This window comes from Cyclopterus lumpus, chromosome 14 (genome assembly GCF_009769545.1).
Source record: "Cyclopterus lumpus isolate fCycLum1 chromosome 14, fCycLum1.pri, whole genome shotgun sequence".
NCBI classification, from domain to species: Eukaryota; Metazoa; Chordata; class Actinopteri; order Perciformes; family Cyclopteridae; genus Cyclopterus; species Cyclopterus lumpus.
Genome location: NC_046979.1, coordinates 15,839,034 through 15,982,128, shown reverse-complemented (window position 1 = coordinate 15,982,128; position 143,095 = coordinate 15,839,034). Strand labels below are relative to the sequence as shown.

The 143,095-nt window shown below is 41.4% G+C and overlaps 5 protein-coding genes and 1 pseudogene across 11 annotated transcripts; 3 read left to right on the top strand and 3 right to left on the bottom strand.

The window, feature by feature from the left end:
• Positions 1 to 38,120: 38,120 nt before the first annotated feature.
• Positions 38,121 to 66,454, top strand: nlgn2b (neuroligin 2b). 2 transcript variants are annotated; one of them, XM_034550062.1, is made up of 8 exons: positions 38,121 to 38,752; positions 44,838 to 44,891; positions 49,268 to 49,417; positions 60,543 to 60,728; positions 63,562 to 63,827; positions 63,967 to 64,120; positions 64,649 to 65,015; positions 65,325 to 66,454. In XM_034550062.1, the coding sequence occupies exons 1-8, from the start codon at positions 38,236 to 38,238 to the stop codon at positions 66,256 to 66,258; spliced, it is 2,628 nt and encodes an 875-aa protein (XP_034405953.1). In that variant the 5' UTR covers positions 38,121 to 38,235; the 3' UTR covers positions 66,259 to 66,454. The 2 variants fall into 2 exon arrangements, with proteins under 2 accessions (XP_034405953.1, XP_034405954.1); XM_034550063.1 differs by lacking the exon at positions 44,838 to 44,891.
• A 5,193-nt stretch (positions 66,455 to 71,647) lies between these two features.
• Positions 71,648 to 72,839, bottom strand: LOC117742877 (annotated as a pseudogene).
• A 3,777-nt stretch (positions 72,840 to 76,616) lies between these two features.
• Positions 76,617 to 95,704, top strand: LOC117743289. The gene is made up of 22 exons (XM_034551170.1): positions 76,617 to 76,738; positions 79,116 to 79,251; positions 81,446 to 81,476; positions 82,119 to 82,242; positions 83,354 to 83,410; positions 83,575 to 83,794; positions 83,912 to 84,157; positions 84,327 to 84,482; positions 84,577 to 84,840; positions 85,577 to 88,146; positions 88,249 to 88,375; positions 89,784 to 89,889; positions 90,406 to 90,611; positions 92,190 to 92,347; positions 92,423 to 92,491; positions 92,584 to 92,732; positions 92,832 to 92,946; positions 93,249 to 93,436; positions 93,569 to 93,710; positions 93,818 to 93,944; positions 94,041 to 94,211; positions 94,882 to 95,704. The coding sequence occupies exons 4-22, from the start codon at positions 82,124 to 82,126 to the stop codon at positions 94,903 to 94,905; spliced, it is 5,214 nt and encodes a 1,737-aa protein (XP_034407061.1). The 5' UTR covers positions 76,617 to 76,738; positions 79,116 to 79,251; positions 81,446 to 81,476; positions 82,119 to 82,123; the 3' UTR covers positions 94,906 to 95,704.
• A 6,076-nt stretch (positions 95,705 to 101,780) lies between these two features.
• LOC117742684 (glycine receptor subunit alpha-4-like) lies at positions 101,781 to 110,466 on the bottom strand. The gene is made up of 9 exons (XM_034550257.1): positions 110,396 to 110,466; positions 109,691 to 109,818; positions 108,898 to 108,965; positions 107,088 to 107,311; positions 106,221 to 106,303; positions 105,984 to 106,121; positions 105,672 to 105,886; positions 103,063 to 103,221; positions 101,781 to 102,433 (listed from the first exon to the last, which is right to left on the bottom strand). The coding sequence occupies exons 1-9, from the start codon at positions 110,452 to 110,454 to the stop codon at positions 102,161 to 102,163; spliced, it is 1,347 nt and encodes a 448-aa protein (XP_034406148.1). The 5' UTR covers positions 110,455 to 110,466; the 3' UTR covers positions 101,781 to 102,160.
• Positions 110,467 to 112,007: 1,541 nt separating this feature from the next.
• Positions 112,008 to 125,072, bottom strand: aifm1 (apoptosis inducing factor mitochondrion associated 1). Of its 4 annotated transcripts, XM_034550282.1 has the most exons (23): positions 124,515 to 125,072; positions 123,130 to 123,260; positions 122,918 to 123,038; positions 121,889 to 121,996; positions 120,229 to 120,300; positions 119,956 to 120,027; positions 119,800 to 119,865; positions 118,902 to 118,973; positions 118,721 to 118,792; positions 118,559 to 118,630; positions 117,978 to 118,096; positions 117,748 to 117,878; positions 117,440 to 117,530; positions 117,181 to 117,265; positions 117,026 to 117,102; positions 116,465 to 116,573; positions 116,259 to 116,366; positions 116,073 to 116,161; positions 115,854 to 115,994; positions 115,160 to 115,302; positions 112,839 to 112,963; positions 112,551 to 112,741; positions 112,008 to 112,467 (listed from the first exon to the last, which is right to left on the bottom strand). In XM_034550282.1, exons 1-23 carry the CDS (start codon positions 124,600 to 124,602, stop codon positions 112,396 to 112,398), a joined length of 2,355 nt encoding a protein of 784 aa, XP_034406173.1. In that variant the 5' UTR covers positions 124,603 to 125,072; the 3' UTR covers positions 112,008 to 112,395. The 4 variants fall into 4 exon arrangements, with proteins under 4 accessions (XP_034406173.1, XP_034406175.1, XP_034406174.1 ...); XM_034550284.1 differs by lacking the exons at positions 118,721 to 118,792; positions 118,902 to 118,973; positions 119,800 to 119,865 and having other exon boundaries at positions 124,515 to 125,070; XM_034550283.1 differs by lacking the exons at positions 119,800 to 119,865; positions 119,956 to 120,027; positions 120,229 to 120,300 and having other exon boundaries at positions 124,515 to 125,070.
• Positions 125,073 to 126,657: 1,585 nt separating this feature from the next.
• On the top strand, positions 126,658 to 139,137 carry tbc1d8b (TBC1 domain family member 8B). Of its 3 annotated transcripts, XM_034549866.1 has the most exons (21): positions 126,658 to 126,913; positions 129,376 to 129,486; positions 129,782 to 129,900; positions 130,227 to 130,452; positions 130,958 to 131,198; positions 131,747 to 131,954; positions 132,038 to 132,205; positions 132,296 to 132,457; positions 132,705 to 132,855; positions 133,058 to 133,272; positions 133,838 to 133,955; positions 134,055 to 134,340; positions 134,436 to 134,565; positions 134,642 to 134,740; positions 134,821 to 134,889; positions 135,011 to 135,251; positions 135,330 to 135,395; positions 137,345 to 137,437; positions 137,613 to 137,660; positions 137,773 to 137,870; positions 138,086 to 139,137. In XM_034549866.1, exons 1-21 carry the CDS (start codon positions 126,787 to 126,789, stop codon positions 138,509 to 138,511), a joined length of 3,402 nt encoding a protein of 1,133 aa, XP_034405757.1. In that variant the 5' UTR covers positions 126,658 to 126,786; the 3' UTR covers positions 138,512 to 139,137. The 3 variants fall into 3 exon arrangements, with proteins under 3 accessions (XP_034405757.1, XP_034405758.1, XP_034405759.1); XM_034549867.1 differs by lacking the exon at positions 137,345 to 137,437; XM_034549868.1 differs by lacking the exons at positions 137,345 to 137,437; positions 137,613 to 137,660.
• Positions 139,138 to 143,095: the final 3,958 nt, after the last annotated feature.

Below are 143,095 nucleotides of genomic sequence, written 5' to 3'. Positions count from 1 at the left end.
GTAAGTTAATAAACATAATTTTATATATTCTATATTAAATCAGACACTGATGGCACAATGCTGTGTATTACATTACATTTACATTTTGCTGCTGGTTACTTGGCTGAAAAAAGGTACATCACTGAAAAAAGGTTGAGAACCACTGCTCTACTACATGATATATTTTGAGATATCTAAGAGATTCCAGGTGAAAAACAATTGCATGCCAGTGTTTTTAGTAGGGGCAAACGCAACAGTAAAGCTGCACTCAGACGACTGGAGTTTTGGCCCGATTTATCCCCGAGTCACCCCTCCCAACAATCGGGGGGAGAAATCTGAGCTGGCAAACGTGTTGTTGCTGAAGCGTAGCTGCGGTTCACCTTAAGGTAAACACTGTTAGCTCTGTCCGCACGTTTGCAATAGTACATTTTTTTGTTATTGCCATGTTGAGAACCATTGAGAAGCAATCAAAATCCTTGTATGTCGTATCTTGCACCTTTTAAATGACAGATTTCATCAAAAGAAAGATTTGAAATGTGAATACAGAACAGGAAAACACTCCTCTTGTATTTTTTAAATATACCAACGTTCATCTAATGTTAGTATACTATGTCAAATATACTTAAATATCCTAAAACATACAGTATGCACTTCAAATACACATATTTATACTCCTTTGTCTCGGTTGCAACACAGATGACGTGACTATCCATCATATTTAATGCCAAACAGTTTGGGCTAAATAATTGGTGATAACAAGAAAGCGCGCTAGAAGCAGAAGCAGCTTACTATCAGTTTCTCTTGACTTTTAGCAGGTCATCAATGCAGAGGTCATTCCAATCAAACCAGTCTTAATTGCATCTCTTGGTGAATCCCAAAGACTCCTCTGCAGCCTGGTAGATAGCTGAGCTGAGAGTTCCACATTTCACTGCTCCCCTTCATAAGAGAGAGTACTCTTTGATGTTGGAGAGCGCCGCTGCAAGACAGCCTTTGAACCAGTGGGAAACTGCAGTGGATTAATGGATATTGCAGTCAAGTCTCTTGCTGGGGGCTTGCTTGTGCTATTATGAGCAGACCATGCAGATCTTTGTTATTATCAATTTACCACAAGTCATGCCCTGCATATGGCCCAGTGAGAGCCAAAGCCATGAGCTCTTCTGTTTGTTTTTCAGATGTGAACGGAGGGTTGTTATGAACAAGGCCGTGCTCGGGGAAGTGTACAGAGGAAGACATTGTTGTCCATGTTTCAGACTCCAGGACAGTGTGTATTGCCAGAGTCCATGGGGGACAGGAGTTGTAACAAGGCCTGTAACAGCAGTTGTAAATTGTAAGCAGTTTGTTACGAGATGATGTGCTTCGCTTTGCAGAATCAGATCATAGCCATTTTAGACACAATCTGTCTCTTCTTTACTGTCTTCCAGGTTGGGACCATTGGATTTTTGCTATTGTGCTTTGGGAAATCCAACACGCACGTTGCATGAAAAGCACCCGGACACAAAAGATGCATGAATGATCAAACACAAGTCGGCTGGCATATGATAATTCATTACCTGCTGTCACACAAGCAAACAGATCCAGACAGTGGAGAAAATAGTTTTCCTGTTTGCTATGCCAGATCCACTGAACAAGCGCCGTCCCACCTGTGAAGACCAATTAGATGACACGCACGATGAAACCTAATAATTGCCTCTACAAATCAGGGAAGTACATTTCCCCGAAAACATTAAGTGGTAAATCTCAGGGAGAACATTATATTTATGTTTGGTTGTATGGTGAGGGTGTATTTATTTTTTGTGGGTCTTAAACCTGCATGGTTTGAGATTAGTTATAAATATTTTCCTACACAAAATAAGAGCCAGGATTTATTTATTTTTTACATTTCTGGCAGCGACTCACCATCCTTGCACCAGAGAATTGCACTGCACAGGTGTAGTGTGGGGTTTTTGTGGTCGGAGCAGGCTGTTTATCTCACGTGAGCCAACTTTAAATCCAGCTTTGGGTACATTGTAGTACAAGCCAGAGCATAAATTGAACTTGACTGTATGTGCATGTGCGTGTGTGTGTGTGAGTATTATATCGGGGGTCTTGTGCCAATACCTGTCATGTAATTTAAGTTGTAACTAAGGGAATACATTATGCATGAATGAGTCCTGGGTCTGCAGAGGAGCCAAGGTAAAGCCACTCAGGCCAGGGAAGAGAGTCTACAATAAACCCTGATTATGTTTTTGACCTCTTGTGCTGTTTTTCGTGTAATTGTAAAAAAAAAAAAAAAAGAAAAGAAAAAGTTTCGAAAGAGACCATGAGATGCTCACAGAGAGCTTATCCCAGCACGCATTGGGCAGGTTGGCAGTCCGTCACAAGGCTAACGCAGAGTACCACAGTCAAAGTCATATTCTCACCTCTGATGGAACAGCGAGCCTGCAGTGCAAGTCACTGACCCACTGCGATATTCCAAATTGGTTAAAACGTTGCTTAATTAACACCTGTGCTGTGTAGCCTACTGGTGGCAAACCAAGAAGTGTGCTTCTGTAGCTACAACTGTGGGATTTTTCCTCCAATCACCCTGACATAATCACACATTATGCACATATTTGGTAGGCTGAAATGTAACATTGGATATTTTACATCATGCAGTGAACTAGTGGACAGTGTCGAGCACTTGTGCCCCCGGTAATCAGCCCGTTGGATTTGCATCCCTGCCAGCACACGCTAGGTGCCTTTCAGCCAAAACGGCAGTTTAATCCACCAACTCTGTCCTCTCAATTCCCGTGGAGGACGGCCAAATCCTTGTTTACCCTGAACCGTCATCTGTCACCACATATTAAGCCTGTCTCTCAACAGAAGCCCAGACACTGCCTGCAATTAAAATATTAATGTGATACCTTTTACTCCCACCATTTGATACACAGAAATACCCCCACAGATGCTTCTCACTCGCACGGACACAATTGGATGTGTGGTGAGTGCATACAGAGTGCAGATTTGCTTTTGCACACACACGCACGCACACACACACACACACACACACACACACACACACACACACGCAGACCAAGTGAATGTGTATGTCCGCTTATCAGATCAGTCATGTTTAAAGAGGTCATGCACAAATAATATATTGTTTAATTAAATTTAGAAATAAAAAATCTGAAAACAAGTGCAATAGTACAAGACAACATTTAAAAGTATACACTAAAATATGATAAATAAAGCAACAAATTAAGAATATGTTTAACACAAGTATGGTATTAGAGTGTGTAGTAGAATTGTAGAGTTGTGCAAATGTGTGTGACTGTAAGTAATTGTTCTGGGTCTGTAAGTGTCCGAGTCCCATTTGGGTATTGTTAGGATTGCGTCATTGGTTAAAATGACTACTGAGTTAAAGGTTCTTAATAAAATAGTCAGAGCATAAATATAGCAACAAATAACTGTTGCAATGTAAATATACAGTGGAGCCTTTGTTTGCACTGTTGGTGCTGCTAGCCACCAGCTGCTAGCCGCCATGTTGAGAGCCGCGTGGAGGCAATCCCTCTGCTGTGAATATTATAGAACCTTAACTACGAACTAGTGGTTATTTCTTCCGTGGTGGATGGCGGAAATTATAACTGTTTTTACGGAGACAAGCCACAGAGAGCCACGCCCCCTTTTTGCGAATGGTTTCGTAAGACGCGAATGAACGCAACTTGTCTTGCGAGTAAACTAACGTGAGTAAAGCGTTTGGTGTGAACGCACCATAAGGGTAACACGACCTTTGTTGTCATTGTTACATAAATAAACATGTGGTTAAGATGAGGGAAAGATGGTGTTCATGCTTTATAAATCAGTTTGAAGTAGGAAATGAACTGTGTTCTCCCGCGTCTGAGGGTTTCTTGTTTCGTCGACCCATCCCCCCGAATATTAAAGAAGAAAAAAAGACATAATAACAGTTACACGTATGTGTCGTTTGATGGCATTGGTTCAAACAGTAGAAAGTAGACCGTCGTTGTTTGACAGTGCTATCGGTGGAACAGAAGCTTTTATTTGAGGAATAGCACATATTGTAGCTCTTGCTTTAAAATTGAGCACTAAACATTTACATCCTGGTAAGATGGGGGTTTAATAACCCACTGAATCTGCCTCTAAAGTAGACCTCATAAGCTTTTGGCAATAAGCCGTATAAATTGAGACGGATATCAAGTCACAAATTGCTGGAAAGAGGAGCCATAAAATGCATTACGCTCAAGACTGCACAGTAGGCTTTATGGACCCCAAGACAAGAGTGGAAAGTCCAGTCTCCATTTGAATTGACAGTGAATCAAAACCTGAACCTTGTTTGCGTCTTACAAATGAGTATAAACAAATAGTGCCATTAGTTGCTCTCGGATATGGCCTCAGTTGTTTTTTTTTCTGTTTTTGTTATTCCCATTTAATACTACAATGCTTTTATTGGATCACGTGGTAACTTTCTGGTGGGAGAGTGCTCCCTCGTCTAATTACTGCCCTTGTTTGCGTACTGCAGCCCATCTTGTACGTCATGGCTTAACAAATAATTTGTCACACCCCACGAGGAGTCTGTTTTCTTCTACCCCAAGCTTTCTGTCTTTCCTTTTTTCTCTCCGTCTGCGTCATCCATTGTGACTGCGTGTCTTATTTTCTTCCCTCTGCGTGTTGATGTTCACGTCAAAGATGACAACAATTTAGTTCACCAATTAGTTTATCTTTATCATATTCCCAACATTTTAAACTATTACCGGACGATGGAACATTTTTCAACTTAATTTAACCCTTTGTATGTTTAGAAATTGCATACATTTTCACAAAGGGGATCTAAATGTGTCTATTTCTGTTTGTGCACTTTATTTAACAATGCAGTGGGGAGATCATGTTGCATCATAGAGTCTCCTGCTAGAGCTGATCAAATTTGAATAATACAGAAAAGGGAGCCGAAAGTAAGAAGGATTGGTGGAGCAGCGGAGTCTGAGAAGTGCAAGAGAGTGAAAGTTGATAGAGAAGAAAAAACGGATTACTTATTACACCCTTGACTCTTAATCCATTGGCTAAATCAACCTCTGAGCTAGAGACATGTTCGGGCTCCAGTGTGTGATTCCAGACGCATGGAGGCCTTGAATAAGACGTGGCTTCATTTGTCCATCTTTCACATTATTGTCTAGTTTACATTGGTTGATCAAATAAATGATTACAATTCGTCATAGCTCTCGTAGTGAAATGTAACTTTCTATTCAGTCATAGTCCTGTTTTTGAAATGAAGGTCGACAACAACTAAGTAAAGTAAAGTAAACACTGCTTTTACGGACACATATTGAATGGATGAATACACACATGGCGCACAGCATTTGTCTTAATGCTAACAGCTTGCGCTGCAGCAGTAAACATTTCTACCAATATATACAGTAATACTGAGAACAAGGCAGGAATGAAAAGGACAATCACGCGTGTACACACACACACACACACACACACACACACACAAAGAGACAAAATGTAAATCAACTACCGGTATTCATTGATCACTGTAATCTGCCCCTAACACCCCAGCAGATCCCTCTTTTCATTTTGTCCCCAGAAACTATTCATACTCTTACTGCGTTAATTGAGATTAATGTCTACGGGCAACAAACAGACGTGGTAGAGCAAAAGAAATACCATCATGAGTGATGGCGGAGGGGCGGGTAGAAATAAGGACGTAGTGAAAGATGGATAGATTTCATTAAGGCTGGGAAAAGGAAACACTAAGATCTGAGGTATAAAACACCTTCTTCTCTCCGAGCAAGGTGTTCTCCAAATAATGTCGGTTTATTGACACGAGGCGGAGCGTAGCACAGTGGACAAGAGGTTAACAAAAGGTCTCTTTGTTTTACATGAAATGAAAGAAAAAGAACAAAAGGTAAAACATGTCCTGGCATTGCAATGTTCATGGTTGAAGGGTAACTTTGTACGTTTCAACCTGGACCCTGATTTTGCATGTTTTTGTGTCCAAGCAACGACTGGGGACAGAAACTTTTGTAATTATTCCTGCAATGAAGGAGAGCGCTGCAGGAATGAAACATGTTCCATACCTTTTGTGCTTGATCCAGTTTGCTTGGCATTGAGTGTCCCGCTTTGAGAAATTTCACACGTTGTCGAAATCATCAATATTCAAACATGACATTGAAAACCTTTTAGATAATACTAAGCTACACTTTCTGTACTCCAACACATCAAACTCTAGAAAACACTGATGTCCCGTCTCACTTCTCTCTCCAAGTCTCATTTACACACGGCGAAAAGTCACACAACACAAAAACAAACAGAAAGCCTAAGGTTTTTTTTCCCTGTTGGGTCCTTTCCATAATGTTGTCAGACACGTATAATCTGAGCCCGTCAGAGGCCAAAACGAGCACTTTTAGTGGACGTAAATTGAAGGTGAGGAGATGCCCCGAGTGATTACATTGCAGCCTTTTCAGTGGCTGCCGTCTGCAGCGTTCTCCTTCAATGCTGGGCCAATTTCAAAAAGTGTAGTCCCCCATTAGACACAAACCATAGGAAAAGAAGGTTGAGGGTTGAAATGTCCCAAAGTTAGCCTTCTTGCAAACAGGCTCTCCTGCAGCCCGGGCAACGTCAGACCAGTGGAAGCAGCGACTGACGGCGTGACGTGGCCCGAGATGGTGTGCTCAGTGGGCATCTTTGGGCACACGGGAGAGGACGGGGCTGTGCTTATATAACTTGAGCTGTGGAAGATCGGGGCATCCACACCACAGCCTGGAGAGGACAGACAGACAGCCAGACAGCCAGTGTTTTGTGAGTGTGGGGGATGGGTGGTGGTGGTTGAGGGGGTACAGCAGAGGCATAATCTTCTTATCCGTGGCAGAATGGTTCAATGTGTGATGTGCTGTGTGTGTGTGTGTGTGTGTGTGTGTGTGTGTGCGTGCCCATGCATGTGTGGCAGTGTTTGTGCATGAGAGGTTTGCCTGTCCTCCCTTCACATCACCTCCTCTTCTTCGTCCTTCATCCGCTCCCTTGTCTTCCGTGTGTTTGACCCCCAACCTCCTCCGCCCTTCCCCACACACTCTCTCCATTTCATCGCACACACCGGATCAAGATCCTCTCATCTGCTTTTCGTCCTCATTAGTGCCTCTTTTCCTCTGCGTCGGTTTGTTCTTTCCCAGCGATCAGAAGATGAAAGTGACCCAATGTGGAAGGCAGAACGAAGGGAGGTTTCTCACTGAGACTGCTGGTGGGTCTCTGCCCCCGGCCACGCTGGGGATTCGTGTGAGGAGCAGGGGTGGGTGGAAGGGCGAGAGGGGGAGGGGTGGGGTGCTGTGGACCAGATTCTGCTGATTGTAGGAAATGATATCCTCTAATTTCACCTGTGACTCCAAGAGACAAAGGCCTCGGGGAGAGAATAGGATAAGGAGGTATTTCACAGAGTTCTAAGAAGGAAACAGAGAGACAGGGAGGGGACAGAGGGGAAGAGGAAAGTCAGGGAAGACATTGAAAGAGGATGGAAAGTGGTTCTGCTAAACCAAACCATGTCCTTAAGGATCACCCATCCAGCTTCAGCACACATGCACACTCACAAACATCTGTGCACATGCACACTTTTACCCACCTATACCCCCACTTTTCATCTTAACACCTTACTAAAGCACCATTTTTGCCGCGCCGGTCCCTGTGTATCCTCCCATCTTCCTCTTCGATCCTGGTTTCCCTCTCCTCCCTGATAGTCTTACTCACAGACCGTGACTATCTCCCACTGACAGAGCCGCTACAGGATTAGAGGAAGAGGAAGAAAGCGCTGCTCAGTCAGCCAGCACCTCCTGCTGTACACAAGACGCAACTGACTCCACCTCTGCTGCATCCTTGGAAAACGCAGCAAGGGCATTTCTCCATTCAGACACCTGCTGCCGTAATTCTTTCATTCCAAAAATACATTTCAACCTCAGACAGAATTAATGTAAAAAAAGGACGATAAGAAAGAAGAAAGTTATTCACGATGCACAACAAACTGCATTCCTCGGTATTCTGATAAACCTCCCAATATTATTCTGCATCAGGAAACGCTCACATCTGATGGGTGAGTGGCACTCTGAAGGTGACACAAGTTATCTACTGATAGCATAGGAGATTATTTGTGCTATAGTCGTTTCCAATGCAAGCAAGAATGTAACATCTCAAAGCTGTTGACCAAAGCGAGGAATGAGATGTAGAGCGGACATTAAACAAGTTGATTGGCAGAAAATTAATTGGTAATTATTTACATTCATCAATTTACCATGTGGGTCACTTTTGAAGCAAGAATGCAAAACATTTGAGGATTTGCTTCTTTTCTCCATTCAATAGTATTCCTAATTGAATCTCTTTAGGTTCTCTAAGCTCTGTAAACTTGTGTTGGTTTTTAAAAAAAACAGTTTTATGACATTTCATAGACACAATAATACTTATTAGTAATGAAAATAATCATTGCCTTTTTTGTTGGACAAATGGGGACCTAAAAATAAAATCACTTCACTTTGATGTGGAAATCCAGAACATTTAATATTTAATTCAAATGTGGTCATCTACTTTACTAAATCAATGGACGACCCACATGCCCCGTGTCCCATCTGTGTTGTACTAATGCAGCTATTAAATATAACACATCGCTCTTCCCAGATCATCATATTGTAACGCGATTTCGGTGTTCGTACTTAATCCAGTCGGAATGGATTTAGACTGATTTAAAAGGTCTTTGGTAAATTTGGATACAATGAAGAAAACTGGGACACGGAAGTACATGCGGTTCTCTCTCTGGTTCACTATTCTGATTCAAACAGCAGCTTCAAGTCGCTCCTCCAAACTAGACAGTCAGATGGTGTTTTTTTCATCCGGAGATTAAGACAGAGTCTTCTCTCCAGTATTGAAATGCTGTCTGAGATCCTAAAAATGATCCATCCACCCGAGCTCTAGTGCGCTATTGAACCTTTCATGTGGCCTGCCGTACATCCGAGTACGGAAACGTACTGACACTATTGCTCTTTTCTTTTTTTTCTTGTTTTCTGTTATTAGTCTGAGGTCTGTGACAGTGAACAGTGATTCAGAGAGAGGAGAAAGGAGAGAAAGGAGAAGAGAAGACAGAGAACGAGAAGCTGAACGGCACAGAGTGAGCTTGGCAGAGCTACAGCGTTTTACTGCAGAGGTTTTAAATCCTTTAACATGATTTCCCTCATCCTATTAAAGACATAGCTATGGATAGGGAGGCTGTAAAGTGTTATGTACAGGAGGGAGGGGGGCTGAGTGAGAAGGAGAGAAAGGAAAGGCAAGAAGGGAGAGAGATTAAATGGGTGTTAAATATAGGGAACAAATCATCACTCCAGTCCCATTTCTATACACAATCAGGCTTCTAAATGTTCTCTCCATCATCTCTTGTAGATCGCACTGGATCCTTATTTGCTTTCCTTGACTATCATTCCTTATTCTTCACATGGACATCTCTCTTTTGTTACCAGTGGCTTCTTCTTTGGTGCAAACCGCCAAAAATGAGTATACCGGTGAAAGAAAACTGATAAAAAAAAGACACCTCTGCAGAAAGTCTTAATTAGCACATGTATATGACATCATATTGACATATTGTATTGCTTTGGATGATAATGTCATGTTGGCACAAAATAGTTGAGAGGGAGCTCAGACTCATTGGAAGAATTGTTTAATAACAACCACCATTTTAGTGCACAATCACCAGGCGTTAACCTCGATCAAAATGAGAACTAAAGCTGAAAGTTAAATATGTCAGCTAACAGCATCCGTGACGGACACACAAGAAAACACAACCGGCTGTGCACTGTGTAGCCAATCGCCGATAGCCAATGTATTTGTCCAGTCGCTGTTAGTTTTAGATTGTTTGTAACAATTTGCAATTTGTCGAGCCAGCACGCCTGTTCTTATCAATACTTCAGTCTTTAATAATTTAGCACCAGTGACCGTTTAGTCACAAGTCACAAATCCTACAAACCAACAAATGATCTTTGCACTATCCACATTATATTCCCCGACAACATTCGCAGTTAGCGATACACTATGACGGTGTCAGCTGGATACATCAGTCATTAGTTTTTGGTTATAGAAACTCTAACATTTAAAAATAAAGTATAGAAGAAAGCTGATGAGAGATTCTCAATGATGGACTGACAATAACATTAGACATTCAGTCTCAGCTCTGCACTTCTAGTCAGAACAGGACACAGAAAAATAAGGAAGTGTGGCTAAAACAATGGCTTTAACCTTCCCTCTGTTGCCACTTAATTCTATATTCATATTCAACATAAAGCTCTGGAGTTGTTCCCTGACCCCTCTGACTCAGTTCCTAATTTCCTCTCTCTGTCCCTGTGGCATCTTTCCTGAGGCAGTACAGCTGTTAAGTTAACGGGAACGGGCGCCACAAATTCAAGGGCTCATTAAATCTGTATTTTCACTGTGCAGGTTTATACGTATTTGAACTGGACTTAGCGTGTTGATTTATGACTGATGATTTGATTCTTACAACGTTTAGTTGTAGTTTTGTCAAACATTTCTTGGCTTCTCATGATTTCTGGATTATCATCTGCAGACATGGTGAAAAAAGAAGTCTGTCTGACAAAATATCTGCAATTCTTTAACTTGCTACTGTTGATGCGTCTCGCTACCAGCCACTGGTTTGCTTTTAGCTGTAGCTTTGCTGTAGCTTAATAAGAACATATCTGAGTTTGTTTGCTGGACAGACAGATGGTGTTACATCCCTCTACGTCATTCTCAGAATTGGACTCTCAATCTTAGGAAGCATTATAATGACACTGTCTATTCAATTCACTTTGAAGACCCCTTGGAGTTCAGTTATCTTTAAAATAAATAAATGCCCAGTTTGAATTGTGTCTTCTTTAACAAAAGCGGTGCCCAGAGATGCAATATTAAGTTGAATCCAGCAGAGTGAGCTGTTCTCCAACAACTGAAGAGTGGACATGCGTCATCTCTGAACTGGACCCTGAGGTTGTTTAACTCACTAGTCCAATGTTCTTTTTGCATTTGATTAATTTTGCATTATTTTTTTGTCAAACTACAAGCATGATTAGAGTTCAAAGCAATTGGTTATAGTTAACATTTCTGAACACTGTGATACTAATGAGTACTAACATTATACCCTCTACCGCCTCATACACTCCTGACAGTTACCGTGTGGTATCTGACGCGGCATTAGACACGTGGAAAGATTATCTGGCTTCTAAATGCTCTCTCCATCATCTCTTGTGGATTAGACCGGATGAACTTTGCTCTCTTCAAATATCATTCCTTATTCTTCTCATGGACACCTCCCTTTGGTTAAGGTCAAGTCAAAACGTATTGTTATTTTTGGCTATTATTGGCTTTTCTAGACAACACTGAGGTGTAAACCTTAGCTCACCGTACTTATACACCACTTCCATCTTCTTACCCAACGCATCGGGAGCAGCAGTCACAACATTGTTTAGGCAGCGATGAGCTTAGATCACCATGCGGACTGCAAGCCAATGCTAGGTTTCACTACTCTCCCATTCGAGTCAGGTGATGATAAAAAGCTCAATGCTGTGATGCAATCCAGAAGAAGAAAAAAATCAATAAATAAAAAACACTCACTCCCACTCAGTGTGTAACAGAAAAAACCTCCAGGGCCAGCATAGACAGATAATGCTTTGTTGTTAATACTATTCAGTAAGCAGATGATTCTCCTGCAGGTGTTGGCTCTTAAATGTCCTCGCTAACTTATGATAAGTTGTCGGAGCCCCAGGGACGTTATCTCCACTCTCATTCTAACGTGACACCAGAGATTTGCCCTCTGCTGAAGGACTATTGATACATGTTTTTCTTCCATACTGACCCAGAGCAAGAAGTTGTGGTTTATAGGCTTTGCCTTTTTAAAATGTAGATTCTGCTCTTTAACTGTGTCGCAATAAGACATTTCTAGCTTTAGTGTCATTGCTGTCAGTTATTTTTACCGAAGTCGGTGCATGTTGGACACATTGATGTCTTTTTTTTATTATTAGCTATCCAATTTCCAGCTTGCTGAATCGAGTCAGAGAGAAGATATGTTTGAAACTCATCTTATGGATGTAAAGAAAATGTCTGATATGTGATCTTTAACTTGATAAGGATTGTATCCAAAACAATGTGTCCTTTGTTCAACCTGAACAGTTAATCAATTAACTAGCAAAACCATTGTTTAGATTTGTGTTGAGCACCTTGAGCACCTCAATGAATTGCTTTGTTTCAGGAATTTCCATATTATTGTATTTGTATTATATTTAAATGACGGATAATTGGTTTCCTTTTGTAATCCCTTTCAGCGATGATATTACATAATTTAAATAGATCTAGAAATTACAAGATTTGCTAACAGGGCCGACGAAATAATGGCAATTAAATGAATGTACCTTCAGCTGGTGTAACTAAAGCAAACAATAAAAACTGATAAACTATTCCATCTAGAGGCAGTTTGAGGTTACAGTAATTTATGATAGTAATTTAAGGGTTTTCAAATAAAAATAATATGTGTGTAAACTAAATTAGATGAGTATTTTCCTTATTTTGTTTGTACAGATAATATGGTGCATAATAAAGATTTTTGGAAATAAATCAAATTGTTTTGTGCTCTTGATATTTTTATTCCGTTTAATAAATTGCCTTGGTTCATTCCACAACTTCACAGTGCTTTTTGCACACTCAATTAAAACACTCAATGTGAATCACTGCACATAGAAACATAATAATGTTTATGCAATACAAACATTGCGACATTTGTTATTTAGATTTATTTAAGATTGCGCATGTAATTGCATTCATTACATTTTGCTTCGTACTTTAGATCAAATCAAACTAATGGCTATAATAATAAAAGAAGACTCTGGTATTGCTTTGCTGCAGAAGCAGGCTAAGTAACCCAGACATCCTCCTCCCCAGCCACATATTCTACTTCCAGGGACATCCTGAGGCATTCCCGGGCTAAATGGAATATTTCATCCCTCTAGTGTGCACCGAGTCGGCCCCGGATCACCTCCCTGTTGGACATGCCCGCAGGGCATCCAGTCAGGTGTCCCGGGGACAACCTCTTCAGAAGGCTGAACCGCCTCCACGGGCTCCGCTCGGCACAAAGCCACATTGGCTCTAAGCTCTTCACTTTGTCCCTAGGAAACAGTCCCTCTGCGACTGACTCGTAGGGACAATATCCTCGGTTTCATCATCTCACTCATGATGACCGTGGATGAGAGTGTTTGAACGTGGATCGATGGCTGGTAAATTGAGAATGTCACCTTCAGACTCGGCTCCTACTTCAGACGCATCCCTGCGGACGTCACGCTGGTCTACCTGTGGATCTCGTGCTCCATCTTACCCTCCTTAGTGACCACAACCCCAAGATATTTGAACTCCTGATCAAAAGGGGGCAATCCACCATTTTCCAGTTGCCATGGTCACAGTGCAATGACGCAAGCAGAAGTGCATCATTAACAATTAGTTGTGTTGAGTTTCAATTTCCAGAGATAATTACTCAATTAAGATGATGTTCACTCATTCCACAAACATAACAATTCAGCCAATATGGAGAGTGAAGTATAGTAATTGTTTCCTTCAGCTCGACAGGGCGGTTTAGCATCGTTCGGCTGATTGGTTTGGTTTTATGGTCTGCAACGTCACTGGTTCAGACCATAGTGCCAGTATAGGGCCAGTATCGGACAGCAGACGCCACTAACTAGCTGGTGCATAGTGGAGCATTTAGCTGCTATGATAGCAAAATAGGGCTGCACGGTGGTGTAGTGGCTAGCACTGTCGCCTCACAGCAAGAGGGCCGCGGGTTCAATTCCCGGTCGGAGCGGTCCTTCTGTGTGGAGTTTGCATGTTCTCCCCGTGGCAGCGTGGGTTCTCTCCGGGCTCTCCGGCTTCCTCCCACAGTCCAAAGACATGCTGCAGGTTAATTGATCTCTAAATTGCCCATAGGTGTGAATGTGAGAGTGAATGGTTGTATGTCCCTACATGTGCCCTCGATGGACTGGCGGCCTGTCCAGGGTGTCCCCTGCCTTTGCCCTATGTCAGCTGGGATAGGCTCCAGCGCCCCCGCGACCCTAATGAGGATAAGCGGTATTGAAAATGGATGGATGGATGGATGGATGGATGGATAGCAAAATAGAGTTAAAAACAGTGAATACTAGAAAGAACCATATACTCATATGGTCAGTGTTGTATAGACAAAGCTGGCTCCATATACGTCACTTGCCTCCAGATTAGCAATATTCAATTACAATGGGTTTCAACAAGCAGGTACTGCATATTTACAACACAATTTATAGTAATTCAAATACTTTGCACTAAAATATCGAGACCTGAATCCATTATTGTTTTTCAAATGAAAAAAATAAGTTTTGGGGTCAATTACAAAATTCAGGAAATGATAAGGATATATGGGACATGTACAATAAAGTGTTATCAATATAAATAGGCTAGTATTTTTAGATAAATTGACATATTGAACTAAACAGGTGCTTTCTTCTGACATCGTCATGTGAAAGAAAAATAAATCATATCAATCCATCTTATATTTTAAGGTTGTGAAATGCAGTTATGGCTGGCTCCAAAAAGAAGGGGGGGACAAATAAAACATTCTGACGTCAGCCCGGTGCAGATCCTCATCTAAAAACAATCAAAGCAAACCCCTCGCCTGTGTGTCGAATGCAGATTGTTTATATATATTTTCCTTTCACATGTCGATTTCAGCAGAGCAAGTGGCCGTTCATTGAATTATGCGTCGCACCTCTTCGTCATGACAACAAGCTGTGAGATTGAAATAGTGTGGCGTCCTATGAGCGAGAGGCGATGAAACCGCACTGAGAGAGAGAGAGAGAGAGAGAGAGAGAGAGAGAGAGAGAGAGAGAGAGAGATCGTGGGATCCTCTTCAGTGCAGGCATCGGGGCATTAGAAATCATATCTCTGCATCCAAATATTTGAAGCACTTATGGTGTTATTTAGAAACCATGAAGGCTAAACGGAAGATGCCCGCGCCGTTCCTCAGCCTGAGCCTCTGTTTTCTGTGAAGAGCATCAGATACCAAGTGAAACCGAGAGCGAGAGCACCACGCAAGCGCGCAAAGAGGCGATCGGACACCTGATTTTTTTTTCTTCTGGGGTGTCTTTAGAGCGCCGTTTCCCGTTTGAAGTCAAACAATCCTTGTTTTGTTTTTTTTTGCAGGCCCTCGCGGTGCCGAGAGGGGGGACAGATACCGTGGATTATTATCATCATGGACAAACGGGGGAAAGAGGACAGATCACTGCGCTGACTTTTTTTGAGGCACCGCGCAGAGTCTTGACGCTACAGCGTTACGCATTTATTTTACTGTGAGCGCTTTTTACCCCCCCTCCCCCCCCCCTCTCTCCACCACCACCACCCCCACCCCCTCGGTTTGAATCACACTCGCTGCTGCATCTCTCAACATTATAAAAGTCAAATATCTGTGGATAAAGAACAGAGCAGGGTGTTGTCGGAGAGGGATGAGAGGAGGAGGGGGCAGTATGAGGTGTGCTTTTTTTGGAAAAGCCGGAGAAAGACGGACACCGAGAAGGTGTATTGATGTGCGAAAGCCTGCGACGCGCTACCCTCCTGAGAAATAATTGCGATCGGGGGAAGAAATGGCCTAGTTAAAACATCATCGACACGCCGGTAGAGGATAGAAAAGAAGAATCGTGTTTAGATGGACGGGCCGTCATCATCGTCATCATCACAGTGCTGGCATCGAGTCTTTTAGGTAAGCCGTATGTCCACCGCTACCTCCGAAACGTGACTGGAGATTTTTTTTTTTCTGTCTATCATGGGTTGTATGTGTGCGCAATCTGTACGCGTTGGTGACTTTGCACATTGCCGCACGTTATCCATCTTTGACGCACTGTCACAATTGGGGAACGAGAGTTCAATGTTAATCCTCGTGCCACTTTGTTGCTATAGCACATCTTTTCTTCCTCTTCAGCGGTGAGCCTTTCGATTGGCCTCGCCTGTTGATAAGCTGTCACATCTTAGCATGATCAGCCTACTTTGGGCTGTCGACATCGCCGTTCTGTCGTTTTCCCCGTGCTGCTATAACAAGATGATACCCGTGTGATTTAATTGGAATCAACTCATCATGCAGGCTGTCAGTCAGACTGGCTGCTCTTCTCTATGGGGCTCCAACGGTGTCCTGTTTGCTTTGCTGTATATTGTTTTCGCGTAATGCTTTGATTACATGTGTCGATGGCTGTATTGCAGCTTAATTAGACACACATACTGCTATGCTGCAATATTACTAATGTCAACCCGAGTGTGTGACAGGCCTTGAACTCGGAAGATGTCCTCTCTCATGAACAAAACCACAACACACAGACAAACACGCACACACACACGCGCGCGCGCGCACACACACGGTGTGCACAAACACTCACACAGACACACAACGCCTGTGTCCTAGAAGATGCAGATAGGATTGTGAATTAAATGCACACACTCTGATGATCCAGGGAAAGGCTCCATTAATATTCAGTGGTGGTTGGGCAGTGCTCAGTTAATGGCAGACAACAGGACCTCTGTTCTGACAGGTCGTGGATGAGAAATGGTATATTTTCATTTTTGGGAAAAAAAATACGTGTGTTTCTCCCACTGATTCGGTGCCTCTAGCTATGGAGGAGTGACATTTAAAATCCATCAGAAAACCAATAAAGTGATTTTGTAGACTTTTGCAGAATTTGGCATTACTCTTGTTCATGTACTGTTGGAATAGCTGTGATTGCTGTGATTGCTTTGTTAAGCCAGCGTCATGTCCTCCTGATTTATGGCATTTGTACACTTACTCAAATAGAACAGAACATGGCTGAAGACTTCTAAGTCCAGGCTTCGTATATGCCATACGTTTGCCTTATCTAAATGTTGGCAAAACATAGAAGAGAAAATAGAGCAAAGATTTGGCAAAGAACCAGAACCCCCAAATTGCAAAGTCTTTTAAGAACATTTAAAACCTGTATTCTCACCATTGATTATCTATTTCTGAAATGGATCCATTTTGTGCCTAGTTATTTACTAGCAACAGGGCCTGAAAGATTTAGTGGCATTATATTGACAGGTGTTCCTTTGCTATACAAAGATGTAGTGCAGTGACATCACACATACTGTGATCAACAGTTAATACGTGTACTTTAATATGATTACTTTAACAATTAAAACTGCCAGAATTGTTTATATTTCTAAGAAAAGATACGGTGATTGCAACCATTCCCATAGTACCCTGTCCAATAAATTACAGCAAAAGGCCAGTTATGCTAATATTGTGGTGAGCACAGTGTCGTTTGGTTTCCAGAGGGAAGATAGACAAGATAAATGGAATTAAAACTGCAAGCAGTGATGATCGGGAAATCGCACCATTGTGTAGGGGGTACTGGGGGAGACGCTGGTCGACGCAGCTAAAGTGAAGGGGGCGGAGCAAACTGTCACTAATGAAATAGGATCTCTGCTGAGTGCAATGACAGCTCCCTTAAGAGTCTACGACAAACGGTTCAGGGGTCCAAAAAGGGGCATGGCTTGTGTGTAGGGGGCGGGGCAAACAGTCAATAATGAAAACGAGGCGGATTGGACAAAGTACGGTGAAGTTAAAACAACTTCTTGTGTTATGGCAAAAGGCACGTCCTTGCCGCCATAGCAACATGCGGAAAAACGCAAACGTTTGTTAACTTTTCATTCGAAAGTCTTTAGATTGTAGGCCTACTGACCAAAGTCGTCTTGATTAAATCTGTTGGACGAGTTAGATAAAGTGGTAAAGTGAAGGCTAAAAATGGCTTGAAAGTGCACAGTAAATAAAAAACGTCCAACTTCTCGATTTGGTTTACGGTATATCTTCAGGAGACCTTTTGGTACGTCTCCTTATTTTAAATCCGCCAACCAAATTTCATACATGTAGGTGGATCTTCAATGAGGGGCTAAATGTAACAACTGTACTCGATGATTTGGAGCCACACTCAATATAATATAAGATTTTTCCCACGTGTGATGTGTGTGGACATTTTCAGTTGAGCCCCTCAAAAAGGTGATTCATTGGCATGGATGATAATTCCTTGCATTTCAATATGGTGCTTGCACCGAGGTTAGTGCTTGGGCCCTAATGAAAATAGAAAGAACGGCGGCTTAATGGATTGGATGACAACGTGAAGAGGAGACTTTCAATCTAGAACAAAATGTGTTTAGTCTTAATGTTTAATGAAGTACGTTTGGTGACAAGGTGAAGTGTCGGAAGGTGTTCAATGAGATATTCTATCTTACATAAACATGATCAAAACCAGATCTTTCTTGAAGGAGGACAGGGTTTATGTTAAGTTGTTTTGTAGTTTATATGCAGTAGCTATATATATGATTTTGAGAGAAAGCAGCCTTGTGAAATACTGTGCTTATTTCCATCACCGAGGTCCAGCATTTAAAAGGGACAGTGGAATAGTTTTACCTTGGTATTACACTATTAATATTTCACTATCCCAGGTTTGAGAGAAATGTAATTCTGATTAATTCAGTTTTGAATTGTTTACCTTATAATGGCAGATAAATAAATAATACACTTGACTTCCTCATTATGACTTTGATATGAGACATGTCCATTTTCATCTGTATCATTGGTGGTTGGTGAAATGGCCCTATAGTCTGTGTTTTTCCATTTAATAAACACAATTTTCTGTTCCAGTAAGCCAACGAGACAGAATTAGTCAATCGAAAGACCTTCTGTATGATAGCAGGCAGCTGGTGTGTACAGGGCTTATGCTGCTGGTGCATTTACCCATCATGCCATAGGATGTACCTTATACAATTTGGTTGGTAAGTGGTGGTAAATTCAAATTTGTTCCTTCATTTCACTGTGGCCATCTGAGCAGAAACTAAGGTATGGTTAGCCTAACTGGGTTTAAATGAGACCATCTGCACACAAATGATACATGAAAAAACATGAATTTTCAATGATTTATCAACATTTCAGTTGATTACAATTGTGCCTACATATACCTCATCTTATGTATGTATATTTGCGTTTAACTTCATATTCTGTGGGATAAGATTTGCTTTTTGTCACTGTCCATATTCAATGTAATACTTGCAGTACTGTAGATGTCCAATGTCCCAGTCCTTACAAATTATGCTGCTTCTAGATAATCGTTTCTTCCGGTGTGAAAGAAAAACAGTCTTTGTCCAAGTACATGTTCTCATAAACCCCTCAAATCAAAAGCATTACAAGCTGTACACTATCATTATGCTGCCATAGCATAAAACGTCTGCACTAAGAAAATGAAACGAGTGATCTCCTAGCAATGTAGCAATGAGGCATACACACTTTGAAAAGTGCAAAAAGTATTACGTTATTATTATTCCCTTATAATACAGTTGCATTCAAAGGGACTTTGCCATATCATTTTAATGTACAAACAGGCTGTGACTCAGAGAGGTTGGAGATATTTTATATATTATTTTTAGCATTGTCTTTGCAAGTACAACTGGTAAAGTCATTCTGGTATTTTAACCCAGCCTATTTGGTGTAATAGTTCAATCTCGTTATCCACTCTATAGCTGAAACATTGAAAGGGACATTTAAGTGATAAAGGATGGGCATCACATGACCAAGGGTCGGGTGTTTTAATTGGCCATTAAAATGAGGTCTTATGAATAAATGCATACAAAGAACTGATTGGATTTTGTACTTTTAAAAATCATAATACTGCTCTATGAAATTGTCACTGTGCCCCCATGCAATCACCTTCCATGATTTCAATTGTTTTGTTTTATCTTTTTCTGGGTTTTCTTCTGCGGTTCCTCGGTTGTTCCGGTGTTTCATGTCACAACTCTATGAACTGTGGGACAGTCCCTCAAGTAGAGACTGCAGGATTTTGCACTTTAAAAAAGAAAAGTGTGTTTCAAGTGCTCAAAAAGTGCACAAGAGAGTCCTCATGTGCTGTGCCCTCCAATTGTTTTAGTGTGGGACTACCCTGAGCACTCAGATACTGTATGTACCAAGAACATTCTTCAAAATATGTCATATCTTTTGGAGTCAGATGTCTTACATTGGGATTGGACTAAATCTGTCTCCACGGAAAAAAAAAAAACAGTTCCATTGACTCACTGTCCAGAAAGCTGCACACTTTTAGCACAAAAACAGACACATTACGTGACTCGTTAGATTTTTTTTAGCATTGCTATGTCGTGTTTTTTTATGAGTGTTTGAGTCACAATGATCTCGAGGCAAGAAAGCCAGGCCCCATTGCCTAATATTTGACCAGCTTTGAGGCGTGTCAGCGGCTTTTGTCCATACATCCTCTCTATGACCGGCTAGTTTCACACCAAGCTGCAGCATCTTTACATAAAACATTTACTGTGTTCCTGGTTAATGGTGTAGCTGCTGTAATGGAGGCTCTGAAATTTTAATTCTGTGTGAAGATGTCAAGTCAGAGAAACGGGAGGTTAAAATGACCCAGCTCTCAGTCACAGCATGACCAAGGGGGAGAAAAGCAGGAGAATAGCTTGACCTGACCCATTATCCGTGAGCAAAGTAAAGCTGGAGAAAACACCTGTGCTAATGCCATGGTAACCATCTTGTGTAACCTCCTTTGAACAATTTCACATAGCACTCATCATTGAGATAAACCAGAATAAGTGCTGTCCTGTCTTGCAAAGTCTGTGAAGAACACAAACACCATTAAAATATCTGGTAATTTAATGTGTCTTTTATTAGCAGCAGCGACGCAGGCCCATTAAATGGAGACACGCGACCTTTCCTGAATTGCAAAGTTCCACCCTTCAATTCATCGGACATGATCCATTAAGCAGTTGTAACACTTAGTTCTCTGATATGTTGTGGGCAGTGATGCACAAGCTTGAGCTGGCATTCAAATATGGCATGGCATGTACTCTTAAAAAAAGAAGGAGAAAAAAAGGTTATTTACAAGCAGTGGTAGTTTGTCATTGAACTGCACGGACCATAATTCACCTTGCTTATGACACAGCACACACATTAAGCAGCTGGTGCTCTTTAGAAAGGTGTGGGCAGTGTTGACATGAATTGGACAGATATACAGTTTGAAATGTGGCCTACATGATGTATTGGGGAGGTAGCCCATTTATTATTAATTAAATGTCATAGTTTCTGCATTTGCAGATGGGGACATAATAGCCAGTTAATGTTGCAGTATGAAGATAGCTAATGCTAGTTTCATTGGCTTTGGATACAGTGAGGAACGTTAATGCCTAATGAGATACGGTGCTAGAGGAAATGTTAATAACCATGCTCCCACCTACTCTTTACCTCTAGTGCAGAAGAGAAATGTCGCCCAGTGGAAATAAACACTCTCAATATGTCCTCCCTGTCTGGTGCCGTGTGGAAACCTGGTGTAGCTTCTGTACCATAAAGCTGAAAATGTAATTAGGGACAAAAAATGAGTAAAGATTAACATCCATCGACTGGAAATAAAACATTAAAAAAAAGACTGCATGTAGTCACTGACTATGAATTTTCTCAACCCTCATTACATAACCCTGAAAGTTAACACAGCTGGAAGTAAGCTGTTAGACAACGTGTAGACATTTTAAGATAAAGCTATGATCTGAGGCAAACTGAAATTAATAATACTCTGAAAAACACTGGGGTCTGATAAGGTTTCTCAAATTTTACCTTTGACATTGAAATTGGTGGGCATTATGTCTTCAAATTAAACAATCTTAAAATCTTGTGTCAGGCCACCAGAAAGGTGCAAAGACGTCCACAGCATATGACAGACGTATTCCCCGAGTCTCAGAACCATACGCGACTCTTGATACAGCAGCGACCATAAACATTTAAACCTTTGACACATCACTGCAAAAGGGAACACTTTGAATGCAGAATGCATTGAAATATGGAAGTTACAACTTTCTGTTTTGATTTTCATGAAAATATTTGGTGTTCCAAATAAAACTAAAGTACTGTACTTATATACTAATTAGCAAAACGTCAAGGTAGCTGCTCTGTTGAAGCCCTGTGCAAAAAACAGGCATCCCACAAGGCTCTTCACTTAAATGATGAGCAATAGACAATTTACAGGTGGTGTCTACTGTTACTACTGTTTAGCTGTTACGTGACATCTGCTGGCTTGGTCTTCGGATTTCTGTTCATTTGGGTGGAGCTGTTGTCACACTGTGGATTCTGAACTGCTCATTTGGCCGTTGTATGCCGGGGCAATTTCCTTCTTTTTCTTTTGCGTGTGAAGGATTGTTGGTATCTGCACAGAAGGTCAGCTGTACGCATTCCCTTTCATCTTAGTATGTCGTACCGTAGAAGTCAAAAGGTTCTGGTGATTCCAGATCTCGGCAGTGGTCATCTAAACACAACCTCATTGTCGGCCCTTGTGTCTGTTCTGTTCAAATAAAGCAGGGAACACCATGCTGCTCTGTTCTCAAAAGGCCAAGCCTCTAGTTTGAAGGCAGTCTACCTTAATGTTTATCAGCAGTGCTAAAGGTTGGCAAGTTACACGGGCGGTTGCAGAATCAGTAGACTGGTGCAAGTGGACGAACAAAGAAGATAACAGCTCGGCCCAGCAGGTTCAATGCAGATTAAAATGGATTTACCTGGACATTAATTTGAGGAGGAGCGCCCTTATCACCTTAACAATACAGAAATGTTCCTCCTACACATTCAAATGGGCTAATTTGCTGTATTTTCTATGACCTATTTAACTAAATCTGTTTCTTTTTGCACAACACATTGTATTTAAGCGTGGAATGTGTTATAAGTTATTATATTAATGAAGCAAGAGACTTCTGCTATTGTGGGACTGCATGAAAAATCTAAATATACATATCAAATCACAAATCAATATCAATTCTAGTAAATGTACTTGTTTTTTTGTTTTTTTCTGATTTTCAGGCTTTAGTATGAAAACACAAATTGTTTTGTTCATTATCTCTCAGAGCTTTCTTTTATTTACCCTGTGCCCGGCAGTTTGCTCATGAAGAATGACTGTTGTTAATGTTAAATATTTATTGGATTGTATTTGTGCCTGCTGTATATACATATAAACGATGTAGTACTAAAGGAATGCCCGGTGTAAATATAACATCATTTTACATTATATCCAACGCTCCGTCAAATCACTTGAACTTGGTGAACGTGAAGATCATTTTTCGTGAAGTCCACAATGGTCCCTTGGTTACATTGTGGACTGCCAGAACCACTACTTTGTGCGGTGCTCTTACAAAATGTCAGGCAGTTCAGTCAGACACTTGCATCAAAGGATTCAGGACGATTTGTTGCAAATAGACGTCCAGATGCACTTGATGGAAAATGCTCTGCATTTCAGGGAGCTCAACAGAGGAATCTGAGCAGCCTGGGAGAGTCCGCGTGGCGTACGACCCCGTAATGGAAGCAGTGACATGAATAATCACAGGAGCGAGAGTGTGAGCTTGTCTGATCATCGAGACCACCTAATGACCTTGTTTTAATCTGAAAGGTGATTGTAATAGTCCGTTGATACTGATCAGCCGATGGCATGCAGATATATGAATGATCTCATTAATCATCTATAAGTCCTTAATAATTGGTTTGTAATATATATTACTTAATTTAGAAATGGGGACTCCATCATTTATAAAGTATGAAAACCCAATCATGAAACGCATAATAGTCAAGCTTATTAATCAAGAATAAAACATTTATAACGGTGTTTATGAATTGCATACTAATGAGTGTTAATGTTGAAACAATGCTTTATAAATGTAATGAATTAAGTGTTTACTCATACTTAACTAAAACTAAATAGAGTGTAGTTATTATAAATTGTTACCGAAATATTTTACCTAGCAAATTGTATATTTTCCTTTCAAACTAAAATGTAAGGATCATTACATCCGTGAACAGAAGCCAAGAGATCAAATATTATACAATCTCACGTCATCATCAACGCATCATCAACGCATCATCAACGCATCATCAATGCATCATCAACGCATCATCAACGCATCATCAACGCATCATCAACGCATCATCAATGCATCATCAACGCAGCATCAACGCATCATCAATGCATCATCAACGCATCATCAACGCATCATCAACGCAGCATCAATGCATCATCAATGCATCATCAACGCAGCATCAACGCATCATCAATGCATCATCAATGCATCATCAACGCATCATCAACGCATCATCAACGCATCATCAACGCATCATCAATGCATCATCAACGCAGCATCAATGCATCATCAACGCATCATCAACGCATCATCAATGCATCATCAACGCATCATCAATGCATCATCAACGCAGCATCAATGCATCATCAACGCATCATCAATGCATCATCAACGCAGCATCAATGCATCATCAACGCATCATCAACGCAGCATCAATGCATCATCAACGCATCATCAACGCAGCATCAATGCATCATCAACGCATCATCAATGCATCATCAACGCATCATCAACGCATCATCAACGCATCATCAACGCATCATCAACGCAGCATCAATGCATCATCAACGCATCATCAACGCATCATCAATGCATCATCAACGCATCATCAATGCATCATCAACGCAGCATCAATGCATCATCAACGCATCATCAATGCATCATCAACGCAGCATCAATGCATCATCAACGCATCATCAACGCAGCATCAATGCATCATCAACGCATCATCAACGCAGCATCAATGCATCATCAACGCATCATCAATGCATCATCAATGCATCATCAACGCATCATCAACGCATCATCAACGCATCATCAACGCATCATCAATGCATCATCAACGCAGCATCAATGCATCATCAACGCATCATCAACGCATCATCAACGCAGCATCAACGCATCATCAATGCATCATCAACGCAGCATCAATGCATCATCAACGCATCATCAACGCATCATCAACGCATCATCAACGCAGCATCAATGCATCATCAACGCATCATCAACGCATCATCAATGCATCATCAACGCAGCATCAATGCATCATCAACGCATCATCAACGCATCATCATCAATGCATCATCAACGCATCATCAACGCATCATCAATGCATCATCAACGCAGCATCAATGCATCATCAACGCATCATCAACGCATCATCAACGCAGCATCAACGCATCATCAACGCATCATCAACGCAGCATCAATGCATCATCAACGCATCATCAATGCATCATCAACGCATCATCAACGCATCATCAAAGCATCATCATGCATCATCAATGCATCATCAACGCATCATCAACGCATCATCAACGCAGCATCAACGCAGCCAGCCCATCGGTCCACTGAACGTGACAGTCCTCTTAAGGCTACGTTTAAATCTCAGCTGTCTTTTTTTGTGTTGTGGCAGCTCGAATATGCGTGTCAAAGTAAACTGTATGTATTTACTCAAATGAATGATGATCCAGAGTCAAATTTCCCCCAGTGTGAGACAATGAAGCAGGCGTATGTTCCGAGACGTGTTGCTGAACTCTTCTGGCGAGAAAAAGAAGCCCGTCTGCTTCTCCCCTCCAGGAACCAATGAGCATAGGGCCGGCTGAGTGACTCGTAGATAAATGGTTTATTACCCATCATTATGATTGTCTGTGGTCAAACATAGTTCACTTGCTAACTCCTACACTTACAGCATTGGATTTCTTTAGGTTTCCATTTGTGATTAATCGTGTACTTCAAAATCTGCAAGGTGTCCCCTATGGCGCGCATCTAGAGTCCCAATTACCAGTGACAGCTCCTTCCTTATCCCGTCTGTACAATGTCCCCACGTACATGAGGTTAGAAGGGCCTTTATTATGGCTGTAGACAAACTATTAAAATTATAATTGATTTGCCCTGTGTATCCATTGATTTATGTCAGAGTGTAATAACACATGATCTACAGTATGTGTTGCATCTCAAATAGTCTTGTAGATCCCCACCTGCTTTATTTTTAGCCGTCATCACTTGCATATTTTTAGCCGTTGTCGATGTAAAGCACACTGTATGGGGTTGCATTCCAAAAGACGTAAGGGAAAGATCATTGCAAATAGGTACCTTGGTGAGGAACGTCTGTGAAACCCTTGATTTCAGTACCTTCAGGGAGGTGTCAGCAATTTAACAATTCTCATTTTCTACTATATCAGCGACAGAAGGCTATTGTTAAGTGCAAAAGGTGGCAAAGATCCTATGGTTAAAATGCAGAGTTGTAATCCTTAAGATTTTAGACTGGGTTGATTTTTTCGACATCCATGGTTACCGTGGTAACAGCGAGTGCAGTTTAATGCTACATTGAATGGTTATTGCCGACCATGAACATCTTAAGGATTAGAACTATAGGGTTAGGGAAAACATGTTTATTAACTCAAGAGACAGGTTTGGTTCTCAGAGTTTGAATTATAATTTTATTTCTCAATTTCCCTTGGTTTTTTAAAAGTGCATCAAAATGTCAGACTAAGATCACGGTTTCTTTTTTGAATAAACAACAGCAAGAAAAGAAAAAAACAATGAAGCAAAACTTATTTTTGTTATTCCTGGGATCCCCTGACAATATTGGGGTCGTAACTGCATTTACACAAAATTCAAGCTCCTCTCGCTTATTTTCAGAGTAAATGGGTGGTTTATTGCCATAGAGGAGAAACACTGCAGGTTGTCCCAGCCTTTCTGAAAACATTTAAATTATTAATAGGTTTGGATACTCAGAACACATCTGGACTACAGTGTATTACTACAGCAGTTAGGGAGCCGTAGCGGCAGTAAAAGACACAAACTAAACAAACAAAAGCATGGAAACCAAATGGCTGAAGAATAAGAACAATACAAATTAAATCATGAAGAGGAAGATGTTGGTATAATCGCATCAAAAATAATAAATTCCACATCCCCTCTCAATTCAGTGGAGGTCAAGTCATTACACCTCTTAACTCTCTCATGCACGATATATTTTATATTGGACAATTAAACATTTAAACTAACACAGATACAGCCGTCACGCAGACTTCGTGATGAACTCAATTTTCTGGTGTGGAGTTTTCTCTAAAAAAGGTCCGTCACATGTCACTATTTCTGACCAAATATATCAATAGACTGATGATACTTGGGGAGGTTATATAAGTGGTATAGTCTGCCAGCTGGCCGTGCAAGAAGACACAATGGCATTTTATTTTTAGAACTTTCAAAATAACTTTAAGCAATGAAAAAACTGTCAGTGGAAAACATCACGTCTTTCCAGATCCTTCCAGATCTACAAAGGGCCCAACCCCCAAAATAGATGTAATTGTGTGAATGGGCTATTTATGATCATTTTGATAATTGTCTTCTTATGACATTATATCTAAAAAAAGGCATATATAAACCAGCCTTTTATTCAATATTATACATAATACAATATAACATATAAGACCTCCCTCAAGTTGTTCACCTGGACTTCTATTCAATGCAACATAATGAGCATCATCTCTGATGTTAAGGAGTCATCATATTCAATACCGTCTGATGTGCAGTGCTGTATAGCACAAACTTACCTTTCATTATGAAAAGCCTTGTTGATAATGGTTTGAATAGGATAATGGTTATATGAGCCAAGGGGATGGCTGCTATAAACATTACTGTTGCCAAGGAGATGGTTCTCAAATATGGTGTTTGTGTGGGTTGGGCAATAATTACAAATACATTTTTAGGAAATTGTATATGGAGTGAAAATGATGCACGGAAACGTTTTATTCGAGGCAAACTCGTGCCACGTCCTCTTAAATCTCACTTCTCCAGCACAGCCCTCATCTGCCCACACTGGTGCAGTACCCAGACTCTAACTGCTCGCCCATATACCCAACCACCACCACCTCCCCCCACCCCTGACTGTGCTCTCCTGTGATACTGAGTATTATTGTGTAAATGTCATGTGAGTAGTAGTGTTTAAGTGGAAGCCATGTGTGATTTTTCTAGCCCCGTAATTCGTAGTACATAAGAGTGAAGCAGGTGTGGCTGACGTGTGTCTCTCTGCCTCTCGCTCTCAGGATGCTCCTGAAATCAAATTGCTCTGTCTACTGGGGATTGCCCTAACTAAATACCTCATTTGTAGTACATTTTAACAACACAAAATGTAAGTGAATACAAAATGTGACTTAAAGACATCCAAAAACAATCACATTTTAGATGTATTTTTTGGAACATAACTGGATGGACTTGTTCTGATTACGTAGGAACAATGCAAGGGCCTGCTAGAGATGGCGATAACAGTTCAATTTAGCATACACGCACCGTTGTGTCATCCCTGTGAACAAACACTTTAAATGCCCCCTTGTGTTCCTTTTGACACGCAAACACATTTAAGAAACAGAAATCAGAGCTGAAATCAGATCAGAATCAGAATTATTTTAACCAGGTTGCTCTTACAGTACTCCTGTTGACAGATAGACAGACAAGTGTTAATACAACAACTAAAACAACTGGAGCAGTATACAGGGCTATTAGTGCAGACATAAAGGCACCCACTATGATCAATGTTGATGATGAAGCTTCATTACGTAACACAGCTGCCAGGAGGTGTTTAATTGGCTTTTACACTTTGCATAAAAAACTTTTGTATTAATTATATAATACTGATGGTTTCTCTGCTCTACAAAACTTAACAAACTATTGCACTGGATCCCATAAAGCCCTGCAGTAAATTAGAGAATATTTCCTATAAGAAAATGCACAATAACATCCTGTACTTGTTCAGAGAAGTCAAGATTATCGCCTCCTAGAAACAGATCTTTTCTTTCCCAACTGTGGCTTATAAAACCTCAGCAAACAGCCAAGCGACTTCTCTTTTGACACAACTGAAATTGAATTGCTTTGAAATGAGTTATGAAACTTGATGACCGAATGGCTCTTTGAAAATGTGTACAGTGCAATAACAAAAGTATTGGGACAGTGACATGTTTCGATTTGACTCCTCCTGCACATTTGATATGTAATGAAACAATGGCTGTACTTTCAGCTTCAGGGACTGGTCAGCCCGTTGCCCGATTTTGAACGTAGCATCTCAATTGTAGAACAACGCAGCCGGACGTCGATCTGAAAACAGAGACAACCAAGGAGTTGTCAAGGTGGTTGTGAAAAGTGTCATTTTAAAATGTGTTATTAATACATCATGCTTCGCTTTCATTGTTCTTTGTCCCTGTGCAGTAAGAATGAGGTCATTGATGGAAAAGTCTTAAATATTGTGTTTAAAGACCCTCGCATATGCTGTAAGTACGTATCATCTTCACAAACTATCAGTGTGGTGGAACTTTAAGAAAGGGGATTACAGGATGATGAGCTTTAACTTGACATTCAGCAAACCACTTAACCACGCATGTCAGCCCTGCTGCCTGCACCGTTCTGTTTGAGCCATGGCAGCTTCTTCCTCTATCTCTCCCGCCATTGGTCTTTACTCGCTACTCTACTCCCCCTCACCTCTTTTATGCCATCCTCTTCTCCTTCCTCATTTTGACCTCTCACTCAATTCATCCACCCTCACAACTGCACACGTTCACCTCCTCTTTGTGTGATCACGAACCTTCTGCTGTGAGTGGGTAGAACTTACAAAACCACAAGTTGTGATAAAGCAGGATTTGCGTTTGAAGCGTCTCGTGGCAACAGGCAGAAGTTGTTGAATGAACCTTAACCATAAAAGAAAACTTGAGCAATTGATATATATTGAGATATCAACTACTCTGTTACCTTTAATTGGAAAGCGCAGATTTTATTTGACGCTATCAATCCAGAGAACAAGACTTTTGGAAAAATAAACAGTATGTTGAAGTAAAGTTGACGATGTAGAAATAAAGCTATGAAGTATAGAAAACAGAACTATATATTGCAGAATGAATTTGGCAACACTGGACTTGTTTGATGACTGTAAACTATAATGTTAGGTTGTGAAGTGTTTTTCTTGAATACATCTGACTCTTACACAGTCTCAGGGCACCAACTGGCATATATTGTACATTTACAGTGCAGGCCTTTGCTTACCAGTGAGTTTGGAATTTTTCTCCCCAGGCATTATTATAATATTATTATAATATTAGCGATTTGTAAAGTAGCCCCACCTCAAAGATTTTGTGGCGTTTTATTTTACCAACTCCCCACAAGTCCCATTAAAACCTTCTCCACATAAAGGGAGAGGGATTTGCTTGTCAGTTGGATGTGGCGGTCACAGCCGGTAATGAATTAGTCAGACTTGCACATTGCCAGCGAAATGTTCATAACACATCCACATCAAGAACATGAGACACACATTGACAGCGTATTACTTGGGAGCCCTCAGACAAATGGGATACCTTTGAAAACACCGAGCAGAGTATTGTCACTCACTGCACCAGTGTAGCTCCTTCAAACTAGAGGCTAAAGCATGATGTAAACTCGTGTGAAATTGTTGGGCGCCGGCTCGCTGTCATCACTTCTCAATGATCACATTTAAAGTAGGCTAAAGCAACGTCTGGCCCGTAGCGACATTCCGACTTTTGTGTTTCCTGTCAGCCGGGGATCCTCGGGCTCCGTTCACTCTTTCTCACTCTTGAGTCAAGAATAAAGCTGATTGCAGTTTTGCTAGAGGGGAGTGTAGCATTGAACGTGCCTGCCTGAGGAACGTAAGCTAGTTAATTCAATGTTATCCAGTAAATCTCCTTTTAAATTGCTCCCCTCTAGACATGCTTTTATGTATTGTTTTCATCTTCGCTACAGCCTTTTCTGTTTCCTCTATTTTATTTTTCCTCAATTATTAATAAAAAAAGGAAAGGATTATCACGAGCATCATTATTCACATGTTTACATGTAACAGGATATCAGTGAGACTGGGCAATCAAGTCAACATGGCTAGGCTGCCCTCTCTATTTAACTTAGTGGGCCATTCTATTCTTAAATTAGCTTTAAGCTCAAGGCATAGCAGCTGTCAGACTGCTCCCTCAAACTGTGTGTATCGCCCACAGACACCTATACACACGCTAACGCAGCTAGCGTTTCACGTAGATCATTGCTAATTAGTGTGTCACCAGATTGTGCACACCACTTGGCTTTCAGGATGACGCATTCTCCCACTCACTACTACCAAAAACACTTACGAAAGCAGATGAATAAAAAGTAACAGCCTCCTAGAGGCAGCCATGTTCATCTAAACCGTATTTTTAAGACTGTCTGGCCAGTCGCCGTCAGGATATATAATTCTGTTTGTGTGCTGGTGAGGAGCATTGTAAGATAAAGGGGTTTCCATGTGATCTACAGGTGTTAACTAGAGAGAACAATGGTGACTAACAGCAACATATTGATTTTCTGGTCCAGCAGTGACTGAGAGCCTTTTGTCTAACGTCTCGAATCTGCTCTTTATGATCCCTGCTGCTGCTTTGATAACCTACATTGATGCTCCACTACTTTAATTGATAATGTGTGAAAGTAATAGTTAATCCTTACTCGTGTTTTCATGTTGTTAATTATTAGGGTGAACCCATGCAGCAGTGTAGTGAAGGAATATAAGGACAGTTAATTTTTGTTAAGCTGTGCTTGTTGAGGCCTCTGCTGCTCAGTCAGGAGACAGGATCTGTCCAGAAGGCCTTTATCCCTTCTAAATGAGATGTTTGCAGTCATTTATTGGGTTAATTAGAGTTATAATAAGTGTTAAGTGATATTTCCTTGTGGATATTCCCACATTTATCCAGCTACAGTATGATGAGGATGGGAAAGCAGTGGCAGATGGAGCGGCGATGGCATCTGACTGCGCTGCTCTTTGAGTCTTAAGGTAAGCTCACGGCCCCCATCAGCACCAACAACTCAGCGGTTCTCCACAATTATAGGGTCGCCATGAACTTACAACGTAAAAGGTTGATATCCTCAGACAGTGTAATGGTGACAGCCTTTACAACAATTAAATAACTGGTTGATAATACTTCATAATAACACTTTATCATGTAGTAGTAAGCAGATATAAGTGTTTGTTAGTATATTCATCAAAAACTATAACTCTTTCTGTTGACTCCCTTAAGTGGAGGCTGCTGTATAGACAGATAATAAGTTAGAATTACTGAAAAATATACATACTGGCAATATCTCAATAATAAACTCATGAACATGTCAAAATATCTGTTCCGTCTATGTGATTCCTTGTGATGCTCAAGTCCTGATCGAATGGAAATGTTGGCCTGGTGGTAGTGCAAAATAAAAGGTCAGAGGGTCATTCTCTGGGGACAATAAATATGTATTTCAAATTCGATTTCAGTCTGGCAAGTACTCCCTGAACTACCTTGCTAACTAAAGTATGGCCAGGCAATATATTGCATTAACTAGAAGTTCTGTTCACATGGTGATAACAGAGGTATTACGACGTGCACAACATTTTGATTTTCAGTCAATAAACCGCTGGCTACAATCGCTGCCTTTAGTCTCAACTGTAAACTGTGACATGAATAGAACACTTTATTATAGGACTGCACTGACTCCAGGTGTCTCCCGACTTCAGATGGCGATCTTGCTCCGGCTCTTTCAGTCTGTTCTGACCCGGTGGCTAGCGGACGTCAGCTAGCCGGCTGCCAGACGGATGGCACACAAACAGCAGGAGCAGATGAATCAGTGTGCACACGTTTCTACTCTTTCTGTGCTGAAACTGACTGATTGTCAAAGTGAATGTCTGTGTGCTCTGTTAGGTTGAAGCATCTGGCACTGACAGTCTGTAGCTGTATTAAATATGTTTTTCATATGCATAACACTGACAGACTTGCAGATGGTGCAGGTACTATTCATGCTCAACTGTCTTGCACATTAAGACATACAAATATATATGCATTTCAATCATGTTTTTGCAAGTTTTATGTTCAAATAACTAATCAAACCAAACTTGATTTTTTACTTTGTTTTGGCTACATCTAGCGCAAAGTGATCGACTAAATCAACTGACTAACCAGTCAAGGCTTGCTTGCTTGCAAGAAAGAATAAAACATATATATAAATATATCTTTCTGTGATGGGTATATTCTCCCAGGGTTATGACTGACTTAAGTCCACTGTGATTTTTTTTTTTTTATCTCTATACAATTTGAAAGAATACACTACAAAAATGACTTTGCATCTTCCCAGAAGGTTCAGCAGTGATCCTATTACAATAATCCTAATATGGTTTCAAGCTCGATTGACATAAAGTCTGTCAAATCTCTGCCTGTAACGCTATGCAGCCCTCCCCTTGTCGTCGGAGGCTTCCGTCTTCATTATGTGGCATGTCATATAGTTTAAAAATATTTTCAGGGGTTGACCTTTCTTTAATTAAAAGACACTTTTTAAATCAGGTGGGCAGTTAGTGACATTACTTTTAAATTGTGTCCTAAAATTAACTGAACAGGGTGTCTCGCATTTGAGCATAAAGCCTGCCAGATTTCTTTTGAACAAATTGCTAATAAGCCTCATAGCTTTTCAAGTCACTTCACCGTTGGTAGCAATGAAATCAAGTAGCTAAATATGGTACTGTAACAATCAGATTATTCTGTTTACGATGTGACAGGCTGTGTTCCCACGTCCGTTATTTCCCCAGAATCACTAAGAAACCACTAACCACTAGGTCTTGCAGATGCCGCTTCAGTGACAGAAACAATCGGAAGACGTGCCCATAATTCATGCAAGGTATCGTTGGTTTAGGAATAATGTGCATTTGTTTTCAAAGTCATTGCTTATACGCTCTAAATGACACTATTAATGTCTCTTGCCAAATGAAGTTATTGTTCCCATTAGATATCAATGCATAGGGACAATGGATGACTCTATCTTTTTCTTAGCGCAGTGACTGTAGATAGCAGACGATCAACTTTAGTCAAAAACTCTGTTTCTGGCTTGCTAAGCTCCTTGCCGACCACAGATGTTGACTAGCAGAGGAGAGCAGCTTGACAGCTGAAGTAATGCATGTAGTTTTAACAGTCAAAGTGGAAACAAAGCAATATAAAATCCCAGAAGCGAGCATTTTCCGCAACACCACCATTCTACAAAAGTTTTCCCAAACCACTCTGACCATTCCGTTTTAAACGGACCCATAAAAGTGTCCCGCTGGCAGACACATTACCTTCTCAAACCGCTCCAGCTGACAGAGCTACCTGTTATATAACAACAGCTGAAAACAGCCTGGTGATTTGTGTGTCAATTTATCCCTTTTTATGCGTGTAGATTCACGCTCAATGTCATTTCAGCTCACGGATGGTTGACATGAGCAGATGTTAGGGATGTTCGGGTACTACCATTTGCAAGTCACATGTGAGCGGTTGAGAACAGACCAATTTGTTCTTACCGGAGAGTCCCAAATGCAACATCTGATGCCTCGTAGGATTTTAAGCATGTGTCTATACATCAATGCCAGGGAGGCATTTAAGAGAACAATCTGACAGGCTACTTGACCCTGGCCAATGCTATCTCAGTCAGTAAGGGCATGCTTCTGTATGCATCCCTGGAACTATGCTGTGCATATTGAAGGTGCTTTGACCTTGGGTTTGTGCTCTATGCTCAGACCCATTGACAGAATATGACAAGCACAGATAGCTGTAGAAAATGTGAGCAGTAAGCAATAACAGCAGCTCTGTGTCATGTAATGCTTTTTGAAACCATGAGGCTTCATACAGTATTCAGCTTTGTGTATATTGTGTAGGTATTGATGTCCCACCTGTGTCTGCCTGGTTTCCAGTATTCCTTAGCAACTTACAATACATTCCTCTTACTAATTTGTAGCTGGTTCATCAACCACTCTCATATCTGTCTGTTGAATATGAAGCCACAGCTAGCATAAAGACGAAGAAATAACCACGAGCATGGCTCTGTCTGAAGATTGTCTTCTTCGTTTATTCTGTACTAAAACAGAAGGGTAAAAATGACAATTTGTGTTTTTGTGTAGAACTTTTCGTTGGCCGGGAGCAGTGACTTTCCTCTGCTGGTTACCTTACAACCGCATGGCAGTGTTTCCCATTAATCATCTGGACTGGCGGCCCGCCAAAGTTTATTTTGTCCCACCACAGTTTCCTAATCGACTGAAAATATATGTATTCTTCTCCACCGGTGGGCTGGCTGGCACTGTCACATTTCAGTGATGGAGCCCCCTGTTAGCTGACACAACTGTTAACCAGGGCAGACTGTCCTCAGACCCGTCTTGAAACACGGACACTAGCACGTTTAGCATACTTTCACTGTTCTGCTGTGTCATCACCATTCTTTATTTTTTACAGCCAATGTGTTTATGATTATATTTATTTATATTTATTCGAGCGCAGTGTAAAGATAGGTTTTTTAAAAATGTATAAAGTATTGGCATCAAATACAAGTCTAAATATGCGACTTGGCCTACTGTACATAATAAAAACAAGAGCACAAAATTGTTTACAAGAGCAAAACGTTCTCCATACATCTAGCCTCTTAATGTTACTCTCAAAATGCACCAGATTGCTACTTTTTATTTTAAAATGTGTACAACACTTCTGAGGAAGCATGGCCCAGGACCATGTATGAGAGAACGAGGTCCATCCAACATTGTCTCACCAAATCCCGCGGAAAACACTGTTATGGGGATGACAAGCACAGCCAAGAAATAATCCACCACATCAAGCTCCTGTAAAAACAAAAGAGCAAGGCCAGCTGTTGCCTGTTTCCACATTTGTGTCTAAGCTTAGCCAACCATCCTCTGAATATAGCTTCACATGTAACAGACAGACATGAGAATGGTATCAATCGTCATCATCTAACTCTCAGCAAAAAAGCGATTAAGCTTATTTCCCAAAATGTCAAACTTCAAAACTACTTGTCTGGGTAAATAAGATAAAGCAAAAATGAACACATTTCCCTCAATTCTTTGCCTCTTATTACAAATAAGTCCAGTGGCTTCTCTAAATCATGCAGTCTTACCCCTTCACAATGGGTCCTTGACTACAACGTGGAGAGAGTCATGTACTGTGTATAATTCACATTAATGTTTTTCTAAGTTGGATTTTCAGCTCGACTATGTATGCACACTAACTTTCTTCATGAACATGCAGTCGTGTCCTCACACAACTCCCATCCGTCCTGCTCAGACTGTACTGGAGAGTTGTCATAAGATGGAGTCACTCAGATGCCTTTAATGAAATGAATATTTTTTTCCACACAACTTGTTCCTGCTTTGTCCTAATGAAGCGGAGTACCACTCACATCACTACCTTTGAACATTATGTAATGCTGCACGCCATCTTTCAGCTGTCATCCCTTGTGTCTGCTGGCTGGCAGCAGAGTGTGGATGTTGAGGGGGGGAGGGACGAGGTGGCATTCAACCAACAGTTAGCGCCACATAAAGCCTTTATCACACCTAAACGGCTCCATCTCCCAAAGCCAGAGTGAGATAAGCACTGCCCATTCATCTGTAATGATGTGGAAGCAAGAACCAACTGAAGTGAGTTGAGAGGGAAAGGCTAACTCTGACACAGTGGGGATGGCTGGAAAGGGTGCAGGGCCAATGGGGTTTGCCTCGTTCACTCCTCAAAATGATGTGTTTATTTATTTGGTGTTCTCTGTGGATTCAAGATGATTACAAGATGAGTGTTGTTTTACACTTCAAAGTGCTGTAATTATCTGCAATATAAAATGTGAAGTGGGAGCCACATTACACCATGGTCATTGAAAAAGTTTCCCTTTGGACTACAAATTGCATTTTTCCAACAAGATCACATTTTCTCAGACACTTAATGTTCCAATAAAATTGAAGTTAGAGCTTCTTTAGCTTCTGTAATGTGACGTATTTCCCAGGGAAAACAGACACAAGATGGATTTAAATCAGCTGAGGACTGTTGGCTCTAAATTCACCTCTCTCACCTTTTAGATCAGGAGGAGGACGAGGGAGAGATGAAAGGGACACTTTGTAGCTTTTCAGTTGGCTCCGCCGTGTCACTGCAGCGTGGGCAGTACATGTAGATGAAGAGCACCCGGCCTCCCTCCATGCCACCAGCACCCTGGCAAAAAGCCTGCCGCTTGTTCGGCGTCAACTGGGAGACTTTTACCATCCCTTATAAGAAATTAGACCTCTTTGCTCACTGATATCTGAACCCACATTTATCTCGCTCCATGTCGCTCTGTTACTATGAACAAACGGGGAAGTGCGGTTTTATATTACAATAGGATTAATTTTTGTAAACACAGGATGATCCATTTAATATTTGAAACCATTTAACAGAAGAGATGTGTCTCGACCCTGTTGTCATAGGCTCACCAGCTTCTGTTCTCAAGTAATAATGTTTCTTCCTAGTTGGACACATTCTGAAGTTCATGTATAACTTTGAGATTTCCAACCTATTTTTCTATTTTTTATATAACCTACCAGGCTATCTTTGGTTTCTTTTCAGTTTTCACCTCAAGGTGCCTGGGCGATGTGATCACAAGTTTACAACTCTAATTACAGCTGTGTTAGCACCCAAAAAGTATCACACAAGCTGCTTTTGTAGATGCAATATACGTTGTTTGCACATGACTCTCAATGGTAGTTGTTGGTTAAGTTAGCTAGCTGGCTAACAGGACAGTTGAAAAACAGGTGCAATAACACAGCAATGGATACAGTAAAATGTGTTGTGGTGAACACAGAATAATGCAACATGGCATATCTACTGGTTTCATATTTAATGAAGACATTTACTTCCTATTTTAGACACAGTATGTGCTACACTACTACACTAATACTGTCGGCAGCAGGGATTGTTGCACATTGTTGGCTTCATTTTAACTATTAACTATAATTCTCACTGACGTCACTATTTTCTATTTAAATAAATTGTCTTCAGCACCAGTAAATCGCATGACATGACAGATATACAACGGTGTCTGCTGGGGTAAACAGAATAGCAAACTTTAGCTCCAGGGTAATATAAATGTACAACATCTGCAGTCAAGTGTCATTATTCCTTCTCTTTTGATATAACAGACACTTCATCTTTGGTAGAATCAGCTTACCCATATTGTCCTCTTGTGCGTTTTTAAAAAAAACACTGACGGGGTTTAAAGAGCACACTTATTCACACACTGACTCCAACCTGCAACCTGTCTGTGTCTTCCAGGTGTAATTGGCTTCCTGACTGCAGCCCTGGATCCATCAGGAGTTCCAAAGAGGAAGACGGATGAGACCACAGAGTCTACCTGAGAATGCTACGTGTCCCTGCGGCTCACCATGTCACCATAGGAAAACCGTTAAGCTGTCCCCTTCCACAAATCCTCTTTTTTCCTTTGTTACTTCCCGTTACCCAGAGTTTGTGACCCCTCTCTACACACAGCTGAAGTCCTAGTGATATGACTAAAAGAGCCTTTATTTTGGACATGTTGTTTTTTCCTCTCAATGCTGCCAGCCACCAAGGCTATGGTGGGAAGCGTCATTATAATTCTCAGCAGATTGCTAATCACTGTCTGCTGTGGCTCTTGGGACTAGTGCTACACCTCACCCTCTCCTCATGTCAACGAGTTGACCTGAAACACCCCATAGTGTCCACTGGCTATGGAAAGATACGTGGTATCAAGAAGGATCTCAACAATGAGATATTGGGCCCCGTGGAACAGTACTTAGGTGTGCCGTATGCCACGCCACCTGTTGGCGAGCGCCGCTTCCAGCCTCCTGAAGCGCCAGGCTCATGGCAAGAGATTCGCAATGCCACCAATTTTGCACCAGTGTGTCCCCAGAACGTCCACGGGGTTTTACCTGAGATCATGCTCCCAGTGTGGTTCACAGACAACCTGGACGCTGCAGCGACCTACGTTCAGAACCAGAGTGAGGACTGCCTTTACCTCAACATCTATGTACCAACTGAAGATGGTGAGTGAGATAAACTCTCATGCTAGATATAGGAAGAGATGAAGTTAGTCTTGGCCTGTTACACTGTGCATTTAAAGTGAATCAGAAGAAGGTGAGCGTAAGAGTGAAATCCTTGGACCTTCCTGAAAAGATTAGCTTGTGTCACACTTTTCTAATCATTTTTAATTTAGTAGATATCTGATCAGTTAGCCAGGATTATATTCAGTGGGAAAAGAGCTGTTAGCCTGAGCCAAAAGACACCCAGGAGATTACCGAATACATTCTCTGATAATCTCCTGGTTTTGTATTAATGCCAGTTTCAGTTAGTTTGGGTTTCTCAATTACTATTGGTCTAATGGTTTTCTAGACGCACGTACTGCAGCATCATCACAAATGCAATCTGTCTCGTGCTAACACTCTATTAAGCAATTAGATAACACTTCACTTTTATTTCTCATATTTAATTAATTCTAACAATGCTCTACTAACTAGCTACTCTTTGTACCAATTATCCACATCGTATGTTTAAGCTCAACTAACACTAATTTGCTTAAACCATGCATGAACATTATATCTTCACAATTGACTTCGCTAACAGTAACCTTTTGCCTGATCAATGCAGAATAAGTGATATATGTTTTGAGTGACTGATGTCCGCTGCTGATGTAGTAAATCACACAGTGACTCACCGACACCCTTAACATCGTGGTACTTCAACCAGTAGAGGAGTACAATTATTAACGTACACAAGTCTATATTAATGAATGATTATTTCATTCTAATTTATTTAAATTTACATGAGGTATCCATTTTATAAATTTGTTGTATGCATGTGTTGTTGAAAACATGAACACACTTTTTGTTTCCTCTCATTTGTAAAACAAACAGAATGAACCTTTCATATTAGTTTCAATGTAGATTATAAATCGTCTACAATTACTAGAACAATATGAACTTACAGGCTCTCTCATACGGCTTAAATGTGTTTTGCAGACTATGGAAGAAATTCTGCAAATTTACATGGCGATACTAATAAAATCTCCTCCCATACGGGTGTTTGGAAAGGACTGTAAAAATAATAATATTAATAATAAATAAGGCATGGTTTACTTTTTAATTTTGAACATGTAAGCTGGACTAACCTGCATATTTTTATAATTTTGGTTAGCTATGGGACCAACATTCACATTGACATTTAGCATTATTTGTATATTATATTATAATTACTAGAAACTGTTAAAGACCGTTTTATATTCACATGCCAGTTTCATTGTTTAAATGGAATGAGGCTTTTTTTTACGAACTCTTCAGGTATGTATTGCATGTAATGCAGTTGTAGCAGCTGAGGGGGGGAAAACAATTCAATGCATTGCCAAAGATAATCTTGTTTAGGCCTCCTGGGGTAAAATTAGCCCAAAACTGAAGATTGCTATAAAGCAAAGCCTCCACCTCTTCATGGGCTATCTGGGTGTACTTCTTGCATTAATGATCCAGAGGAGAGCGTTTGAGAAAGCAGATGGGCAGGTAAAAGAACACAGGATCAAAGTTTAACTTTGGAGGCAAAGCATATGTTACTTATGATGGTAAGCAAGGCTAATGATGAAATGTTAAAAAAGTCTTTGATCAATGGGCACACCGGAAGGGTATGCAATAAAATGTTTATGCATTACTGCTCTTATACTCTATGAAGTCTAACTCCAGAATTAGTCTAGAGTGGTGCACAGCTTTGGTGTAGTTTGACACGAAAGCTGAAACCATAACCTACTTAGCCAGATTGTGTCGGTGTTGCAGATTATTTATTTTTATTGATGAATGCTCTATGGCCCAACAAAAAGATGGAAACAGATTAATTGCTAGTGGAAAATATGAAATATGACTGCAGTATTAAGTGAGACCAGGGCACCAGAGATGCTGCGAAGAAGAAATTAGAAATGTGGATTGAAAAAACCCAGAAACTCAAAGCATTTGAACTACTCTTAACATAGGAAAGTGCACATACATGCTCTGCGGTTACAGAGTGTATGCTGTACACGTCTTGTGTCACACACTCTCAGAGAGGCCGACGTAGAAATCTTTTGTGTTATTCCCGGGGGACAAGGTGTGCAAATGAGTGAGACTGATTTAACATGTAGCCCTGTCTGCTTGTCAGATTCTGTCACTTATTGTCAGGGGTCACTGCTTACACAAGGCTGATGCTGTCCCCAAGGATATGTGTTGCCCTGTGTGTGTGAGAGAGAAAGAGAGACTGAAGGAGACTAAAATGCCCCTGAAATCACACACACCACATTTTACACGTAACTGCTGTCAGAATCTCACAAATAGTTTTCATGGCGTTAGTTAGACTTGTGGTTATGTCACAAGCACCAGCTTTAAAAGAGAGAAATCTATTTGACGCCCTGAACCTCCGCTGTTCTGAGCACCTTGGTAGCCTTGTGGTACGGAGCGTGCCGTATTAACCGGGCCTCGGGACCTTGGCTGCGTGTCCCACTATTGGATGGATTGCGATGAGATTTCCACTAGAGATCCATGTCCTTCTTAGAAATGTTTTTTTAATCACTTTGTTGGTGTTTGACTTTTAATCAAAACACCGTCAACATTTTGAAACATCCAAACTAATGACATTCCCATCAGTGTCAGTTGTACTTTGTGTTTAGTAACTAAACACGGCGAACATTATAGCTTCTAAACATCAGCGTGCATTCGGTTCAAAGGCCTCCTCGGCCTAACAGAGCTGCTAGTGTGGCTGCAGACTTGTGGGTTAGCTTGCAAATGCGGTAGCTGTAAGTGATGGTCAAGCATTTTCTAATGAAGGATGTCAGCGTTGTGCCGTGCCGTGTTTGGCAGCGAGCAGTTGCATTGCCACTAATGACGGGTGTAGGTGGGCCAAAATGAATTGGCAGCACAGAATCATACCGCCTGGATCGAAATGTTTTGGTGCCAAATCTGGCCTGCTCAAATACATTTTGACACATTTGTATTCTCCGTAGTACAACGTTGTGTATTATCTTCCCATTCTCAGACAAATTCCTAGACAAAAGGAAATGCACAGCTCTCTTGTCTTGCTGCATCTGTTCACCCCTCCTGCTCTCTCCTCCCTGAAATCCTCCCTGCTTCGACTCTCTTCTCTCCCCTCTCCTCCATCTTTATGCAGATGGCGGTAGAAGGGGTCACTGTTCTGAATGCAAATGAGCTTTGTGCCCTTCCCCACCAGGCCATTATGTAGCCTGCTACTTCTTCAATTCAAATGAAATCCAAATAACTCCTTAGAATAATGTAAATAACACAAGTGATCTTGTGAATTGAACACTGAGTTTCACTCTCCTTTTATCTCCCTCCTGCTCCTTACCTCCTTTTACAGTGTTCTTCCCGAACTCTCCTATGTGGCCAGGCTGCGAGGCAAGAGAACTGTCTCACTGCATTCCTGTTTCCTCAAGACACTCTTCAGCTATAGGCCTAAAATCCTTCATTTTTATTGCCGCTAGAGCAGCCATTTACTGTGCTCTTTATTAAAAAACATATTTCAGGAGGCAGGACAGTGGAGGAAAGCGGATGCTGGGGGCGCAGTAGAAGAGATGGAGAGCAGAAGGACAGGACTGCATGTGCTGGGAGCTGCTGCCTGGATGCAGAGGGGGTTGAACCAAAGCTGTGTCTGACACCTTGTCAAGCAGACAGGCCACCATAGACATGACATACTGCAGCTTCATCCCGTTTACCGCACTGAGGAAATAGAGAGGGACGGGAGGCAGCTTGCGCTCTGGCCACTAGCTCACTGAACCGAACAGAAATGCTGTTGACTGAGAGATGGAGCTGCATTAGGTCAAACAGTCCTGGGACAACCCAAGCCAAATGCTCCTGCATAGGCCAATGCATTTCTGTGACCAGTGGCCCATTACATTATGAGACAGTCAACCTACTGGCAGGCTTCTAAGGGATGTTGTTTTTTAAAGTGTGTCTGTTTCCCTTTGGCGGCATCCAACTTTTTTTCTTGTCTAATCCATTCTCATATTCCTTCAAAAGTCAGAAGTTTGTTGTCAGAAGTTAAGACCTCGATACTGCCATGAGCATTTCTTACAAAGCAAATCACCCACATAGCAATGCAACATATTTTCAATGCTTTGGTTTCTAAGCATACCCTCATAACTACCACTTCTGTGTGGCCATAAGACGAGGAGACCTACGTTTGGGCCCACATGTGGTCCACACCTCATTGAGATCTGAACTCAATGTGGGCCAGGCCACCTCGGCATGTGGTCTGGCTAATGGGATATAAATGCGAGCAAGATTTGATCTTGGAGAGTATGTACTTGATAGTTAATGCGTCCTGGCATAATTGGATGAGAGTAGTCTCGTTGAAAAGACAAGCGTTACCGACGGCCGTAGTCTTGTTGAACTGTTGATCTGTCAAAACAAGACTTCACTCAGATCTCTGAAAAACTGTGATGGTCTTTTTCCGCTATTTTATACACTCAACAATCAAGAATAATGAAGTCAACAGGTTGTATGATAATGAAAATTGTCCTAAACACAACAGTACTTCTTTGTAATATTCTCAGTTTTTTTGTTTTAAACTTAGGTGAAGGTGACGTGCCCTTGTGCAGTCATAAGATAAAGCTGCATGGTCCATTACGAAGTGTGACTGTCTGTTTGAGCGGAGTTTATCCTCACGTAGGTTAGCTCTTTATTAGGCATTAGAGAACAAATGAAATCAGAGAAGTCTGCATTAAGGGGCGAGGTGTGGTTTTAGAGTGGTGCTAAGTAGTAGGGAAGTGCTGACAAGACGGAGGACTTCTGTGCCTCACTATCCATTACCGGTCTGTCTACTCGTCTGCTCCATAGCCGAGGACCAACTGCTGTACCATCTCCCTTCATGGCAGGAAGTGCTCTCTGGATCAGGCGCCTATATGCTAGTACTCATAGGATGCAGCAAATCCATTCAGCATTGATCCTTTTCCATTTAGACGGAAGATAAACATTTTATATCAGGAAACCATATTCATAGAGAGGGATGGTTGAAAATGCGGCTGTGGAGTGCAGTGATGCTCTTTGTCAATAGATGCACTGTGAAAGGGGCACATAGCATCACTTTACTGTGAGGTTTCCAGCAGAATGGTCGAAACAGACATGTCAGCAGAACTCTGGCAGAGTGATAAACCTCTTGGCAACCACACATATAGTATTCTTTAATACGAGAGACGGCAACCCCTCCCCACCGAAGAGCAGGGCATGTGCTGCTGGGTGGGTACGGGGAGGACAGCAACAGTTTGTGGGCTGATGGAAGGTTCTCACTGACAAAGAACAAACAAACTAATGGGATCCTTATCAGTTAAGGCTTACGGAGGTTGAAGTGCCAGGGCGTCGGTTGGTCACTGTAATAAATGCTTGTTATTGGCCGTGCCCTACGGAGCATTTAACTGGCGTTAACGTTAAAGCTTAATGTGAGACTCCTCTTTGACCTTGGTCAGGGGGATCCTGTCACAAGCCTTTGCAGGCGGTGCAAATATCAAAAGCAGCTCCGTCTTTGCTCATTTGGAAGGAAAGACTCGCATATATGCCAGACTTTCTCCGTGCACAACGAGCATACGAAGTCACATGTATTCAGGATGCGTATCTGTGCCTGCCCTTGCGTGTGCGTGTCTTCAGTGGTGTGTCTTGACATTCCAGTCTCTCAAGATCGTGCCGGGACTTATTGCCTCGGGACTGCAACGCTGTCCTGAGCTGGAGCAGGGTACAGAGAATCTTGGCATTCCTTGGCCTTTTCTGACCGAAAAGAGTGATGGCTTGATTCTGCTCATTGATTTTTCTTTACAGAGCAGCAGTGTGTGTCAGGACTGATAGGGTGAAGGGTTGAGGAGAAGTGGTCTCTGGGGTCATTTCAAGGCAGTGCGTGACTAGATCCTAAGCAGTTTGGGGTTATCTTTTGGGGAAACCGTGTGTCGTCTTAGTGCACATTTGTCTCTAGCTGTACAGCCACTGAAACGTAACAGAGCATCTCACCTTTTGCTATTTTTCCTCTTTTAATAAGCTCTTGTTTTTCTGCTAATGCAATCTTTTTTAATTTTGTCTTTTGTCCCCCCCCCCCCCCCCCCTTCTCTTTTCTGAACCTCAGGTCCGCTCACAAAAAAACACGATGAGTCTACAATGAACAGACCGAGGGATGAAGGTATTTTAATTGCATGTTTTATTTTCTTCCTCGTGCCCCATTTTTCAAGCTCTGTGGGGAATTTTGTGTTTGTATCTGTATTAATAATCACCTTAGACTCATCACTCTAGGTGCATGTTATGTTATCCATTGTTAAGTGCTTTTATCAGCATACACATCTGCCATTCATTCTCACTGGCACAGGTTGAGCTAACGTGCATGAAGACAGAGCTATATATAAAGTAGTTGTTCTTCATTCTGGTTACCTGCACAGGGAGCTAATTTCCTTTCCTTTCTCATGTGCTATGTGGTTGATCAACCACACGCTGATGTTCTGACTATCCTGTGTGATGCATCACTGAAAATCAATACTCAGTCCTTTTTCAACGGCCGTTTTCATTTTTTGTACTTTACACCTTATGAAATAGGCCGCTGATTTATTGTCCTTCATAATGTTATTGGGCTTTCTTCAGTTCTTAAATTTCAAAGAAGGTAAACAAAAAATGGAGGATTTCTGCATATCTCTGCTATTGCTGTGCATTTTTTTCAAGTTCACTGCAGTCGTATGTAAAGGCTCTCACCACTCTTTACTGATGCAGCCAAAATCTATGCAGACAGCTTGTGCATCTGTTCCTGTACACATGCCCAGACATACTGTATATTACATAGCATTATGCATACATAGAGTGCATTACATTTCCATTTGTGCACTGTGTGTCTACTCGAGCGCAGTACATGTACGAACCTACGCCTGAGTGCATGTGCTCTAATTTGTGCCAATGTGTGTGGTTTTTCTTCTCTTTTTTTTCTTCCTTCTTTGTATTTTGAGCTCTGTGCTATTTGGGTATTGAATTCTCTCTCCCTTGCATCTCTAATTGCTATGGTTTAAAAAGAGACAGATGTAGCTAATCCAATTGTGTGGTTTCTTAACGGTGAAAACAGAAGGAAGGATTCATGCAGGATTGCCTAGGAGAGGAGCAGAATGATAGAATAGAGATGAAAGAAAAGGAAAAACTGAGCACTGCGAGAGCACAGGGGAGGGCAATGAGGGGGATAGAAGGGGAAAAAATAGTCATAATGAAGACAAGTGCATGATGAAATGACATTTACAAAGCTTTGAAAGTGAGAGAGATGTAGAAAAAGAGAGATTGAGAGGGTGGATGAGTATGAGACTGGAAGAGCTTGACATTTATGCCAACACCTCATGGGTCCTGACAGGATCAGGAGGGCTGGATTCCTCACTATATAATTGCTCAGGTATGGATTGGACACAGGTTCCCAAACATTGTTGGAAAATACTATTATTAGCATCTTGTTTTTGAAAGTTATTTATAAGACACTGCATTGCTTGGGTGTGGATTTGGATGCAAAACATATTCAAATGCTGAGTCAGACTGAAACTTTTACGCCCAAATCAATTGAGATTTCCATAAGAGAATGAATGAGAGAGGCCCAGAATAATGGAAAAGCAGAAAGTAGGCAGTTTCTTTTGGGAGGTAAGACATAACATTGAGAATAGAAGTGAGGGCGGGGGGGGGGTGAGGAGGATAGTATCAGGTTAGTTAGAAGAGGAGTGAATAATTTGCCAGTGTTTTTGAGGCAGGCAGGAAAGACAGAGAGCTCCTTGTTGGCCGTATAGGCCTTGGATCTGGCCTGAGTGAAACACTTTCACCCTGCGACCCTAATCACCCCTCTGTTTGTGCGAAGCCCTCTCCCACCATTGTACCGTGTCCCTCACTCCAACACGTTTCCATTTTTTGTTATTTCTTGTTCTTTGTTGCAGAATCTCATGCCAATGGTGTCATATCTTCAGTGTTTTTTAAACGCCAGACGCCTTACCAATATACCATGTGTCCAATTTTATAAAATCACAAACCCGATAGATATTATTCTTAAGCTTATAGATGAAAGTCCAAAGCCCCCAAAATATTGAAGTGTTCTTCTTTTGCACCACTTTCCTATTCACCTTCCATTAAGTCATTGTAGGTATGCATGAGCTTTTTATCTTTTATTCCAAAATGAAGGTTTACTCCTAGCGTCTATTGGACTCAGCAAATATTTCTGTAATAACTTTGGTGTTTCTGACTTATTAGGAGAAAAATATAATTTTATCATTAGTACGATAATTTACAAAAGCTGAAAGTATAACAGAAGGATATTTAGATTCAGTTTTGAATTCAAAGCTCACGGTTGTTAAATGTGAACATAACTGGTTAATCTATTAATGTTAAAATTACAAGCTGTCTGGTACAGCAATAGATACCAATTTAACTTTGACGAAAGAAAAACACTATCATCTGTCAGCCTTTTGGAAAAAACAATGAAAGAACGTCTTAAGGGGGAAAGACATGATCTGCTCAAGATGAGTGGAGCAGAGGCGAGCTTGCAAAGGGTGCTCCCTGTTAAGGCACAATTTGTAGAAAATACTAGAAACTCTTCTGTCAGTACTTAACTGAACTTTATAATAGAGTTAATGAGTGTTAATGAAGTGCTTTAGAACATGCAGAGAAAACATTTATTGATAGGCTACTTAACATTTCACGACTACATTTAAAGGAAATACAAATTTGAACTCCAACAATCTCACACATCAAATGTTGGAAAGAAGTGATCATACCAGACCTCAGTAGCTCGCTCCTACTAGTTTAACACACCTGAATCTCCAACCCAGCTGTTGGCAGTCGAGTTGCATTGTGGGTATTGTAGGCGTTTGACAAGTAGGAAGAATATGTGGAATACAAAATGACTAGTTCTCAGTGTTCTGTGTGATTCCAAATCAGTGCAGCACTCTTTTTAATTGGTGTGACAGCTAAATGTGCATCAAATATGTTCACATCATTAATCAGTAAGTTAACACGACAGTACAATTGTATTTTAATAGTTCACAAAATACTGATTGGGCCTTTAAGATGGCTGCTATATGTCATAGCCTAAGTTTGTTTTCTCTCAGGATTCAATTTATGGTATGAGTGTTACTGTGAGGCCTGCTGTTATGTCACTCCTCTATACAGCACTGGTAATGCCAGGATAATTTAACTTGTTTACATATCCTCTGGGAAATCAGCCGAGCTACAGAATACACCAAAGAAGAGCAGAAAAAGAGCAGCGCGTCACAGTGTATGACTGAAAATCTTTATTTTTAGCCAGTCTGCCTGTGTCATACGTTTGATCCATAAAAGATCTTTGCGTGTGTGAAGCCATATGTGCCATTTTTCCATGTTCCCCTTGTGTGTGTGTGAGCGCGTGACCGTGAGTGACGCACCCGAGTGCATGTGTAACCTGAGATTCAGGTGGTGATGCAGGCGGGTGTGCAAATACGTGAGTAGAATTTGTTACCACGGCAACAGGCATTCAGTGAGTCTGTGCAATGGAATGGCTGGTGCAGTTCTATTAGCGAGAAGCAGTTTCCATAGCGACTCAACATCGCAGCTGCCTATGCAAGAGTTTGTGTGTGTGTGTGTGTGTGTGTGTGTGTGTGTGTGTGTGTGTGTGTGTGTTTGTGTGCGCGTGTGTCTCTGTATGAATCCTGTGTGAATTTGAGTGTTCATTAGCGTACCTCGCTATGTATGACTTGCTTTGTAACATTTCAGATTTTTTCATCCTTGCTATCGTGTTTTTTTGGTGTGAACCTCCCCATCCATGTCTCTACCCCCGTCAGTTCTCTTACACTGCCCTATTTTCATCTCCTTCCTCTCGCCGTCTTACTCCCTTTTATCTCTCTTTCTCTCTTCCTATCTGCCTCTCTCTCTCTCTCCCCATCTCTGAGTGCTGAAGCTCATCAGGGTAAACAGATGCTGTGGCTGTTATTTATGTTTCCACTTGGTCTGGCTTTCATACAAATTATCCACAGGCCTTGCACAGTACAGACGCTAAGCCTAACTGGGCTGCACCGGCAGCTCTCGCAGCCTTATCCACGCTCAAACACTCGGACCATACCACAGACGCTGCAAAGGAGGGGGGTTTAGGAGATGTGAGGGGGGGCTGACAGAATTAACCATAGCAACACACTGATGGGCAAAAAGACACCAATAACAGAGAGGGCATCAGAACTGGCTGCACCATTTGGAGGGGTATAAGTGTTTGGGAATGTACCATCACGGCACAGGTCAGGGGAAACAGACATCACAGAATGAAGTACAGACGATAAGCCAAGTGGGGCCGACATGAAATGCCAACTTAAAGGCAAAATGTTCATACTGGCTGTAGTTAGAAAAAAAAGCTGCATGTGAATCTTTTTACCTCGTCGACTGCTGCAGTAAATTAGTTTGAAGTGGGTCGACTACCCGTTGCCTGTGGACGCTCCACAGGAACTGTCAAAACGTGTGGGCGTGTGGTTTTCACCAAAGAATAAATGAACATGAAAATAACGAACGCCACTGTTTGTCTGTGTTGTGCAGATATTCGGGATCGCCGTAAGAAGCCGGTGATGCTGTTCATCCACGGGGGCTCCTACATGGAGGGCTCAGGGAACATGTTTGATGGCAGCGTCCTTGCTGCCTATGGAAACGTCATTGTGGTCACCATGAACTATCGACTCGGCGTGCTCGGTAAGTTTGGCGTGCCACACATCTCGCAGGCCTCATCAGGGTGAGCTTCATCTCACCTTTACCGGTCCCTGTGCCAGAGAGCTGATGTCTATCAAAATATGCGTTTGAGAATTGGTGGTACAATGCACTGTATGGAAAGTAGCACTCTATCAAAACACGCATGTTAAAAACCATCCATTTGCAGGCTCTTGTATTCCCAATACTGTAGGTGTTATATTGTCTTACTCTCAGCTAACATCACAAGGCATATGAATGTCAGTTCACACTTGTAATGGCGTATACTTTAATGCTATTTGAATTTTCGACATAAAGCATTCCACTCAACTTAAATTATTTCAGCAGTGTTGACATGCTACAGCAAAAAGAACATGTAAAGGGAAAGTGCAAATAAATAGTGAGCATCCCAAGGGGGCTCCTGTAAGAAAATGTCCCATCAACGCACAAAAAAAATAAATTGCTCAAGCAGATGATATTGCTTTATCAGTGTTATCTATATACAGTATATCATTGTTGTTTATCTTTCTTCTGGTGGCATGGAAATACTGTTTGTCCACAAGCAAAAATATTTCATCTCAAAACATCCCCATTCAAATTTTTATCATGAATTCTTAATAACTTGTTCCCCTTTCTTGTCTACAACATATGATGTGGTCATGACTATGAACCTAAAACAGCCCAAAGCTGAGCCTCTGCTACAAGGATCTCTACGAATGCTCTTAAATTTAGAAATTGGTTTTAGTGCAAATGTTGTAAACCATCCATCCATCCATTTTCAATACCGCTTATCCTCATTAGGGTCGCGGGGGCGCTGGAGCCTATCCCAGCTGACATAGGGCGAAGGCAGGGGACACCCTGGACAGGCCAGTCCATCGAGGGCACATGTAGGGACATACAACCATTCACTCTCACATTCACACCTATGGGCAATTTATGTTGTAAACCGCACAATAGAAATGTTTTCAACTTGAAATAGTTCAGTATGAAACCTCGGCTCAACGTGCATTCAACAGTGTCTAGCTGTACGTTTCAGAAAGCACACTGTGATAGATTTACCTTTTGCTTGATGCAAATGTTACTCTTTATGAAATGAAGACTAAAATCAAGCACTGACTAATAGTTCCTATTAGTTTCATGAATATGCACATCATGTCTGGTCAGTGTTATTCTGTCATCGTCATCGAGTGGCAAATCTGACAGAAGAGATTCATATAATCTGCACAAAAAGGGAGAGGAGGATGATAGTTGCAAAACTCCGATGTCCCATGCTCCACAATGTGTGTACAAATAAAAAGTGGATTTAGTGATTCATTTCCATCCCAAAAGGTGAATTATTGATAACTTAAAACACAAATTAGTGTTAGGTTACTCTTTGAGATGCTTTTGGGAAATGAGACCCTGGCATCTTCAACACTTGACCCGTCTTGTACCTTTTAAATTAAGGACCTGAACCCGACCCAGGCTCAAACTTTATTGATATCATACATTTTTTTTCCTGACTTGTCCCGAAGAATCAGGGTCCGGGTCAAGTAGCAGAAGATAAATACACGCCTGATGTTACAGGTTGCTGCTGACTATCTTTATGTACAAAAACACTCTGCAGCTCCTTTATCTGTTCACTCAGGGTTATTTCTGTGCAGCAGGGATTTCACAATAAAGCACAAACAGGTGTGTTTACTGTGTTCACTTACCCATTTTTTGAGGGGGATTAATTAATTGTTGTATGAATATGCACTTCTGCTGAAAAGAAAACAGCCAGGATCAGACTCACTATAAAGTATACTTCAGAGACATAATGCTTAATGCCTTTGGTGTGCACTTAAAACAGAAATAAACGTGTGTTTGTTGCTTTCAGTGTATTTTTGGATTAGGGGGTATTCTATTTGTCCATTCTGTTGGAGCTTTACAGTCCTTGCATGGCCTGTGACTGGGCTGAGCTGTGTGTGTGTGTGTGTGTGTGTGTGTGTGTGTGTGTGTGTGTGTGTGTGTGTGTGTGTGTGTGTGTGTGCGTGTGTGTGTGTCCGTGTGTCTGTGTGTGTGTGTGTGTGTGTGTGCACCCATCCTTTGCACTGCTGGATATCAGTGGAGTCAAGTATTTACATTTGCCGTCATCTTTCGGAGGTGTTTGCACACAGACTATCTGACGCTGGCATTCCGGTTGCCAGGTTGGGTAATCGGATATTGTTTATTACATCACGCCTGTTTCAACATATCAGAATAATGATAAACAGAGAAATGGGAGTAGTTTAGGATGCCATCCAAGAGCTGCAGAGAGTATTAACAGAGGGTAACATGATCCAGAGCGTTATTGAGAGTGCCAATGGAGAGGGGACAAGGACAAACGGAGAGTTAGTGAAAAGAGGACCTGGACCTGCAGCTTTATCCTGCTCGATTTCAGCTTTTTTTTCTTTTTTTTCTGGGGGGGGGTGGGAGGTTCACAGCTGCTAGACAAATCGTGACCGTTAACAAATTGGGTGTGAGATTCAGTTCACATATTGAAGGTTTGTTGAATGTAGTATTTAAATTACACTCTGAATGAAACGCTCTTCTGGGATTTCTTTGTATACTTCCTTGACAGACAACTGCTCTCAGTCAAATTTACATTGACATAGTTTCTGTGATTCATGTTGGAAATGTTTTGAAGTTCATGCTCATGCATTGTACATTATGTCTATTGCACTGAACTTCCACACACTATCATTAAAATGCATACGAAATACATACTTATAAATGTGTAGAGCGCTCCTGCTGAGTGATAATGAGGGACGACTCAGTGTCCTCGATTCCTTTAACATTGTGGAACATTTTGGTATGTGGGCGAATGTGTGCTCTCCCTCTCTCCCTCTCTCCCTCTCTCCCTCTCAGATATGCTTTAAATGGGTTACTGTACTGAGGCGATTATCATAGCATGTGTGTATGTTTGTGTAGCATAAGCATGCATGTTTGCCCATGTGCACACAGCTGTGTGTGAGTGTGTGTGTGTGTGTGTGTGTGTGCTACTTGGTTGCGTGCGTAAAATATATGTATGAATAATGCACCATCCATCTGAATTTTTAATAGCGCTCCTCTCTGACACATTTGAGTCAAAGTGAGAAACACAAGCATGCCGTATTTTAATAGTTTTATGTCCTAATCTTTAGTATTATCCTGTACTTACACACACAGGAGCTTACATATGCCAACCTCATTTCATACAATGCCTGTGCCTTTAAGAGAAGGATAGGGAGTGAGGAATAAGGGAAGAAGTGGAAGCAGGGAATAAAGACAGATGAGCGAGGGAGAATCGTAGAGAGACAGTGAGGGAAAAGGAAACAGAAGGGGGGAGATGGGAACAGTCTAAAAATAAACCGTCAGAAATGCTTTTTTAAATCGGCAGTGATGCAAAGTATTCATTCAAATAAACGCTCTTGCAGTGTGACCACAGCACCCTTCCATATGGTTTTACGCCATATGTTTTCACCCCAGTGCGACACATACACATGTAACTTTTCAGCAAATATACTTTTCTCATTAATTAATAATACGCTCTGTCGTTGTGGAGTGAAATGGGAGAATGAGAAGAAAATGTCTGCTGCACACAGCCTGGTTCAGAGGTTTGGTGACAGTTGAAATTCCAGATTGCACCTCTGCTCACCTTCCCCTACCTTCCTCCTGCTCCAGGCCCAGAGAGCCTTCTGATTAGTGTTGCACAGCCATCTGTTCGGACTAATTAACTAATTAACTAATTAATGAACTCTGGGGAAAGGCCCACCATCGCAGGCTCTGAGAGCGAGAGAATTTTTCACCTCAGGAAGAGAGATGAATCGTTTCTCTACCCAATTTCAGCTTTCTACTTGTAAGTAAGAGCAACCCATTTAGTGGTAAATACCACCACATTTAATAACCACAGCTTTTACACTGAGTAAAAGGAGCGTTTAAGTTCACAACATACTAATTGTGCTGTCAATGTTCTGACAATTTGTCATGTTTTGTCCATGCTAACAGCCAAATAGATCAATACTGCCGGTCAATATGATTTATGGTCTATTGATTGAATTATTTTTGAGCACTTAAGGAAAGTGTTGTGTTTTCCACAAGCTGTAAACACACCACTGACATTATTTTGTTAAACTGGTTATATGGTGAATGTATTCTATTTATGCATCCATCAGACAGTAAGCAACAGTAATATTCGTTTGATTATATGGCTAACCTGTTAGCAGGTAGTTACTTATTTACACATCCAGCAGACACAGAGCAACATGAGCATTTATTTTGAGTAATTGTTGTGGCCTTCTGACGAATGTTACTTCAATATTTAATCTCTTTTTTGCTCTGATTTGGTTTTCACCAACTCCTGAAGGAAATATGCAGATATTTGTCTCTTTAGCTTCTACATGCTCCACTATGTTCAGCCGTTGTTTGGTTGATTCAACAAAAACAGGCTGATGAGAGCAAAGAGACTGAACCAGGTAAAGGTGCTGGTCATAAACCAAAACAATGAGCAGAAGGATAGTAAATGGATCCATAGAGCTCAATGGTACTGCAGAGTTTCGGAAAATGCTGGTGATAACTCTTTCAAATTACATCTATTGTTGTTATAAATATATTTAGGGTGTAAGCAATCTCGCTTATAGTTAGTTCTATAAAACTTGTTTGGATTTTGAGTGTTGCGTTAAGTCTTAATTTGCCTGAGAATATTACTGCTCATCTGTTATCTTCAGAAATGTTGCCTTACTGTTTTTGGTAAACCTTCAAAATGTAACCAGAGTTAATATTATCTAAATTACTGAATACTTTACAGGGGCAAGATACGATGGGAGCATTTCTGTTGCCCCTGAACGGCTCTCAACATGGCCGGCGGCTCGTAGCTAACAGTGCTAGCAGCGTTAACAGTGCAATCGATGGCAAACATGCTAACAGAGCTACGTGTTTACTTAGGGGGAGGAACCGGAGGTTATGAGCTCCTGTAACGTGGGACAGGTCGGCTGAAAGGGTATGAGAACAGCAGCTGTGGGCTAACCGGCTCACATGCACGATCATGCATTAAACGCAAGTGCAGCCGGCCAGCTATGTCAACAAAGCAAAGAGAAGCTCAGGTTACAGCACACAGATAGAGAGAGAAGTCTCTGCTCCAAATCTTTACAAATATACAGCAAATAGCAAATGGTTGTCTTTTTATTTTTTTTCTCTATAAGTATTTGATTCTATTCTATTTTTTAAATAACCGAATGCAGCAAAAAAAAAATCATTTCTCTTTTGCTTGTTGTACTCTGTCGAGTCGGTTTTCCCATTAAGTAGATGGATCGATCAATTGAAAATGATGGATCCAAAAATAATGTGCTCATGTTTGTGACACACTAGTGAACACAATTTAATCTGTTACTCAATAACTGTAATTTATGTATATTTTATAAGCCCATGAATACATTTTTAGCATAAGCCAAGTCAAACAGTAGCCACAAATACTACTTAGCCCGGTGAGCCTGGGGAATTAGTTCAAATTGTGTTGCCCGTTGTTCTTAAAACATCCCTTTAAATATTACATAAACAGTATTTTTAGCCAGCAAAGATTATGCTGTCAATTAATTTCAGCCTGCCGCCTTCCCACAACTCTGCTGTCCCTAAATACAAATGAAACACACCTCCCACTTCCTGCACAGAACCACAATCTTCCTACTCAAAGCAATGGTTAACTCTTCTTTTCCCACATTTTGCCGACAGTGCACGACTGTGATGACAACACAGAAAAACATTTGTGTTTGCTTTAGTGTCATTCTGACTGTGACTAGGTTAACGTGCAAACAAAGGTTTTAAATATATTCCCTTGGCATGATTGGCCACAATATGCTTCATACTTGGTCTATCTGGTCCATATTGCAAGTGTGATTGTGCAGAATGTGATGTGAGAGTGTAATGAATGTGATGGTCGAATTGTGTGTGTGGGAGGCTTCAAGTTGTTGCCAAGAACAGTTGCTTCCATGATACAGGCACATTTCACATTGAGCACTAATGACTTATATGTATGTTCACTGAAACTGACACCAATCTGCCTCCCAGGCTGGCAGCCAGCTGCACAGCTGGACCAATAAAATACAAGGAAAATAATGAATGCAGCTACTGTAGTCTTACTCGATGCTCTACATGTTAACCTCCACGTAGTTGGGCACAAAGTGTCAAATTCAAACTCTTTACAAAGAGGAATTGTTAGTAAAAACTGGAAAAAAAATGTAAACACATCTTTTCCGAGTGTACCTTGAATAAAAACCGATGAGCACTTCAGAAATGTTTTATTTTTTATTTTCTTGTTGTTCTGAGTTTGTTCTCGTGGTTGAATGCAGTTATTGTAAGTCGCTTTGGATAAAAGTGTCAGCTAAATGACATGTAATGTAATGTAGTATCTAATTATTCGACATACCTTCAATGATAATAATCTGCCTACATTTTAAACAAATATAGGCTATAGCAATTATGTCAAGTTGTAACCAGATAATCGACTCAAATACTAAGCTGCCATTCATACAAGCTGTTAACTGGAAAATCTTTAACATGGCTCACCAATAACTTGTTGAGCTGGTATGATATCCAAATTAAAATAAAGGGGATTGCATAAGAGTGTGACAAGTTATGGACCACAAGAGTATATACACATATATATATATATATATATATATATATATATATATATATATATATATATATATATATATACATAATTAAAATAGCTGTATCTCTATATCATTAGCTTTATCGTGAACAGTTTGGTAAAACAATGTTCTGTTTCTAAGGGTTTTAACTTGTTTAATTTGATCCTTTTTTAATTCTCACTGAACTCACTGAAAGCTTTGACATGTTTTTGTGCGAGTGTGATGTTTGAAGCATTGCTTTTCAAATTTGCATGACAGCCTGGTTTCACTGCACAGCTTGGTACCATTTGAATGGACCTTTGAGAATAAAATTGAGTAAGATAAGTAAGGTAATAAATACAATGACATTGGAAGCCTATGGGCGGTGTGGTGAAATGATATTAGTTCAGCAGGAGAAGGCCCAATTACAATATAACTTCCTTTCTGGGTATACTTGACGTACAGAGTGACACGTAATTGAAATGGGCCTGCCAGTGGGTATTCTGATTAAGCTTCCAGCGCCAACAAGGAGATTTAACAGATTTTTGTAATCTAGCTACAGTATATGCAAAAGGTATAGCAGCAGATCTTTGAATCAAAGACTGAAAATGATCATACAACACCAAGGGGGTGCCAGCGATGCTTTAGGCCGTTAGTCTCAAGCAAGACAGAAACATTTTATTAAAAATCACCCTGTTTTTAGCAGATTTATAAACTGATTATTAATCAAATGATATGTTGTTCACAAAAACTCTTGTGGGAATGTGACACTGCTCATTGTGTGTCAATGCCGTTACAGGATTTACTAACTTGTATCAGACTCAGTCCTTTTATTGACAAAAGAACCATTGAAAATCTTTCAAATCTGATGTAACGTTATCCCGTATACTGCATACAGTACAGATATATTCATCCACGCTTACATTCATACACAGTAGATAGTCCCCAAGGTTGCCGCGCAATACTGAATAATCAAATCCACTTCATTTCAATCGTCAATAAAGATTCTTCTGTCTGCAGTGTGCAGGAGACAGTCGCCATCTGCTAAGGTTTTTATGTCCTGTTTTGTATTAGGGCCTCTGCTTTTGCTTGATTCATTGTGTGACTCACATATACAGAGCTTTGTTTTTTCTCTTCAATCACTTTTTCTGTGTGTATAAAAAGGTAATATCTTCCCTCTGATTTTTGACATCTCTAATCATCCGCTCTGTGACGTCACAGCAAAATTATATAATATGCCCTTGAATATATTCCTTTCAACTTTTAGGATCTGACAATAACTTTGGGCAATATTCGGTTTAATACCTGTCAGATTTGTATTTTTACCCTTTTTACTGCCTAACCCCGACTGATTCTTAATACAAATACATCTTCTTGTTGTAGATGCGATACAATATTAATATGGGATAATTACTTTTACCATGACGCATCTCATCAGCGTACATTAGGAGTGCTGAGTGCTCCTACCATTTTTTTTATTCAGTGGTAGTGTGCATTATGCTTTAATGATATATGCTTTTTAAAAATATTTTTCTAACTACGACAGGAAAATTCTATGAGCGGGTCTTGAGGGGTTTGTTGTAGGACGCTCTGCTTGATACAGTATACTGTAAATATTTCTGTTTTAAATTTCCCTCCTTCTGTTGCTCACCACTCCTCTGTTTTCTTTCATCCATTCATTTCATGTCTCCAGCCTGTGTCTCTACTTAGAGGTTGATGACTCTCCTCACAGCTCCTTGGCCGTTACCTAAAGCAAGTGTTGAATATGCATGAGTTCAGCCTCATAAACTGCTGCTCTCAGCGCTAAAGTCAGTAGGAAGCCCAGCTCAGCAGATGGGTGGGATGGGGGATCAGAAAGAAAACTTACTGAAAGAGAAAGAGAAGAAGAGGGAACGTGTTTGACTTATCTTCAGTGGCGGACTATAAACCAAATTCCCTTTCTTCATGTTGCCCTTGCAAAGAGAGAGACAGGAGGCGGTTGCTCCAGCTAGCATGCTAGTTCATACACTCTTTGTTTTTGTGTTCATGTGCGCATGCATGCAGCTGTTTGTGTACTTGAATATGTAAGTGCTCGAACGTGTGTGTGTGTGTGTGTGTGTGTGTGCGTGTTTGTGTGTGTGTGCGTGCGTGCGTGCGTGCTTGTGTGTAAGTGCCTCTGTGAGTGTCTGTCCATATCATTTTGCCTAAAGCTCTCTGGACAGTTGCCAGGCAACTGTGGCAGGCCGCTCAGCACTCGGCTGGGCAGCCATGGAGCAGACACTTCCACATGCCTATGGTTCTGATAAGTGGCACAAGTCAGTGCTGATACGTTACCAGGTCAGAGTCACGTCAGGCTAAGAGCCAGTCAACTGCTGGGTTGATCTAAGGATAATACAATTACACAATAGCACGCTAACTATAACCATATCGCTATTCGGTCGTCTATCTGTCCTATTAACTTTGGTTCCTCATGGTCATTATCGCATATTCATTAGGTAAGAAGAAGGATTAATGTTTTCTCAAGAGTGGGTCACTATTTGTGGTTGCGTATTGGGCAACTGTTAGACCTAGAAAAGCATTTGTTCTTTCAAGAGAGGAAAACATTATTCCGTTGTGATTCTGAGATCATGTAAATAAATATAAGCAAACATGACTACGCCTTTGTGTCTATATTTAACATTTAACTAACATCCAGGTCACTGCATCTATGAACCAACATGAACATATTTTGTTTGGAGTATTTTCATCTCTGCACAGACACATAAACCTATCCCAACTATTCTTAATGAAACGCCAGGCCCCAAAAATATGTGCAACCACTACATATTAGTTGTTACTGGCTAGTATTTATAAATATTGTCAAAATGTGAACAGTAAATAAGAAATCATTTGGAGGAATCACAAATAGCCCAGGTAAACTCACAGTAGTGTAAGTGGAGTGGGGAATGACACGTTTGGGTCACACTAATTGTTGAAGAAAGGTCAGTTTCATTATCCTCACCATCATCATCATCATCACTTATATTATAATTACTATAAAACACACTTGTGTTGAATGTCCTCTTTTACCATCTGCCTCTGTGTGCTCTCTAAACTGTACTCTATAGCGGGGCCACTTGCTCCAACTGCCCTTCAGTACATCCTGCTGCTTACTTCTGTCATTTATGTGTTTTACAATTCAAACACAAGGAAACTTGCTGAATTGGAATTAACAGTATTCACCAAAACACTGCAATGTGGGCTTATGCCGTAGAGAGATACATCATAACTACAAGGACACAGTGACCATGACACCAGGACCTTTATTAGTACATCTTGTTTGTACTAGATCATGCTGTACATATCCCTGCAAAACTAAACATGTATTATTCAATAAATGTTCTCATTTAGATTACATATAGCAGGTTGTATAGATATAGACATGAACAATATTGAATGCCCTCCTGGTTTTGAATAACTATTGGACTGACACCACACACAGACTGTCTAGCTGTGTGAAGCGGTTTATTGGTAAACAAGTCCGTGAATGACTGGGATTGCCATTTGAACGCCATTCAAATCCATTAGGGAAATGGTGGACTCCGCCACCGACAATGCAGACTACTCTATAGGGAGAAAACTAATTAATGTAAAAACATTGAATGGATATAGCAGAAGAGATTCCAGTCATGAATATTCTAGTAATTGGGTATCATGTGACTAAAATCTTAAAGATTATATCTCTGAAGGTTAATATGTTAGCTTGTTTCTTCTGCCAAGAAGTTTAACTGTGGAAAAAATAAAGTTCTGGTATCAGTTACAGACACTGCTGGGAAATGATGTTCATGCACTAGAAGAGGCACACAAATATATATACAGTATATATAATAAACAGCAACGTTTTGAGATAATGAGATGAGTAGGTAGATGGGTTGTTTTCTTCCTTTTTCATTGTGTCCTCCGCCCCAACAACAAATCTGAGGAGGACACTGTTTACTGAAATCATTCTAGATTTTTTTCCAAGGTATTGAAGACATCCAAACTGTCAAACATGTTAAAAGCTCTGCTTCCTGTGGGGTAAAATAGCTTGGTAGTGCCTAAAAAACAATTATGTTCCTGTAATTCAATATCATAGTGAAAAAACAAATAATTGTGTGTGTGCCTGTGCGTGTGAGACATTGTGTTCAGTTTATTTTATCTTCTTGTGGGTGTGCACCTACTGTGTAAATACGTGTCCTGGAAGTAGGTGAAACACGGCTTCTGTTGCTCTCCTCTGATGACAAGTTCTCTTAACTGTGTTGTATTTCAAGCGTGGGTATTAAAAATGAGTAATTTGGCCAGCTTTCTGTGTGAAATCTCCTCAGACTTGCAATGAGTTGGAGGCTGAGAAGTTCCTGACAATGACAGGATGCCATCTTCTGTTTATGTGGAATAATTTATATTGAAAACTGAATAAATGCACAGGATTATGTTATGTGCTCCTGAATATGTGCTCTGCTCCTCTTCCTGCACATCATCAGTTTTTCCTCTTTTCCTCTCTGTGTTTGTTCTAATTTACCCTGCAGGGTTTCTGAGCACAGGGGACCAGTCTGCTAAGGGGAACTATGGCTTGTTGGACCAGATCCAGGCCCTGCGCTGGCTCAATGAAAACATTGGCCACTTTGGAGGAGACCCAGAGAGAATCACCATCTTTGGCTCGGGAGCTGGTGCCGCTTGTGTGAACCTTCTCATCCTCTCCCACCACTCCGAGGGTAAGGTTCTTTCACTGTCATTGTCACATTAGTAGTCCTATATCCTGCTCAAAGGGGATCAACATTTCAGGACAGTGTGGGTAGTGTATTTCTTCGCAGAGCATGATAGTCATTTCAATGTACAGCCTAAACCAGATGACTTTTTTTGTTACTTCATATATATATATATATATATTATTCCCCCAAGTGAGGGGATGCAATATATTCAGAAATGAGTCATCCACTATTTTTAGCAATTGTGTGTGTGTGTGTGTGTGTATATATATATATATATATATATGTATGTATGTATATATATATATATATACATATATATATATATGTATGTATATATATATATATATATGTATGTATATATATATGTATATATATATATATGTATATATATATATATATATATATATATATATGTATATATATATATACATACATATATATATATATATATGTATGTGTATATATACATACATATATATATATATATATATATATGTATATGTATATATATATATGTATATATATATATATATATATATGTATATGTATATATATATATATATATATATATATATATATATATATATATATGTATATATATATATATACATACATATATATATATATATATATATGTATGTATATATATATATACAACTGTTGGTTCAACTTATTAACTTGACTGTTACTTTGCTGTTTCTATGCTATGATGTCATGAATGTGCTCTCTGAACGAGTTCATCCCCTTAATAGATGGGTAGTTTAAAGTGCCCTTGTGTTCAGTAATCTAACATTTGGGGTTTTTAAAAGCATTTCTGAAGTCAATTTTGCTCACATTTTAGGTTTTCATTGGAAGAAAAAAAGCATGCTACACTGAGTCTGTTTTCCATTTCGATCTCTTAGTCCCATGCAGTGTTCACTATCTCTTCTGGCTTACAATGGTGTTTTATCTTGAGATCGCTCCTTAACTTATTCCGTTTCTAATTTGTCACTGCAGATGAGTGAGTCAGGTGAGGGACAGCATGCTTACAGCTTTTGGTGCACATGAATGTATGGTTAAAGTAGTTTTCACCATGCAGTGGGATTTGTTCTGTTTTTTTGGTTTGGTCACTACTCTAACAGTCATTATTTATGACCACTGTGCATTAGGAAAACGTGAGGACTGGAAAACGTGTTGTGTTACATCAGGCAACTGTGAGGGGCCCTTACCAACTGCATCATAACTGGATATTACATTTTCTATACGGTGGCTTTGATGTCTATTCCTCGTTTGAAAGCAGAGTATTACAATACAGTCCATGGAAGCGTTGCCTCGTTATTTAATGTGATGAAATGTATTTGAAAATGTACAGTAAAATCAAATACAAATAAGTCATGCGTCAACCTTGGCCCGACCACCCCACTGAAGTATGCTACTTATTAAGGTCTGTACTGCACTTCTTTTGTTTTTGAATGGCTGATCTGTAAAATACCCACCAGATGTTTGATTATTAATCCTCTGATGTGAGTAGAGTTCAGAAGGTGAATCGCGCTTTATATTTTCAGATTATGTTATTACTGAACTGTTAACCTTCAGAAACTGACCTTGAACAGACCAAATTAAAAAAAGAAATATGTGTACGCATGGAGGAAATGCTCAGAATTATGAGTGTGTCCCTGGGAACACACACACACACACACACACACACACACATCTTTTTGTCAGAAAACATTCAGGAGGGCATAGAAATGCATTTCAATGATTGGTTTGTATCGGCCAAGTTGTTAAATGTTGCCAAGTGGCCAGCTAATGTATGGCTGTAGTGGATGCTGTCCATAGATCAAGATTGATACTCGCACAAGCACTTGTGTTCAGATTGTATTGTGCGTGCTGGCGGAAGGTGTTGTATTTAAAACTTATCTTATGTCATTAACATTTACGGCTCTTTTATTTGCCCATTTGTTGTGTTACAACACCTTCAGAATCAGACAGGTTTGGCTCTTTGTTGTGGTTAATGTTGGATTATTTTGGCCAAAATGATGGCATGTTTTTGCTGATGAGAACAGTTGGTGTCATAGCAAATAGTGAACATTGAATATATTCATTTTATCATTATTTATCAGGGTTGCGTGTGGCAAAAAAAAACCTTCTACTCCATTTTGAAGTCTGGCTATTACGCCACAAAGTGCAGAAAAGTAAAGTTGGTGGGTGAACAGTTTTTAAAGGTGTGTGTCCCTTGTGCGTGTGTGCGTGCATGTGTGTGTGTGTGTGTTCAGAGGAGAGATGAGATGAGGGGTAGAGCTTGAGCTGCAGCTGAGAGGCTTCTTAATTGATTTCACAGGGAGAGGAGCGGGGGTGGGGCACATGCAGAATATGGGGGGGCTTAATTATTAATGACAGAATCTGCAGATAAAACTGAGGGACAGCAAGCCACTTTACATAACAGTGCAGCGGTGCAACAGTGCGAGCAGTTTTCTTTCTCTTGCTGTCTCCTTTTCGCACTTCATCCAAGACAGCCATTACACCTACTGCTGTGTGTTGAGTTGCCACCATCTTTCTTGCTGCCGTCTCTCGCTGTATATGGGATGGAAGCACTTCATTTTCCGACCCGAATGTGCGTAAAGATTTTCTCCAGCTATAAAAAGCAGCGGCATTCCTACTTCATCTTGCTGCCTATGTATTGCTCTACAATTGCTCCTCCTTCATTATGCATTATTGAGCACACACACTGCAAGACCTTGAAGGCCCCATCAGTTGCTAGCAAAAGTGTGTCAGAGAGAAAGAACTGAGAGAGAATAAGTGACTGTATGTTTCCTGTTGAAGCTATATCTGCTGTATATGGTCCTGCTCTGTGCAGGTCTGTTCCAGAGGGCCATCGCTCAGAGTGGCTCGGCCATCTCCAGCTGGGCAGTCAACTACCGACCGACGATGTACACCAAGATCCTGGCAAAGAAGGTTGGCTGCACTCTCGGGGACATGGCTGATTTGGTGGAATGCCTGAGGAGGAAGAGTTTCCGGGAGCTAGTGGACCAGGACATCCAGCCTGCACGCTACCACATTGCTTTTGGGCCTGTGGTTGACGGGGACGTGGTGCCGGATGACCCTGAGATCCTCATGCAGCAGGTCAGAGCTGATGTCTCAGGACGTCGTCCAGTGAACGAAAGCCTTGTTTCTCTGGATTGCTTCCTTGCATTTGATGTGTGAATTCTGCCCTGGCATTCCTGCTTCATGACATGCTGTGTGTGCTTTGTGGTGACACCAGGGCGAGTTCCTGAACTACGACATATTGCTGGGTGTCAACCAGGGAGAGGGCCTGAAGTTTGTGGATGACAGCGAAGGAGAAGACGGAATATCAGCAGCCTCGTTTGACTACACCATCTCCAACTTTGTGGACAATCTTTATGGATACCCTGATGGTCAGACCCTCCCCTATTTTACTATTTAACCCTTAAAAATATATATTAATTAGTTTAAAGCTCAAATCTTTACTTTATATATGTACTCTAAATTATTTCAAATAAATGTATCAAAAGTAAAAAATATTCATAGCCCTGTGAGGGTTATGCTGAACACAATAAATAATCTGAGGGGAAATTTGGTAAATAGAAGTATAACACAAAAAAAGCTTTGATCGACTATAAGTTTGAATTTTAATCACAGTTCTGACTTTTTCTTCAGAAATAAAGGGAGGTCAATGAATAAAGAAACGCAGCAGGTTCCTTTGCTGTAGAGTTGATTCACTTTTAAGGGATAGCCGTGTGTTTATGACACTTCCTGTGCGATGGCCCTGGTCTGACTTGATTGGCTGAGTCCAAGCAGTCCGACCAAACAGCAGCACTCAGACAGGAAGCCGGGTGAAAATCGAGCAACACACCACTGTGTTTTAACCAAGTAACAGAATTCAGCCATAAATCACACTCACATTACATTTTATTTCTTTCAAGGTAAAGACATCCTGAGGGAAACCATAAAGTTCATGTACACTGACTGGGCCGACCGGGACAACAGTGACATGCGTCGGAAGACTCTCCTGGCTCTGTTCACGGACCATCAGTGGGTGGCCCCGGCTGTTGCCACTGCCAAACTACACGCTGAGTTCCAGTCGCCTGTCTACTTCTATACCTTCCACCACCACTGTCAGACCGAGGCGAGGCCAGACTGGGCAGACGCAGCCCACGGAGATGAGATCCCCTATGTGTTTGGGATTCCCATGGTGGGAGCCACTGACCTGTTTCCCTGTAACTTCTCCAAGAACGATGTCATGCTGAGTGCTGTAGTCATGACATACTGGACCAACTTTGCCAAGACAGGGTTAGTTTAATCCCAAGTTCAGTAAATACTTTCTGTTATCAAGTTAATTTATCTTTATATCAGGTAATACATAGTGTGCACAGTGTACTGCAAACTTACAAGCTAATATGTAACAACGAGTTCATTCTCCCTCCAGCCTACGAGTGGAGTTTCACTCGTGAGTGACTAAAGCATTAGGGTTTAGTTTTGATTTTTGAGGTATTCTCTTGGATGAGAGAATCTGTTGAGCTTCAGAACATGTCCTGGGTCTAAAAGTTAAAAACTTTGAACATATAAAATGTTTTTGATTCTGCCATTTCTCTCCTCCAGGGATCCTAACCTCCCAGTTCCTCAGGACACCACGTTCATCCACACCAAGCCCAACCGCTTTGAAGAGGTAATCTGGACCAAGTTCAGCTCTAAAGACAAGCAGTACTTGCATATCGGCCTGAAGCCTCGCGTGAGAGACAACTACCGGGCCAACAAGGTGGCCTTCTGGCTGGAGCTGGTGCCACATCTTCACAGCCTCCACAAGGAAATCATTAGCTCCATCACAACGCGACTGCCGCCCGGAGGCACCAACCGCTGGAAGGGCCCTCCCAGCACTGGCACACGCTCCACACGACACCCCGTAATCTCCACCTATGCGCCTGATCCTGAGCCCTATGGTTCAGAGAGGCCCCGCTTCTCTCCCTTCCCCGATGAGACGCGGGACTACTCCACTGAGTTGAGTGTGACAGTTGCTGTGGGCGCCTCGCTTCTTTTCCTGAACGTGCTGGCCTTTGCCGCGCTTTACTACAAACGGGATAAGCGTCACGAACTCATGCAGAGACGCCACCGCCGGCTGTCCCCGCAACGTGTCACGACGATGGGCATGGGCGTTGGCATGGGAGTCGTCGGGGCCCCACCGCACAATGACCTGGCGCTGAGTCAGGAGGAGGAGCTAATGTCGCTGCAGATGAAGCAGCAAAGAGTGGAGCTGGAGCACGGCACACCCCTCCCATCCCGCGGCATCCACTGCGACCTGGAACCCCTGCGGCCTCCCGTGTGCCCACCTGACTACACGCTGGCCCTGCGACGGGCACCTGAGGATGTGCCACTGATGACAGCCAACACCATCACCATGATCCCCAGCACCATCAGCAGCATGCAGCCCCTCCACCCCTTCAACACTTATCCCCCTGTCCCAGCCCCCTCCACCACACCTGTCCCCAGCCACAGCAACAATGCCCTGCCACACCAACACTCCACCACCCGTGTATAGGACCAGGCACAACCTCTGCTACCCCACTCTGGGCTTACAGAGACGCACCACACAAACTGCTCCAAACAAACTCCACTCTCACCACCCTCTATTCTTCTTTACTATATCTTTGTCTTTTCTCATTAAGCCCTCGAATAAAGCTGCAGTTTGTAAGATTTTAAGCAGTGAAATACCTCTAAAATGTAATCATAAATCAAGGGGGAGTTGATTAAAAAAAGCTCATTTGCCAAAAGCCTGCCATCGTAGGTACATACTGCTTTGCCCCCGTTAATGCTCTTTCAATATCTCGTGCTTAGGTGAGCCACCAAACGCAGCGTTAAGCTTGTAGCTGTCTCTAAAAGAGGTATCGAGCTGATCACAATCAGTCAGACATCTTATGTGTAGCTCAGTTGTTTTTGCGCATGTGTTGTCGTGTCAGTGTAAAACTATGTTTGACATAGAATACATATATTCACTTCCATTGATTTAGTGAAAAGATGATACAGAAGCGAGCAGCTTTGAGCGAGGCAACATATGCCCCAACAAGCTGTCTGTCATAAAGCGGTGATTTCTTGAAACTTACAAATTGCAGCTTTAAAGGCCCAATCTGGAAGTGGAATTTGGCACCCTGTGTTGAACACCATGTCCCAACAGCTGTCTCTGTGTTCTGATTTTGGAGACTTTAGTGAAGTGTGAAATGTATTGACAGCACTGGAAGCAATTTGACGTTTAAGCATGAATCTCTCATCGATTTTAAAAACTTTATTTCTCCTGTTTACAAATTTATGCACCTGTGTTCAGTTACGATGCGACCCTAAATGCCATTATTAAAAATCTGTAAACTCAAAAATGCTGCTTTCAAACGTTTCCAGATTGGGGCTTCAACTGTTGGGCGGTACAGGAAATAACTGAATCCTACTCAGTCTGTGGGATGCAACCTGGAATCCAGGCTGCCCATTAGAACTCGCGGCATCTCCGCCACACAGGCGCTAATCATGTCCATTACTTTATTTGTTTCTCACTCATTACCTCTCTGTCTGTATCCCCATCTCAGCCCATTTAACTGCTCCGTTCTTTTCGCTGCCTCACACTTTTTTCTCTCTCTGCATCCGCCCTTGTAGCTCTTTTTATTAAACCACTGACATAATCCATTTGCATCTCCACTTCTCTCCTCTTTCTCGCAATCACTTCTAGACTCTTTTTTCCTTTTGGAGTCTTTTATACAAAAACACAAATGTAAATGTTGTATTATTAATAAATTGTAAGGATATGAATGAAAAAAAAGATATTCTGATATCTCGTTTTTACCAGCATTCTTGGTGCCAAGTACTGTGATAAAGTTCCTCTTTCACTGGCGTCCAGTGGACCGCCTGGAGAGGTCCATACTGACTGTATCTTACAAAAGGAATTACCATCATAAAAAGTGCCAACCCCTTCATCTTTCTTTTGGATCCACACACTTCTTTTTCTTTTTTTGATTACACTCAATGTTGCACTGTGGCTGGTCTCTTCTTTAAAGGGAAATCAGATTCAATATATCCTTGTTTAAAAAAAAAAAAGAATATAAAGTTTTATTAACTACTTTGCTGTCTAGGATATTTGCATGATGTTTATTTTTGTTATAAAGAGTGTGGACAGAGAAGTTTGTTTGTCATTTTGATGATTTGCCTTGTTCTTCATTGATTTTGATTTCATTTTGAAAAACATTTTCATTTTCTATTTTAATATCAGCTGCACTTTGTGGTACTTCAAAAAAAAAAAAATTAAAGTATTAAGAGATGAATATTGTGTAAAACTATGATTATAACAAAGAGAGTAAATATTTCCTCTTTATTTTTTTCATTTCCTAACACTGAGGCTGTGTCGCAAAAACTACCAGAAAGACTGATGAAAGCCGTTTTCTTTCCTCCCTCTTGCTCTTTTTCTCTTTATCTTTTGCAACCGTCAAGTTTGCAGTCACTGTCTCTCAATCTCACCTGAAGATAGCACTCTTTTCATTTACGGAGAAAAAAAAAGAAACAACTACTTTACATGAATAGTCTAAATAAGGTTTTTGTCTGTGACTGACATTGACCACATGCTTCAAAGACTGCTTGACACTTATCTTTTTCGTCTGCTCTTTCGTTGTTTCACGATTCTCCCTTCTGCAAGGCGGGAGAAAGGATAAGATATATTTATGACGGTCAAAAGGTGAGAAAGCCTTGTAAACGCGTTTCACATCTTTCGCACAACTGAACACAAAGGACACTCTGGACAATTCTGAAGAAAAGAAAAAAAACCAGCGACATTCGGACATCACTGGACAAATGCCGATGAGGAAATGGCGCGTCAGTTATACGATATATGATCCATCAATGCACAGAGGATGCATTCTAAAAACCTGATTTAAAAAAAAAAAATCTTTAATGACAGACGTTACTCCTACACCATATATCACAAAAGCAAGGCAAGTGGGATGAATTCCCCCCTCCTTGTTATGTTCTGTATCCTGTCTGCTTAGGATAACAACACTCTGGAGCCAGACTGCCATCCCTCACACTGGACTGGAGCAGGCCGCGAGGGACAAAAGAACAAAAACCAACGCGTGAAACAAACTGTACATTTTATAAGTGTAAGAGAACAAACTGGAATTTGTAAATATTATGTTTGTCGTTTGGTTTGAGTGATTGGCCGGATCTTTTCTTTGTGACAACAGGTGCAAGTTTCGGTGACTTACATGATTTACATGCGTATGTTTGATTCTCCTTTATTTCCTAGATCTCAAGGGCAAATTCCAATAGGTTATGGGCACATGAATACATATGTGAACATCAGTGAATCATTTTTAAAAAAAAGAAATCACAGCATGGTTGAGGTCAACGTAAACACGAAAAGGAATGCTTACGGCTCAGGTTAGCCTAGATATTGTGGTGAAAAAAATGCTCTTACTGCATATATGGCTGTCTAAAGCAAAACATACTCACCTGGCACTATCTCATGAATCGTGAAGGCAACATTTGAGTGAAATGAGTCTTTTCATTGGTTAAAAAGCCAAAGAACAGCTGCAGGGAACAGATGATGGAAAGGGAAACAGGGATGTTTCAAGAAGTGAAGCAGAAAAACAAGACAGGGTAGATGTTTTAAATGTGCTCAAAACGGACCACAAATGAAGGAATTTTACTTGTGCTGCTGTTGGATTTAATTGCTAGTGTCTCACATTGTCTTGAGCATTGTCAATACAGTGTAACATGTAATTGGGAGGTTGTGAAATGCTTTGTACTCTTTTTGGTCTTTTTTCAGACTCTAATCATGATGGTTGTTTTGCTACAGTTTGCAGTTTGCTACATTCTGTTTATGGGATTATTGACCCCGCTGTTTGATGTGAGTTTGAGTTGCCCACGCTTCCAAAAACAGCATTACAAAGACATTTGTTGTTGTTGTTGTTGTTGTTTTTTTGTTTTTAAACAGGCGTTTGGACAGCCAATGGATAATGGAAGCACACTCACCAGGTTTACATGTTTACACTACAGTTTTGATGTTGGCTTTAGGGTAAGGAAGAACATATACAAATTATAAAAAAGCATTTCAAGGGGTTCAAATATCTTCTTATTACAACATTTCATGCTGGAATGGTAAAGTGAAGGCTTGCACCTGTTTGTCTGTTTCATTTAGTCTGATTCAGTAACCTGCTTGAAGCTCAAGATACTGCGAGAGAGCATAATGACCAGAAGGAGTTGAAAGAATTAAAGTTAATATTTCTATTTCAAATAGAGGCTATTACACACTGTATGTTGTGTATCTGAACTGGAAAACATTAAAAGACATTCTTAAACAAACATGTTGCCATCATTTATTTTGTCACAATTGTCAGAGGTGCAATATTAAAGCTGTGGTACATTTTATTGCCATGTGGGGGCAGAAGAAACCCACTACCAGAGGGCACTTGGTGATGTCGTTATCGCTGTTTAAGAGGCTAAAAAGAAATTTGATGCTTGGGTCTGTCACTGAGCAATGAAATGTGTGGGGTTTTGGGGTTTTCATTTGTTATAAAGGACAACACATATGTGGCTGTTCAGAGCCAAAGAGCCATGGTGTCTATTGCTTTGGTAGTGCGAGTAAGGCTACGCATTAGCTAGCATTCCCCGTGTAGCTACCGTATCCCCCTCAGCTCAGCTAACCCCTGATTTCATTTGCTAAATCCACACAAACCAAGTTCTGACTTTCATTCCACGAGGTCTTAAAGTTATCCAGGGGAATTCAATTTCAAAAGCCTAAAATAACAGCACCAGTTTTATGAAAGGAGCTGTCATCTAATCTGTGTTTATTCAGCTGTTGTACACAAAACTCACTAGTATGGCAAATATACGGAAGGAGACTGATGCACTGGTGCTGTTGGATGAAGCATGTGTGCTAATGCACGGATTTCCATCCATTCAATCCAGTAATTGAATGCTTTTTATGGCACACAGATACTTTTACTTCGGTGTTATCACCTGTGAATAAACTCTGTTGGACCACATTGCGCCTCTATTGACGTCTCCAAGGTCACAGTTTCTACTCCAATCAATTGCTCTTCTTGTCCTCCCGATTACATCCGTGGCCTTGCACGGATAGATCGTTGAAACAAACAAACCCTGCCTGTGGTTGGACGGTTTAGAAATATTTTGGGATGTGATTTGTGTACAATAATTCCTTACAGGAGAAAAGGGAAAAGTCAACATTGTGACCTTGCATACGTTTCCAAAGCATCCATTTTATTTTATTTTTCCATAGCTTTTCATACCTCACATATGAATTTCTTTCTCCTGGTTTAAATGATCTGCCTTGAATTATTGCTGCAATAAGAAGCATGTCATTAGACCCTGCATTGTCTAATAATTTATGATTGACGTGCACTGTATTAATCAAAATCATCTGTTATAACTTCAGCAGATTCATCATGGATTGTACAATTGTTCAGATGACTGATATTTGTGGTTATGTCATATAGTGTTCTCTTCTGCGCTAAACCCAATCGCCTTTGCAGAGAATACAGTAATACTGTATGTTTCCCTGTAAGCGGTGATCACAGGAGACACTTCCCCTCCGTCACTAGATGGCAGTGCGCGACTATAATGTGCAGAAAAGGCCCACTGCATCAAGAAACGACTGATAACCCAAATGAGCCAGCCTCCAGCGGCTCAAGGAGCATCTTCCTGCATTCAAACTCACATATGAGTATGATGAAAAGAAGCGAAAACAGCTTCCCCCCTTACAGTGACATTAATTCAAGAAGAGCAAAACCAACTCTGTTTTATAATAATTACTGAGATTCAAAATTAAGTTAAATTAACATAACAGAGAGTTATGACAATAGCCATATCTGATTTGTTCTCACAATGACTATAGGCTTAAAGGAAAGCAGCCTGACCAACATGCCCACTTGAGGCTTTCAGATAGTGTGTTGGAGGTATAGAGGGAGGGGTGAGGGGGAGATGCAGTTGTCATAGAATAGCTGATGGTTCTGGTCAACATCCAAATTATTTTTCAGGAAGATCTCAAGTTCCTGGACCCGCATCTCGTGCACGCTGTTGCCCTCCTTGGCGTTTTTGGCCAGGACTCCGTAGGACGGGAAGCGAATGCGAACATCGTGCGTTACGGTCGTACTCTGTGCAGCAGTACGCGGACCACACGTCCTTCGGGGATGGCGACGCGGTCCTGGTTGTTCCTGCGGATCATGTTGCCTCTGGTGGTCACACCGGTCACGATGTGGGCCGTGCCGAGGCAGAAGTTGTTGAGGCGGATGCGGATCCGCTCCCCATACGCACGCCAAGGCCCGATATTGAACTCGCGCATCTCCGGGACCACGTTGGTCAGAGTGTAGGTGGCGGCGCGGTCGTGTGGGGTGGACTGGTGCTGGTCCGGGTTCAGGTGACCTCTCTCGTACAGGACCACGTCAGAGTAGTCATTCAGGACTGCCTGGCTGTCCTCAAACTTGTTGTGCAGGTAGCCAGTGGAGAAGGCATGCATGTTTCCATCACCATCGACTTCTGCCAGCTGGGGGGACACAGAGCACAGGCCTGGACATGGACACAGTTCTCTGACATGTGAGGAAACAATACAAAGCCAATATAGTCTATTAGGCCTATTTGCCTCTGGAGTAGACCTACTGAATGTTTTAGCTGCTGAGATATACTCCAGTGTGAGCTACGTGGTTAAACAATGGTTACAATCAATGAGGATGAATTAAAAAACAATTACTCAAAGACAAGTATCTGACCTGTGGCTCATACATCAAAGGGTAGTACACACGTCTGTCTCCCTCGGTTTTCTTGAAGGTATAAACTGAGTAAACTGGAATCCGCTTTTGGGGGTCGTACAGGGTCACGTAATAATAATAATAATGCATTCTATTTGTAAGGCACTCTTCATCCAAGAATCTCAGCGTGCCACGTAGCGAGGTCTGTCTGCGTAACATTGACAGATCCTCTTCAGTCTGTGGTGAAGCCCCACGGCGGTGTCCCCATATACAGGGAGTCCTTGCATCTCTCGATGTGATTAAAATCTTGAACAACCGTCGCCGACATCAGAGGCAAAAGACAGGCCAGCAAAGGAACAAAAGCTGAAGGTGGTAACATATTCATTCTCGGTCTCAACTACTGTGGCTTCTGGAAGGCAATGACGAAAAACGTATGCAGTTATGATTATTGGAAATCAGATGTGTAAAGCGAAGTGAAAGACATGCCTCCTCCACATGTGGGTGTGGATGTGCAGGTCATTGCTCTGACCTATGATTCTAAAATATTTAGAGTGCAGTTTGCTCTCTTGAACATTATTCTAAATGCTCTTTTTGAAGTAAAGCTACTTTAACAGACTTGTGGTTCTATTGAGGTGAGGTCCATCATCTCCTTGGGCATTTACACCAATTGACAGGCTTGTTCCTGTGAGTTCTTAATGAGGTTACATTTTGACCTTTGAGATTGCCATTACCTTTTATTCAGGTGCAATCAAATACTGAGGGAACATGATATTTGATCATTGACTGAGGTGTTCAATGTCATTATTTCACATATTCCCCATAGTCCCGCAATAAATTCATCAACTTGGGAAGGCCTGATTTGACACAAAACATAGTTTCCAAAACTACCAGCCAAAATAACGTAAGAGCTTGTGGATGACGGGACATTGAAACAGGTTATTCATGACCGTGCTATCAACCAAATGGTAACATGCAAAAGTATCTAATCTGTCTCAGTTATGAACAAAAGGCCTACAGTGTGTTTTACAGCTACTACTCAGCGTAAATGATGGAGATAAAGCACGAAGGTCTAACTACGACAAGGCGACAGGTTCAAAAGCAAGAAACAAAATAAGAAAATAGCCAAGAACTCCACAGAAATTGAAGAAAGTCTGCCATGAAGTAGAACGAGCGTTTCATAGCAAATGGTTCAATGTTCTGCCAAAACGGGTGCTTGACTTATTCTGGCAGCTCACGCTGTACAGAGCAAGTAATCCATCTGAAACTCTCTTCCTGTTTCCAAAGTTGCAGCTTGGATACATTTAGCAGATTCTGCATTTTTGTGCTATTTATCAGACACATTTACTACCGCGACCATTTGGTGACTGTCTCTCCAACATTGCAAGGGACACTTTCATGCTTTCTTATCCTTTGATGACAACATGCCATGTCATGTGACTCAGCGGTTGCGTGGACCACCCTGTGATAGAAGGGGGCACCGATTGATCCACTCGTCAGGCTCTGAGGAGGATCATCAGCTCAATCGGTGATTCCCAACCAGGGGTTGCTCTTTTTACCTATAGAGGAAAGAGCATGGAGTGGCCAACACTGAAGGAATAGCAGGCAAAAAGATTAAAATGAAATGTGCTGCATATCAATGGATGGAGTGTCTGGTGCTGTGCTATTGGCCTCTTCTCAAGCCGTTTTTATGCAAATGTCAAGAGTTTGTCAGATTAGCTGGAGCAACAATCCTTCACTGCCTTAATAAGTCAATTTGAGTGACTGAGTGTGGTCATTCATCGAGAGACCAGCTTGCCTCTCTGATCTAATCCTGAGTTATGACAATCATAATTTATGTAGCTGGGGCTGATGATGCAGTTATGCGAACAGACATTTTTCAGCTCTCAGCATTTCTACCAATTAAAATTATGAATTCAGACCAAGTGCCGACCCAGCTCAGCTGCCCTCTGCTGCCTCGTCTTCAGCAGCAGAGGAGGGAGAGCATGTTACTGGTGTGGAGTTAAATGTTATCAGTTCTTGAGAAGGAAATGTAATTATTGCTCATGATTTAGGTTTTCTTCAAACGGCCAGTGCCAGTGTGAGTCATGGGGGGGGGGGGGGGGTCAGTAATAGCATGTCAGTTAAAAGGCTGGCCTGGAATACGCACATTAGACAAGTATGTGAGCTGTTGAGAGATTTAACAACACTTTTGATTATTTATTCATTCTGGTCCAAGGTGTCGCACAGTAATTCAAATATATAGAATCAATGCAGAACAGCAATATAAACAGTATGACAATTCAATGTGAGGTCTACTTTTAATTAGTTTGTACCTATTTTGCTTTAACACAGCTCTCCACGACATTTAAATGTTCCTGACAGGTCTAATTTAAGCTCTGCACGTTCATGAACGTCATCATGCAATAATATATTTTTCCCACTTGGAGGCAGTGTAGGCTTGTTTGTTTCCATTCCTGCTCGATGATGAACAAATGCATTTATGCATAAAACATAAATTAAATTAAGTATTTTTAAATCCATCAACATGGCTGCATTTATAAGTCTACAAAGTGTGACAAACACCACCATTGTCATTTAAATTTGTAGTCAGGCACTAGTTGGGCTGTACTTTTGGGGTTATACAGTATTGTGATAAACAGTTTTCCTGATCTGTAAATTAATGTATTTCAATTTTGAAATTCTGAGACTGAAATGTATGTTTCTCTGTGCTCAACATGAATAATTCAATAATGTAGTTTACATGAATCTTCTAATTTTAGGCTAGTCTGTATCTCCGTTTCTCTTCTTGACTTTTCTTTTCTCTTGGTTTTCTTCTCATGTCACTCAGTTTATCACTGGATTTTGCTAGAGACGTATGTTGTCTGTATTTTAGTTATCAGTGGATAAAATGGGTAAAAACATCAGTTTTACATTTGTTATTTACTGTTCAATTGGTGTGACATTAAAATGTTTTCAATAATGTAACTTTGAGTTACATTAAAGAAAGGCATGGGTGACATTATGTATCATTACTGTCTCAGTAGATGTTTGGCTTCTTGTCAGGAACTATTGAGCCAGACCAGGCAGACCTTCACTGGGCCACTAGGGGGCTCTGTTCAGCAGCTATTCCAGCCTGTGAAGCTTTCGCATCTTAGTTCTGCACCAAAGTCCTCCGATTGGTCCAAATACCCACATGGGGTTGCGCATTGGCCAATAAGGTTTGAGTTCATCAGGCGCTGTTGCTAAGGCACTTGAGAGGTAAAAAAAAAATTTAAAAAAAAGAATCCCTGTCAGAGGGCTGCTTCCACCATTTCATTCTCACTCTCGTCTCGCTCCTCATCAGCTCTCCCTCCGTCTCTCAACGAGCACTCAGGCACCGACGGCTCTGCCTGCTTTTCCCCCTGCAGAGGGAGAGAGCGGTGCTTTGAGCTCGGCGGACTAGTATTATATGGACCCTCCCTCATGAACCCGGAGCTGTTAGCTCCACCTCCCCCTGGTTATCCTGTCACTTGACATTTGAGCTCGGCCGACGCTCGCCGCACGTCCGTCACCATTTCACTCTGCTTCCCTTCCCACTTCATCCAGACAGATACCTGGCGACACAGATCCGCCATGAGAGAAATGTCTGCCGATATGCAACTGTGCATTGAGATGCTGTGGCCATTTCCTCCTTTAATCAAGACTTCAAATTTCCTATTTTGCAGGGTTTTGCAGAAGAAGAGTGCCCACTTAATATCACTTCCAGTGATATTAAGTATTAAAAAAAGAAAAAGAAAGATTATTTTACAGCTGTGTAACACAATTAAATAGGCTGCCTCTTCTACTGTAGGCTACTGGCCATGTTCCAACTCTCACTTCTCTCTCTCTCTCTCTCTCTCTCTCTCTCTCTCTCTCTCTCTCTCTCTCTCACTCGCACATAGGGAGAGAGGAAGGGAAAAATAAAGAGCCCCTCCATGCCTCTGTCTGCTGCCCCCCTCCTCCTCCTCCTCTTCCTCATGCCTCCTCCAGCTCGCTGCAAAATGTCACAGATTAGAGATTCTGCTCCCTCTCATTGGCTCGCGCCCTGTGATTGGCAGCTTGTCGGCCCGCCCCGTCGGTCTCCGTAAATGGATCGGTGTGCACGGGGAGTCCGAGCATCAGAGAGTGGAGTGGAAACAGGAAGAGGTGGAGAGGAGAGGGGGGAGAAAGAAGACAGAGGAGAGGATCGGGTGATACAAGGTGGCGAGGAGTGAAAGGGAGGAAAAGGGGAGCAGAGGGGCGTGCGGACCAAAGAGAACGGAGACACACACACACACACAAAAAAAGGTAAAAGAAGGGGTAGCTTCATGTGCTATTTGCATATGTCTGAATGTAAATACCACTACTTGTACTCCATCTACCTGTGTGGAAGAGGTGTGAGCGTGCCTTTCTGTTTTCTTCTTTCTTCTGTGCGTGTGTCTGCATTTTTGTGTATCCAATGTGTGTGTTTGTACTGAACGATCTGTCTTGGCAGCACATACTGCAGTGTGTGTGTGTCTGCAGACAGTGCTGCACATTCATGCATGAAGCTCACATGCACACACACTTACACACACACACACACACACACACACACACACAGTGCTCACGTGCAGACACACAGAGAGCAAGAGCAGAAATGTGAATGATGAATGTGGTGAAGGGGAACTGTTGCGGTTACACTTGCGTTGTGGTTACATTTGAACTGTTGAATATCTCTCGGTGTGTGTGTGTGTGTGTGTGTGTGTCGTACAGTAGTAAGAAGCTACCTAGTGGCATGATTAATCTTCATCTTGAGTCATGTCTAAACTGTGTCACATCAGTATTTGGCTCCGCTGAAAGTTCGGCTCAGCCTGGACAAACACATGTCTCGCAGGAAGCTTTTTGGCCCTGCTGTGTTTTTTCATTGACTCCCACTTGTTTACTTTCTGAACGGTTTCAAGTAAATGAATAAAGATTGTGTGGGGTTACTTTTTATAGCGTACAGCATTGCACCCAATGTGTGCCTCGAGCTGATTTGACTGCCAGTTTAGGTAACCACCTGGACGTGCGATTCTAGGTTACCAATCCCAACACAAGCCAGTTGCCTCACACAGACACGCACGCACGCACACACACACGCACTCACACACACACACACACACACATGTGCATCTAGTGCCTTATGTGAACCTGATAACCTGCCTCATAGTCTTTGTTCACACACACAAAAAAAGCTGTACATTTGGCATTGTTTGCAAAAGACACCCCTCTTTCTCGTTCTTGACCTTGCCTTGGTACATTCCAGTACCCCTCAGAGAGGGCTGTGCTTTATGGAGCATACACCGGGAGAAGCTGCTATTATAGCGAGGGAGAAGGGGGCTCGAGCCGAGGGAAGCGGGGCTGCAGGGATGTTATTTTTAGAAATGTGATTGATATTCGCGTACTGTCTGTGATCGTGCCGCTATTTCAGGGCTGAATCCAATAAAATCACACACACACACACACACACACACACACACACACACACACACACACACACACACACACACACACACACACACACACACACACACACACACGCGCACACACACACACGTGCGTGCATTCGGATCGGAGGGGGTTGTCTGTCCGGTCTATCTGTCTGCTTCTCGCTTCTGCTCCATCTGCTCTCTCCATGTCTCTGCTTCTCGTGTTAGCTAGCCAAGGAGCCACCAGAGACAGGTCTGGTCTGCTGCAGCCCATCCTTCCTTTTATGGTATAGGATCAGTATCCTTACTATTCTCTCACACACGCACACGCACGTGCACGCACACACATACACGGAAAGTCACAGCAAGAGGTACACATCTGCAGTGGTTCAATGGAGCTAGCAAGCAGCTCTAAATAGTGTGAGGTATGCAAGAATGTGACGGACTGTTGGGTCGTCCATATGAGTGCATAAATTGGAGTGGATTTGGAGAACTGTAGCGGTTCTTCTCTAAACAATATGCATATTTTCTTTTCGGTCAAACAGAGCAGCTGCATAACGGTTGCAGACATCTTAACAGAGAAAAGAAGAGAGAAATGTGGAAGTATACATTAAATCATATAAACTATCCCCCCCACCCACCTTTTCTCCCCATGTCAAAATCACACTCGCATGCAAACACTCCCCTCCTTGCTCTAGGCCTTGCTCCCAGCTCTGGACTAAATGATATCATCGGTTGCCAGGGATACAAGGACACAGCGTGCAGAGAAAAGGGAGGGTGGGGCAGAGGCAGAGCCATACACATAGACTGAAAGAGAAAGCAAGAGGCTGGAATATTGGGTATCAAGAAAGAAAAGGAGCCTTGTTGAAACAAGTAGTGAAGATGGCAAAGGGCAGGGCCATACCGGGGAAAGACAGGAGCATATAAAGCCTGTCAGAGGTTACTGGCCCATCCTTCCTCTCCTTTCTTTCATACATCTCATTCCATCCTCTTCCTTTGTCTGGAGAGAGTATGGCTTGCAACAGTGCACATGCATGTGAAAGCATGTGTTGGAGGAAATGAAAGGCAAGGATAGAGAGGAAGGGAATGGCAGTGATACTTGAGGGATGGAGGAGAGTCGCTTGCCCTCGAGTTGAGACAATAAAACCTTCCTGTCTTGTACATCTGTGCACCAACTGACTATGGTATTTCCTCACTCCCTCTACTATGTGTGTCTGTGTGTGTGTGTTTGCCAGCTCGTGGAGGATGAGTATGCCTGTTTAAAGGGGTCCAAGTCTGCACTGGTCTGCTGTCTTGCTATTCCTGACTGACGGCATCATCGGATTTGGACCAAAGTCTGTCTCCCCCTTTTCTCTCGGTGCTCATTGAGAGGTAAGTGTGGTGACGGGGATGCACGTGCACAAACACATCCACTATTAGGTTAGGCATACAGTAGTTACACAGTCACAGGGGCTTTCAGCAGAGACATGAAAGGATGCATGGCTATCCCTCTCTGGGTCCAGAGAGATGACCAGGGTTTCCTTGGTGACTAGAGGGAGAGGGAGGCAGCAGACTGAGGGGTTCAGACAGCAGGTTTAACGACCAGTTTCAACTACCATCACCCACCGGCAAAACAAGTGGAAGAGATTAATTTGTACAGCATCGTTTCTCCACACGCCACACTCTGACCCTGCACTGTTTGCGTTGCACATTCTTCTCTTCAACGTATCTCACTGTGAAGCAGTGGGTTCTCCCAACAGCAACTTAACCCCTTTTGCACATGACATCATTTGGCCGCGGAGCTGAATTCCAGATGTCTGGAATTAACCCTGCGCAGATGGGTTTGATATTGGAGGCACAGAGCCATTGTTGTGTAGAATCAAATGTAAGCTGCTGCTGCTGCTGACTGCTGACTCCTCCTACAACACTGTACCGACAGGGTGTCCATGTGTGCAACAGGGAGGGTCTACGGCAGATGGTGTATCTGCTGCCTGTGTAGTGTTGCTCAACTACCACCAGCAGCAGCAGCAGCAGCAGACTGGTTCAAAAGCGCAGTGAGGTGCCTTTACTTTGTCGAAGAAACGGGACAGCACACTTAAGAAATGTCGCCTCCACACAAACGGTGAATCCGTTTACAAGTTGTTGGCATGAATCAATCACACGGTGACAGTGGTGTGATGTTAAAACAACTTGACACTCTGGGACACAAAGCACAACAAAAGATCCTATGAGATTCATGGCGTTTGATAAAGATTGCCTATTTCAGCATTAGCAGAGACTCGCAGAAGCTCAGTGAGCTGGTCTCTCAAAGAGCAAGGTTTTGGTGGAACATGGGGTGATGTGAGGATTAGAGTGGATGTAGCCGGTGCTGTGGCTATTGCTCAGCTGTAATAGATAAATGCATCCCATCTCAATTCACGTATGTAAGCCGTGTAACATTGTCTGTACACAAACTGCCTTTTGTGTCCTCTCTCCACTCTAAGAATAAATCTAAATGCAGTTGACTTTAAAAAGCCTAAAGCCTCAGTGGGAAGAACCGTCTGGCTTCAGTTGCTCTAGCAACTGGTAGGAAATGGACCCTTGAAGAGGTTGCTGACTTAGCTCATTTAGCACTAGCGGAAAGGTTACTTCACATCTGCAAACCACAGGCAAACCTGTGTGGAACAAACTTGTAAAATGCAAGAGGGAGGGTTAAAAGAAAAATGTTGGAGAGCATATGTCGCCATGGTATTTATAAATAGCTGTGGGAAATGAATGCATATAGAGGGGCAACCCATCAGCCATACAGTAGCACTCTCTTCAGCGTCGTCAGCTGAAAGTGTTTGGCAAGAGGGACAGTAAGACATCTTTCCTGACCATGGACAAAAAAATTACTTGAATTGAACTATTCTATTTTAATCAAAGGGGGTGGAAAAACAACAACAAACAAAATGAACATATGCAGATTAGGCGAGGGAGGTAAGGATAAGAAATTGGGAAATTCAGCGCAGACACGACCAGCCAAACATCGGACCTGGTGCGGTGGTTCAATACTCAGCGTCATTGGTGTCATTGAAGCAAATGAAAGGAAGACGTGTAGCCCTAATGAACTAGCAGCTGATGGTGAACCGTGGGACTGCATGGAAGATGGGTGCTTTTGATCGGAGACGCATTCACCACCCGTCCTGTCAAATACGAAGTAAAGACTAATACCCCAGCAGCCCAGCTTTGTTTTCTTTTGCTCTGCTTTCCTTTGCTCTCAAAGTGAGGTTGCCATGGCCCTTCTTCTTAGTGCCATGTTTTTGTTTTTTTCTATCATTGGATGGCCACTGGCTGTGGTGGTGGCTGCTGGGTAGCAGTGATTAGAGAGAGGCTGAATGCACAATGCAGCTCTGGCTGACTGATGATATGAGTGCTGAACAGATACAGTGCAGCATAAAATACAGCATGATGAAATCAAATGTACCAGAGATGCACAAGCTGACACTATGCATCCCCCCCACCATATATAAATCACAGACCCACAAGTATACGCCAAAAGAAAAGCAATGATAACGCTGACATCCATGTTTCTCTCTCTCTTTTTGCTCTCTCTTTTGGGGTGAAGTGGAGGGCCTCCCAAACACAGACCAAGACTGGTAATGTGTGTGTGTGTGTGTGTGTGTGTGTGTGTGTTTACATGTACTTTGTGCACCACTTTAGCACTTTATGTTATCACAGTGTTAATTAAAGCACCTCTTTGAACCTATAGATTACCGTCAACTGTATTGTTAGTGAAAGCAGCAGTTAATGCAGGATGAAGATGCTGAAATCCACACGTTTTGCACCTGTGTGTGCGTGTGTGCGTGTGTGCGTGTGTGTGTGTGTGTGTGTGTGTGTGTGTGTGTGTGTGTGTGTGTGTGTGTGTGTGTGTGTGTGTGTGTGTGTGTGTGTGTGTGTGTGTGTGTGTGTGTGTGTGTGTGTGTGTGTGTGTGTGTGTGTGTGTGTGTGTGTGTGTGTGTGTGTGTGTGTGTGTGTGTGTGTGTGTGTGTGTGTGTGTGTGTGTGTGTGAGAGTCGCTGCCTGTCATGTTTTTCGTTAGTGTTCACCTGCTGCTGTAATTGGATGTTACATTGCTTAAATACAGGGCCCTTCCGGTTGGCCTTTTTCAATTAATTAATCGGTGAGAGGAGCAGTCTTCTGAATAAGCTTTGAGGAAATAAGTGGTGGGCATTGTCATTGCATAAGCTGCTATCTGATTGGTTAAAATTGTTTGCGCAATAAACATTATCTGTGTTTCAGGCTGCATGTATCACCCCGCAGAGCTGTACTCTGGCCGTAACGCATGGGACTCCTATCCAGCTGGAGGACCTAACAGAGGACAATGGGCTCCCGTAAACATTCGTCCCTGGAGCCACACAGAAAGGTCCGCAGCACCGTCACAATACTCACACGAAATGCTTCTGCAATGTCACCTTTTCATTCTTTCAAGACAGTAGTCCATTCGCAGGTACACACATGTCATATCGCATCCAGTGGATATACTGTAGGTTATTATGTATTTACTGTACTGCATAGATTATGATCTTTAGTCGGGAACATCAACCGAGACTTCTAATTAGACGACGGTAAGCTTCACAGGAGTCACAGGTTTTTTTTGTTGGCTGTAACGGTTAAGACAGCAGATACAATATAATAGCCCTTAACACCGAGATAACAAAATAAATAAACGTCCAAAGCCTTCCCAAAGATAATTTAGACTCCTGCGGAGTGGATAGTGGCACAACTTGAGACTTGAACTCTCCCAACAGGGGTCAGTCCAGCAGGTGGGAATCCGGCTTTTGTTGTCTGGGCTGATTCACGATAAGCACCACTTTATGGAACTGACTGATTAACTGAAGCTGTGATGAGCATATTCATGAAACAAATCTGACTTCAGCTGCAGCTCTAAGGGAGCCCATCTGCAGTTTAAATAAGCAGGACTCTGCTGAATGAAACTATAACTTCTTCAGCTGCAGCTGTGGGAAGCCTCAGTCTAGCTTTTCAGCGGTTGAGGAGGACTGAATGAATATGATTATGTCTGTAGCTGACAGGTTTTGAATTTGGCAATTGTGTCTCTGGTCAATTTGCGTGACATAAACACAGCACAACAAACAATAACTGATATTTACATTTTTTTTAAAGATTAAAATCCGATATCATAAACGTGATCCTCCAACCAGATGTGGTTTTTTAGCAAGCTATTCTAAATGAACTCCATGAGGTCTCATTGATACAAAAGTGCAAGATTAGCAATCAACCAGGAACAACTTGATTTAGATATTCAAAGAAAGAGCGGCCACACAAAGCTAACTTGAAAAAATTAACTGATTGCTGGTTAACCTCGTTCAACCTGACTCGTAGTCAATAGCAAAAAGTTTTATAGACACTACTATAGGTTTTTTAAATATTGTCTGATGGGCTCTATATTTTCAACATTATTATCTTGAGACTGTAGAATTTCTGTATATTTCTGTATATTTATTTTTTCCCTACAGGTGCCATGGAGGGCGCAATCAATCACATAACCCATCATCAAGTCGTCTTTACAATAGGTGAGTCGGGGCAAACGTCTCGCTCAAATAAGTCCTCTCGTGCAATTCTACTGAAACCACTTGGAAAGGTAACTGCACTTGTACTTGCTGCTTGAGCAGCAGAACAGTGCAACACTTGACCTGTCATGGTACTTCTTGCTTAGTGCAGTTGGTCTTTTGCTCAGGGGGGAGAGGACAGTCAACCATGTCCAGGACAAGGTCGTCTCAAAGGGGCACCGACAGCCGCTACGTCTCTGGGAGGGGAAGGAGCAGCCGTTCGAGGCCCAGAACTGGCATCACAACTCCACGCGCTCATTCCACAGCCGAGGTGGCACCAACAACGGTTATCTGACAGGACCAGGCGAGCGCTACGTAAACTGGGACCACAATGCCAGCAACTCTGTGGTGAGACCTGCAGTTCCAGGACAACATTACTTTCAAAAGAGTACACATTATTATTTATTGGAGCTAGAAGTGTGTCATCATTTGATTATGTCCCCTTTTTCTCTTGCCGACCGTTAGCACGGGGGGCCTCGCCAGCATCGCAACAACAGAGAACTCCAGTCCCCCCCAGAGAGATGGGCCCCCTCAGACTGCAACAGGAGCTTTCCTGGCAGAATTATCAACAACAGACCAGGACCGTGGAAACGGCCAGCCCTCCACCAGCGGCGAGACCAACTGCACCAGCACAGTCCCCCTCCACAGCACCCTCTGTCCCCCAGGGACGAATGTCTAGCCAAGAGGAGAAGGGACTCTGGGCCTGATCAGGTGAAGTTTGTTGGCCTTGATTCCTTTTGTTAAATATAGCCTATTTATTTCTACACAGGCTTTTATTTCTGTGCAACAGCACCACCCGTTGGTAAAATACTTAAAATATAATAATAATAATAATAATAATAATAATAATAAGACAGGTTACTTATGCTTCTCTGTTTAGTCATCCCACCCTGGATCAAGGCATTTGTCTTCACTTGCCCAAGCCGCATCGCCACCTCGCTACCACCGCTGCAACCAGGACGACTGGAAGCCTCCTAATGAAAGGGGGGGTCATTGCCACCACTATGACCACAGGACCTCAACCACACAGCAACAGGTAAGCTGGTAGAGTCCGTAAATGATTACTAAAAGATCAAACTGAACAAAACAACAGTCGGTGATTTCTTTATTATTAGCTTTTTAATTTGCAGGAAACCTCTAAACTGCGAGCTGGAGGACACCTAGCGGCTCCGAACCAGAGCTGTCGCAGCAGACCACCAGACCACGGAAGCAATGGGAAGGTCGACCGGAGAATCTCGTCATCACCAGCAGACCCCACCCGTGTGCCTTACAGCCAAAACCATCACTACTACGATCAACGGCACACAGGCCACCCCAGAGCCCTACCGCACAACATGCCGCTACACCCTTCTGAGGACAAGGACTCACGGAGCCATCACCACAAACAAAGCACAGTGAGAAATATACATTTAAATAGCATGAACACACAAAAGTCGGTATCGATAGATAGATAGGTCGAGTGTGTTTTTTGTAAAGTAGACTTGACAACTCTCAATACCTTTTTTCAGTTTGTGCCATTTCACCAGGCAAGTTGCTGCTAATAATATCATTAACCTCTTCTACCTCCACCATCCCTACCATAGACCCTTTATGTCTGCTAGGCGGGAAGGGGGATCTCTCGGGGAGATGGCAGGTCAACAGGGTGTGCCACATAGAAGTGGTGTCCAACATCGGAAAGCTGGGACGCCGCTCAGCACTTTGTGTCAAGTTGTCTTGACATTAATCCATAAAGAACATTGTGTTTGTCATACATTGTCATAAATTGCAGCAATGCTTTGGGTTGATACCATTTGTTACACATATTTGGTGCTAAATGTAAACATTTTTGACTCCAACATACCACATTAAGAAACCAAGACCTTGAGGAACACCATATGACAGTGAGGTCAACTTTCAAATAATGGTCTCACTACAATGATATTGTTACTCTGGGGACTTACAATCATCACACATGATTACAATTTGTGCAATTCCAAAACTGTTTAGTGACCCTAGTATGTAGAAATATTTGAATACATACAATTTTTTTGAAAAAGTACAAATAATAAATTTATACTGCATGCAAAAACTGCATGTTTTTTTTCTGGATTCTATGTAATCGAGTTTCTAAACAGATGTAATCCTCTGCAGGATCCTCAGCGCACTCATCAAAGGGGCAATTCAAGGGATCCAGACTCTCCTCCTTATTCGTCCCTCCTCTGCAGCCCTAAAGATGGAGGTTCTTCTGCCAGCAGTCCACATGCTTCTTCCAGTCCCTCTTCATACACAGTTGCCAGTGGCAGAAAAGATCCATCAATCATTCATCAGTTTATCCCTGGCCTCAGTGGACAGCAGAAACTACAGGGAAGCCCTAATTACACCCTGAGACCTAGTCTGACATCTACCACGTTTCTCACATCTCACACTGGTCCAAAATCCAGGTTTTTGGATGTAAAATATGGAAAGACCTTGCAGCCGCTCTGCTCACGACAGTCCCCCCACGGCCGATCAAGAGCAATCAAGCCGGAAAAGGAGTTTGAAGAACATAAAAAAACAGAGAAGCTGATGAAAAAGGACAGGAAGGGGGAAGTTCAAAAGACAAACAGAAAGGGTGAAGAGAGGAAGAGGCATAAGAAAAAAGAGGACAAAAGGTTGGCCGAGAGAAAAAGGAAGATGGATAAAGCAGCAAGGAGGGAAAGAAAGTTAGGCTTGAAAACTAAGGTCACACAGAACGAAATGTTTGCCTCCATCTCTACTCCCAAATCTTCAGGAGAGGCCAAAATATTTAAAATGGAGACTTCCACTCGGTCCCCAGAAAATCAAGGCCAGTTACCACCCAAACACAAGCACAGGGCGAGGAGGGAACGAGGAGAGAGGACACACAGGCCATCTACAAACACTCCTCATTCCGCCTGCACCTCAACATCTGGAAATCACAAAATGCCCAAGAGGAACAGAGTTCCCTCAAAACTCCCCGTCAAGGAACAACTAAAACGATCTCTTCCCAGGAAAACATGCCCCAGCCAGACCAGCAAGAGGCCCACCTCATCCCGATCAAAAGCTCGACCAAAAGCAAAGCCCGATGACACGCTCCCCTCTCTTTTATTTAAAGCCTTAGCACCTCTCAGCACAGCATGTTCTATCAGCTTAGAGCGGCCCATCCATGGCAAAGAAGGCGGGCATGGAGGGGCTCTCAACGCTCCGGACCTTCAGCCTGTGGGAAATGCGAAGGAAACGGGAGACAACCTTTCCAATACTCCCCCTGTTCTCAGCTGGCAGGGCTCTCCAGTATCAACTCTGGGAGAAGATGAAGAGGAGCTAGAGAAGGGAGTGTTGAGTAGACCTGTCCTCCAGCCCAGCCCCACCCAGTGCTTCTCTCCTCCTGTCGACAGCAATAGCACTGATGAGATGAATAAGGAGCCTTGTGAAAGCATACCGGCTGATTATTCAAACGATGGCATGTCTGAACTCGGTGATCTACCTTGTGCAACAGAACAAGTTGCTGATGGAGAGAAGGAAGAGGAGGTGGACGGCCGCAGGGGAACCTCTGGCTCTCTTCTCCGTGAGCTTCGCCACCACAAAACGGGTTTGGACGATGTCTTCAAGAGCCTGGCCACCTTTCTCGGAGGCCAGCGGGTCACATGTCGAGGCGGTCCATTCGGGGGGCCTCCCGCGTGCTCCACGGGAGGAGTGAAGTATTCCTCTTCTCTTGAATTGGGGCCAGAGATTCATGAGCATCAGGATTTCTCCCCACAATCCGACCTTACAGCATCCTCCAAATCCAGTAATCATTCACCAACTCACTGTACCTCCACGTTTCTGAAAACCCTGAGTCCGACACGTCTGAGGGAGCCTGTTGTGGACACCCTGGTGCAGGAGAAGCAGGAGGAAATCAAGCCCAACGTAAAAGAGAGCAAAGAGGGGAAGGATATGGAGATCCTTTCTGAAAAGAACGAGTCATCTCTTTCGGATGGGTCCCTGAGTGCAAAGCTGAGACTTACCACAACACACACAGATTCTTTCACCAGCCTCATTACACTCTCTACCAAGGAAGAGAGAGGACACAGTGAGGAGACGGAACGCTTGGGTACTGAGAGGAAGAAGAAACAAAAGGTTAACGATGGGGAGAGCGAAGGAGAGATCAAGATTAAGATAAAGACGGAAGAAAGCAGCGTCATCTGTTCTAAAAACAAAGCAAATGAAATCAGGGATTTGGAAGAAAAAGCTGTTTCGTCCTCTTTGCTCGTCATCTCCAGAAAGTCCCCCAAACCTCTCAAAGAAAGGGCCAGTAAGAAGGGCCAGACTCCTCAGGAAAATCCAACCCCACATGACAACCACATCCAGAAAGAAAAAGTGGGCGCGGGGTACGCCGATGTAAAGATCATAACTGAGAAGAAGGAAGAGTTAGAAACAAAGATATCCTCAGCCGCCGGAAAAACCAATACCAACACCATAAGTCCAGCGTCAACTGTAACAATCAATCCATCTAAATTGCGTGTGACCACACCAGCAAGCAAACCGCTCTGCTCAGCAGCTCCAATTGACCCCATGAAACTGAAAGCATTGTCCATGGGCTTGTCTAAGGAGCTAAAGATCCTCTTGATTAAGGTGGAGAGTGCTGGAAGACAAACATTCAACATATCGGAGCTGGAGGAGCAAAGAATCCCGCTCTGCAAGATCAGCATTGAAAACACGGGTGCTGAAGTGGTCAGAGCTTGCAAGTGAGTACGCTGACAAAGATGCTCTTAATTTGGGCATCTCTTTTTAATCTCTTAATTACATTCAAGTTGTTACTCTTGTCTTTTATTGTCATATTTTTCCAGGGGGACGAGGGTGAAGGGGAAGTTCAAGGAGTCTTTCCTGCTTCCAGCCTTCTCTGTAAAACCTAACATTGCCACCAACATCCCCATTCCTCGAGAAAAGCTTAATCCTCCTACGCCGAGCATCTATGTGAGTCCACACAGATTAGCATACCCAATGGGATCCCGCTCGACAAGTGTGCATCCTCACGTATTGAATCCTAACGACGTGTTTAAGCCATGCTAGAGGCATGGTTCTAAGGATGGCAACGTCGACCTGTACGATAAGTTGGACGCTCGGTCAGTTGGTTGCCACCTCGCTCCAAACGGAAATGTCGTGATAACTGTCTGATGGGTGGGCAAGCGATTTTGTACAGACATTCACGTTCCCCTCAGGATGAATTGTAAAGCACTCGTGATCCCTTAACTTTTTAATCGACCACAAATTTCTTTTGACTAAATACTCGCAAAACTAGCCTCAGCTGTACTTTGTGTTTATTCAGAAACCCCAACAGTCTGAAAAATGTCCGTAAGCCCATTTTAATCGGGAAACTACATTTTTTTCATTTTTTAAATTGTATAAACAGATGATGTGTCGAGAAAGTCCTCGGCGCTTAGACTCTACAGGGAGATTTGTAATCGAGGTGCAACCTCCTGTGGAGTCCAGACGCTGTTGGTAGACTGAAGAGGCTGGTGAATATGATGAATCTGGTGAATATGATGAATCTGATGAATATGATGAATATGCGAGGACTGGGCGGTGATGGGGAGGTGGAGGGGCGTGTGTAGCAGCAACATGACACGGTCCTATTTAGTAAGACACGGCACCAAGATGATGTCCTAAACAAGGAGCTGCAAGGAAATCTGGAGTGAGCATGCGTGAGACGGGTGGATGGCAGAAATCAACTTCAGGAGAAATAAACTTTGGGCGTAAAAAGTATAGTTTTCTAAACTGAACCTGTGCTCGTTGTTCAACGCTTATTGTTACAAAGATTGTTGTTGTTGTTGTTGTTGTTGTTTTTCACTTTGCCTCTTTATTCTAGGTGCCTTTGTTGGTTAGGTGTAGGCATGAGGAGTGAGAGCTATGTTTAGGGTCAGAACATCCTGATATTCTGCGGGTCATGGCTTCACCATGGTAAGAAAAAAAATTATAATAATGCGACCAGGGAAGAGCCAATGCCGTCATTTTGCAAAAAAATAATTAGCCATATTGCACAAAGGTTTGTACTGTAGGAACAATGGGTGTTTTCAAACTATTGGGATATTCAAATGACGGGCCATCCTAAATACAGCCTCAGTGAGCCCCCAGCATGGCTGTCGACCTCGGGGCTTGTTCTCATATGAACTAAGAAATGAGTAAATCGCCGCCATAAATCTTTGAATTATGTCTTGGATTGTTTTCTCGATAGCAGCAGAGAGAGCTGCCTTATCATACCTTGTTTCAAGACATCTACACGTTACCAAGCGACTGTCAGTATTTTTCATTTGTTTTCAAAACAAATAAATAAATTCTGTCACCGCGTTCAAATGTTCGTAATTATTTTGTGTTTCTTCCGCAGTTGGAGAGCAAGAGGGACGCTTTCTCTCCGGTTCTGCTTCAGTTCTGCACTGATCCCAAAAATGCGGTGACTGTCATCAGAGGCCTTGCCGGCTCCCTCCGCCTTAGTAAGTTTATACACCGCACTCAGCTCAGCTACTTTACCCCACTCCAGTTACTCGGTTCATGAAATTCCAGTTAATCTAAATGAGTTTTTGGTGATTAGTAACACATTGGCCACGATTAGGGCCTTTTGTTCATTGGAGCAGGGAAAGAGAACGGGAAGGAGGTGTCGATTATTCAGATATAAATGTAGCATGTAGTTATACAACAAACAGTTCTCTGAGTCACAATGGTGTCTTCATGATCTATTAATGAATGCAGACCATGTCTGCTTCGACCATAACCGGATGGCTTGATGGAGTGTTAATTTTAATGTGTTTGCATATTTTCGCTTGTGTTTTATAATCGTCCAGTATAGATAAGCTGATCTTATTTCAGTTTTTACACCTTTTTCTCTATGAAATACGTTCAGCTTGGAACAACAACCAATGCCTTGAGAAATATACAATTATATATGATCAACAAAGTAAGAAATTCCTATTTATCTGATAATGTTCTCTGCTTTCCTTTCCCTATGTGAGACCTTGGTCTGTTCTCCACCAAATCGTTGGTCGAGGCCAACGCGGAGCATGCGGTGGAAGTGAGGACTCAGGTCCAGCAGCCCGCCGATGAGAACTGGGATTCAAGTGGTTCGGCGCAGACGTGGCCCTGTGAAAGCAGCCGCTCGCACACCACCATTGACAAATATGCTCAGTACCAGGCCTCGAGCTTCCAGGAGAGCCTGCAGGTAGACATTGGCCAACACATGTACACACATGCACACAGATGTTTGAATATTTAGGTGGATATGGATAGAATAAAAGGCATTGTTAATTGATTTACACAAGCCTGTATTGCAAATCAAACATCAGAAATGCTCCATTGGGCCTCATTCAGGAAGCTCGTGTGCAGACTGATTTATCCTTAAGTGCCAATGAGAGGGTTTGTGGCATTCACTTTCCATTTCCTGGTACTTAAAGTTTTCTTCTAGATATGAGTGGTCCAGACTTGTCGTCTGAGTCATGAACAGATAGTCTGTCTTTCTTCACAGGACAAAATAACCTCACATTTGAAATCATAAATATTTGGGAGACTGAATATGATGCAAAATTAATAGTCACCATTTCGTCATCAAAATGGCTTGCCAATAAAAAAAATGTATAAGATTTCATGATTTGAATTTGGGGCTGCACGGTGGTGTAGTGGCTAGCACTGTCGCCTCACAGCAAGAGGGCCGCGGGTTCGATTCCCGGTCGGAGCGGTCCTTCTGTGTGGAGTTTGCATGTTCTCCCCGTGGCAGCGTGGGTTCTCTCCGGGCTCTCCGGCTTCCTCCCACAGTCCAAAGACATGCTGCAGGTTAATTGATCTCTAAATTGCCCATAGGTGTGAATGTGAGAGTGAATGGTTGTATGTCCCTACATGTGCCCTCGATGGACTGGCGGCCTGTCCAGGGTGTCCCCTGCCTTCGCCCTATGTCAGCTGGGATAGGCTCCAGCGCCCCCGCGACCCTAATGAGGATAAGCGGTATTGAAAATGGATGGATGGATTTGAATTTGCATATTCGGCACATTTGTCACTGACAGCAACCTCAGAGTCTGTTTCCAGTTAAACATCACCGGCTTTAGACTATAATATTTTCTCTTCTAATATACTCTATATACATAACTGTCAAATCCCCCTTGTCCACCTCTCATATTGTTTGTTTAGGATTTTTTTGTGATGAATATGCTAACAATCAATTGTCACAAAAGCTCATCTTCTTGTGAACGGGCATCATTCAGCGGAACAACTGAAAGTAATTATTTCAGTTTAGATTTATAGTATGTTGGTGAATCCAACTGGGAGCACTCAACTCCACAGCTTCTGAAGAAGAAAACTAAAATATTATTGTGTGAGGATTATTTAGATAAATAACCAGTGTGCTAAAAGTTCAGTCTTTCTTTGAATCATCTCTGGTGTATAATAATTCCTCTCGAGCGTTCCGTAAGTTTCAATAAGTTGTTTTGATTGTAGTGTTATTAAAAAGTAATGATATGTAGCCCTGTTTACACTTGCCAAAGGGAAACACATGCACACTTATTTCACTTGTCTGATGTGAGGCTATTAAGTTGTTACAGCAATACAGAAAAGCACTTTTTGTAAATAACTCTTTCAGATGCATGTATGTCCGTCAGCTGTTACAGTTATATTGACTAGTGGCATGCACACATAATGTAGGTAAATAATGATGTATTTTGACTTAGCTCAACATTTAATTAAATAACAATGCATCCTTTTTTTAGCTGTCGGCCAACCTGTCAGCTAAGCTCATGTAGATGTGTTACAGGAGGAGAAGGAGAGCGAGAATGAAGAGGAAGGAGAGGAGGCCGAGTCTGCAGATACGACGGCCGCTACAAAAGCTGCTCTGACCTTAACTAACATTAAAGCCAATTCTGCGACCTTCTTCAGCAAAGCCCAACCTGTTACTCCCAACAGCACAACCAGGTGAGCGTCTGTACCAAGAACTCACAGTTTTAATGGGCTAACAATGCACAACTCAGACTCTGTTCTGTTCCCCAGCTCAGAGCAGAAAACAGGCGGAAAGATCATCAAATTTGGGACAAATATTGATCTCTCTGACCCTAAAAGGTGAGATTATGTCATTAACCTCTGCCCGCTCAAACTGACCTCTCTGAGGGTCCTTGTTGTCTCACATTATACATCATATGTTTCTTCATAAGATGGAAGCCTCAGCTGCAGGAGCTGCTGAAGCTGCCAGCTTTCATGCGCGTGGAATCCAGCAACAACATGCTCAGTCACGTCGGTCACACCATCCTGGGCATGAACACCGTCCAGCTCTACATGAAGGTGCCAGGCAGCCGCACGCCAGGTCAGAGAGAGTGTACAATCAGGAGCTCGTGAACCACAGATTGATGCTTTCAACTTAAGTGTTTGAATGAATAAACGGACCGTTGCCGCTCTTCATTAGGTCATCAAGAGAACAACAACTTCTGCTCTGTCAACATCAATATCGGCCCTGGTGACTGTGAGTGGTTCGCTGTTCATGAGCACTACTGGGACGCCATCAACCAATTCTGTGAGAAGTGAGTGAAGAGGCTGTCTAAGAACATGTGTAGCAACCAGAAAGGTGCAATTCAGTCAAGAGTAGATCTTCGACAGGGTATTCTGTAACGTACACTGCTGTAATGTTTGCATTTTCTGTTTTTGAAAGTGCGTACAAAACAATCAAAGTGAGCAAACTGTTCTCCCCACTGTGTCTCTGGCTACAGCGGCGAGGCACTCGGCTGTGTGATCACTTGTGGCCCCAACCAGCCTGGCGGATGACAATAATTAGCTGTAGTATCTGTGCATGCTAAATTGCATCGTTTCAAATTGTTTCCCTCAGGCATGGTGTAGACTACCTAACAGGGTCCTGGTGGCCAGTCCTGGAAGACCTCTACAGCTCCAACATTCCTGTGTACCGCTTCATCCAGAGGCCTGGAGACCTGGTGTGGATCAATGCGGGGACTGTGCACTGGGTCCAGGCGTTGGGCTGGTGCAACAACATCGCCTGGAATGTGGGGCCACTCAACTGTAAGTTACAGCAAGGACCACAACACACGGGGTGAAATGTGTCAGATTGCAGCTTAAATATGCTGTTGAATATGCTGCCTACTTTCAGACTCACCACTGTTTTGTGTCTTCTTTTTTGTGTTGCTCTCCCAGCGTACCAATATCAACTCGCCCTGGAGCGCTACGAGTGGAACGAGGTGAAGAAGGTGAAGTCCATCGTTCCCATGATCCATGTTTCCTGGAATGTGGCACGCACCATCAAGATCACCGACCAGGATACCTACAAGATGATCAAGTAAGCCCGTGTGTGTGTGTGTGTGTGTGTGTGTGTGCGTGCGTGTGTGTGTGTGTGTGTGTGTGTTGGGTCACATCTTTCACTGTGCCCTCCTCCCTCTTCCTCAGACACTGCCTGATGCAATCCATCAAGCACATCCAGATTCTCAGAGAGCAGCTGGTGGCCGCGGGGAAGAAGATCTCCTACCAGAGTCGCATGAAGGACGAGCCCGCCTACCACTGCAATGAGTGTGACGTGAGTGCCTCCTTCCTTTCCCATCGCTGTCTGTCTGCACAGGGCAGTGCGCGTTGTGTGTGCGTCGCGGCCGTGATATGCACTGTGTCTCTGCAGGTGGAGGTGTATGATCTCCTACTGGTGACCAGCGAGAACAGCACTAAGAAGAGCTACGTGGTGCACTGCGAGGACTGCGCCCGAGCTAAGAGCCCGTCGCTGGCGGGAGTCGTGGTGCTGGAACAGTATCGGATGGAGGAGCTGATGAGGAGCTACGACACCTTCACGCTGGTCAGTCTCACTTTCTAAGCACTACCTGTAATACCTTTTGAGAAACAAACAGGACTCCGTATTGCTTCATCCAATTGTCATCCTTCTACAGTCCAGAGGTAAAGTGAAGCAAAGTGAACATATATTGCCAACAAGTCACGAGTCAAAGGATGTTTTAGTCCATTATATATAATTTTAATTGAGTTAACATAACTCTTGACCCTTTTCCAAAGTAAACCGTCAGACTCTAGGTTGATTTCCTTTCTTCGCGTCACAGATTGGTTCAGTTCATGTCGATACAATATGAATATCCGCTTGAAGCTTGCTTGCAATTGGTGAACCATTACAGTGAATATGTATGTGCGTATATGTTGTCTTGGTTACCGTTACCATTGCTGGTGAAAGTTGTATTGTTGGTGTAATCATTCCTCCCGTCCATACCGGTCAAGAAGATATCCCTCCCTAAAGCAGTTCTAAGTGATGGGGTACCAAATAGAATTAAGACATGAATATAAACAATTGCAAAAACATTAAAATGATAATTCATAATTGGTCCCTAAATGTCCCCAAATCCCAACTTAGACTGCACACACACACACACACACACACACACATAACACACGCACACACACACCGTTTTTTTTCAAATGGCCAGCTGAGCTGTCTCTCCCTCTTTTTCTCCCCCTTTCAGGCTCCAGCACCCTCTTCAAAGTGAGGACTCCTGCGTGGTGTCTTTCAGCCATAACCAAAACTCTAATGGCAGCACAAATGTTGTCTTCAAGGCAATCTATTTCTGCAAACACTCTTTGAATCAGCCAATCACATTTACTCAGTATTGTTTACATCACACAATAAGGTATGGATACTCAGCCAATCCAACTATAGCTCACTGTCTTCCCCATACCAGCTGCTGATTGGACGTGTGTTTTGAAATAGAATGACTAGACTGGTACTTTTCATGAAAAGCATTTCAGATATGTACAAAAAAAAAACAATGTGAGCACTGTTAGCACTGAAAATCAGGTTAAATGTTCAACGGACACTGCTGTGATTCAAAAGCGTCAAGTAGCCGGTTCTGTGTAAATTCAGGTACTTTTATGCAAATTCCGTAGAACTTTTTTATACCAATCTAGTTATTCTATATGTCCATGAATTTGCTGTGATTCTGTTGTACCAGCAGGGGAATCGCTTCACAGGAGAAGTAGCTGTCACATTTGGCATCGTATTGTTTCCTCTTTTTCTTTGGTATTCAGGTAAACTCTGACATGTGTAACTCCTGTCTGTATACTCTTTGAGGTGCTATTCCAATCTCGTGTATTCCCGTTCGATACTTACAAAGTTTTACCAGCCTATTAGTACACCACATTGGCCTTGCAAACTGTATTTATAGGAGAGGTAATTAGAGGATTAAACAAACAAATAATGATTTATGTACATATTTAAAAAGAAAAAGTTTTGAAAAGTCAGTTTCTCTAAAATACGGGTTTACTAGAGGACTAATATGGTTTCATTCTTAGGTGGAAATCAAGTATGTATATTGGGGGGGGAGTTTTTTTTCAGATAAATACTTGCGTTAGTGTGGTTCCTATGATACGCATAGAAAACAGACGGTGTCGTTTTTTTATTTTTGGAATGGGAAAACAATCCCAGTTTTTTTTTTTTACCTCCTTTTGTTGCTACGTTCTTGTTTCTAGATGACAGAGAAAATACGTGATTGTGAATGAATTTATGGGATACACAATGGTGTGCATAGATGGGGGAACAGAGGGGGGTGGGTGGGGTGGTAATTTTGTCCAAAGAGACACAAAATCATAATCTTATAATGCAAAAGCCAATGAGGCCAAATAGATGACCAGACTGAATGCCACCTCAGTGTTTTCATTTTGCCCCCAAACATCCGCCCTGATGAGGCTCCGTGCACTGCCCGGGGTTCACTGCATTTACCGTTGAACATGTTGAAGAGCACATTAATTGAGACTTCAGGAGAAGGACCCAGTCGTTGTGTTTTTGTTTTTGTTTACATTGTGGCAGCTCTTTAAAATAAAAGGTATGGATTAGATATGATATGTTATAATACAAGAGTGAGGTACAACTAAAAGCGTTGCTTCCACTGGACTGTACTCGCATACACACTTTTGGTGGCCCATTTCATCATTTGAATAGAGGTTCATTATTACTATTAAAAACACTATGAAGACCACGTGGCAACTTTCACATTAATCTCATTAGACTCATAGTCTGTGCACACCATTTACTGTACATAATATAACTGTTTTCAGGTTCACTAGAAGACTTATGCTCTCAATCAGAAATTGAATTTGTATATGGTCAAATATGTCCACCTCAGTCATATGTTTTGGTTGGTGCTCTATTATAATACACCTGACAAATATCCTGTTTCACTCTAGTTTAAATTACTGCAATGGGAATTAATTCCCACTTTTATACCTCTTTTTGTTGTCAGTTTATGTATTTTGGATTACAGAGAAAATGGAAAATTGTAAATTGTGACATTATTTATACTGTACATTGTGGTTTTCTTACATATTTATTGCATATCAAAGGTTACTTCACTTGATAAGGGGCTACACGGTATTTTAAAAATGTAGTATGGTCATAATGTGTGGACAGGGGAAGTGCAATCAGGGGCCGGTGTAATTTTCATGGTGCTAGACCCCTCCTTGCCTCAATGCCCCCTTATTAAACAGCATTCATAAGTCAGAGGTACAACTCAAAACAACCTGTTGGTGCTTAGAACCATTTCAACACAGTTTGGTGGGAAAAGAAATGGAATGATGTCTTTGTACTGTATCGAAGAGATAAATACAAAATCTTTTAAAAATGTTTTGTCCATTTTATGAAATTCATGTTCAATTATTGTGAGGCAGTCGTGGTTTTATGATGAGCATTAGTAGTAGTTGTAATTCTTGACACTTTTGCAAAGACTTTTAGGGATGTGACTTTCAATGACGTTTAGGTTTTGTTTTTTTGTGTCCCGTCCTCATTATTGGTATTATTTGAAGAATGTAATAATGCTCTTTTTCCTCTTGACTTGTTTGATTTATGCTGCACTTATTGTTTTAAAAAAATAAATAAAGAACTGACATAGAAGAAAACCTGAGCCAGACCTGTCTTAAACCCCTCTGTGATTTTTTTTTTCTGTGACATATCGTATTGTTGTTAAAGAAAATAAAATGTTTTGATAAATTATTCAACAATGAGTCTTTGCCTTTTGATTCTGTCGTCTGTGTGGATAATTTAAAATCCGTCTGTGTTCAGGCATGCTCTCCTTAAATATCCAAATGGTTTGCTTGACACAAAAAGTATCTTGGGGAAGAAGAGGGGAGGCAGAGATTTCACAATGTCATTGAAAAACCTCCGTTGCATGATTCAAAACAATGTTGCATGTGTTCTGAGAAAGTTGTTTGCAACCCCAACTTATGAAGTACTTGACGGATGTGAGCATCTACATACATGACTTACAGTCCAGATAGAAATTGGATGTAAGTGCATGTTTAGGTTTTGCTTTATGACCACATGGTGGTTTTAAAGGAGGTGTGTGATTGGAGAAAGATACTGACATTGGTGTGACGTCTATCCACAGATATGGTATGTGTGCCTTCTGTTGATCTTTACTGATACAATAAACTATTTTACTCTTTTCTTTCGCCTATCGTTTAAAAATGTTCTTCAAAGCTCTTTTAAAGGGAAGCCGCAGCAGCAGCAGCATCACCTTCTGCTGTTTGTTGGAGAAGTGAAAAATCTGACAGCACCTGGTATTTCCAGACCTGATTATCAAAAATATCAGTAAATAAAAATACAAATACATTAAAAATATTTTTTGAAATCATAACAATGTCCTGATAACACAAACGTGTGGAAAAGTAAAAGTCTCAAAAGCCCAAAGTCCCATTAGACCCTATACTATGATGTAGTTATGACTGTTAGACACTATACTATGAAGTGTGTATGACTATTGATGAAACACTATGTCAATTCTGACTTTTTAGGACTATATTGTAATGCAACTTTGCGACTATGATTTTTTTCACATACTACGGCTTGTTATGATTTACATATTTATGACATGCTATAATATAACTTTTTTATGAACATACTAAACTCTGCTGTTTTGTGATTTTTAATAAGATACTTTACTATTACCATTTAATGTATTTTTATGACATGACAAAAGTTCTATGCAATATACTATGCAATGCTGCATTGTTTCACTTTAAATGTGTTCGTCAAATGATTTCTTCTTTGTGCAAAGTTGAAAGAAAGCTACAGTTTATCCAAATATTTCTGGAATATCTAAACAAATGGATAATATTTCCAAGGTTTTTCAGCTTGCTGTCTATTACTTACCGAGGACAGAATATATATACTCAGTCAATAAATTAATTCATTAATTAATGTATTATTAAATACAGGAATAAAGAAATAAATGCAGAAATAAATGTATAAATAGATAAATGAATAAATGGAATAATTAATAAATGCTGAAATAAATACAGAAATATATAAATCCTTAAATAAATAAATACAATTATAAATAAATGCTGATATTAATAAATACAAGTTGATACATAAACAGGACATGAATAAATAAATCTATTTCTACATTTTTGTTCACCTTCATTTATTCATTTCTGTATTTCTGTGTATGTATATTGATAGGGTAGGCGGTCCAAACTCATTCTTAAGCAGCATTGGTCAAGAAGGGGAGCAAGACAGAAGCAATCATCCCTGTACTCTAATACAAACGTATTGTAATGTAATGTCGTATCATTGCATCCTAAAATGGCTCACCTGAGCTTGGTCCACCTTGGTTGTCATGCTCTATAACGCCTCAGCAGAGACGAGGAACAACACATACACCTTTTAAAATACCAGCAATGAGAAGAAAGACTTTAGAACAAGGGATACGCTCTGTTGTCACATTTATTTACAGTATATTACGCTCGTTATTATAACTGTGTAATTACGATCCGGTCCACACAATTGACTATTTACTCTTCACAAACACACCGCTTCCTCTTCTTCTATGCTGCGGCCCCAAAGCATAGTTTTCCGCGACAGCTCCCCCTACTGGCCCGATCTGTTATCGTTTCCCCTCTGCAGCTCCCCCTACTGGCCCGATCGGTCATTAATGCATCTCTCCAGTCACACATCATTTTTTACCAGTCGTTCTGTACCTGTTGGTTAATGACCTTGTACATCAATTTCAGTGATCGTGAGGCATTTAAAAATGTATATATTTTTCAACATACTATATAATTACTTTTTTTATAAACAATTTGAAGTGCTATATCACAGCATTGTAATGACTTCTTTTATCTTGGCACTTTATATTTATTTTTATAACCATACCACGACTTTTTAGTGCCTTTGTCTTTTCTACATAGTATACCGTGGCTATTATTTGACATACTTTACAGAGTAATGCTGAACTGGGACATTTTGTGTGGATCTTTCTTAATTGCTTTAAGTCAAACAAATACATTTTAAAAGTGTTTGGGATAACTAACTCACACTGAATCATAGCCAAAGGCTATAGGCTGACATTTCACAGATCATGTAGTTTTTCTTTTTAATTCAAGTATTTAACATTATATAATACGTTTTGTGCAAATAATTAATAATATATCACAAACTACAGAAACAGAAATCTAGAAATCTAGATCCTCACCCCACATTGAGTTAAATAGAAAGTATCTGATGCTGTACTGTATATTAAGTGGCCTATGCACAAGGGCAATGTTGCTCACATAAAAGAGCCGACAGCAACCTCTAACGGCTAGATACAAAGGCTCAGATTAGAAGCAGTGAAAGTCAAGTACAGCTTACTTATTTTGCAGGTGCTGTATAATATTTGAGATTGATAAAGATAAGCTTAATGTAAAACAATTAATTAGTAGGATAAAGATGTATTTTGACAAAACTATATACAGTTCCAAATAATTAGTAAAACATTTCTTTGTTTCAAACTTTATTGTTTTATATTAGCCTTGATGTCTGTAAATACTTTAACAGTTCAATATTGAGGATTCTATAATAATTCCCTCACTATTTAGAAATAAATGTCCATTTATGTTTCACACAGACACATAAGTGCTTATATGCACTGCACCTCCTACTGTATATAAGCAAGTGAGAGCAACATCAAATCAAATATGAATATGAACAGCTTCATTTCATAACATGATTTATTTTTTCAAATGAGAGCTTTCCAGAGACGGTACCAGTCTATAGACATGCGTACAAATAAATGATGAAGTAGCAATATGTTAAAAACACGTACAGTGAAGCACTGAGCTGATCATGGGAACAGTTCAAGAGACAAGTTATATCGCAGTGTCATTTTGAAGTTTTACCTCATAAAATATAGAGTTGAAGATGATATGATGATGATGTAAGAGTATCAGGTGGAAGACAAATCGAGTGAGAGTTACTGAAACGCTGGTTCGATTCCTCTGGCCTGAGAGGACGTCATAGTTTGAAAATGTGAATATCACAGCTGATAATTAAGTGTAATCCGTTGATGTAGATTCTGGCATGCTGTTACAGAGGAAAACATGTTTTCTCTTATTACATATAGGGATGCAATGCACAATGATCATTTAAAAAACGGTCATTCATAATAAATTCACACAATGATGCAGTATTTCAGTATTTCAAATTAAAGCATTTATTTATTTTATATTGAGCCAACAAACAATTTCAGGGGTACATTTGTTTCTAAAGACCAGAATAATAAATAAATATCAAGACAATTTATTCTGTGTGTGTAACTTCGTAGAACATTGTTAAACATCAATTCAACAGCCCTTGTGCAGGCCTCTTCGTACACGTTAAACAATATGTTTTGATTATCTGGCCAATGTGCAAGACATGAACAGATAGTTGAGATAGATTTGGTTGATGAATAAAACAAAGATGACTACATTTGGCTGTGCGTGTGCCATGCCATGATATCAAATATATATTAGTCAAAATATATATTAGTCACATCTAAATATTGATGGGGAATATATCCTTCCCTGCTTCGGGCATTAAATATCACATTTAAATATCCTACAATTTAAAAACACATTTAGGAAACAGGTTTTTCCTGTCTTTTTTTTAATAGATTGGCTTCCTATTGGCGGGTTTGAAATGTGAACTGTTAAATAAATTGGATAATATAGTTATGTCATAAAACATTTGCATTCTATCTGAGATTTCTGCAACCTCCACAGAAACAAACTATTTGTTTTTTGCCTGTAAAGAATCAGTGATAAACACAACGGAGTCGCGACTGTTTCAAAGTGTAATTCCTGCTTGAGGTTATATATACATATATATATATACATATATATATATATGTATATATATATATATATATACATATATATATATATATATATATATATATACATATATATATATATGTATATATATATATATATATATATATATATACATATATATATATATATATATATATATATATAATATATATATATATATATATATATATATATATATATATATATATATATATGAAACATGTGGCTCTGGTCACATGAGTCTACTCTGGTAAAATAATAAAATGTAAATGTCGGCCCGGTGAGGCTTTGCAACACTACAGTAACTGCACATACAGACGTATTTTCCTATAAAAGTGTGATAAAAGATGCTGACTGCTCACACACACACACACACACACACACACACACACTGTACGCTGACGTTGAATGCATGAAGCATCAGTGCTGAGAAAAAGGTGCATTTCTTTGGACGTATTAAAAAATTGAAAGCAACTCTTCCATGTCAAGTCCCAATGGCAGTGGACATGCAGTCACAACGCATCTTGCGTGGCGCAGCTGAGGACTCGCATCCTCTAAATGTTTCAATGAAGAGAGCAGAATTGAAAGGTTTCCGGTGTCTTTACAGCCCTCAGCCGTACAGATTGTACAGATGTATAGTCACAGCGCGGCCAGGAGGTCTTCATGTCGTAGAACCTTGTAGGTCAGCCAGTAGAGGACATTAAACATGAGGAAACTCATGGGGAAAAGAGCTCGGGCGATGGTATCAATCCTCTTTGCTCGATCCACAAAGCGCCTGCGGATGTCATAGAAGCCTAAACCGGGAGGTAAATCGGCAAAGACCGGTGTTGCATCCATTTCCGGTGCAATTCCTGTTGACAGTGCGAGTCCAAAACTCTGGAAGAGTAAACCCTGCTGCGCCAGCTCCTCCTCCTGGAAGGGAAATACAGCACAGAATAAGCACCTGCTCTCAGAGAGAGTCCCACAGCTTCACACAGAACACGGCCTACAGTACGTACCCTGGCGCAGGCGGTGCACTGCTGGGCTAAGGTGGCATGAGCAGCATTGTTTCCTGACATGTGTTTTCCTTTCACCTTACTGTCACAGCTTCCCTGCAACACACACATTGGGCCATCAAACAGACTGCATCACAACCCTGACGGTGCTCAGCACGTGCGTCTCCAACCTCCATCAGCAAGCACTCATCATCTTTGAGACAACTTTCGGTGGCACCTGCATAAGTCCCAACTAATAAATACATATATAAAGGATTCAAGCAGATGTGTTGGTTATTGTGGTATAAATGTTATACGGTATTAATATATCCTGTAGCTGCTGTCACAACGCTTCATTTAGGAAATACTTTATATTCAAAGCTGGTTTGGTCGGCCTTTATTTTCCTCTCCACACGTGTGGCAGCGGGGTGTTCAGAACAGTCGAATGAGATGATGGCTTGGATTTGTTACAGGCCAGCAGCGCCTAGTCTGTAACAGGCGCTGCTGGCGCCTAACCCTAACCCTAACCCTAACCCTGGGGGGTCGGAGTGGGTTGGTTGCACTCACAGGTCTCTGCTGCTGTTGCTCTTTGAGCTTCTTCCGCAGCCTGAAGAACTCCTTGTGCTGCCGCGACACAAAATTAACGGCCGCATACTCCAGCAGTGCAGCAAACACGAAGAGAAGACACACCGCCATCCAGATGTCGATGGCTTTCACGTAGGACACCTGTGACACCGTGAAAGTCACATCAGTCAACATGAGCATTCATGGCATGTTAGGCAAGTGACACGAAAGACAAACGGTGTCAAGAGCAACATACTACATTAAGTTATACTTCACTTAACAACTCGATATTTAACGCAACCACACTGCATATACAAGTCTAATCTTAGAGAACAAAATGTACTACGTTTCAAAAGATATTCATTGTGCAGACGGCCAGTGTTTTTAAAGTGGAGTTGATGCATTAACATGTATTATGATGCAATGAGTAAATAACTAACTAATAATAATCCAGTATTATATACACTACTGTGCTTTACACTCTGAGGTGGGCCGTTCTGCTAAACCAGTACTTTTAGTTGTAATACTTACTGTAAACAATCGTAAATATTGTTAAAATACACATATTCATAACAATTATCTATGCTTTTACTTGTGGTGGATTGTTGTTACATTGTGGCATTCCCACTTTTATTTAAGGAAAAGGATCTGTGTACCTCTTCCACTACTGCATTATTAACCATATATGCAGTCTTGTCTATTTCAATTTCTAGTATGCCATTAATAAGTCATAGTATATTGCGGCAAAAACGTAATAGTTTTGAAACGTATGTTGTGAAAAAGTTATAAAAGATGGATAGCATCCTTTGCTATGTTAATTTCATAGTATTTCATTAAAAAAGTTATAGTGTAAGTCCTAAAAGAATACATGATAAAGCACTGTATAGTATGCCAAAAAAATAAATAATAATAATGTCATTTCAAAAGCCATTGGGTGTTGCATAAAAAAGTCATAACAATGTCACAGTAATATTTGTCATAAAAAGTCATAGAAAAGTCACATTATAATTTTTCACACTAATATGCAATACCAAATGTTGTACAGAATGTCATACAAATTGTATTCAAAGTAAAAGTATAGGATATCCAGAAAGAGTATTAGAAAATATCATAATATAGAATGTCCTAAATATGTCAGAAAAAAAAATCAGAAAAGAGTGATTGTCATAAAGAAAAGGATTATAGTATAGTGTGTTGTAAAGAAATATCTCTAAAAGTAATAGTACACTGTCTTGAAAATGAAAGTCATAGTATACGACGTCTGAAAAAAGATTTCAAGATGTGTCAAAAAAGGAAGGCATAGTATAGAACCAGTAAATATTTAAGAAGAAATGTCATAGTATATTATGACTTTAAAATGTAATAAATAAAGTCTAAGTATATTAGTACTTTAAAACGGAAATAAATAAAGTAACAGTATATTATGTCGTTAATTAAATTAAATCATAGTAGTATTCTGTAAAAAAGTCATAAAAATATCATAGTATGTCCTAAAAAGTCATGAAAAAGTCACAGTATACTGTTAAAAGGTCATTAAAATTCATATCATAGCAAGCCATAAAAAGGTTATAATATAGTATACCATGAATAAGTAATACAAAAATATATATTATAGCAAGCCATAAAAAGGTCATTATATAGTATACCATCAATAAGTAATACAACGTCATGGTATAGAATGTGGTTAAAAAGTCATTACAAAGTATGCTATAGTGACCCCCATAAAAAAGGTCACGGTGGTTGCTTGAAGACTAGTGCAATAAACAGATGCAATGTCCAGTTTCTAACGTGAAAGGTCATTTATTTCTGATGTTGTACATTTTTTCAAAACAAACGTTCTCTGTCAATACTCTTTTATCTTAACCAACAAATGAAAGAAATCAAAACATTCGGTATCATGCACACAAAAACAGCACCTGGCCAGAGTGCTTCCTCCTGAATATATTGGCCTCTCTCCTAATTGACAGCGGCCCTACGCCCCCTAGTGGTGGGAGGTCCAACAAAACAAAAACAAACAAAATGGCTCTTACATATGCCATGAAAAGAAGTAGTAAAGTATTTCACAAGGAGTCAACAGAATCAAAATACAGTCAGCCATGACAAAATGTAATATTATAGTCTGTCAAAAGTGTCATAGAAACATATTGGAATAATGTCATAAAAAGCCATAAAAAAATGTCATAGCATAGTGCATCTGAAAAATTCATAGTGGAATACAAATGTCATAATAAATCAGTGTTGTGAAATTGTCAACTGAGCCAGAAAGAAATCATAGTACAAGGAAACTCGTAGTATGTCGTAAAATAGTATAGTATGAAAGACAAGAACTGATACAAAATCAGAGTATAGTATTTGTTACAAAAAGTCATATAGTACGTCATAAAATGCCATAAAAGTCATAAAAAGTCAGTTTATTATGCCATCGAAAAAGTTATAGTATAGTATTACGTAAAAAGCCCTAATAAGCTTCATTTTGGTCATAAAAATGTCTTTGTAAAGTTTGTCCTAAAAAAGTCAACAACAAAAAAACATGTATAGTACATCCTAAAAACATAATAAAAAGCCACAGTATAGTATTTCATAAAACCGGCAGAGCACAAACCGTGACTTACCTTTGGCAGGGAGGCCCTGGAGCCGGAGCTCTGCGTCGTCATGGTGAGCACTGTGGTGATCCCCAGTCCCACTCTGGCCGGAGCCGCGTCCATGTTGATCCAGAATGAGACCCAGGACAGGATGACGGTGAGCAGGCTCGGTATGTACATCTGGATGAGGTAGTAGCCCATCTGACGCTCCAGGTAGAACTTGACCTCAATGCAGGTGAATTTACCTAACCACAGGAGGAGATACAGGTGCACACTGACAGTCTTATTAGAGGTTTATTGATAGTTTCTATCAAGGGTGTTCCCCGGCAGGTCGTCATGTACCTGTGTTGTAGTGCTTGGTGCAGTAGCCGAGGCCTTTCTCCTCTTTCAGCACAAACTGAGGGAGCGTCAGATCATCGGCCACCTGCACTGCTCCCACGTCCAGCCACTCAAAAATGAGATCGTTCATGGTGTAGCCAACTAGAAGAAAGACAGAGAGACGGTGCACTGTTTGCAATGATGACTATAAACCTGTTGAGAGTGGTTTTTTTTATAGCCTGGCTTCAAAGATGAACTCACAGCTTTCGAGCTGCATTGTACACTTCTGACTGTCCATGGGGAAGTTTTTCAGATCCATGGGGCAGGAAAGGGTAAGAGTCAGCCTGGAACACAGAGACAGCAACACCATAACGGTCCACACACACTCCCGAGGGGAGACCCAGCCAACCCACGGCACTAAGCCTACCGCACCGTCTCCTGCACACTCACCCTCCATCAGGGGTCACATCAAGCAGCTCTATACCGCTCTGACAAAAATAAATCAAATGGGCTTATTATAACCAGTGCAACGCTAACTTCCAGGTCGTCCTGCAAAAAAGAAATCACTCTAGTTTCTGTTGACGACTCTGCTTTTTGTTATTTGTTGAAACTCGATGTCTTTCGCTGATCTCGACACAGCGTCTGGCTGTCTGTGTGAAGGAGAAAGAGGGCATGACTCATTTAGGACCCTAAAAATGTTGTTGGTTGCCAAGTGTAACCCCTTAGGTGTAGGGGTTACTTTGGTTCCGCGATCAGAGAAGCATCATTTAGTTAATGCTTAACATATTTGCTAATAGGGCTTTATACATTGCTTCATCTTTCTTACGTTCTAATGAAAACCATTACGCTACATTTCCCCCCTGCTTTAGTGCCACATTGCTGACCTGATTCTGTCTTAGCCTGCAGTTATTATTCACAGTGGGTGTTGGACAATACAATGACAACTGAACTGAACTGGAGTGAAACAAACATGTTGCAGGACCGTATATAGTTGGAGGTTAAGATGATAACTCATAGAGCTAGAAGCTCAGTTGGCCACATGACAAAACATGGAAATGGATTTGAAATGATAGAGGCCCATCTTGGTGCATTATTCACCCAAAATTAGCAATTTTAAAAGCAAATCACCTGATGCTGTAGAGGACATTTCCATTCTGGAATATACGAAGCAGTTTGTTGTCCGTTGTGACCTCGTGAAAGTTTGCTCCCTTTTCATTGGCAAAGAAGAGGTCAGGTTTCCAAATGGAGTCCAACATTGAGGGGTCAAGGTCCAGAGAGTCATCCGGATACTCTTTGTATGCCAGTCGAGGGTCATTCCACTGCTGTCGCAGAAATACATTGAGCCGGTAATCCTAACGTTTGGAGTTAAGTCATAATTGGAAGTTAAAAAAGTTATAAATGTCTGAAACAAAATATAGAGCCACAAGTGTCATTTATGCCATGGTAGCCATACCATAATGAGATGTCATAAGCACGGTGGTCCTGAGAGCAAATGAACAAACAAATAGCACATAGCTGCAAATACAGTCATCATGTGTTTTAATATGCTTATGTCTATGTGTTGGTGAAGATGTTATCTTGATAGTGATTAGTCTATTTGCATGTGACTTTATGCATATAGGTATTGTGTCAAGGTCATCTAGACGGGAATACATGACATGCAAGAGACTCATGCACCTGCAGGCAAGGAGCACTGTGCACGGCCAAAAATAAATAAATAAACACTGACAAAGAGACTTGAGTGCTCATAACCTGAATGACAGAAAACTCCACTTACAGTCTCATCATTTAAAATGTGATGGCTCTCCCTAGAGGTATTTTACAAAAAGCACGAGTCTTTCCAAAAAAATAATGTCAAACCCTAAACAGTTTCCATGGGCCACATAAATAAAGGACTTCCCTTATTCGACGTGAGACAGAGAGATGAGAAAATCATAGCTGACATTATGCAATGCATTTACAAGATGGTGTTTACAGTCATCAATTAGTCATAATCTCCCGACAGTATGTTTGGGCGTCACGAGAAGTGTTTCCAAACAGTCTGATGCATCTGATAAATGTGCCTACTTTTATTTATATTATACATTTATTTGACAGCTGTACTTACTTTCCAGATTCATATTATTGTTGATTGTATTATTACAAAATGTAATCAACAAATAAATGATGATACATTATTATAAATAAAGCTACCCAGTGTATAAGGTAGTTTAAATTAGACATATTTTTTCCACCATAAGTGACGTTTACACAACAATTAAAATCTAATAATATAGTGTATTATTCTGAAAGGGGCCATTCGACTTGCTACTTTAAGTATATTTTGATGCTAATACTTATGTACTTTCACTGAAATAAAATATTAAATGCAAGATGTATTTGTAACAGATTATTTTTACACTGTTTTATTGCTATTTCTTTACTACGCCGTAATCAGTACATCTACTTTATTTTAGTACTAGAGTAAAAAAAGAGTTAAAGTTCTTCTTCAACCAGTGGTGAAACATGAGACTCAACTTCTGTGACAAGAATCAGTCGCACATGTTGACGATAACACCTGAAAAGCTTTTGAGGCATCGCTGTGACAGCATTGTCTGACACAGTACCGGGTACCGTTTTAAATCTAACTTTCCCTCGCCACCATAGCCAGAAGATTAGTGACGGTGGAATATGTGAAAGAGCTTCATCTGAGACCTGATCGGGGAAAACCAGTGAAAGTGTGGAGCTTTTACTTGTACATAACATAAGAAACCACTGACTTATTACATTTGATATCTTGAAGATAATTGTGATGCGCATTGGCCTGAGGACCTGAATTACGCTTCGTCGTCACATTCGTTGCTGAACAGTTTGCATACGATGCAGCGACCTCTGAAGGTCGCGGTGAAGACAAACAGTCAAAACATGTGTTATTGGTCTGCTGCATGGGAATTCTTACCATAGTTGTTTCGGTGATGGACCCGAAGCTGTTGATGAAGATGTTACAGGTGACATTGACAGGAGGACCTGGCAGAAGCAGATTGTCATCACACATGAAAGTTGCACCGGATTCCTAAATACCACTGACAACGTTTTCTCACATGAGGGGATCACATGAGCAGAAATAAATGACATCTGCTCGCTCTCTTCCTAATGTGCCACGCTGTGTCCTGATAAACAGTCTTATCAAACATAACCAGCATGAAATTGTGTTGTCATTTCCAGTACATTGCAATTAGTGCATCTGTCGACCAGCAAAACTTAACATTTTTCAGAGCCGCATGACCTTAGAGGCAATCATTTATTGATTAGTTTAGTTACATCAGGGTATTTATAGATAATCAACCGTGATTTACCTAGCATCAAGATGTGGAGCAAGTATGAAATATATATGAAATGCGACCCCAGAGGCTGAGGGGGGAGTATGTCGGAGAGAGTCTGCTGACTTTACTCAGATCAAGATTGGACTGAAATGGGCCTGTGGGGTTAGTGCACATTTCTGACAAATATGAAAGAGAAGTCTGTGCAAAAAAACCCGATGACCTCCGGCTGCGGGTCAGCATAGAATCAGTAACAACGCATGACAAAAAGGTCTCCTGTGTGAAAACATCACAGCCTGCAGGACCCTCTCGCTTTTGACCCATCTGTGAAGGATTTGCGCTGCTTCGCTGCCCAAATTGGGATGCAAATCGCACTTTCGCACACCTGTCCTGAGCAAGGAGCTCCTCCCACCGCACGCCACAGTGTGTTACCTTTGAAGTTTGGTCTGATGCGAGCGTCGTAGCCAGATGTGCGTCCCATCAGTTTGTCCAGAAAGTCGGATGGAGAGGGGGGCTTCGCTGCCCTGCTGGGGAGCTTCACCTCCTTACAGAGCACAGACCTGCCAGGTGACAGGACAAGCTACACTGGATGTACTGATGTTTTCTCACAATTTAATATTTAATAGCTCAAATTCTTCTTCATGAAAGCATTTATCTCATTTGTATTAAAGGTGTACAATAACTGTAATTTCAGCTGGAAAGGTGTTTTACTGGTTGGCGACATGAGTTTTGTAATTTAAAGGTGCCATATAGAGTATACTTAACAGGGTTCAGATTAGATTTAATTAATTATTTAGGATATAAGTATGTAACAGTGCTATACAAAGACAGTTAAAATTATCTTTGAAATGATTTTGGCACACGTCTTATCACCTCAAATCAAACACAAGCTTCTGTTCAGTCAATCCTGTGTCTGACATGAATTTGTTTGCATTCAATTATAGATCAAACATATTTAATGCATCTAATTCCAAGAGAACAGTCATGTTGATGTGCCCCTTGGTCAAGGAAGCGCAGAGGTCATCTAGTGTCTTCACACATTCTAAATGTCAAATCGTTTGAGATCAAATAATTGCATTTACAACACATTATTACAATTGCACAACCAAACAGAAAATGTATAAGATAGTTTCTTACCTGCCTTGTAGAAATATGACAAATGACGTCCAGAGCATACACGCGATGTGGAACAGCATTCTTAGTGTAGTAGAAACGACAGATGTCACACCAACGGAGGGAAGAACAACTGAAAAAGAAAAGAAAAGCAGAGATGCAGCAAACTTGTTGTTGCTCCTGCAGCCGGGCTCTGTCTTCTGGACTCAGCTGAGCCTCCCTCCCTCTCTGGAAGTGTAAAATACAGGAAGCTGCTGCTGTATAATTCAAAATGCCTGTTTGTGTGGACGACTTCAAGCTTCATCTCTTTTTCATAGCCATATGCATGTTCAAAGAATTACTGCAAGAATATTTAAAGAGACACAACCATTTCCAAAGCAGTGGCCCACACTGCTTTCCCTCATGGCACCAGATCAGCCGTGATGTTTACTTTTTGCTACAAAAAATAAAATTATTTATACAAATAAATATTATATTTTTTAATAAGGCATCATGTTTTCAATTCCACAAAGAATTTCAACCACTCTTTCACTGCCAATAATAAAGATTATTGTCCTGAAACACAATGAGAGAAATATAAATGACACTGATATCTTCCTCGTTAGCCATTTAATTTAATATTAATTTATATTTAATATAAAATTGTTGCAAAAAAAAAAAAAAGCCAGTACCATCAGAATATAATCCAATATAGTCCAATAGAAAACATGGGTTTACTGATCTTTAGGAGGAACCGGATCATTCAAATCAAAACTTAATTGCCTAAAAGTATGAGCCTCCTCCAAGACTGCAGACTGAAAACACAAGGTTGTTGTTGCATTCAAAAGGAGACGGGATGAGGGTTCGGCTCTCAATTAATTCAAGTGTAACATGTTTCTGTAAGAGTCAGTACACATCCAGAGCTTACGCATCTTTAACAGAGCTGTCCAACGTTTCTGGTCTAATTATTTCATCTTCAAATCGCCAAGGCAAATACAAATATGAATGTGGAAGCTCATGTTTATGCCTCCATACAGAGGGGGGAGGCAGTTCAGCCATTTACTCATGCAACATTTATGTCAAAGAAAGCAATGGGACGTTATGGCTGCACGTGTTTTGCCTCACTTGAAAGGCCATTCCACACTTCGCTCTGGAGCCCAGTGTCAAATAGGATAAGAAATGTGTGAGAATACAGAACACAAATGCAATCCTAATAACAAGAAGCCCACAGCATAAGAAAAGCAAGAAGAAAAAAAGCCCATTGTTTCTGCATGCTTGAACATTTTTACCTCCGGACAGGATTAAGTAGGCCAAGCTTCATTTTAATGCTGTTCTTGTTGGAGTGCACATTGACTGCCTAATTAGATCCTACTTGTACACTGGGAAGTGTACTTGTCAGATTTCCTTCATACAAGCCTGCCTGTGCCCAGTGCTTTCAGCTGAGGTTAGACCCGCAACACACCTCACATTAAAAAAGGTCCGCGCTGTACGAGCAAAGGGAATCTGTGAAGCAGTATGCGATGATTAAAATGCTTCGGGACAGATGAGCTCAACCACACAGCCTTTAACCACCATCACAGCTCAGAATGCAGGTCAAGTTATACGTCGTCATCGTCAGTGATAATATCTAGGAGCAAAATGAGAAGGATTGTATCACTCCATTTTAAAAATAGCCTTTATTGCAACTTCTCTCACGACAAGCTGCCCTGATCATACAGAGGAAAACAATAATCCATGCTCAGCATTTTCAGCCTGGTGTGGAAAAGCAGGACAATCATATCTTGACCATAATTTAGTTATTTATTTTTAAGCATGAGCAAAACGCTGGGTGGAAAATGAGACAAATGTTTCCTAGATAGAAAAATAAAGAAAACAAACAAAAACCGGTGCAGCGGATACAAATATGAAAAATATCTCATAATCTTTAACATGAATCTTCCTATTTTGTATGTATGATCAGTTGTGTCTTAAAGACTGTGGCGATGGCTGCCAGAGTTCAGTCTTCACATGATGCTCCCCCCTCACAATCGGCGCCGGCCACCATCTTAATCGTCATGGATGTTGAACAGTTTGGCCACTTCGTTCAGATCTACGTGCTGCTCTCCATCCTTGATGATCTACAAACAACAAACGATTGACAATGACCAAACCGATAAATTGATCACCTTACTGTGAAACATATTTTCCGACAGTAATGTACCTTCCTTGCGACGGGCATCCTGTTGAACACGTTCCACAGGATAATGCCCACCACCACTTTGTCTCTCAGGTAGAAGATGACTCCTTTTCCGTACTCGTCTTTCTGCAGCACCGCAGGGGGAGCAGGCGTTGGAGAGGCCACTGGGCTAACGGCCGTGTCCTCCGTTTCACTTTCTGACCGGATCCCAGTTCCTGCAATACATTCAACACATAAGGCTAAATCTGAGCCTCGGTGCTCAAGTTTCTTGGGTTAATTCTTTATGCTTTCTAGGATAGGTTTCATAAATACCTGACTTCTCTGTCGCAGCCTTCGGTGTATCTTTGGATGTGGCTTTGGCAAACACTCCGACTGTCGGTAGGCTGCTGTCAACGATCCCAATTGCCTCGTAGCCAACATCAGGACCCAGGTCACTCCTGCGAGAGGCCATGAGATTGGAAAGCATGTTGAGGGAATAATTTCATTCAAAGCTCTCGGAACAAGAAGCAGTCTTTCCCCACTGATTTTGAATTCCTCCACTTTACAAGAGGTCCTAGTGCAAAATATGAAAGATATACTTTATTTCAAACAAATGTCTTTAAGCCGATATTAATCCCTATAAACCGATAACGGGACAAGACTTTGGTAACTTTTGGTTTCCATTTGTGGTCCAAGAAGTAATGACCAGTCACATTTTAGCGTCATTGGCCAAAATACAGTCTGGGAACCCATCGGCTATCATCTGATAACGATTTAGTTCATTGACCATTTCTCTGCCTTCATATGCAGATATCCGTTTATAGAGACGAGACACCAGAGGCAGAATCATTATCAGACCGACAGCAGATGGGCGCAAAGGATTATCTCAACTATATTTTCAAAGCAAAAACATCTTCTGCAAAATTCAGTTAAAAATAGTCAAATGTATATTTGTGTGTAGTTAGAAAAACACACACACACACACACACACACACACACACACACACACACACACACACACACACACACACACACACACACACACACACACACACACACACACACACACACACACACACACACACACACACACACACACACACACACACACACACACACACACACACACACACACACACACACACACACACACACACACACACACACACACACACACACACACACACACACACACACACACAGTGAGTAATGAGGGCTGCAATTTCTTAATTTGGTTCAGAATTGAGGGAAAAATATACAGATGGCAGCTGCTAAACATGTCGTCGCCATCGGTTTATGTCCACCAAAAGTGCTTATTTTTGCTACTGGCAGGCACAGATTGTTATTATTGTCTGACAACACTATGGAACGGACTTCTACAGGGAAATAAACGGTCACTTTCCCATAAAGTTTCTGGCCGCAGAGACATGCGGCGATGCACTCAGCTGTGTCATCACTTGCGGGCCCTACTGGCCCGTGGCTGGTTAAGGGCAGTTAGTGAGGAGTCAGCAGGCAGTCATTACCTTTTTAAAACATTAACAGGTCCTTGAGCATGCGGATATAACTGGCCAACCAAAATATCATGCTGCAGCAGAATGAAAGATTGGTTGTGATTCACACAAATTTAAGGATGCATGCATAAAAGAAAGCAACTATAACTTATTATAAACCATGTGGTAAGAAAAAAAACTTGATTTCTCTGTAGTGTCCTTTCATTAATGTTGTTAGACACTTATGACAATCTGAAACGACCAGTGGCAAATACAAGGACTTTAATTGGACGTAAATTGGCGGTGCACAATATTATAATACAGCCAGTGATTGGCTGCAGACGTTTTGCTCAATACTGTACCAATTTTATAAAAATGGCTGAAAACATGGAAAAATCCAGATGCTACCCCTGAAATATAAAAAACTAATGAACGACTTTAAAACGAACTAACTGACCAATGCTGCTGAATTATGAAGTGTGTCCAGGATGATCACTGCAGACACATTACACTGGCATTCATAGGAATAGCAACATATCATCTGACAACATCTGCTGTCACAGTAGTTTGTCTATTGTGTTTGCTTGTTTTTTGGACTGCAATGAACTCATGTTGACAGCAGCGTGCCATATTTCACCAGCTTCTAAAAACAAGTAGACACTGCATTCATCTGTGTAATTAAACCAGCATTCCACACGCTGGTTTAATTTTTGGCAACGCACTTGAATATCTGCTCGAGTGATGTTTTTGAAAGAGTTATTAAATGTATTATGGGCTTGAAAAATGCAACCGTCTGCTGTAAAACCCGACCATAATGTCCTCTAAAGGCTGTTTAAATATTTTAGAACTTAATGGTATTCAAGACTTCAAAGCAATCATGCATGTACATCTGAATTCTAAAAGGATTACATCTGAGTCATTTGCAAAATCGTACATGCTGCCTCAGTGCCCACTTATATAAATGCAGTCAATGAATGTGGACCAGTGCAATCAACAATTCAGACTGTCCCTCGCATTCACAAATATCGTCCTTCATTTCCACTTCAAGCTGGTTTCATAGCTTGCAGCTACAGCTCTCATTGGACAAATGGTTTGAATTGGTGAACCATGAAAACCTTGACTTAGCATCACAAGCAGGACATAGAAAGTACCCATAATACCCACCAGAACATAGACTGATGCCAGTAGGGTTTGTTGGCTCCGGTCATGTTCTCTCCTGCTAGTCTTCCACTCACAACGGCGTGATCGTGGTGCTCCACTCGTCTGCGGCCCAGTCTGATGTCATAGAAACAGGCAGCATCTCCGGCCTAAATCCAGACAAGAGGGATTGAGGATATGTGGGATGGATTAAATTACTAACTATATAATATATATATATATATATATATATATATATATATATATATATATATAATATAATTGCATTACATATCTATAGAGGTGCATTGCTTCAAGAACATGACCCGACTTTACCTCAAGGGGGTATATAATAAAAGATATGACATGGCATATATTTATGAAACCTTGTATATGGCTCACCTTCATCAGTCAACATTATAGTACTTCTTCTTTTATCAAATCAATAAAAGTGGGTTTGTCCAATTGGAATAACACAGCAGAGTCATATAACTAAGACGTTAACTTGCTTGTGTCTGAGCTTTTCAAAGGACATATTACATTTAAAATTGGCATATGGGGGTTCAACATCAACAGCAGAATTGCTAGTTTACTAGTGACAAGTTTCACTCAATGAAGTATAGATGGACTTTAATTTCCAAAGCCAGTAAAAATCAGTCACTGTTTCAGTATTACATGACCCTGTTGGAACACTTCCACTATCTTATGATCATTAACTTACCACCCAAATATTGGATCTAGCTTGTAACTCTGCATTGACTCGGAAGCCACCGAAGTCAGAGTCCACCTCCAGACCTGCTGACTTAGCAAGATCAACATTGGGCTCCAGGCCAACAGCTGCAACAATGTGGTCAGTTTTCACCTATAACGTGAAGCACAAGATAATCAATAACTCACGAGCCATTTCCTGAATTACACTGGGGAAAAAACCTGCACCTACCAATCGGCCATCTTTCAGTTGGATTTCTAATTTTTCATCTTTGCAGACCACAGATTTCACCAAAGCTTCGGAGATGACTTTCACACCCTCTAGAAGACACAATGAAGAATGTCATAAATGAAGAAATGAGGACATTCAACTAGATATGAAAGTTCAGATGTTCAGAAGTACAAAATGATCAAAAACCTTTCTTGACTTTTTCTGTCGTCCAGTTGCTCAGGTACTCGGGCAACACTTTCCCCATGTTGCCCTTCTCAGGGAACATCTGTATCACCTCCAGGTCACACTCAGTTGCTGAAGAAAAGAAGAAAGAGGTAAGTGATACGAAAACAGGACAATGAATGAATTCTGTTAAACTTTTATTCATGTCCTCATTTTGACAGTAGTCTTACATCTCCTGCCAAGGGCACAGGCCAGCTCGCTGCCCAAGAAGCCACCCCCAATGATTGTGATTGACTTGATGTTTCTGGAGACCTTATCCAATGATTTGAAGTCCTCAACCTGTGGAGGAGAACCTCATGCATATCAAATTGACCCTCTTTTTGGTAGTAATATGTCCATATTAAAATGGCCACATGAGTGTGGTAACTTGTCTGTGCAACAATGAAAGGACCTAAATGAATGAATTATAAGAATAGTGGACCAACAAAAGTAAACGTTGCACACACTTAATACCATTAGAGTTACGGAGCCAAGTATCTGCATTTCGTGTTGTTTCCATGATTTTAGTATAAAAAATGAAAACGTTGCATCATTTGAGACAAAGCTATGAAATTGTGACCTATTCAAGAGTTGTTGTTTTAACACCTCCAAACAACTTTCTCAAAATCTCCATAATGTCATACTTTTACTACTAGAACCAAGATGTGCAACTTTTTATTTCTTTGCTTTTTACCGTCAGCCAGAATTTCCAAAACTGAAAGGATATCGCCCCCTTGTGGCTAAACACTGACCTTGCGGAACAACGTTGTCCTCTTCATCACCTCCTCTCCTGCTCTTTCAATGACCTGTAGACTTCTAGGCACACCACCTGAAAGCAAACAGTTGAAATCAGCTTCCACCAGGTTTAAACCACACATGGCATTACTTGCCTTTGAGAGAGGCTTACCTGTAGCAATCAAACACTTGTCATATGAAATCTCAGTATTATCGTCCAGTTTGATTTTGTTTCCTCTCACATCCATGTGAACCACCTAAAATGGATTGAAGCATGTACTGTTGTCAAACCTCTCAATAAAGTCAAAAAGTGCATTCACATCAGCCAATGAAATTCCTCACTTCTATTAATACTACTTGTGTTCACTGTACATAATCATCACAGCACATTGTAGTATGTGACTGGTAAAAGAAAACAAATACAAACCAACCGTTTTGCTGGTGAGAACTGCCACTCCACCATTTTCTGCACCATCTAATTCTTCTGCACTTATGTAAAATGATGGTGGCTGGAAGTAGATACTGAAAAATAAAATACAAAAGCATTAAAATCGTTGAACATCTTTCTTATAAATGCCATACAAATAAATCAAATAAAGCAAAGCAATGTCACAGGGAAACTGTCTAACTCAATGTAATGACCACTTGTGCTAGCAGAGAGACATATTGTAAGAAAGGCACCGCAAGAGAGAAATAATTCAAGAAACCAAAAGCACACAATACATGAACCTAAACTCACCTCCTTTCTTTTCCATTCCACTGTTTGAAACGCAGTGTTTCCGTCACACTGGGATCATCAGAGAACCACAGTTCCTTAGAAAGAGGGGGTCTCATGTATGGAGGGACTGGCTCATCAGTCACAATCAATACCTGGTAGCAACAATTCCAAAGAAAAGGCAGAGACAGGACATGAGGACAAGGATGGAGAATCTCCAGTTCAGCAAAATGAAGGATGCACTGAATGCTGACCTTGGCACCGGGGTCTCTGGCTCGAATGGACCGGGCAGCAGCGAAAGAGGCGGTACCTCCACCGATAAGGAGGTAGGGTGTGTGTGAGGGGAACTGGAGAGAGGCCGGTAGGGAGTCTCCTGGAGTTTGCACGAGAGAGCGACAGCAAGCCAGAGAGAAAGTGTAATAAAAAAATTTGAAAAAAAATAAAAATAAAAAGGAGAGAGAGAGAGAGACAAAAAGCAGAAGCAGGAGAAAGAGACAAAGTCAGTGTATGATCTTGGATTCTCATCTATACCTATGACTTACAGAAACACACCTGAAAGGAGTAAATGGAAAAATAAATTAAATTAACCATTATCATTACACAAACAATATAAAAAGACACAAAAAGCAAGGGAAAAAGCTGTAATGGGGAAAACAAATTAAAAACATTAATAGAAAGAAAAGTGAAACATGAACAGATAGGGAGAAAAGCTGTTATGGCAAAACATTGTACAAATATAAAGTAGGAGAAAAGGTGTTTGAAATGAACAGAATGGGAAAAAGTATCGCTGTATGCCCGCTTCCCCTCTCCAACCGAGACTGGACTACGGTCTCACCGCTTTCTGCCACAACTTCCGGTTGAGGCTCTGTCGGCTCTGCTGCGAGGCTTTCTGCTGCTGCTGTAGGTTCTGTTAGTAAAACCGGAGCAGTAACACGTGAGGACACAATGAACCCTTGTTTGTGGTAAATGTACATCACCATGCACAGAGAGTGCTTACCACTCTCCGCCACAGGTGCAGGGGGCGGCTCTGTAAACTCAGCTGGGGACGACTCAGAGGGGGGTGATGGTTCTAATAGTATAGTGGCAAAGATCACCAGATTACAAGATCACCTTGGATGTGCACTACAGTTGAAGGAGTAAATTATTAGATCAGAGTATCCCGTCTGCTCAGATCTTACCCTCCTCAACTACAGGTGCTGCAGATGGTTCTGCTGCCTCTTCTGGGGGAGCTTCTACGACTGGCTCCTCTGCTGTTGAGGTAATCCATAGTATGGGTTAAGATTGAATTATTTTAGGGATTATTTAAGGGGAAGACCATTAGGACCCATGCTTTTCCTCGGCTTTACCCTGGGAACATTCTGCAGAACATGCAAACTAAACGCGTGGAAGCTGCCCAATTTGTGGTTCCATTCGGCAAAGACGCTCACACTGTATGCCGTCAAAGAGCCGAGTATGGGGTTGTAATCTTTGTGCCTGTTGATGACGTTTAAAAGTACCAGAAACCTTTCTGTTAACTCTGCTGTGAAGACTTTTTGTATCTTAGACGCATCATGAAAGACATTTGTAGATAAGAAATGAAACCAGCTTCAAAGGGAAGCTTCCCATTATGAACAATAATTTCACCTTAAAAAGTAAAACTCTTGAGTACTATATCAGGACAAAGTTTCACAAAGAATGACACATTCACAAAAAATGCCAGACAGGAAGACTTCAATTTTCTATCACGAAATAACAAAGCACCGCCAGAAACAAAAAGATAGCGAGAACTCCAACGACTGTGTCTCACAAAATAAGAAATATTAACAGTTCATAATGGAGGTGAGTATGTGAGTGTCCAAGGTTGTGCAGAAAACGAAATAAAAAACATTTTCCATTTGAGGGAGATTAAGCTTTATCATTATCTGAACCCAAACAATGTGAAAAAGACATGAACAGATAGGGAGAACAAGCTGTTATGGCAAACAATTGTAAACATATAAAAAGTAGGAGAAAAGGTGTTTGAAATGAACAGAATGGGAAAAAGTATCGCTGTATGCCCGCTTCCCCTCTCCAACCGAGACTGGACTACGGTCTCACCGCTCTCTTCCGGTTGAGGCTCTGTCGGCTCTGCTGCGAGGCTTTCTGCTGCTGCTGCTGTAGGTTCTGTTAGTAAAACCGGAGCAGTAACACGTGAGGACACAATAAACCCTTGTTTGTGGTAAATGTACATCACCATGCACAGAGAGTGCTTACCACTCTCCGCCACAGGTGCAGGGGGCGGCTCTGTAAGCTCAGCTGGGGACGGCTCAGAGGGGGGTGATGGTTCTGGTAGTATGGTGGCAATATTAAATGAAAACCTCTGATGTACACTACAGATAATATCTGAAAGACTTCATTATCTGAGCTGTAGTATGTATCTACGAGACACAGACTCAGAAGGAAAAGCAGAGGTGTAAATGGCACCTTAATATATTTACAAGTAAGTTAATTAAATAGATCAGAGGATCCTTTCTTCTCAAGTCTTACCCTCCTCAACTACAGGTGCTGCAGATGGTTCTGCTGCCTCCTCTGCAGATGCTTCTACCATTGGCTCATCTGCTGTTGAGGCAATCCAGACTACGGGTTTAAATTTAATTCTTTACGACATTATTGAAGGGGAAAATACTCAGGATCCATGCGTTTCCTCAGCTTTACTCTAGGAACATTCTGCAGAGCATGCAAATTAGACACAATACCATGTGGAAGCTGCCCAAAGAGAGACGTAGATACTGTGTACCATCAAGGAGCTGTGCATAGTGTTGAACACAGCTGTGAAGACTTATCTTAGGCACAGCATGACATGGTTTGAAGGAAAGAAATAAAGTGAACTTCAAAGGGCAGCTTCCAGTTATGAACAATGATATGATATTAGTGGAAAATAAACATGTTGAGTACTATGCCAGGACAAAGATTCACAGAAAATGTCAAACCATGTTACATCACAAATATTACAAAGCACCCAAGGAGCCAAGATATTTGGAGACAATACTGACAACTCCAACAACTGTGTCCCATTACAACAGAAAGATGTTGAGTTCAGAGTAGAAGTGAGTATCCAAAGATGTACTGAAACTGTCAAGGGTTAATGTGCAAGGTGAGTAAAGTAAATGGAACCGAACAGAACACACTGAGCATGAAACATGCATCACTAAATACAAGAAGGTGAACGAAACATAACGCATGCAACGAGAGGAAAAAGTCCCAGTTTATGCAGTAAACTAAAGACAATACAAGGTAAGATTCCAGAGAGCCTTGTGTATGAAACATGCCATCAAAATAAAAGTGCATCTTTAACATATTACACATTATATGTGGGACAATTGTGAACAGTAATGACTTTTTGTTTTTATGTTAGATTTTGTTCTGGGCTGTTTGAGACCAAAAAATAAATCATGAAATTTGAGAATTGCATATTTTATTGCCATCGCATGTGAATCTTTAACATTTTTGTACCCTACAAATATATCTTAGGAAGGCCGGGAAGCCATTGTTACAGTTTAACATCTTCAGACATAAAACAATAGATTTGGTAGGGGCACAGACAAAATGGACAATAGATCACATGATTAAAAGGCTCAAACTGATGTCATCATTTTTCATTACTTGCCCTTGTTGGGGAAACTTGGAGCTTTCTAGTAAATCTGAGTAATAGGTATGATTGATTATGGTTGTTAACCAGGAGCAGGGTGGAGATACCCGACTAAGCTTACAAGTGAGATCAATCACATGATATCTGTTAGGTGCCAATTGTACATGTTCTGTCCACCATCCGAGCTCCAGCGACCAAAATCATTCAAATCTAAGCTAAAATTGCTTCCCACGCAATGAAAATGACAAAAATGGCAATAAACTATGCACTTCTCAAAATTCAGCCACAATATTTTACAGAACTTATTATTAGGTCTTGTTCTTTGATTAGACAGAATGACCCAGGTGTGTACCACCCTGACTGTACCACTTGGTGTCACCATTTCTGAGACCTCAGTACTCTTTTAAGTACAGAGTACTTTGTGTGTACAAAGTGTGATAGTACACATAATTCCAGAACAAGTAGGCTTTCCTATTCCTTTTTGGATCAAACACACTGTTTATAGAGGAGGCACATATTATGCATGCATGTAGGGGTATAGAAAAGTATGCAGCCAACCTGGGGGGGGTTCTGTTGTTTCAATGGGGGCCAGTATTTCCACATCAGGGGCGGGAGGGCTCGGCTCTTCTGGTGAAAGTGCTGCTTGAGGTTCTGGCTCAGCGACGGCTGGTTTATCAGTGAGAGAGAGAACAGGATTTAAAGCAAGTGATGTAAACTAATCTACCACTAATTTAAAATCAGTTTGTTTTGCAGTCTCAAACTCTGCCGTCTACTTTGCAATGAAGAGGCAGCTAAACTGTGCACGACAGAGTCTGCCGATTCCACGCCTACGCTTAGACCAAATAACCATGATTAACATTTTTTTTTTTTTTTAAACAGAGTTTCACAGCGAATACATTACAGGCAGTCAACCTCAAACAAGAACATCTTCATATTATTATCTTACTTTTTTTTGTACTGTGGGCTTGAACGATAGTGCCACGTCATAAATTATTCAACCGCCTGCGTTTAAATTAGCATAAGTAACGCCTCAACTCAAAAGTAATGGAATATACAATCCTTATTTAAATGAATAACTCTAGACAAATTGTAGATGACTCATATGACAGGTCTGGACTATATGTAAAATGTGTGTGTAAGAGAAATTTCAATATACAAAAATATGTGTGCATTTGGCCAGTTCTCCTAAATCACTTGTACAAGCCGCTTAAAAACTAATCTGTTCATATTAATGGTTCTTGAATGATACCCAAAGCTCTTAGGATGTTTGTAGCCCATGCATAGCTCTTTGTTCATTGTGGTGAATATATATGTATCATGGTTAAGTTTTCCTATCCATAAACTAATTAACAGAGTTGGAGTTTGATCTATACATATCTACTCAAATAATATGGGAATCATTCACCCTCTGTCTCAGTGGCTTAAACTAAACTAAATACTAATCACAACAGTGAAACTGTTAATTGTTCCTCTCTAGTAAAAACACATAACAGATGAATGCTGTTGCTCTGATAGAAATATCGTAAGAGTTGTTTGTGGATTGAAGTAAAAGGGTCAAATTGTTATTATCACAAAAATCAGACTCACCAGGAGGCTCTGATTGGATGGGTATGGCTGGTTCCTCTGTGGCTTGTTTATGTGGTCTGGATGAAATTTCATCAATACGGTCCTGATATCTTTGGTGGTCTCCCTTGATGGTTCGGTATGCCTGTGAAAACAGACAAGTGTTCAGCCATGAATATTTGTGAACTACCTGCTTTTCAATACATGTACTGTATGTTATGACGAAGCTAACTCACGTATACTCCACCACCAACGCAGGTCACTCCAACCAGAAGAAAGTACATCTGGTTTTCTCTACCTCCCCCTGCAGGCCCGGTGGACATGTGACCCGCAGGTACACATGATGGCATTTTGCCATTGTTTAACCCTGAAAACATAGACAAAGAAATAAAAATTCTGATTAGTGAATAATCTAAGTCGAACAACCTTAACGTTGGTCACAAAAGTAATCCAAAGACAGGTCAATCGTAGTAGCAGTACATCCCCACATCTTGCATTATGATACACACACACATCACCAATACACTCAAATTAGACTAACAGTTGAAATGTGTCACGTTTTTGGTTAACATTTCTTATTTGTGGGGTTGAGTATGGTAAAACATTAAAATTGGTTCATTTGATATGGCTGGAGTTGCACTATAGTCTCAGTTTTGGTTTACGTTGATCAGGCTCAGTTTGTAGCTATCTGACTGACAATGCCACTTAATCAATGTATATATTAATTGTTCATAACATCTCATTTTGCTATACAACGCCAACAACTATGAGGAGACTATGTAGTAAGCGTGACACTACGTTTCCTTTCTATGGTTAATATAGCATGTGGATTGAATAATAAATAATAATAATAACTAATAATATAACATTAGGCATATTATGTGGATTCCAATCCAAGATAACATTACATTTCTAGTCAGTATAAGCTTGAACTTTTGCATTCCCCCAAATGAAGGACCTGGCACATTCTGCTGTGTGCTTGTAAACTGAGTTTCATAAAGACGAGTTGAGTTTTGAGACTTGAATCTTCATAATTATCAACCTCTCTCATGAACAACAGTCCTCTAATAACTCCCCACCGCTTCCCTTCTTCCGTATTGTACATTAAACCCATTAACAAGGGGATACTAAGCAAAGGGACACGTTTGCACATGCTGTGCTTTATGCTCTCAGGGTCACAAGAGGCTAGCTAGTTAAATTAGGTCCAGATATGGAGCAACACCATTAATACGCATACTGAAAACCAGCGCTGTATGAAACACATAAGTTAAGTTATATGTGCGTCAGTGACACGAGTTTATTTTCATTCTCTGGCGTTGCTTTCTGACACATTTCCAGGCGAGAGCTGCGACCAGTGGCGTGTAATACGGTTTGAGCCATTGACTAACAGTTAGCGTAGTTACTGCGTGTTGCCATTTGCTAATTTGCTCAGTTAACGTTAGCTTTGAAACAGCCACACGAAGGTCAAAATACCCGGACTGGGCCATCAAAAGGTTCCCCGTGCGGTTTAACAACCTGTCGACATTGGGCGACATTATGCGACAAGCAATGCGTGTTTTAATTGAGGCAAGCTAACGAGAAGACACCACGTCCCCCTCCTAACGTCAGTTACTTAACTCACCTGCTCTTCTCACATTCTGCCGGCACAGAGTTGAGGAGGCTCGAGCGAGGGGTGCAAGCTTTTTCCATACAGTTCTACATTTCAGCATTGCGGCTCAGCTCCGCTGTAACGGCTCCCAGTTTACAAGCGGACCCGTCGGACACGAACACTAACTAGTTAACGTTAATTAAACCCTACAGCCAGCACGCACTGACAAACAGCAGCACCGCGTTACGAGCCAAGGCCAGAGACAGGAGACAGGTCAAACGTTTCAGGGGAGTCATGGGTAATGATAAAGACTCTTTGAATGCGGAAGATTGGTCACCCCTGGAAAACTAGGGAGCATAACGGCATTAGAAAAAAGATGGCGTCGCCGATGATATCAGTGACAGTGTTGACCGCGACTTGTCATTGTTTTGTTGTTGTGTTTGTCCTATGGTGGATCACATTTTTTTCTGATCATACAGTCAATAGCTATGTAGTTAATTGTTATGTTATGTTAGATTCGTACTCTATTAAATGCTCTTACATCGAGTCTCAGCCGGGTACTAATCTTTACTTCAAGACTCTTTGGTAACTGTCACGCTCTCAGTTCTTCTTCTTGACATTTCTACAGTTTACATGCAGCCACAATGTACTACTGCTGCCCTCTACCGTATATTTAACATGTAGCACTGTTAAGAAAAGTTTCCTAGGTTGTTTTTTTACTAAGAGAGACGGAGAATTAAAAAAGCACGAGGTCGTGTAAATACATGGTAACATAATAAGGATTTATTAAAATACATTTCATTCAAAACATGATTGGTAGAATGGTTTTACTTAGTGTGTACATAATACATATTGGATTTGTTTTTTTAACTAAAAGTTAAGTACCATTAAATCATGGAGCCCTTTAAATTGTTAATCAGTCAAGTGTGAAATTAGGCAAAATTACAGTTGCATTGCACATGCCTGTTACTGTATTACAACAAAGGTATTTAATAAATGCAATAAAGGACTTTATACGTTCAACAAACAAATGAAAGTATACTGGTAGAAATCAGTCTTTACTTTAACCTAGCACAGAGTACATCCATCCATCCATTTTCAATACCGCTTATCCTCATTAGGGTCGCGGGGGCGCTGGAGCCTATCCCAGCTGACAGGAAAAAGAAGCAAAGAAGAAGAAAACAAAAGAAAACAAGCTTTCAAATATATGTATTGTTTTAAGATGAGTTGAATGGGTTTAGCACAACTCGTGTTGATAGCCAATCACAAAAGCTGAGTTTTTATTGTATATTAAACATCTGTCTTTGAAAAAAGTGGCAGCTGTGGGCATGCTGACAAATAAAAGGCTCCAACAGGGAACCATAAGGCGGTTCCTATATGTTATTATGCAATCATCTCAATATCAAACAATGTTCCTGCTGCTAATACCTTCAAGTATTATAAAAAGTTGTAGACTTAGCTAATTTGAATCCTGCAAGAATTAATTATTGGGCCACTTAGGGCAAAAATCATACCGCAGCAACAACACTCACATAAAGTCAATTTGGTATATATGTAATAACGTTCTACAGTTTGATATTTCTTTCTTTGAACTGGGTTTACTATTGATTATATAGTCTTGCATTCGGTCATCAGTTAGCTTAATGTTGAATAGTCTATGAGTCAACTAAATGGATGCAGGGATGTGATTAAGATAAAATAAGATAAGAACTTTATTCATCCCCAGATTATCTTTGATAATTATAGTCTTTGGTCTGAGACGCAGGTATAAATCCTTTAATGTACGGTATTTAAACAACATCAGTACAAACAATGTTCATTTATTTATGTATTTATTATGAAATGTATTCCTTTCAAAATAATTTTATTTATTTATTTGAGATTATATGAAGGAAGGTTGAAAGGAATATTTAACAAATATTGCAGCTTGCATGAAAAAGAAAAACAATATATTATGTGAATTAAAGATGAGCAAATATAATTATATATATTTTTTTAATATTTATATATATATATATATATATATATATATATATATATATATATATATATATATATATATATATATATATATATATATATATATGAATAGATCAACTTGCAACTTGTGCTTCCCGGAGAACCGCCTTCCCCTTAGAAACTACAATCCCAGAATGCCTTGCAGCTTTGGCAGCATTTCTTGTCGACGTGGGAAGGGAGGGATTCGGACACAAACAAATGTCCACGGGTTTGATGTCGGGCTACGTTACAGACAACTGTGACATGTCAGGTGGATTCGAGAGATAACTTCCGTGACAGCTGAAACATGTGGCTCAAACCGGACGAGATTCTGCTGAAAAATGCGTTTAAACTGTGGGTGACGGAAGAGGATAACAAGTACTTCGTACTGCAAAGGAGACGAGGTTACGGAGAAGGCGGAGGCGGTTTGACAGGTAACGTTAGCGGGTTGTGCTCGCGCCTCCTCGCGCGCGTGTAGGAAGCAGCGGCTGCGGCATCGCCGGGGACACGTTACAACAAACAAGTGATGAACGGGTTAAGCGGCTGTACGTCCGCTTAGCTTCACGTGCGGTGCGGTGCGGTGCGGTGCGGGGCGGTGCGGTGCGGTGCGGGGCGGGTGCTGCCGCGGACCCGACTGCAGAAACATGCCGGCGTAGCAACAGGTCGGAGCCAAGTGGCAACATCAAACGAGTCCGTGGAGATGCCGCCGCACAGCTGCGGCGCTCGTGTTGTCGTCACGGCCCGCAAGACTTCACTCTCTTTTGAGTGTACGTGTCTGTGTGTGAGCGTGGTTCGCTACAGCGACGTCGGGTCAAGTCAGCCTGTTAGCCTGTTCGTTTCATTTCCTGCTGGTTTTAGGACTCCGTGTCTTGAGGGTTATGTTCACAAGATGAGAAAAGGCCTACAAACTTTGAGCCATTGTTGTCGGTTTGGGACTCGAGGCAAATTACCGGATGTACGCAAATAAAATCCTGTATTTGGGAGTAGCTGTGTCATGAGATTATACATGATGTGTCTGTCACCTCTGAAGGAAGGTGTACGCGGTTACATGGTGTTGTTGTCAGTCAACGTTCTCCCTGAGGTTAGAAATAGAAGAGACAATGCTGCTTTCTGGGCAATAAGCGTGTCAGCGACTTTGTAGAGACACTGATGCTGAGTTGAGTTATTACACTGTAATGTAGGTTACATCAGCACGTTGACAGTTGTTTTTACGGGCTACAACTAATGATTGTTTTCATTAGGCCCATTGATTAGTCGGTAAATTAATACAAACAGTTAAAGTGTGTTTAATTTACAGTGACATAACACTTCTCTTATTTTAAAAGCCAAAACAATAGTGAATGTTTTTTTTTTCCTTGTTAAAATACTTCATTCATTATTAAAGAGGTTGTCGATTTAATTATTTGTCTACCAAGTAATCGATTCATCATCTAATAATTTCATCCCTCCTACAGATCTTTTGTGGAGCTCTCCCTGACAAAATCCCACATGTTAGCAATATTGTTATTGACACACAGATCTGATACTTGTAGATGACTGTTCCTCGGTAAGGGTCAGTCAGTAATCAGTTGCACCACTCATTATGGATTATTATACATTTGATTTGATTGGATGTCTCATAATTTATATTTAAGACGTTTGTAATATTTCCTCTGTGGAGGACAGTAACTGACCTTTAACGCAAGTACCAGTTTTAGGGAAGAGTGGAAAAATGTGTGAACTCTCAAAACTAGTCATTCTCTTTTGAGGTCACCATCAGCCCGTCGGTTTCAACCGAACCCCCAGTGTGTTTCTGATGCAGACACAGCCTTGCAATAATTAAACTGACTGCGTGACTCGGCGGTTCGATCCCCTGCTCCGCTAGTCCACGTCGTTGTGTTGTTGGGCAGGACACTTAACCCAACATTGTCCCCGTAGCTGTGCCTCATACGGTGTATGAATGTTAGTTCGTCCTGATGGGTTAGTTAGTCCCCTCCCATCAGTGTGTGAATGGGTGAATGACGACATGGAGCGTTTAAGAGCTTTTACTGGTCGGAAGACGAGAAAAGCGCCGTACGAATCCAGTCCAGTCCATTTACCATCAATTTGAAACCCCTTGTCACCTGCCAGTATAAAAGTGGTGCCTATAATACCACCAATGATTATAACCACATGACAGCTGCGTGACAGCTGCAAGGTCATTTATAGACAGTTAGTGATAATGAATGGTGTTCCAGCTGAAGACAAAATGATCAATGTCCTTGTTAGAGTGTTTAATTGTAGTGGAGGTTAAATCCTACCTGATGGTACGCGGCATGACGCACTTGAGTCCCTCTCCAGCACAAATGCCTTTTGTACTATCTTTTATGTGTTTTAGTCTATGCTCTACTGCGTGATGTTGTTCTACACTGATGAGAACATTAATTATGTAAACTGTGTTTGATCCTTGACGGCTCACCGGTAGTGCATGTGGAGAGCTGGTCCATGTTCAGCATGCAGGCCAGTGTAATGCTGATGCCGTGTGTGAGTGTGGTTTCGCTGCGACCTTGTTAATAATTCATGGAGGGCATGTCAGAGAGAAGTTATAAAGGTAACAGATTTAGCTAATTTTAGTTGCGCAGCTCTTGACATGAACCTGAGGGATCTCTCCTTTCTACGCAGTCAGTGCAAGTATCAAGGCACAGTCTGGTGTCAGATGGCCATTTATCAGTAAATACAGTTTAACACAGCTGTGATCAATTAACAGACAGTGATGGTCAAAAAAATGAAAAGTTGTTTGCCGTTAATATAAAAATATAAAAACAAAATGTTTTCGTATATGTCTGATGTCTGTCTTTCTGATTTTCAGAGGTGCCACAAGGCTGAGGGTCGCGTGTGACATAGGTGGTTAAAAATATCAATGTACTGTATGTTACAGGCCTCCTTGTGGGAACGCTGGATACTGTGTTGGACTCCACATCCAAAGTTGCTCCCTACCGCATTCTGCACCACACACCAGACTCACAAGTGTATTGGTCCATAGCATGTGGTATGTCACTGTATTTCAATCTTTTTCTGGCAAACATTTTAATAGTGCTGCCCAATAGTTAGGATTCCAAGATTACTAGTTTCAAAATGTCTTTGATTAATTGAATATCAAGTCACATATTTTCTAAAAACTGTAAATGTACCAAAGTCCAGCAAAACTCTTATCAGTCACAATGAAGCCAATATTCCCAAATCCAAGTTAAAGATAAAAGATTTTACAGTAAAACTTTTTTAATTAAATAAATAAAAGGGCCGGTTGAGTTTTTGTAATGTTTTCTCTCTTGATTTTGGGTCAGGTGTCACCAAAGAGGAAATTGTTCAGCACTGGGATTGGCTGCAGCAGACCATCATGAGGACACTCTCTGTGTTTGACTCCAGCGAAGACATCACCAGCTTTGTACAGGGCAAGATTAGAGTAAGTTAATCCTTTTTCTTTTTATGGGGACTCCTCATCCAACTCAAATAATATGTCTACATGTTAATCTCTCAGCAGGGCTGTAATTTTAATGCTATAAAATACTGTATAACGGCCTCTTGATTCTTGTAACACTGTACTTATCCATGATTATTTGGAGTAATTTCTCTGGCCCCTTAGCGAATAAGAAGGTGGGGGTTAGTCACCAACAGCAACCCTTTTTTCCCCCATTGTTGATATAAACATATGAATTTGAGCAGCTTAGAAGAAGACGGTGCGTTCTGTTATTGTCACCCTCAGTCTACCTTCAATGTTTAATGTGTTAGGGTCTTATTGCTGAGGAAGGGAAGACATCCCTGGTGCTGGAGGAAGATCCCGAGAAGTTCCGAGAAGCACTTTTGAGGTTTGAGAAGTGGTTTGAGCTGCCGCCAAAGGAAAAACTGGTCACATATTACTCATGTAGCTACTGGAAAGGCAAAGTACCCTGCCAGGGATGGCTCTACCTCAGCACTAACTTCATGTGCTTCTATTCATACCTGCTGGGAGCTGAGGGTAAGCTGATTTCTGTTTCATTTATTAACATGAGCGGCCATTTGTCTTGCCAATTTTGATGAGCGTAAACAGACTGTGGCAGCTACTAATGGCAACCATAGTTGGATTTTACGGTCTAAAAGGAACACTGTCTAAATATATCTATCTATCTACATTTTCTAAATAATTGTGAAAAAGCCATTATACTGATCTCACCGAGAAGGTAGACTTGGAAGGCAGTGTGGATAATGCAAAACAGTGAATATTAATGAACCCAAGTGACATTTTAACAATTATCACGATAAAGCTATAAACATTTTCATTGTTTGGTATCAGAAATTCTTTATAAAGGCACTAGGAAGTATATTGTTACTGCAATGCATTTCCTATATTTTAATAATAAAACAACTTGATATTTCTGTACTTAATTGCGCAGTTATAATTTACCCATTCATTAAGGATCCTTATCCTTGCAGCTGTGAGCCTTAATCAGAGGTCTAATTTCCACTTCTTGTAATGACTACAGTGAAACTGATCATCTCCTGGGATGAAATCTGGAGGCTGGAGAAAACCTCGAACGTTATCCTGACTGAGAGCATCCATGTCTTGGTCCATGGGGAGGATCACTACTTTTCCATGCTGATGCACCTCAATGAAACATTTGTTATCATGGAACAGCTGGCTGACTACTCCATCAAGCGCCTTTTTGATAAAGAGGCCTTCCAGAGAGAGCCAGCGCTCTCCGATCCCCTGCAAATTACCAAGAGGTAACTGTCTGCCTGCTGCGCTGCACAGCTCCATGATCCTGTTAGTGCTGGCTGCCCGCTTAAAGAAGTCGAGTAAACATAAAGTCTGACTTCAGTCAAAAAGCATTTGTGTTTGTTAGCCTGGCAGGAGTAGCCAGCCGGCCATGCGGGACAATGCCAGAGCCAGGTATTTTTAGAAAATCAATGTAATTGTTTACTTTGACCAGTTTGATTACATATTCAAGCTTTTGGTTTGATATCAATCTGCTAGAACCATGCTTTAAAAAAAAAACAAGACCATTTAAAACAATAATTATAATCATATACTGTATATATTTATAATGATCAAAAGTATCCGTAGGCACTGAAATAACCTCATATTCCAGTGCCTAAAAGATTGATTTTGAAGGTGACGGTCCAGAGAACAAAAAAATAAGGTTATTATGAGACTGTGTGTGTGTGTGTGTGTGTGTGTTTTGAGTCTGAAAGCTGCTATATGGTTGTTCTTAGAAAACTTAAATGTGATGTTCTGCTCATGACATTATGTTCTGCTGTACTTCCCTTCACAGAGGCTTAGAAGCTCATGCAAAGAGTGAGCAGTTCCGGACATTTTTCAGGCTTCCCAAAGAGGAAAACCTGTTGGAGGTGCATGAGAGCTTCCTGTGGGTGCCCTTCAGCCATTTTAACACCCTTGGCAAGATCTGTCTGTCTGAGAGCTACCTGTGTTTCGCCAGCCAAGATGGAAGCCAATGTCATGTCATCATTCCAATGCGAGAGGTAAAGTAAAAAAAAAAAAAAGGGAATGATGTAAACAATAATGACTCAAAAGGCTCCCGGATGAAAACATTGCCCTCTTCCAGGTCATCAATGTCGAGAAGCCAGACTCCGGCAACAGGGCTCTTACGGTGTGCGTGCGTGGAAAGCGAGCGCTGCGTTTCTCCGAGGTGCGGGACTACCAGCGGCTCGCCAACTCGATCCGTAGCAGGTGTGGGATTAGTGCCAGCCCTCAGCACTCTGCGTCATCACAGGTAACATGTTTCACATTTTATTTGTGCCGCTGTGCTTGACTTACAGCTAGCAGTGCTTTCTGAGTTATATAATATGTATTTGTGTCTCAGGCCATACGAGGCGAGTGCCAGTCGCTCATCAACCACTTTGATGACAACCCAGAGGACGTAACGCTGATGGTCGGACAGAAAGACAGCAGCAAGGCTGTCAGCACCGAGGCTCTCATGACCGTTTTCCACCCCCAGGATGTTGAAAACCTTGACCCCAAAATGGTAAATATCGCTTAAAACGAGACACCACCACCACCACTTACACAATCTGACTGCATTACCTTGGTGAATTCGTATTTCACTAGTATCTTCTCGAGCTCTGCAGGATGGGGGTGTCTTAGTGCGTGTCTAATCAATGCAGGGGTGGACATGAATAAAAATGCCTGTTTAGAAATACCACCAGTTTTAACAGTGTTGCAGAGCATGTACAATAACCCTGTGGTGTGTGCTGTTTGTGTGCGTTTGGCAGCTTAAAGAAAAGATGAAGGAACAGTCGTGGAACATCCATTTCTCTGAATATGGACGTGGCACGAGTATGTTCTTCACCAGGAAGACTCGAGACTTGATTGTTCGTGGCGTTCCCGAGGCCTTGAGAGGAGAGCTGTGGATGCTTTTTTCAGGTATTTATACTGCAGCCTTTACCTGTCTGTCATGGAAACTAAGTGATATGCCGGGTCAGTGATTTGTTAGTGAAGCCTTGCATGATTGAAAATGTTATGTACTGAGTGCGTACTCAACATAAATAATTAAATTAAACATGGTTGGTGTGTGATCTCTGCAGCATCTGTTTCTTTGGACTGACTGTTGTTCTCCCTCCTGTAGGAGCTGTTAACGACATGGCCACTCATCCCGGCTATTACAGTGATCTGGTTGAACAGTCGCTGGGCACAAGCACTTTGGCTACAGATGAGATCGAGAGAGACCTGCACCGCTCTCTGCCAGAGCACCCCGCCTTTCAGAGCGACACCGGAATCTCAGCTCTACGCAGAGTCCTCACTGCCTATGCATACAGGAACCCCAAAATTGGCTACTGCCAGGTGCTTTGATTTCTTGTTTTTACCGAGGAGAAAAGCCCTGATTGAGACTGATAACACACATTCACAAGCTCTCAGAGGCTTTACATAATATGTAGGGACATTAGCCTTGTGACTGTATGTAGCCGGAAGTTGGTTATCACAGTAAAATATATTTATGATGAATATGAAAAACGTGCTCACAAAGTTTGTGGTAATTCATGTTATCCTTTTATTTGTGGCCTTTTAACAGTGACCGATGAGGTGACAGGTGATCATAGTACAGACAACAGAAAATATGAACCCTTTCGGTTTTAAACCTGTGTCCTTTACAGCGATTGGTCATTTCATGACTGAGGAGTGCAGCAACTCAGAGGTGATTTTAAAAAAAAAGGCCAAGTACCATGGGTAAAAAAAGGCTGTAGAGCTCAGAAATGGCCACATATGATCTAAAACCATTGAAAACATTTTTATAATGGCAACGGTGCTCTGAAAAAGTACCTTTTTTTTTGGACACACATTTGTAATTTGATCTCCCGCCTCAGTTACTGTAACCAAACCAATTAAAAATCCTTTTCTTCCTGTGCAGGCCATGAACATTCTCACCTCCGTTCTCCTGCTCTACGCCAAAGAAGAGGAGGCTTTCTGGCTCTTAGTGGCCGTCTGTGAGAGGATGTTACCGGATTACTTTAACCGCCGGATTATTGGTGAGAGTGGAAGCAATTCTCATTCTGTGTCTGCTGGTAATTTTAGAACTTCAGGAGTGAAGTCGCACTCTGTAATGTTGCCGATGTTCCTTTTTTCAGGCGCTTTGGTCGACCAGGCGGTGTTTGAGGATCTGATTAGGGAACATCTCCCCCAGCTGGTGGAGAACATGACAGACCTGAGTTTCTTCTCGTCCGTGTCCTTGTCCTGGTTCCTCACTCTTTTCATCAGTGTGCTCCCCATCGAGAGTGCCGTGAACGTGGTGGACTGTTTTTTCTACGACGGCATAAAAGCCATCCTGCAGCTCGGCCTGGCAGTGCTGGACTACAACATGGGGGCTCTGATCAGCTGCCACGACGATGCAGAGGCCGTCACCATCCTCAACAAGTTTGTGTGAATACAAACCAAGCTGGACTGATGTTTTTAAACATTATCCCTGTGTGTGAATTATTGTCCCTCTTTCTCTGGCGATGTTATTTCAGATTCTTTGACAGCGTGACAAACAAAGACAGCCCCCTGCCTTCAACAGTGCAGCAAGCTTCAGTGGGCAGTAACGATAAAACCTCACACCTCAACGTGGATATCAGCGAACTGATCCGAGAGGCCTACGAGGTACTGCGTTTCTCTATCGGTATTACTTCGTGATGTCGGTTTTGACGTTAAATGAACTAATTGTGCTTGGTTTTAGAAATATGGAAATATCCGTTCAGAGGAAATCGAGAGTTCACGGAAAAGAAACAAACTGCATGTGATCCAGACACTGGAGGATACAACCAAACAAAATGTGGTAAGTGGCCGTTGAGTTTACAGTAGTAGCTACTTGCATCGTTTCTGTGGTATTAAGGATAGATGTTATACTTCTTTCAGATTCGGGTGGTGACCCAAGAAGTCAGATTCAGTGCCTCACATCTTGATGGGCTTTATAACTTGTTCAAAGTGAGTCAATTACACAACAAAGCATCTCGAGTGTCATTGTACGAAAATGGTAAGACCATAATTTATTCATTTTTGTTATGGAAAAATTGACGCTTTTTTTTTCTTTGTTTTCTATTTTCAGAGGCAGCATTTTCTTTGCTGCTACTGGACAATGAAGAGTCCAGCTCTGCTCCATCATGACCCCAGCCTGGCCTATTTGGAGCAGTACCAGTTGGGTTTCCAACAGTTCAGCGTGCTCTTCTCTCTGCTGGAGCCCTGGGCTTTCTGCAACGTCAAGAGCGCCGTTTCCCTCTGGGTCTTCCGCCTGATAGACGAGAACCAGGACGGCCTCGTCAACTTTAAAGAGTTCTGCTATGCCCTCGGTGAGTTCACCTGCTCTCTGCTCTCCACTAATGCAGCCGTTGACCCACTGCTATAATTTCTAATCGCTGCTCCCGCAGATACTTTGTACAGTGGATCGTTCACAAATAAGCTGAAGTTCCTCTTCAAGCTGCACCTGCCACCAGGTGAGTGATGAACAGTTGAAGCATCACATCTCAATGACACAAAAACAGATGAATAGTTGTCATGTGAGCTTTCTCGCCCCTGACCCTGTCAAGTCAAACTACAAGATAGATTTGTGCACCGTCAGCTTTGACCTCTGATCCATTTCTCTCACCACACGTCTCCAGTGATGATGCACTCCTTCAGGTTCAAAGTTCAAACGCAGCTAATTATTTCGAACTGGATTCTTATCGTTCTCCAGACTCTACATAACGTGACATCAGCTGCCGACAGAAGCTGCCTGAAGTTAAACACAAGGTCTGATAGACCTCAGACTCTGTGCTACAGGGCTTGAAACTGTGAAATGTGTCCTTAGCTCAAATTTTGATGAGTGAGCCCATTGCCCGGGGGTAGAAACTGTCATTGAACGTGTGACTCCTCACTGCGTGATGTGGCAGTGCGGGCCTGAAGGCAGAAGTAAGAATAGCCTATATTGGGTGAAAGAACTTTGCCATGGCAACGATGCGTGCGAGGAGCTGTAGGGGCATTTTGCAGTGGTCTAGTTTGTCCACAAAGAGGATCTGTGATGTGGATGAAGTGCTCAAATTACATCTGACAGCTAGGCAGCAGACGGGCACTGAGTCAACATTTGTGATGTGCCAGGCCAGTGAACGTCAAGCAGCAAAGCTTGTAGTTTGTCTCGAGGAGAGTGCACATTCATTCAGCACCAAGGACAGGACCCCAATACTGAGCTCGTCCAGACTTTAATTAGCAGGAGTGCTCCAAACGCTGTCCGATAAGTCAGACAGCATTTTTGTGACGTCATTGCACCTGCGCAGTAGTGTGATGCTGATATTTCAGTGTGGATTAACAAAGTGGACCATGTGTTTGCTTCTTGTGTCGACTTAAACAAGTTTGTCGGACCAAATCAACATGTCACGACAAGCAACTATACATGTTTTTTATGATGCAAAATGGCACCTTCATCACCGCTTTTGACGTCACACATTGCTATGCATTGTGGGGTTTTCTTTTTGGACTTTTGGAAGGTTTGCAGAGAGGGAGCTGATAAAGTAAACAACGTGGATCTCACAAACTTGCCAATGTCACAGTGGGACAGCCCAGGGCTCTGGAACTGGGCCAAACCCACCATTGATCAAAGAAATGAAATCATGTGCTCTTTAGTCCAAACACAAAGTACAGCAGCTGTATCTTCAGCTTTAATCAGAGAGCCTACACAGTGCCGTCATCTGTGTCGGGCCCCGTCGTACCTGAGTCTATAGCAACAGATGGAGTGCTAGAACGGTTAACTTCAGGAGTGCACTTACAACTGTACAACTGTGGAGCATGAACATGATAACACGGGGCAAATATTAGGCTGTATCTTTTGTGTAAATAAAATGTTAGTGTTAATGTATCATTAGTTATCTGTAAGATGGTCATAATTTGATGGATCGTTGACGAGAAGGAAAGGTCAGAATTTGAAGATAATATTTGGAGGTAATCGATGAGTTTCATGGTCATCTGCCCATTAGATTTTAAATAATATGTTAGCCTGCTACTGACATGTTTGGTAAGGTCACCACGATCGGGTGCATTCTCTTTGGATCCTGAATATCGGCTGCTTATGCAGCACAAAGCTATCCGCCCAATATGATGACACTGCTGGCTTGTGTGGGTAATTGTTTAATCCAGCAATGCAAACTGACACACATGAACACACAGAAAGTCATTGGTGGGGGTCGGAGCGTAGCACATCTCGTTCAGCATGACCTCAGACTTTGTAGGAGTCAAAAAGATGGAATCTATTTCAGGACTGCCAGATGGGGTTGCGTTACACTGTATGTAATAGACGGGTAACTCGGCGTGTATGAATATCTTAGTTTTCTTTAACAAATTTCCTCTAAATTGCTGATGTGGATCCTCTGTCTTCATCTTTCCTCTCAGTGCTCTCATTTTGGGTATCTTCTAGCTTTCACAGGTAGTCCTTTGCACTTAAAGGAACAAAGAATCCAGCACTTTATTCCAGTGACTGAAGACTCTTCTCACTTGAGTAGACTCTCTGGTTAGCCTCTTTACTCTTTCTTTTCCTTATAAAACTCAAATGTCACCTTTTACCCTTTCCTCCTAAATTCTGTCATAATTCTGTCTTAATGCTTGCCTGATTCCCTTAAATGTATTGATTTGTTCTTGAAGCATTTCGCTCTGCTATTTGTTCACATGCTTTTTTTAAATTTTAGCATTTGATCTACCACAAGATGGCGTGATAAAGAAAAGCCCTGAAAGAGGTAGAATTTTATCAGATCCAATCTATCACAAACACTCCATGGATATAACAAAGTAAACTGTGCATGTCTTAGCTGTGTGTGATAGCTTACAGTTTGTATGTGAAATTGACAGGTAGAGGAAAAGTGGACCTACAGGCCTACCTGAAACAATGGCAAAATGAAATACTTAAGAAAGAAGAAACTATTAAAGACCTACCCCGAATTAATCAGGTAATTTAATCCATGTTGTGACAATTTGCTTCCTGAAATTTATAAAACAGATTATCTGATGTAGCACAAAACATATGTACTGTGTTTACACACACACACACACACACACATACATACATATATATATACATATATATATATATATACATATATATATATATATATATATATATATATATATATATATATATATATATTTTTCTTTTTTATCTCAGACTCAGTTCATACAGTTCTCCAAGACCCTGTACAACATCTTTCATGGTGATCCAGAGGAGGAGTCTCTGTACCGAGCCGTGGCTCATGTGACCAGTCTTCTCCTGAGGATGGAGGAGGTGGGGCGGAGGCTGCAGGAGCCGAGCAGCCCGTCCGAGTCCACAAAACCGGCCGCTGCGGATGAGGAGGAGCCTTCAACGGAAGAAACAGCTACGACCCCGGAGAGCTCCGACACCTCCAGCTCCCGCAACAGTCAGGATGCAGGGACCGACCTCACCGAGATCGAGTGGTCGTTTTCCTTCGAGCAGGTCCTTGCTTCTCTGCTCAACGAGCCGACCGTAGTCCGCTTCTTCGAAAGGCCCGTCGACGTTCAGACTAAACTGGGACAAGCGAGGGTTTCCCAGCTGAAGCTAAAGGCAAATCAGTGAAAGGATACATAAGGGAATTGATACTTTGCTTCAGATTCAAACCCACAATGTCACCACGAATTTCCTTCCTCCACTCGGAAAGGACGGCGGGTTTTGGCGAGGTATCTTAAATAAAGAGGAGACATCCGATTTTTAAAAAATCTGGGCTGTATGAAACAAACAAGGCTCACAATCTTAAACCCACTGTTAACACCGTTGTTACAGTCCACTGACCGACACCGTCAGTGCATTTCCATGTTGGGCCTCGTTGTATACTGCCACCTGTCGTTCCTCAAATCTGATTATGCATTTTCAAGCTCTGTGATGAAATTCATCTTCTTATGTAGCGTCAGATTCTTCAGATTTTAAGGAAGTTTAGTGAAGAATATATTTTTCCCCCCCTATATGCCATGGAGCATCTCCAGTATAGTTTTGTATTTTATGAGGGACATTCAGTGCTGTTCCCTGTATTTAGAAACATGACACAAGATTTTGTCGTGATGTTGTGATGCTGACGTTTCTAATCCATGGAGAATGATTTAAACAAGGTGGCGACAGGAGGATTCTCCCTCTGGGTATCTTGATATGTTTTCTCTTAAAGATAAACTATTCACTGCTGTCGTAATACAAACTAGTGTGTCCTGTGACGTCAGTGTCTCCTGTTCTTAGGCAACATTAATGTTATTCTGTAAATGTCAACTTATTGTGAGAAACAACAGCTTTCCAGTTAAAGATGCACAGAATAAACCGTAGTACAGTGAGTAAGGAGAAGCAGTATTGTCCCTGCAAGCCATAAATATGATCTCAATGAGGATGTCTGATGCATTATATTCAGTGCACGACAGATTAATTTATGGTATTATACATTTGCAATAACACACGAGAGAGGAGGCCGTACTGCCACACTCAACTGTCTAGTTCCTCTAACAGCAGCACACGCTGTAACGAGAACATAGCATAACTTTAAGCATGTCATAATGGAAACTATGGTCGGTAAAGGTAAAATAATTTGAATGCCACAGTGCTGCTGCTGCAGGGAAATGTCCTGCGTCGGCTTCTGAATATGTGCCGTGTTTTAGCTTCAGAGTGCTATCGGTCGCTATTACTGTTTGCTTATGTCCGTCCTAACGTATATGTGGAATGTTATGCTCTCGTATAAGTGCAGCATTTTGTACACAGAGGTCAGTTCAATAGTCGTTTGATTATTGTATTTATGAGGCGTGTAGTGACAATGTAAAATATGAGCTCGTAGACTGTTGTGGACAACGTTAACCTTTTGAAGGACATTTTATTTTATTAAATCTCAGGGTGCAATTTGTGTAAAATAAAAGGGAGAAAAGGGATATTTTTTGGGGGGGGGATCTGGGATATATAAAGTATATAACAGAGTTATACATGGCTTACAAATACTTGTAATATTAAAATATAGAGCATGAGTAGCATAGTTACATTGCTCGCCACATTATGCTAGCTTTCGATGAACAGTCGTTTCCTTTTTATCTGCGCTTTTTCCTGCATCTTTTGGTTTTTCTTCTCTCAGTGAACCATCTGCACAAATGTCTGAGATTCACACATTATAGATAAGCCTGTCACCTCCAGGGGCCAAATTCAGAGCTCTGCTTGTCTATAAGAAACAGTGTTTTTAGAAGCTCTTTAAGTGCAAGTGCAATTCTCTGTGTCCTTTTTATTTATTATTATTTTGCCATTTGCAAGTAATGTTTTGTTATGTTTTGTAGTTATTTTAAGGACCAATCTGAAATGTATTTCAATGTGTAATTATTGCGTTAATTGATATCGATTGTGGAGGTGAGTTGTACACTTTTTGAAAACTCAGTGGAACTGAAAAGGCACATCTGTCACTGTTTACATGACTAATGTAAAAAGTGAAAATCAAAATACACCCCATCATCTTTGATACCTTGTCATGGCTTGAATCCAAAGCTCTGTTGGTGACATCAGTCCAGTACATTAAGCCATAATGAAGCTGTACTACTAAACGGCATCGCTATTTCAATAATTTTAAACAATATGCTCTGATGGTCTGACTATTTCAGTACGACGGTTCCCCGGCAATTTCATGCTGCATTTGTAACGTCTCCTGTATGGTGTATACATCTGTATGCACCTTACACTCTACAGCAGGCACAGACAATGCTCCAGCGCCTGCATTACTATATGATTCATCAACTCTGCATAGTTAAGTGTAGTCTTCAGCTTTTATTGTCTGTGGCTTTTGATTGAGAGTTCGTTCAGCAAAATATGTGAAGCACATATATTTTGGTTTACCCTCTTGATTATGCTTTTCTTTTGTTTCTTTGTTTTTTTTCTCCATTCGAAGGTATCAGAATAAAGAGTTATGATTCCAAAATAAGGTTTTGGTCATTCTGATTGTTCCCTGGAGCACCTGGGATCTACACACCAACCGTGATTTGAAATTAGACTTGTGACATGTTAATTGGTACTTGTTTATTTGTATACTAAGGTTCATAAGATTCTGCCTGTTGGGGTTACCTATCAGTGAGTCATGTATGTCTATATTTGTCTATATGCATATAATATAGGGAAAGTTATGTAGGATTTTATTGTATAATAAATATCGCCATGGATGAATAAGCAGACTGTCGTTGTTGTAACACGTCCCCATTAACACTGAAATGTCCCCTCATTCACTCCGCCTGAAGCTGGCACTCTTTTTCCGAGTAGCAGTGTGACTCTGGGACGGATGGTCTCTGCGCATATCAATCATACTATTCTGGCTCAGAGATTTGGTTGCATATGGTTGTAACGCAGAGTTCACAACCTTCACCCTCATCACCTGCTCAGTTTTCATTCTTGTCCTGTCGAGAGAGATTGGGCAGCTCCAGAAGTTTGAGAGGCCTTATCATGTGTCATAACATTGATGAAAGCTAATGGAGACCTTAAAGGGATAGTTTGGATCTTTTGAAGTATTTTTTAACTTATGTATCAGTGTACTAGCCACATTAGATGGCAGTCGGCACGTCCCCATTTAGGATGAACAGACAGTAGTATGGGCACGGAAGCTAAGCGGTGTACTACTGTGGGCGGGGATGTCAGAAAAACTTATTTTAGACATCTAAAAAATGGTCCATTTAAAATGAGCAATGTTTAAAATATTTTCGCTCTCTACCTCGCTATCAGACAGACCTTATCAATGGGGACCTGAAGCACTTATGTTCTCTTCAAAGCCAGAATACAAGTAATTTTACCTCCCAGAACACAGTGGATGCTGGCCTATAACTATAAGTTACATTGTGTTATTGTGTGACTTTGGTGTTTTAAAGGGTGGCATCGAATTCATCAAAGTCACACAATTACACAATCAAACGAAACGATCACAGCAGCAGTAGACCATCAAGTAAAACTACCGTTTAGTCAGTGGAGTCTGTGGCTTTGGAAGATCATAGATGGATAGAACAGCTTTAGTTCCCACTCCAAAGGCAGACAACTGTAGCTCATTCACTGCCTATGAATAGGTTATTCATACAACCCCACTTCAAAAGATCCAAACTACCCCTTTAACCATTTCTTAGAGATAAATTGTCCTTCCTGACAAAGACTACCACCACATTTCATCACGATGGATATTTAAGCATACTGGGCCACTGACAAAAAAACAACATTCTAACTTCTAACAAAATGCGTATTTACAATATTTCACTGAATGAATGAAACCATTGCGGTTGTTAATCAGCTGCAGAGAAGAGTTCAGAAGACACACTGCACTAGGCAAACCAAGCTTATGGGTCTTTACTCGGGTTAAATTGTCTGGAACAACTTGTCATTGTTGCTGATGCAAAGATAGGAACCTTTGCCCCCCTACCCCCAATACTCTCACAATGCTCCTGCAAGTGTGCATGAGAGCTATTTATAGCAGCAGTGAGCAAGTCTTTGAAGCAGAGCTCTCACCAGTGTATGATGGCATGTGTTTTGGACATGGGTCCACACTGCACTCAGTCTGTGCATGTTTGCTGCAGCTGCTGGAAACCAAGCAGTTAAAATGGCAGCTTCAGACTGGCAGCGCTGTATTGACACACTTGGCAAATCAAATCATGGCAGTTCACACTTACACACATCTTTCAAGTTTAGCTAGTTATATTGCATTATAACATCATCGGATTTTAATGTTGTTTGAGCAGTTTTGTACAAGACATGTTTTCGATTGGCTCCTTCAAATAATGGTCACCCACTCTCATCCAATAAGGTGAGAGTGTGGCATTTAAACAGACATGAAAGCAGTTGCTCACAGGAGGCTGTGTTCAATCGATCAGAGGATCTAAACCATGGGTCTCAAACTCGTGGATGATATTTTGTTGCCCCCTACTTGACATCAAAGTTTAGTGTTCTTCTCACGCGCACCTTTTTGCCGAGTCGTTGCGCGAGTCGTTGCCCTGGGCGTTTTATATTTACGACGCGAATTATGAAACGTGATTCCGGAGTGACACCAAGTGGAAGGAAAATATATCCTGTCGCCCAGCCCTAGTCGTGTCTTTCTCAAAACCTGCCGTGAAGAGAAAGGTTGGCGACGATCACAGACAATGTCAGGAAAAGTGGGAATATTTTGTTGTTGAGAACAGGGGCGTCCCG

Coding starts and splice junctions, on each gene's coding strand:
- LOC117742684 (XM_034550257.1), bottom strand. CDS start 110,454: ATGCTGTTCCACATCGCGTGTATGCTCTGGACGTCATTTGTCATATTT. Junction 107,312..108,897: donor CCATCACCGAAACAACTATG/GTAAGAATTCCC, acceptor TCCAAACGTTAG/GATTACCGGCTCAATGTATT. Junction 103,222..105,671: donor CCAGGGCCTCCCTGCCAAAG/GTAAGTCACGGT, acceptor ACGGTGTCACAG/GTGTCCTACGTGAAAGCCAT.
- nlgn2b (XM_034550062.1), top strand. CDS start 38,236: ATGACTAAAAGAGCCTTTATTTTGGACATGTTGTTTTTTCCTCTCAAT. Junction 44,892..49,267: donor GAACAGACCGAGGGATGAAG/GTATTTTAATTG, acceptor TGTGTTGTGCAG/ATATTCGGGATCGCCGTAAG. Junction 63,828..63,966: donor CTGAGATCCTCATGCAGCAG/GTCAGAGCTGAT, acceptor TGGTGACACCAG/GGCGAGTTCCTGAACTACGA.
- tbc1d8b (XM_034549866.1), top strand. CDS start 126,787: ATGTGGCTCAAACCGGACGAGATTCTGCTGAAAAATGCGTTTAAACTG. Junction 133,956..134,054: donor CTTTAACCGCCGGATTATTG/GTGAGAGTGGAA, acceptor TCCTTTTTTCAG/GCGCTTTGGTCGACCAGGCG. Junction 134,741..134,820: donor ATACAACCAAACAAAATGTG/GTAAGTGGCCGT, acceptor TACTTCTTTCAG/ATTCGGGTGGTGACCCAAGA.
- aifm1 (XM_034550282.1), bottom strand. CDS start 124,602: ATGCTGAAATGTAGAACTGTATGGAAAAAGCTTGCACCCCTCGCTCGA. Junction 116,367..116,464: donor CTGTGCCCTTGGCAGGAGAT/GTAAGACTACTG, acceptor TCTTTTCTTCAG/CAACTGAGTGTGACCTGGAG. Junction 116,162..116,258: donor GACAGAAAAAGTCAAGAAAG/GTTTTTGATCAT, acceptor TGTGTCTTCTAG/AGGGTGTGAAAGTCATCTCC.
- LOC117743289 (XM_034551170.1), top strand. CDS start 82,124: ATGTATCACCCCGCAGAGCTGTACTCTGGCCGTAACGCATGGGACTCC. Junction 89,890..90,405: donor TGCCGGCTCCCTCCGCCTTA/GTAAGTTTATAC, acceptor TCCCTATGTGAG/ACCTTGGTCTGTTCTCCACC. Junction 92,947..93,248: donor ATCAACCAATTCTGTGAGAA/GTGAGTGAAGAG, acceptor TGTTTCCCTCAG/GCATGGTGTAGACTACCTAA.